This window comes from Chenopodium album, chromosome 24 (assembly GCF_948465745.1).
Source record: "Chenopodium album chromosome 24, dcCheAlbu1.1, whole genome shotgun sequence".
NCBI lineage: Eukaryota > Viridiplantae > Streptophyta > Magnoliopsida > Caryophyllales > Amaranthaceae > Chenopodium > Chenopodium album.
In genome coordinates this window covers 30,968,852-31,110,802 of record NC_137857.1, presented here as the reverse complement: position 1 = coordinate 31,110,802, position 141,951 = coordinate 30,968,852, and the positions used below count along the sequence as shown (strand labels likewise).

The 141,951-nt window shown below is 36.0% G+C and overlaps 4 protein-coding genes and 3 pseudogenes across 5 annotated transcripts; 2 read left to right on the top strand and 5 right to left on the bottom strand.

Moving 5' to 3' along the window:
- The first annotated feature begins 22,748 nt into the window (after positions 1 to 22,748).
- On the top strand, positions 22,749 to 26,370 carry LOC145610121 (uncharacterized). Its single transcript, XM_081665386.1, has 2 exons — positions 22,749 to 23,634; positions 25,548 to 26,370. The coding sequence occupies exons 1-2, from the start codon at positions 23,153 to 23,155 to the stop codon at positions 25,768 to 25,770; spliced, it is 705 nt and encodes a 234-aa protein (XP_081521512.1). The 5' UTR covers positions 22,749 to 23,152; the 3' UTR covers positions 25,771 to 26,370.
- Positions 26,371 to 27,027: 657 nt separating this feature from the next.
- LOC145610120 (uncharacterized) lies at positions 27,028 to 29,380 on the bottom strand. 2 transcript variants are annotated; one of them, XR_014106217.1, is made up of 3 exons: positions 29,221 to 29,362; positions 27,886 to 28,253; positions 27,028 to 27,561 (listed from the first exon to the last, which is right to left on the bottom strand). XR_014106217.1 is itself a non-coding variant. In XM_081665384.1 (3 exons), exons 1-3 carry the CDS (start codon positions 29,273 to 29,275, stop codon positions 27,221 to 27,223), a joined length of 747 nt encoding a protein of 248 aa, XP_081521510.1. In that variant the 5' UTR covers positions 29,276 to 29,380; the 3' UTR covers positions 27,028 to 27,220. The 2 variants fall into 2 exon arrangements, 1 of the variants encoding a protein (XP_081521510.1); XM_081665384.1 differs by having other exon boundaries at positions 27,886 to 28,236; positions 29,221 to 29,380.
- Positions 29,381 to 30,702: 1,322 nt separating this feature from the next.
- LOC145610111 (pentatricopeptide repeat-containing protein DOT4, chloroplastic pseudogene) lies at positions 30,703 to 33,664 on the top strand (annotated as a pseudogene).
- Positions 33,665 to 35,153: 1,489 nt separating this feature from the next.
- LOC145611962 (receptor-like protein 51 pseudogene) lies at positions 35,154 to 37,018 on the bottom strand (annotated as a pseudogene).
- A 21,537-nt stretch (positions 37,019 to 58,555) lies between these two features.
- LOC145610811 (cellulose synthase A catalytic subunit 8 [UDP-forming]-like) lies at positions 58,556 to 80,384 on the bottom strand. The gene is made up of 24 exons (XM_081666100.1): positions 80,145 to 80,384; positions 78,846 to 78,942; positions 76,065 to 76,126; positions 75,909 to 75,965; positions 75,398 to 75,457; positions 74,404 to 74,460; positions 73,701 to 73,743; positions 71,798 to 71,875; positions 69,669 to 69,996; positions 69,339 to 69,489; positions 69,114 to 69,179; positions 63,932 to 64,133; positions 63,718 to 63,797; positions 63,565 to 63,619; positions 63,315 to 63,465; positions 62,811 to 63,080; positions 61,881 to 62,226; positions 61,651 to 61,788; positions 61,140 to 61,265; positions 60,840 to 61,052; positions 60,418 to 60,661; positions 60,123 to 60,322; positions 59,612 to 59,965; positions 58,556 to 59,438 (listed from the first exon to the last, which is right to left on the bottom strand). The coding sequence occupies exons 1-24, from the start codon at positions 80,247 to 80,249 to the stop codon at positions 58,851 to 58,853; spliced, it is 4,071 nt and encodes a 1,356-aa protein (XP_081522226.1). The 5' UTR covers positions 80,250 to 80,384; the 3' UTR covers positions 58,556 to 58,850.
- On the bottom strand, positions 66,544 to 67,740 carry LOC145612420 (peptidyl-prolyl cis-trans isomerase CYP59 pseudogene; annotated as a pseudogene).
- Positions 80,385 to 92,745: 12,361 nt separating the features above from the next.
- LOC145611627 (WEB family protein At3g02930, chloroplastic-like) lies at positions 92,746 to 97,577 on the bottom strand. The gene is made up of 3 exons (XM_081666970.1): positions 97,283 to 97,577; positions 96,628 to 96,826; positions 92,746 to 96,190 (listed from the first exon to the last, which is right to left on the bottom strand). The coding sequence occupies exons 1-3, from the start codon at positions 97,297 to 97,299 to the stop codon at positions 93,032 to 93,034; spliced, it is 3,375 nt and encodes a 1,124-aa protein (XP_081523096.1). The 5' UTR covers positions 97,300 to 97,577; the 3' UTR covers positions 92,746 to 93,031.
- Positions 97,578 to 141,951: the final 44,374 nt, after the last annotated feature.

Sequence of the window (141,951 nt, the reverse complement as noted above, 5' to 3'; positions counted from 1 at the left end):
GATAAATTCATCCGAGCTGAAGAGTGGAACAAAGCAAAAACCCAACCTCAATCTGGGGGAGGAAGACAAAAACAAGCACCCTCGTCTGAAGGCCAAGGCCAGAAGGCAAAGGGAAAGGCGAAAGCCTCGGAACAACCTTCGGCCAACGAGTCGAAGAAAGAAAAATCCGCTCCTTTCGCGGGCAGATATGAATCATACACTCCGCTCTCTCTTCCGCGCGCTAAGATCTACAGTGTGACGAAGGAGGAGCAGAGTTACAGATAGCCGAGACCACTCCCCGAGTGGTATCAGCGAAAAAATAAGAATCAGTGGTGTGAGTTCCATGAATCGCCGGGACACAACACTGAGGAGTGTATCCAGCTGAAGGACCAAATCGAGGACATGGTCCGGAAGGGATACTTGAAAAAATATATCGCGGATCACCGCGAGAAAAAGGAGGCTGAGAAGTCCGAAAAAGACTCTCGGCAAGAAATCGACTTCCCCCGAAAGAACAGCAAAACTGCGGAAGGAAAATTCCCTCCAATCCATGTTATCTCGGGAGGAACATGCTCTCGGAGGGAGCACAAGCGTCACCTCAGGGCTCTGACCCACCAGGTGAATCATGCTGATATTCAGCCACCCCAGTCACCGGCACCGAACATGACGTTCACAGCCGCTGACTGCCGGGGGGTGACGTACCCTCACGAGGACCCGTTGGTGATCATCGCCACGGTGGCCAACCACGACGTCAGCAAAGTTCTGGTTGACGGTGGTAGCGGAGCAAACATTTTGTTCCGAAAGGCCTACGATCAAATCAAGCTGAAGCCCAAGCACCTTACGCCGGTATCCTACCCAGTATCCGGATTCAATGGGGCTTCAACTTATCCTGATGGGAAGGTTCTACTTCCTGTCACCATCGGCTGCGATGAAGCAGCTAGGAATGTCATGACCGAATTTTTGGTCATCGACGCTCCTTCAGTGTACAACGTGATTTTGGGGAGACCCATACTTCACGAGATCCAAGGGGTCGTCTCAACTTATCATCAGCTGATGATTTACGTTTCAGACGCCGGCTTCCCCGAAAGGATCCAGGGCAGCCAAAAGGAAGCCCGAAGGTGCAACTACCTCAAGCCATCCACTAGTCGCCCAGACGAAGACGACGAGGATGAGGAGGAGAAAGAAGAAGAAAGAGAGCCGAGCACAAAAAAGCCGAAAGGTCTAAGTGCTTCGGCCCAAGGTTCTGTGCCCAAAGAAAAAGGGTCAGAAAAAGAAAAGGCTAGCTCTTCATCTGAGCTGAAAGACTCAGAGAGCCAGCCAAAGAAGAAAATGTCTGGGACGCCTGCTGATATAGACAGCAGGCCAGATTGTGAAGAGTCCAGTCCATCAACAATGGACCTGGACCAGCAGACTGAAACGGTCGAGTTGACCGAAGGAGATGCTGAGAAATGTGTAACAATCGGGATGGACCTCGATCCGAGCACCCGTTGTGAACTTATTCAACTCCTTCGGGACAACAGAGGTGTGTTTGCTTTCTCGGCAGCCGATATGCCTGGGATAAGTCCAGACCTCATCTCCCATAAGCTTAACGTCGACCCAACGTGTCGGCCAGTCAAGCAAAAGAAGCGGAATTACTCCGCAAATAAGAACCGAGACATCGCAGCCGAGGTCAAAAAATTGTTGGACGCAGGCTTCATCGAGCCTTGTCAATATCCAAAATGGCTGGCAAATGTGGTGATGGTTCAGAAGGCCAATGGTACCTGGAGAATGTGCGTTGACTTCACGGACCTAAATAAGGCTTCTCCGAAGGATTTCTATCCCTTGCCGAGAATCGATCAGCTAGTCGACTCGACGAGTGGCCACGCCTTGCTTAGTTTCATGGACGCATTCTCGGGGTATCATCAGATCTTCATGCACCCCGACGACCGAGAAAAGACGGCATTCGTCACGAACGCCGGGGTGTACAATTACAAAATGATGCCTTTCGGATTGAAAAATGCGGGGGCGACTTATCAAAGGCTGGTGGATCAGGTTTTCGCCGATCAAAAAGGCCGAAACATGGAAGTTTATGTTGACGATTCAATCGTCAAAAGCAAAAAATCTGAAGACCATGTTAAGGACCTGGCTGAAACCTTCGCCACTCTAAGAAAGCATCAAATGAAGCTGAATCCGAAGAAGTGTGTCTTCGGCGTGAAGTCAGCGAAATTCCTTGGATTCATGGTCAGCAAGAGGGGGATTGACGCCAATCCCTCCAAAGTCAAAGCAGCTCTTGATCTTCCTGAGCCGAAAACAAAGAGGGACGTTCAGCGGCTCACCGGAAGAATGGCAGCCCTCTCGAGGTTCATTTCTAGGGCTTCGGACAAGGGACTACCTTTCTTCAAAGCCTTGAAACTCCCAAAAACAAAAGAGCTCGTTTGGGAAGAAGAGCAAAAAGAGGCCTTCAAGCAGCTTCGGGAGCATCTAGCTCAGCTCCCAACTCTGGCTAGTCCAGTGGAGGGGGAAACTTTGTATCTGTACGTAGCTGTTAGCCCAGCTACCATCAGTGCAGTGCTGCTGAGGGAAGAAAATAAAATTCAGCAACCGATCTACTTCGTCAGTCACACTCTGACGGATGCCGAGACTCGTTACCCTCTGCTCGAGAAAGTTGCCTTTGCAGTAGTGGTAGCTGCTCGGAAGTTGAGGCCCTACTTTGATTGCCATCAGATAGTGGTCTTAACTGATCAGCCGCTGGAAAAAGTTCTCGGCAAAGTTGAAAAATCTGGTAGGTTGGCCAAGTGGGCTTTCGAGCTCACTGAATTCAGCATCAGCTACCAGCCGAGAACAGCCATCAAGGCTCAAGCTCTAGCGGACTTCTTGGCCGAATGCTCGTACCAAGAGACGTTAGACGATGAAAATAAAATCTGGACCGTGTTTACGGATGGATCCACCACCGTAAATGGTTCGGGGGCAGGGGTAGTGATAACCTCTCCCGAAGGCAAATCCTTCGAGTATGCACTCAAATTTTCTTTCAAGACTTCGAATAACGAAGCTGAATATGAGGCAGCAATCGCGGGCCTAGAACTGTGCATCTCTCTGGAAGCCGAGCATGTCTGTCTGAAAACAGATTCTCAGCTAGTTGCATATCAGATCGGTGGCAACTACGAGGCCAAAGAGCCCTCCATGATAAATTATCTTGCCAAGATCAAATCAGTTATTGCAAAGCTGAGAACCTTTGAAGTGCAGCTGATCCCAAGGGGTCAGAATGCTCAGGCCGACGCACTCTCCAAACTTGCCAGTTCAACTCTCACCGAGCTGAACAGATCTGTATATGTGGAAGTGCGCCGAGAAAGAAGTGTCGACGAAGCACCTGAAGTGTGTTGCGCCGACCCAAAGCCCAGCTGGATGGACCCCATCCTAGCTTTCAAGCTTCGAGGAGAAATTCCCGAAGACAGAATTTTGGCCTCCAAGCTGAAGAGAACTAGCTCAAGGTTCATCGTCTTCAGAGGAGAGCTTATGAAAAAGTCCTTCTCAGCCCCATTGCTGAAATGCGTGGGACCGACAGATGCAGATTACATCCTTCGGGAAATTCACCTCGGCATCTGTGGAAACCACATTGGGGGAAGGACCCTAGCCCACAAGGCATTGAGGGCCGGATATTACTGGCCCACCATGATCTCAGACGCTAAGGAGCTGGTCTGAAAATGCGAAAAATGCCAAAAATTCGCACCAGTCATCCATCAGCCGGCTAGAGACCTTCAGCCGATACTAAATCCGCTTCCATTTGCCCAATGGGGGCTAGATATTTTGGGACCCTTTCCAGATGCACCTTACCAAAAACGATGGTTAATAGTCGGCATAGACTATTTCAGCAAATGGATTGAGGCTGAAGCAGCTTCGAACATCACAGAGCAAATTGTCAGGATATTTATCTGGCAGAGCATTATCACTCGCTTCGGTATTCCGAAGGTCTTTGTCTTCGATCATGGGAGGCAATTTGATAATTTACCGCTGAGGCGGTACACAGACCAGTTCGACATCAAATTGGCATATTCAGCAGTTTGTCATCCACAAAGTAATGGCCAAGCCGAAGCTGCAAATAAACAGATCCTCAATGCTTTGAAGAAAAGGGTTGAAGATCAAAAGTCTAAGTGGATAGAGGAGCTTCCAGGAACCCTCTGGTCACTTTGGACAACTGAAAAGGAGGCAACGGGCTATTCACCCTTTGAGCTGGTGTATGGTGCCGAAGCCGTTCTTCCAGTGGAAATCGGCTCTGAAAGTTTAAGGGTGCACCACTTCTCGGCAGAGAACGAGCAACTTATGAAGGAATCCCTTGATTTCCTTGACGAAGTGAGAGACTCAGCCTGAGACAGAATGGCTGCTTACAAGCAGAGAATCAGCAAATTTTACAACTGAAGGGTCCATGCAAGGCCTCTCAAAATTGGAGACCTTGTCCTTCGGAATGCTGCTGCAGTTCAGAAAGGCCGAATCCATGGGAAACTCTCAGCTGCATGGGAGGGACCTTATGAAATTTATGACGAGCTTCAGCCAGGGACATACAGACTTCGTCAGTTAGATGGAACTGAGCTGAAAAATCACTGGAATGCTGATGTACTTAAGAAATATCATGTGTAAACCCTTCGGGGCAGAGCAATCTTGGTAAGTACATTTTGAATTATTAATGAAAGGCTTCAGAGCCACCATTTCTATTATTTTTTGCAACTTTTTATTCTTTCAAGTTTTCTTCGTTCTATCTACTCTTTAAGGGTTTTTATTCAGCCTCGTCTGAAACCTTCGCCTTCGGGTAACTGGGTTTCAGATTGCTGACAAACTCGTCTTTTTAAAGAACTCTGGTCTTTCAGCTGAAGTTAAACTTCAGTAAGACTTGTTCTCCAAAGACATGAGTCCATGGACAAGTATGGGATATTGCCTTAGCTGAGCCTCGTATCCCAGAGAGACATTGTGTGAAACATTGCCTTCAGTTGGCCCTGTGTTTCGGATATCCATTTTTAAAGATAGAAAGAAAACCAAGGATAACGGCAACTATTAGAAAATTTTTATTCAGCCTCGTCTGAAACCTTCGCCTTCGGGTAACTGGGTTTCAGATTGCTGACAAACTTGTCTTTTTAAAGAACTTTGGTCTTTCAGCTGAAGTTAAACTTCAGTAAGACTTGTTCTCCAAAGACATGAATCTGTGGACAAGTCTGGGATATTGCCTTAACTGAGCCTCGTATCCCAGAAAGCCATGATCTGAAACGTTGCCTTCAGTTGGCCTTGTGTTTCAGATATCCATTTTTAAAGATAGACAGAAACCCAATTCAGTAATCCAAAGACCCGAGTCTTCAGATTACTGAGGAGGGCAAGAAGCACTATCAGTGCAAGTTTATCTTCAGCAGAATTCTTCGAGCTGAAGGCTTTGTACTTAGCAAATTTTTGAAGAAAAAGTAAAGCATTCAAAATAAGGCAAAGTAATTGAAGAAAAATGCATCAGATAAAGCTCAAATGCTCAGAAAACGAGCTACAAAGTTCAGACTGTTCAAAGGACATAATGAAATATCGGCAGCCGCCCACAAGCGAAAAAATACAGCTGCCGAAGTACATGCAAAAACAGATAAAGCAGTTTGTACATCAAGGCAAGCTGAAGCAAAAAACAAGGCAAAAAATTTCAGAAGCGGCAAGTCTAAAGTTGAGCGCATGATGAACCGCAAGATTCTGAAGACGACTGCCCGAGTTCCTATGCTTCAGCCCGAGGATCAGACTGATCAGCAGTGCTGGGTCCCATGGTGGCTTCAGCTCCAGCAGCAGATGAAGCAGGCTGTGCACCCTGCTGAGCCTCCCTTTCCCGTTGTTCGGCTTCAAGTTCCCTCCTCTCTTCTTCTTCTTCGGCTTCTTCAGCCGCAAGGATCTCAGCTTCAACAGGAGTGGGGAACTTCATATGGGGATCTTCTGGATCCTGGACCCATTCAGCACACTGGGACCAGTCCAGCTTCGGCTCAGCATGAAGACAGAGTCTTCGGCACACTCTGAACCCATTCTTGAAACCCATATCATACTCCTCTTGAGTATAGATACGGACCTTGAGCAGGGCTTCAGCGTCTGCTAGCTTCTTCTGTACCTCCTCCAAGTCCTTCTTGGATTGGTTCAGCTCTTCAGCGAGCCTGGAGGAGGCATCCTTCTGCTCGTTCAGCTCTTGCTGAACCTTTGAAGCTTCAGTCTTCATTTTGCTGGTTCACTTGCAGATCTGGGCCTCTATCTTCGGTAGGGCCCAGGCTTCCCATTTCAGGGTCAGGCTCAGATAGATACCTGGGAGCGCTGAAGACGTAAGGGTAGTTAGGATCTGTGGGCGCCCTAACCCAGATCCATTGACCCCTCCAGTCCTTGTCTGAGGAGTCATTCAGCCACATTGTTAAATACTGGGGCCGAGACTCAATTCGGTACCACCCAGGACCGTGATCTCCGTGCCCACTTTGAATGTTTGGCACTAGCCGATGAATCTTTTTGAAGCAATGGAGGTTCGACACGTATCTGAAAAACTTGCAGACCCACAAATACGTCATCACCCTTCGGATGCTGACAGGAGTTAGCTGGCACAGGGAGACCCTGTAGTGGATCAGCAAGTCTCGGACAAATATGTCCAGAGGAAACCTCAGCCCATACTGAAGCTGTCTTGTGTACACCCCCACGTACCCCGGGGGTGGACGATGGATTCTATTAGATGCAACGGGCATTCTACACCAATATCCATCGGCTTCCATTATGCCATAGTGCAGCTCTATTTGCTCAGCAAACCGATACACATCGGCATGCTTTACCCACCAAGAGTAGGGGCAGTTCTTTATCATGGCTGAGGCAACCTCAGCGTCCTCCCACTCCTGAAATCCAGGAAGAACATCCCAAAGATAGGCGGGAACTTCTTCGTCCCGCCCAGAAGCGCTTGGCTCCTCCATTCCTTCAGGAGGCGCCGATGAAATTGGGGTCGCCCTGATTCCTTCAGCAAGGTCAGACCCCACTCTTTGTCCGTTCCAGGTCCCAGTCCTGTTCCTGGGATCGGGGAATTGCCTTGCCCTTCTTGGAGCACGGACCCTACCTCTAACTCCTCTCACCATTGTTGAGTTTCGAAGAAAAAGTCGAAAAAAGGGGGAAAGAGTTCGAATTCGAAGAAAATTAAACAAAAATCAAAGGAAATTACCTTATTTTGAAGCGGAATTTGCCGATCTATGAGTTCGGGATGACGAATTTCAGTTTCTAAGCTTAATTCTCGGGGATTCAAGGAAGTTTTGATGCGGATTCAAGGGTTTTGCGCAAGTCGGAGTTCGTGTTTGTGAAGAAGTGAGGACAGAGAGAGCGGTTCTCTTGCTTATATTTCCAGAAATGGGAATTCTGGGAGTCCGCGTCTTTAATTTCTCTTAAATACCTCACTAAGTAACCGTTAAACACATTTCCTCTTGATTAACCGCCCATTATCCGTCCAACTTCCGCAAATTATCCATCCAGCCGCCGTTATTTCATTAATTGCGGTTTAAATTCAAATTTTTGGATTAATTAAATCATTTACTTCCCTCCTTTTTCTGGTTAATTAAACCCGACCCGTCATCCTTCCAAATCGGGTCTGGGGGGCAAGTTGTTTGGGTCCAATTTAGTCCAATTGGGCCTAGTCATTAAATGATCCAATTAAAAGCCCAAGGTCAAGGTTCAACTCTCCAATTATGCTAAAGTCAAGATCAGTCCACAAGGCAAGTCAATTGGGCCAAGGCCCACTTCTCCCATATATGCCAAGGTATAAAAGCCATCAATATCACATTTGTACATAGATTCACATTCACAAAAAAGCCTCAAGCAATTAATTCTCTTGCATAGCTTTCTCTCTACACATTGTACTGACTTTAGCATCGGAGGGGCCTTTCTCGGCAACACCCCCGAGGCTAGTTTACGTGTGTTTGCCGTGCAGGAAATCCTCGGCCCAACATCACTTGGACCGAGCCCAGTCTTCACCATTTCACTGGACCTTCGGCAAGGTCCCATTGTTTTCACCCGAAACAATTTGGCGCCGTCTGTGGGGAAGACTTTCAAAAAATCTTTAAGCCAATTTCAATCGTTCTACCTCAATCTTAGTTCCAATGGCTAAGAATCGCAAGAACAAAAACGACGGTGCTTCTCCTCTGAGAAAGCGCCGAAAGTCATTAGGAGGGGGTCCCTCGGAACGCCCCACTTCTAGCCTGTCTCCTCCTCGGGATAGGAGCCCCTCCGCGGGACCCGACTCTCATGAGGAGCCTAGGGAGAGATCCGAATCTCCTATCATCCAGTCCAATCATCCACCGAGCCCGCCTCGGTCAAATGAGGACAACCGGTCCAGTCAAAGGACCCAATCTCATGCCCGGAGCTAATCCCGGAGCATTCGCACCTACTCTCGCTCTCAGCCGAGGACACCCTTGACAGGGCCCAACTCGGAGGAGGTGGCGAGAGCCTTAGCGGTCCTCATGGAAGCCATGAAGGCCCAGAACATGCCACCTCCACGCGACCGAACCCCTCCGCAAACCAGAAACCAGCGGAGGTGCCTCGGCCAGGAGGGGGGAAACTCTCCTCTTTCAAGGAGCTTGGCGAATGGGAGGAGGATACCTGGAGAACCAAGAGGGAGAGAAACATGAAATCTCACTTCTTCAGGGAGTCTTCCATTCAGCTCACCACGAGCAGAACCCATAAAAGCAGCAGTTCTGCCTCTCGGCCAGAAACTGCTCGCCGAAGCGTTCACGACCGTCTCGGCGATAGGGAACGGAGCGTGCACAGCCGCCTTTCCTACCCTGTAGCCGAGGCCCAGACCTCCCAGCCAGGGACGAAGACCACTTCTACCTCTCTGAGAGGGCGGAGCGCGGTCCCTTCGGCTGGGAATAAAGGCAAGGCCTTAATGCTGCCCTCCAGTTCTCCATTCGAGCAATGGATACTGGAATCTCATGTGCCGACGGTTAAAATCCCGTCGCACATTACTTATGATGGAACTTCGGATCCGAAGGACCATATTGCCTCATATGAGGCTCACATGCATCTCTGCCCCAGGTCCGAGGCGACTTGGTGCAAGTATTTTTCAATCACTCTCAAGGGGGTCGCGCAAGCGTGGATCTCCAAGGGAGTTAAAGAAGGCTCAATTACTGGGTGGGACGACCTGTCCTCTAAGTTCAAGAGCAAGTTTTCCACGGCAAATCACCGAGAGAAGACTACTGCAGAGCTTATGGGCCTGCTGCAAGGTGAGGCCGAAAGCCTCCGAGACTACCTGACTCGCTTCAGCAACGAGTCATCCAGCATTTCTCAGCTGGATCAAGGGCTGGCAGTTTTCGCCCTTCAGCACGGTCTCAGAACTGGGCCGTTCTCTGACTTTATGGTCATGAATTCACCCAGGACCTTGGAGGAAGCATTGAATGCTTCGGATAAATTCATCCGAGCTGAAGAGTGGAACAAAGCAAAAACCCAACCTCAATCTGGGGGAGGAAGACAAAAACAAGCACCCTCGTCTGAAGGCCAAGGCCAGAAGGCAAAGGGAAAGGCGAAAGCCTCGGAACAACCTTCGGCCAACGAGTCGAAGAAAGAAAAATCCGCTCCTTTCGCGGGCAGATATGAATCATACACTCCGCTCTCTCTTCCGCGCGCTAAGATCTACAGTGTGACGAAGGAGGAGCAGAGTTACAGATAGCCGAGACCACTCCCCGAGTGGTATCAGCGAAAAAATAAGAATCAGTGGTGTGAGTTCCATGAATCGCCGGGACACAACACTGAGGAGTGTATCCAGCTGAAGGACCAAATCGAGGACATGGTCCGGAAGGGATACTTGAAAAAATATATCGCGGATCACCGCGAGAAAAAGGAGGCTGAGAAGTCCGAAAAAGACTCTCGGCAAGAAATCGACTTCCCCCGAAAGAACAGCAAAACTGCGGAAGGAAAATTCCCTCCAATCCATGTTATCTCGGGAGGAACATGCTCTCGGAGGGAGCACAAGCGTCACCTCAGGGCTCTGACCCACCAGGTGAATCATGCTGATATTCAGCCACCCCAGTCACCGGCACCGAACATGACGTTCACAGCCGCTGACTGCCGGGGGGTGACGTACCCTCACGAGGACCCGTTGGTGATCATCGCCACGGTGGCCAACCACGACGTCAGCAAAGTTCTGGTTGACGGTGGTAGCGGAGCAAACATTTTGTTCCGAAAGGCCTACGATCAAATCAAGCTGAAGCCCAAGCACCTTACGCCGGTATCCTACCCAGTATCCGGATTCAATGGGGCTTCAACTTATCCTGATGGGAAGGTTCTACTTCCTGTCACCATCGGCTGCGATGAAGCAGCTAGGAATGTCATGACCGAATTTTTGGTCATCGACGCTCCTTCAGTGTACAACGTGATTTTGGGGAGACCCATACTTCACGAGATCCAAGGGGTCGTCTCAACTTATCATCAGCTGATGATTTACGTTTCAGACGCCGGCTTCCCCGAAAGGATCCAGGGCAGCCAAAAGGAAGCCCGAAGGTGCAACTACCTCAAGCCATCCACTAGTCGCCCAGACGAAGACGACGAGGATGAGGAGGAGAAAGAAGAAGAAAGAGAGCCGAGCACAAAAAAGCCGAAAGGTCTAAGTGCTTCGGCCCAAGGTTCTGTGCCCAAAGAAAAAGGGTCAGAAAAAGAAAAGGCTAGCTCTTCATCTGAGCTGAAAGACTCAGAGAGCCAGCCAAAGAAGAAAATGTCTGGGACGCCTGCTGATATAGACAGCAGGCCAGATTGTGAAGAGTCCAGTCCATCAACAATGGACCTGGACCAGCAGACTGAAACGGTCGAGTTGACCGAAGGAGATGCTGAGAAATGTGTAACAATCGGGATGGACCTCGATCCGAGCACCCGTTGTGAACTTATTCAACTCCTTCGGGACAACAGAGGTGTGTTTGCTTTCTCGGCAGCCGATATGCCTGGGATAAGTCCAGACCTCATCTCCCATAAGCTTAACGTCGACCCAACGTGTCGGCCAGTCAAGCAAAAGAAGCGGAATTACTCCGCAAATAAGAACCGAGACATCGCAGCCGAGGTCAAAAAATTGTTGGACGCAGGCTTCATCGAGCCTTGTCAATATCCAAAATGGCTGGCAAATGTGGTGATGGTTCAGAAGGCCAATGGTACCTGGAGAATGTGCGTTGACTTCACGGACCTAAATAAGGCTTCTCCGAAGGATTTCTATCCCTTGCCGAGAATCGATCAGCTAGTCGACTCGACGAGTGGCCACGCCTTGCTTAGTTTCATGGACGCATTCTCGGGGTATCATCAGATCTTCATGCACCCCGACGACCGAGAAAAGACGGCATTCGTCACGAACGCCGGGGTGTACAATTACAAAATGATGCCTTTCGGATTGAAAAATGCGGGGGCGACTTATCAAAGGCTGGTGGATCAGGTTTTCGCCGATCAAAAAGGCCGAAACATGGAAGTTTATGTTGACGATTCAATCGTCAAAAGCAAAAAATCTGAAGACCATGTTAAGGACCTGGCTGAAACCTTCGCCACTCTAAGAAAGCATCAAATGAAGCTGAATCCGAAGAAGTGTGTCTTCGGCGTGAAGTCAGCGAAATTCCTTGGATTCATGGTCAGCAAGAGGGGGATTGACGCCAATCCCTCCAAAGTCAAAGCAGCTCTTGATCTTCCTGAGCCGAAAACAAAGAGGGACGTTCAGCGGCTCACCGGAAGAATGGCAGCCCTCTCGAGGTTCATTTCTAGGGCTTCGGACAAGGGACTACCTTTCTTCAAAGCCTTGAAACTCCCAAAAACAAAAGAGCTCGTTTGGGAAGAAGAGCAAAAAGAGGCCTTCAAGCAGCTTCGGGAGCATCTAGCTCAGCTCCCAACTCTGGCTAGTCCAGTGGAGGGGGAAACTTTGTATCTGTACGTAGCTGTTAGCCCAGCTACCATCAGTGCAGTGCTGCTGAGGGAAGAAAATAAAATTCAGCAACCGATCTACTTCGTCAGTCACACTCTGACGGATGCCGAGACTCGTTACCCTCTGCTCGAGAAAGTTGCCTTTGCAGTAGTGGTAGCTGCTCGGAAGTTGAGGCCCTACTTTGATTGCCATCAGATAGTGGTCTTAACTGATCAGCCGCTGGAAAAAGTTCTCGGCAAAGTTGAAAAATCTGGTAGGTTGGCCAAGTGGGCTTTCGAGCTCACTGAATTCAGCATCAGCTACCAGCCGAGAACAGCCATCAAGGCTCAAGCTCTAGCGGACTTCTTGGCCGAATGCTCGTACCAAGAGACGTTAGACGATGAAAATAAAATCTGGACCGTGTTTACGGATGGATCCACCACCGTAAATGGTTCGGGGGCAGGGGTAGTGATAACCTCTCCCGAAGGCAAATCCTTCGAGTATGCACTCAAATTTTCTTTCAAGACTTCGAATAACGAAGCTGAATATGAGGCAGCAATCGCGGGCCTAGAACTGTGCATCTCTCTGGAAGCCGAGCATGTCTGTCTGAAAACAGATTCTCAGCTAGTTGCATATCAGATCGGTGGCAACTACGAGGCCAAAGAGCCCTCCATGATAAATTATCTTGCCAAGATCAAATCAGTTATTGCAAAGCTGAGAACCTTTGAAGTGCAGCTGATCCCAAGGGGTCAGAATGCTCAGGCCGACGCACTCTCCAAACTTGCCAGTTCAACTCTCACCGAGCTGAACAGATCTGTATATGTGGAAGTGCGCCGAGAAAGAAGTGTCGACGAAGCACCTGAAGTGTGTTGCGCCGACCCAAAGCCCAGCTGGATGGACCCCATCCTAGCTTTCAAGCTTCGAGGAGAAATTCCCGAAGACAGAATTTTGGCCTCCAAGCTGAAGAGAACTAGCTCAAGGTTCATCGTCTTCAGAGGAGAGCTTATGAAAAAGTCCTTCTCAGCCCCATTGCTGAAATGCGTGGGACCGACAGATGCAGATTACATCCTTCGGGAAATTCACCTCGGCATCTGTGGAAACCACATTGGGGGAAGGACCCTAGCCCACAAGGCATTGAGGGCCGGATATTACTGGCCCACCATGATCTCAGACGCTAAGGAGCTGGTCTGAAAATGCGAAAAATGCCAAAAATTCGCACCAGTCATCCATCAGCCGGCTAGAGACCTTCAGCCGATACTAAATCCGCTTCCATTTGCCCAATGGGGGCTAGATATTTTGGGACCCTTTCCAGATGCACCTTACCAAAAACGATGGTTAATAGTCGGCATAGACTATTTCAGCAAATGGATTGAGGCTGAAGCAGCTTCGAACATCACAGAGCAAATTGTCAGGATATTTATCTGGCAGAGCATTATCACTCGCTTCGGTATTCCGAAGGTCTTTGTCTTCGATCATGGGAGGCAATTTGATAATTTACCGCTGAGGCGGTACACAGACCAGTTCGACATCAAATTGGCATATTCAGCAGTTTGTCATCCACAAAGTAATGGCCAAGCCGAAGCTGCAAATAAACAGATCCTCAATGCTTTGAAGAAAAGGGTTGAAGATCAAAAGTCTAAGTGGATAGAGGAGCTTCCAGGAACCCTCTGGTCACTTTGGACAACTGAAAAGGAGGCAACGGGCTATTCACCCTTTGAGCTGGTGTATGGTGCCGAAGCCGTTCTTCCAGTGGAAATCGGCTCTGAAAGTTTAAGGGTGCACCACTTCTCGGCAGAGAACGAGCAACTTATGAAGGAATCCCTTGATTTCCTTGACGAAGTGAGAGACTCAGCCTGAGACAGAATGGCTGCTTACAAGCAGAGAATCAGCAAATTTTACAACTGAAGGGTCCATGCAAGGCCTCTCAAAATTGGAGACCTTGTCCTTCGGAATGCTGCTGCAGTTCAGAAAGGCCGAATCCATGGGAAACTCTCAGCTGCATGGGAGGGACCTTATGAAATTTATGACGAGCTTCAGCCAGGGACATACAGACTTCGTCAGTTAGATGGAACTGAGCTGAAAAATCACTGGAATGCTGATGTACTTAAGAAATATCATGTGTAAACCCTTCGGGGCAGAGCAATCTTGGTAAGTACATTTTGAATTATTAATGAAAGGCTTCAGAGCCACCATTTCTATTATTTTTTGCAACTTTTTATTCTTTCAAGTTTTCTTCGTTCTATCTACTCTTTAAGGGTTTTTATTCAGCCTCGTCTGAAACCTTCGCCTTCGGGTAACTGGGTTTCAGATTGCTGACAAACTCGTCTTTTTAAAGAACTCTGGTCTTTCAGCTGAAGTTAAACTTCAGTAAGACTTGTTCTCCAAAGACATGAGTCCATGGACAAGTATGGGATATTGCCTTAGCTGAGCCTCGTATCCCAGAGAGACATTGTCTGAAACATTGCCTTCAGTTGGCCCTGTGTTTCGGATATCCATTTTTAAAGATAGAAAGAAAACCAAGGATAACGGCAACTATTAGAAAATTTTTATTCAGCCTCGTCTGAAACCTTCGCCTTCGGGTAACTGGGTTTCAGATTGCTGACAAACTTGTCTTTTTAAAGAACTTTGGTCTTTCAGCTGAAGTTAAACTTCAGTAAGACTTGTTCTCCAAAGACATGAATCTGTGGACAAGTCAGGGATATTGCCTTAACTGAGCCTCGTATCCCAGAAAGCCATGATCTGAAACGTTGCCTTCAGTTGGCCTTGTGTTTCAGATATCCATTTTTAAAGATAGACAGAAACCCAATTCAGTAATCCAAAGACCCGAGTCTTCAGATTACTGAGGAGGGCAAGAAGCACTATCAGTGCAAGTTTATCTTCAGCAGAATTCTTCGAGCTGAAGGCTTTGTACTTAGCAAATTTTTGAAGAAAAAGTAAAGCATTCAAAATAAGGCAAAGTAATTGAAGAAAAATGCATCAGATAAAGCTCAAATGCTCAGAAAACGAGCTACAAAGTTCAGACTTTTCAAAGGACATAATGAAATATCGGCAGCCGCCCACAAGCGAAAAAATACAGCTGCCGAAGTACATGCAAAAACAGATAAAGCAGTTTGTACATCAAGGCAAGCTGAAGCAAAAAACAAGGCAAAAAATTTCAGAAGCGGCAAGTCTAAAGTTGAGCGCATGATGAACCGCAAGATTCTGAAGACGACTGCCCGAGCTCCTATGCTTCAGCCCGAGGATCAGACTGATCAGCAGTGCTGGGTCCCATGGTGGCTTCAGCTCCAGCAGCAGATGAAGCAGGCTGTGCACCCTGCTGAGCCTCCCTTTCCCGTTGTTCGGCTTCAAGTTCCCTCCTCTCTTCTTCTTCTTCGGCTTCTTCAGCCGCAAGGATCTCAGCTTCAACAGGAGTGGGGAACTTCATATGGGGATCTTCTGGATCCTGGACCCATTCAGCACACTGGGACCAGTCCAGCTTCGGCTCAGCATGAAGACAGAGTCTTCGGCACACTCTGAACCCATTCTTGAAACCCATATCATACTCCTCTTGAGTATAGATACGGACCTTGAGCAGGGCTTCAGCGTCTGCTAGCTTCTTCTGTACCTCCTCCAAGTCCTTCTTGGATTGGTTCAGCTCTTCAGCGAGCCTGGAGAAGGCATCCTTCTGCTCGTTCAGCTCTTGCTGAACCTTTGAAGCTTCAGTCTTCATTTTGCTGGTTCACTTGCAGATCTGGGCCTCTATCTTCGGTAGGGCCCAGGCTTCCCATTTCAGGATCAGGCTCAGGTAGATACCTGGGAGCGCTGAAGACGTAAGGGTGGTTAGGATCTGTGGGCGCCCTAACCCAGATCCATTGACCCCTCCAGTCCTTGTCTGAGGAGTCATTCAGCCACATTGTTAAATACTGGGGCCGAGACTCAATTCGGTACCACCCAGGACCGTGATCTCCGTGCCCACTTTGAATGTTTGGCACTAGCCGATGAAGCTTTTTGAAGCAATGGAGGTTCGACACGTATCTGAAAAACTTGCAGACCCACAAATACGTCATCACCCTTCGGATGCTGACAAGAGTTAGCTGGCACAGGGAGACCCTGTAGTGGATCAGCAAGTCTCGGACAAATATGTCCAGAGGAAACCTCAGCCCATACTGAAGCTGTCTTGTGTACACCCCCACGTACCCCGGGGGTGGACGATGGATTCTATTAGATGCAACGGGCATTCTACACCAATATCCATCGGCTTCCATTATGCCATAGTGCAGCTCTATTTGCTCAGCAAACCGATACACATCGGCATGCTTTACCCACCAAGAGTAGGGGCAGTTCTTTATCATGGCTGAGGCAACCTCAGCGTCCTCCCACTCCTGAAATCCAGGAAGAACATCCCAAAGATAGGCGGGAACTTCTTCGTCCCGCCCAGAAGCGCTTGGCTCCTCCGTTCCTTCAGGAGGCGCCGATGAAATTGGGGTCGCCCTGATTCCTTCAGCAAGGTCAGACCCCACTCTTTGTCCGTTCCAGGTCCCAGTCCTGTTCCTGGGATCGGGGAATTGCCTTGCCCTTCTTGGAGCACGGACCCTACCTCTAACTCCTCTCACCATTGTTGAGTTTCGAAGAAAAAGTCGAAAAAAGGGGGAAAGAGTTCGAATTCGAAGAAAATTAAACAAAAATCAAAGGAAATTACCTTATTTTGAAGCGGAATTTGCCGATCTATGAGTTCGGGATGACGAATTTCAGTTTCTAAGCTTAATTCTCGGGGATTCAAGGAAGTTTTGATGCGGATTCAAGGGTTTTGCGCAAGTCGGAGTTCGTGTTTGTGAAGAAGTGAGGACAGAGAGAGCGGTTCTCTTGCTTATATTTCCAGAAATGGGAATTCTGGGAGTCCGCGTCTTTAATTTCTCTTAAATACCTCACTAAGTAACCGTTAAACACATTTCCTCTTGATTAACCGCCCATTATCCGTCCAACTTCCGCAAATTATCCATCCAGCCGCCGTTATTTCATTAATTGCGGTTTAAATTCAAATTTTTGGATTAATTAAATCATTTACTTCCCTCCTTTTTCTGGTTAATTAAACCCGACCCGTCATCCTTCCAAATCGGGTCTGGGGGGCAAGTTGTTTGGGTCCAATTTAGTCCAATTGGGCCTAGTCATTAAATGATCCAATTAAAAGCCCAAGGTCAAGGTTCAACTCTCCAATTATGCTAAAGTCAAGATCAGTCCACAAGGCAAGTCAATTGGGCCAAGGCCCACTTCTCCCATATATGCCAAGGTATAAAAGCCATCAATATCACATTTGTACATAGATTCACATTCACAAAAAAGCCTCAAGCAATTAATTCTCTTGCATAGCTTTCTCTCTACACATTGTACTGACTTTAGCATCGGAGGGGCCTTTCTCGGCAACACCCCCGAGGCTAGTTTACGTGTGTTTGCCGTGCAGGAAATCCTCGGCCCAACATCACTTGGACCGAGCCCAGTCTTCACCATTTCACTGGACCTTCGGCAAGGTCCCATTGTTTTCACCCGAAACAATTTGGCGCCGTCTGTGGGGAAGACTTTCAAAAAATCTTTAAGCCAATTTCAATCGTTCTACCTCAATCTTAGTTCCAATGGCTAAGAATCGCAAGAACAAAAACGACGGTGCTTCTCCTCTGAGAAAGCGCCGAAAGTCATTAGGAGGGGGTCCCTCGGAACGCCCCACTTCTAGCCTGTCTCCTCCTCGGGATAGGAGCCCCTCCGCGGGACCCGACTCTCATGAGGAGCCTAGGGAGAGATCCGAATCTCCTATCATCCAGTCCAATCATCCACCGAGCCCGCCTCGGTCAAATGAGGACAACCGATCCAGTCAAAGGACCCAATCTCATGCCCGGAGCCAATCCCGGAGCATTCGCACCTACTCTCGCTCTCAGCCGAGGACACCCTTGACAGGGCCCAACTCGGAGGAGGTGGCGAGAGCCTTAGTGGTCCTCATGGAAGCCATGAAGGCCCAGAACATGCCACCTCCACGCGACCGAACCCCTCCGCAAACCAGAAACCAGCGGAGGTGCCTCGGCCAGGAGGGGGGAAACTCTCCTCTTTCAAGGAGCTTGGCGAATGGGAGGAGGATACCTGGAGAACCGAGAGGGAGAGAAACAGGAAATCTCACTTCTTCAGGGAGTCTTCCATTCAGCTCACCACGAGCAGAACCCATAAAAGCAGCAGTTCTGCCTCTCGGCCAGAAACTGCTCGCCGAAGCGTTCACGACCGTCTCGGCGATAGGGAACGGAGCGTGCACAGCCGCCTTTCCTACCCTGTAGCCGAGGCCCAGACCTCCCAGCCAGGGACGAAGACCACTTCTACCTCTCTGAGAGGGCGGAGCGCGGTCCCTTCGGCTGGGAATAAAGGCAAGGCCTTAATGCTGCCCTCCAGTTCTCCATTCGAGCAATGGATACTGGAATCTCATGTGCCGACGGTTAAAATCCCGTCGCACATTACTTATGATGGAACTTCGGATCCGAAGGACCATATTGCCTCATATGAGGCTCACATGCATCTCTGCCCCAGGTCCGAGGCGACTTGGTGCAAGTATTTTCCAATCACTCTCAAGGGGGTCGCGCAAGCGTGGATCTCCAAGGGAGTTAAAGTAGGCTCAATTACTGGGTGGGACGACCTGTCCTCTAAGTTCAAGAGCAAGTTTTCCACGGCAAATCACCGAGAGAAGACTACTGCAGAGCTTATGGGCCTGCAGCAAGGTGAGGCCGAAGGCCTCCGAGACTACCTGACTCGCTTCAGCAACGAGTCATCCAGCATTTCTCAGCTGGATCAAGGGCTGGCAGTTTTCGCCCTTCAGCACGGTCTCAGAACTGGGCCGTTCTCTGACTTTATGGTCATGAATTCACCCAGGACCTTGGAGGAAGCATTGAATGCTTCGGATAAATTCATCCGAGCTGAAGAGTGGAACAAAGCAAAAACCCAACCTCAATCTGGGGGAGGAAGACAAAAACAAGCACCCTCGTCTGAAGGCCAAGGCCAGAAGGCAAAGGGAAAGGCGAAAGCCTCGGAACAACCTTCGGCCAACGAGTCGAAGAAAGAAAAATCCGCTCCTTTCGCGGGCAGATATGAATCATACACTCCGCTCTCTCTTCCGCGCGCTAAGATCTACAGTGTGACGAAGGAGGAGCAGAGTTACAGATAGCCGAGACCACTCCCCGAGTGGTATCAGCGAAAAAATAAGAATCAGTGGTGTGAGTTCCATGAATCGCCGGGACACAACACTGAGGAGTGTATCCAGCTGAAGGACCAAATCGAGGACATGGTCCGGAAGGGATACTTGAAAAAATATATCGCGGATCACCGCGAGAAAAAGGAGGCTGAGAAGTCCGAAAAAGACTCTCGGCAAGAAATCGACTTCCCCCGAAAGAACAGCAAAACTGCGGAAGGAAAATTCCCTCCAATCCATGTTATCTCGGGAGGAACATGCTCTCGGAGGGAGCACAAGCGTCACCTCAGGGCTCTGACCCACCAGGTGAATCATGCTGATATTCAGCCACCCCAGTCACCGGCACCGAACATGACGTTCACAGCCCGAAACACTCGCTTACTAATTACTATGCTCACAAATAATGTAAGACAGTAAGATTAATATTAATTTTTTCTTAATTTTTATCATCATGACTGTATATTATAATAGTCAAACGTGTGCATTAGCACGTGTGTTATTCAAATTTAAGAGCATACTCCATAATATTTTTATAATTTTGTAGAGACCAAAAGTGAAGAGAGAAACAATAACTATTGTGGTGGGATTTTGCCTTATTAGAAACTATTTAGAGTATGGCATGTTGCTGTACTGTGAGCCAGTGATTAAGCATTGTGGTATAATAATGCAAAATTCTATATGTTGTGAATAAAAATTCAAGGAAGAGTAGAATATTTTTTTTAAGGTGTATAAAGTAGAAAGGGTACTTAAAGAGTACCTTAATAATGCAAACAGAAGAAGTAAATCAAAAAATGACAAATTAAGGTCCCATCAAGAAGATGATAATTTTAAACTGTCAGATGAATAAATGGACTAACAATCATAGATATTCCAAAAACAAAAAAACACGAGTATTAATCATAGAGTAATTTGCTTTCTATTTTGCTCACCACAATTTTAAATTCCTATATTATGGCTGATTTTAGGCCTCATACCTTAGCCACTAATATACCTATCAAATAAATTTGCACCTAAATATTTATGAACTAAAACAAAGTCAACGACATCCAAATTTAAATACAAGTAATAAATAAATAAAATAACAAACACGTAATAGGTTAATATCCACAATGGATAATTACATTCCTTATGGTAGCATTGGATTGCTACATCATTATTTTCAAACTGCATTATTAAAGCTATAACCTTCACAAAATCACAATGGCTAGCTACTACTTTTTGAAAAAAAAAAAAAGCAAAAAATAAATAAATCACAAACTATTTATTCATTCAAAGTGGACAATGCTTGATTTGAAGAGCTATGTAGTTTCACCATAGTCCATAGCTACAAGCCTTGTACCTCCACAATAGTGAGCTACGAGCTTACGAGCACCAACTATTTAAAATTGTTAACAAGTACCAATTTATAACCATTTATAATCGTTCAAACTTCCCGTAAATTAACAAAATAAGTTTACTCTATTTGGAACATACAACTATCTAGTTTATAAAACTTTTTTTTTCTTTGCACGCACACGCTCACACATTATGAAACTATTGTTGGATTAATCTAAGGGCATGTTCACATTTACTGAACTGAGCTGAACTGAACTGATTGGAGCTGAACTGAACTGAATTGATTAGAGCTGAACTGAACTGAACTGAATTGAGCTGAAATGAATATTTTATGTGAGAGGGAATTTAAGAGCTGAACTGAACTGATTGGAGCTGAAGTGAACTGAACTGATTGGAGCTGAACTGAATTGAACTAAACTGAACTGAAATTAAGTAATGTGAACAGACCCTTAATGTATGTGTATTTTTACAATATTTAACTTTTGTCATTTTTGTTAATTAATGATATATAACTTCTAAGTGCCATATATAAAGAGAGCTAAAAGTGAAAATAAAGATTAACAAAAATAAATATTAATTACAAAATCTAATTGTGATCAGCCCATGATGTAGCCACTTCACATTCACATAAGGCAATTAATTGAGTAACTAGTTATTGGCCCGGGCGATGCCCCGGGTTATTATAAATTTATTACTTTAATCGATCTATATATATTTTGGCTTGTTTGTCATTGAGAGATTAAGTGGTGTTTTTTTTTTTTTTTTTTTTTTTTTTTTTTTTTTTTTTTTTTTTTAATATGATAGCTTAAGTAGTTTGTTGCTTGTATGAGTTGGTTTGATTATAAGAATAATTTTTTTTCATTAAAATAATCATAAAAATATGATAAATCAAATCTTTATAAATTTAATGTCAAAATATATACGACTCCATAATGCACAAAAATCTTTTACTCTATGATTACAATTTTATGAGTTAATGCACAAAATAAAAATGGAGTAATGTTTAATTTCTTACAAACTTTATTATTATGTAATTATTAAGGAGTTATAGTCCAATTCAAGGGAAATTGTCATGCCATGCATATGAAGAGTTTATCAATTAAATTTAATATTAATATTAATACATGAAAGTTAATGCATAGAGTTTTTCAATAATTAATGCTATGGTATGATTTGGCGACGACACATCATATGCCAAATGGCAAAATTGTTGACACATGGCAAAACATCATGTCTTGCCATGAGTTTTAATATATATATTGATGATAGTTGTTACAACGCCGATGACCAAATGCGTTTATCCAGGTGGATAAAGTTGTGGATAAATTGGGTTACTCCAATAAGCAAGTGTATTTTTTCATTACGAGCCTGTTCTGATTGGAACTGAACTGAACTGAATAGAGCTGAAATGAATTGTTTATGAGAGAAGGAAATTAGAAACTAGACTGAACTGATCTGATCTGATTGGAGATGAACTAAACTGAAATTAAGCTGAAAAGAACATGCTTTAACATGGACAACACCCAAACTCATAGTTCATGGTGTGAGTTGCAGGCTTGCAGCCGTTTAAGATCATGTTGTGAGTTGCTGTTTTAGATCATGTTGTTGGGTGCACTCAATCTATAATTGGTGCTATAATGAATTTTGGCTTAAAATTAATTTAATTAAAGTGAATTAATTTTTAAAAATAATTAATAATTCTTTTAAAGGGAAAAATGTTACTCCGTAATGCTTAAAACCTCCTAAATTAAAATATCTATTTACAGGTTATTGGGATTCGACATCCATACACCAAGTTGTGGACAGAATCACCGTTGCAACATAAATTTCTCACATGGTGGACCCACCATTTTTATTAAATAGTTCTACTATTTAAAACCTTAAAATATTTGTGGAAGATCATCAACCATAAATTACCATATGAATATTAAATATTAGCAACTCCCTTTTGATTGATGTAACAACTCAACTCACAACTCACAAGATCCATAAAACTCCTATAATTGTATTAGTTTAACTTCAAATTATATTCCATAGTTTTTTAATTACATTAATTATCTTTAAAAAGGTTTTCCTCCCTAATAATTTTTAATGAAATTTTTTGATAAATCTTGTATTCTTGTTTCATACAAATAAGAAAATAGAAGTAAAAAAACCATTAAATTTAAGCCATCTTAATTTACTATCTTAATAATTATATTTAAAATTTAAAATTAAATTTCATTTATATTAATTTTTTAAAAAAACAATATAGCTAAAAAAAAAAAAAAAAAAAAAAAAAACTTGAATCCGTGATTGGATCCATACCTTTTTCTTTTACCATTTTAGAGTATTCTTTTGATTTCTTTCTTATCCTTTCTTTTCATAAAAACTTCCATTAAAGCCCTAATAAAATATAAAAATACAACCAAATTTATTTTTTTTTACATAAATCCTAGGTCAAGGCAGAGAGTCACAAAACAGAGGAGAGAGAAACAGAGAAACTTTACATTACATTTCCAAAACAGAGTTCCTTTCAACACTTTATTCATTTTCTTTCTAAGTTTTATTGTTTTAATAATCCAATAAATCACACACAAATTTTTATTGTTATTTGTTTTAAGTTTGCTACAGTTTATGGAATTTTGGGTTTTTATAATTTAATTAAAATTAAAATGAGCTACTCTGTTTTTTTTTGGTAGAAGTTTTGCTTTTATGTAAATTGGTAATGAAAAAAATGATGGGATTTTTGAAATTTAGCGATTTAAGGTAATTTGTTTTAATTTTTTTGGTTTTGAAAATTATTAATTATGAGTCAAGAAACTGTTGTTGAGCTTCAAGAAATCGAGAAACAAAATTTAGGTTGTTCAATCAATGATGCAAGGGTTACAGAAACAGTTGTTGCAATACAAGAAACTTCACAAGATTTGAGTTGTTCACAGGAACCAGCTGGTGTAATAGTAGTTGTTGTTGACGATGTTGTCAGAAATTCTGAAAACAGATCAAGTAATCCAGGTGCGAGTTGTGCAACAGGAATAGTGAGTGAAACAAAGGTTGCAGAAAATAAAGATGAGAAAAAACCATGGGTTGTTGATGTAAAATGCGGAGATGATGAAGTTTGTGATAGTGAATTGTTGTGTAGAATTTGTCATTTGAGTTCTGAGCAACCATGGAAGTTGCCACTTTTCGCGGCGAAAACTGATCTTATCTTGCTTGGTTGTGGATGTAAAGGTGAACTCAGTGTTGCACATTTTCATTGTGCTGAAGCTTGGTTCAAGCTCAAGGGTAACAGGTGATTGCTTCTTCTCCAAATTTGTCTTTTTTTGGTATTGTTTTCATGTTTTGTACTTGAAATGTTCTTGTTTTTTTCACTTGATTTAGTATATTTGTGTTTTTAGTTTCAAATTTGACATTACAATTGATAGCATTGGTAAATCTATTTACTATGAGTATGCAACATTGGTACTGTTTTGACAATTAACTTGTGATTATTAGTAGTTGACTATTTTGCTTTGTTTTATGTGGAGTATTAGTGACCTGTATTGGGTCTATCATTACTATTTGGGGTTTGCGGCGAAAATATGTTTGGTAAAATTAATTGTTGATTGTTTGTAAAATCACATTCGAGTTTGTTTAGTGTTTGAGTTTGAGCTTCAACTTTTGATGTTTGTAAATGACTAACAAGTTGTCACTTTGATGGACTTTGAGAGTAACATACAAGATTAAGGTATGTAGCTTTATTGATACTACTAATGCAAGTTGAAGTGTTTAGTCAACACAATTGATGCTCCATAGATTAATTTAAACTATATTTCTGGCTTTTCATCTCACATTTGAGTATTTGACTAGGCCTGTTCATATTTACTGGGCCGGGCCGAGCCGAGCCGAGCCGAGCTGAACTGATTGGAGCTGAACTGAACTGAACTGAAGTGAAATTAAGTAAATGTGAACAGGCCCTAATTGCAAATGATCAATATAAGATTTGCCCATCACTTTTTCATTAGATCTAAAATTCTAGATGCACCTTTTACTTTTTGTATCTATATAAACTTATTAGTCAAAAAGTATGGAATTTGAAGATAACATGATTCTTCCTAAGTCATATTCATAATGTACCTGAAATTAGACAATTTCATTTAACATTTTGACCTAACTAGGATCTAAATTATATCGAATGACTCATCACTTGAATAGGATCCAAACCAAATTAGCCGTGAACCAAACTTTGAACCCGGTCTAAACAACTAGTGTGCATCTCTATTTGAAGATATACATACACTTTCACATACCTAAACTTTATGCTATCAAAGAATATAGTGTTGGAAAAGACGTGTTTAAGGTTTATCCTTACGAAACCTTTGAAAGCATGTCAATAGTCTGTTCTAGACGGGGACGTCGTAGATTTATCTAGAATAACTCATTACTTGTTTTTTGCTTATTAAGTAGGCTTTATTTGGACTTTAAAGTCAACATAGTAAAAAAAAAGGTTGATAGTCCATATAAATTAAAGGTTGCATATGAAAGCAGGAAAACTGTGAACATGTAGTAGATGAAATGATTAAATGACATCCCTTTTATCACAAAGTTGTTGCTTTGCTTTCTCATGAATAGATGTGTGTTCTGTGTTTGAAAAGTATTGGAAGTTCCACTTGCATACCTCTTTGTATAAGCAACTTATCACGCTTGTATGAGTATTATGTTGCGTAACAACTTCGGAATTCTTAAAAGTTGATCAACCACACAACAGAAATGTAGTTTTCATGAGAAAAGTTACCTTTCTATCTTTGGTCTTAATACACTGAAAGTAGTAGTTCCAAAGTATCTGCCTACAACAAAAAAGGTTACCTTCTCTGCCCTCCACCCTCGATATGTTGTGTCGTATTACAAGTACAATATTACAGTATTACAGCCTGATGACCTTCAGTTATACTCTAAGGCCAGATACAAGGCATACCAACACTTGGTTTTTGCTTGTGTTGAGGGTTGGGATAATATTACATTTGTTAATGACTTTTATAAGTAATTATACGTTTCAAAGATGAAAATAGTCATATATTTTGAAAATAGAATCGATGTAACATTTTTGTGTACAGTTTGCATTACCAATGTACCCTTTCTGTATATCTTTGCCCTTCTTGAGCTAGAGAGAGCTACTGAACTTGTTGAGACTTAATTTTCTTTTGAGATGCCTTTGTCATTGTATAGGATTTGCGAAATATGTGGGGAGATGGCAAACAATGTACGAGGGGTGGGGAATGAGAGCTTCATGGAGGAGTGGAAAGACAGCAGAATAAATGCTAATGCAGCCGATTCATCAAACAGGGGTGCAGAAGGATGCTGGCAAGGACAACCATTGTGTAACTTCCTCATGGCCTGCTTGGTTATTGCGTTTGTTGTACCATGGTTTTTCCGCATTAATATGTTCTGAGTATGTACATTGTTTCTTCTTCTTAACACAATAATTTCTTCCTTCCTAGCCGACTAATGGCTAAGATTTTGGTGAAGGAACGTGGTGAAGTATTGGGACAACAATTCACACACACATTTTTACTTTTGAGATCTGAGAGTTCAAGCTAAGCATATATTAAGATTAAGATCTTTGTAGTGGGCAATTTGGATTTATAAACAACAGCAGGTTGTGATTTTAACTGTATAGTGGTACATATGGTATTATTCGAACCCGTGATTGGGGTTACTCTAAAGTGTTCATCGTATCATCATGAATATACATGCTTGATTGAGATGTGAATATGGTTGCACCCAATGTCTTAAGAACTTGATCTAGTATACTGCATGACTCTGGGCTCGCGACCTCACATCAGGAGCCATGCAACTTTCCTGCACAAAGTGACTTGTTCCTTACTCTTTCTTAATCGACAGAATTACTACTTTATACCTGTTTACAGTCAAGGGATAAAGCCATTGTATATATGAAATGTGATGAAAGATCAACAAACGCTTGTACACTTGTATTCTTGCATAACTCCCAACAGTTCTTTGTAAGAGTATTAATTCTGTAAAAAGAATTCTTGTCAATTGCATTCACATTGTCTTTTCTTTGTATCCTAAAGTAGTATTAGGATATATTATTATTTCATGTAGAAGATTACAATAAACTCTTACAAACGTGATACTCATAAAAATAAGTTCTAGTAGGGGTCAATAAAGGCTACTCAAGTTCAATTTACAATTAAAACGAGTTTATATAATGTTACTCAAGTTCAAAATCAGCTAATAACAAGATTTACTCTGTTTAGTCTCTAAACACACCGCTTAGTTTTTGGAGTTACAAGATTCAACAAGCTGGTAGGTTCAAAGAAGTAAAAATCAGGTGAATTGACACACCTTAAGACCTTAAGTCTTTGCTTGACCAATCTGTTTTCGCTGCATACACTCGTACTTTGTACATGACATAATATTCATCACTCGATAATTGATTGACCTTAAATGTTATCTACAATAGACTTTCCGGGACAATGGCATGTCTTATGTTGGACTCTGATCCGAAGGCCTGCAGTTTCTAATGGTCTCAGATCCAAATAAGCAAAACATCGATCAACAGTGATTGAGTCGACAATTAATAACAACCCTGCATATGAGCTATATGATAGTTTGGAAGATACTTCTGAGTATGATATATTGATATATGTTTATCAGCCTTTACTGTTACTTCTGAACACCAAGAGACACAATAACCAATTATTATACCAACAAATGAGCATAATTACAAGAATACACTTTCAAATAGAAAGAAATTAGTACAAACGAAAGCCAATATTTCGAGCAACAAAATTTTGTTGCATGACAATGAGGTTGTATAAACAGAACCAGAGAAAGCTAGATAGAAACCAAGATTGATATTTGTTGATCAGCATCAATCATAAAAGACTCTTTAGCAGTTCTACAAGATCACTCTTCTTTAGTTTGGAATAACCTCTGATACCCCGTTCTTTGGCGAGCTCTTTGAGTTCACTGAGCTTCATTCCTTCAACCTTTAAAGACTCTCCGTCAGATTCTGAGCTTGACTCCTCTTTATTAGTCAACTGAATTTTATTGCTTTGAAATGCTGTTGTCAATGGAATTGGAGACTTCTTCACGAAGTTGGAAGGTGGACGAGTAAACTTTGTAGGAGGAGGTTCTGGGACAGATATTGATTTCTCCTCACTAGTTTGTTCCTTGCGATTGGAATCTTCACTATGCTTCATTTCTGAAATCTCAACTGCCAAAAGGAGAGGATTTTGAAACTCACAGGTTAGCATATCTACATAGCTTGACTATTGAAGAAAACAAGTTCTTATTTCAAGTTTTCGCTGTTGGCTTAGCAGATTGATAAGGTCTAACTTTGTAAGAATCTGATCTATCATAAACCGATTCAATCCAATATTTCTAGAGTAGGCTATGATAATCAAAATAACATACGAGAAAAGCATTCTGCAGATATACCGGCAATATTATGTTACTGTGTACCATTACATGCGATTCCATGTGAATACTTGCATACCTATTTAGTAGTGAAAAGAGGCTGAGATGACTACTAATTCACCTTTTGTTTCCCTGGTTGATTGCTGAAGAAATTCCAAAACTGAGGTTTCAACAGAAGAATCATCATCAATTGCTTGGGTACTCTTGCTATAATTCCCACTTCCTGATTCTTCTTCAGAGATTTCTATCTGTATGCGTTGAAACAACGCTATTAATCTTTCCCTTCTGGAGGACTTGCCGTCAGATGTTATATGTACGCTAAACTCGTCCTCTTCAAATGATCTTCCTAAAAAACTTTTCCTCAAGGAATGACTACCTCCCCAATTACTTGTGTAAGCTCTGGTGCTTGAGTTTTTATTGTGAAATGAAAGCGTTTTGAAAGATGCAACAGGCAGTAATCTGCATACAGTCTCTGCCAAATATAACAAGCTGCATCAAAACATGACGACTCAGTTTTCAGTCCCAAATACACGTACATTATTGAACCACAACCACAATCAAAATTTGCAGCCTCTACAGTCTAACACAGAATTGCAAGCACAATCAGTCTAATAATATAAATGATAAAAAACACGGAAGTCGGAACTCATCTATATAATCATCTCTGATGTAATTTGCAATACCTTCTTGTGTTCTTTAACATAGCTTTCAAGTGAATCATGGTTCAATTTCATCATTTCACCCTTAAAAGAAATACTCCATTCTGGTCTGGCGAAGGGGTATCAGTAGCATTTGGTTTTGACAAGAGTGCTAAAATCAGGGTTTTGCATAGTTCAAAACTGGACTAAAACCGGTTTGATCAATCGGGTACCACTTCCAAATACCTTAACCAACTAAACTAGTCGACATTTACAAATTTTAAACATATTAGAACTTATTTTCCAATTAGATCAATGATATGACAATTGAGTTAAATAGCCTTAAAGTTTTAGTACTCAAAATACAAATTATTTTTTGTTGGGCATTATTATGTTCTAGAGGATACAAATTACAATCAAGATTAAAATCCAAAAGAACATCACTTTCTACTACCATGATTCAAATTTAAATGCTACCACTTAAAACCATCTTTTTGAAAATAAATCTTTAGAATTACTCCTTAATCTCCTACTAAATAATTCAAATTTCTTCTCAATTAAGGGGCAACGTGATGACTAATTACTCACTCCATCACAATTTCATGGTCAAGTTACTAGTTCAAATTACACTATCATCGTGATTACTACTTGTATTAATTTCGGATGAAGGGAGTAATATGCACTAAAATAATTGTCTTTAATTGACAAATAACATTCAATTTAGATTCACAACGATGAAATATTACAAATTAAATACGAAAGAAAAAGAAGAGACAAGAATCACAAGATTGAAATAGAGATAGAGAAGAGGTTAATACCTCCCAGCAACAAGGAAGTGGGATTGTTGAGGACAGAAGGAGCAATTGCCTCCATTCTCAGCGGATGAGATTTTCCACTGCCTGTAAGCCTCAATCCTTCAACTTGTTTATATGTGACCAAAATATTTTACAAATTTTTTTTTTATTTAAAATTTATTTCAAATTTTTGTGAAGTTTTATACTTTGTATTTTGTACTACTAGTCGTCTAGTCTACTAGTATACAAGTATATAAAACCGAATATGAACAAGTGAATAACACATTTAGAGGGCGTTTGGCAAGTGGGAATTGAGGGTGGGATTGGGAGTATTAATCCCAACCTACGGTAATTCCCATGTTTGGTTCATGGGAATGGGAAAATAAAGGGGAAGGGGAATGGGAATAAAATGTTTCTATTCCCGTCATTCTATTACCTAGGGGGGAGTAGGTAATAGAGATGGGAATTGGAAACAAGTAATGAATTGACTAAAATGCCATTAATGAAATAGAATGGAATAATTTTTACAAGGGTGTTTTCGTAATTGTAAAATGTAATTTCCCCTCTATTCCCATCTCTTTCCCAAACAAGGCTTTGGACATATTTTATGAATTCCCACCTTCTAACTCCCATTCCCATTCCCATCCTATAATCCCCAAATTCCCATTCCCACTTGCCAAACGCCCCGTTAACATACTACATTGAAGGTGATAATCTATTAGTCATCAACTCAATAAAAGGAATTTAGGCAGTACCTTGGCAGATTGAACATATTATCGAAGACACTCGTTATCTTCTTTCTCAGTTTTGCAATTGGAGTATCTATCACATCTACCGAGAGGCAAATCGCGCAGCGGATTGGATAGCTAATGTTGGCCATTTAGTGTGTAGTAGTATGTATATTAATGTTTGTAATAACTTTAGTTTGTTTTCTATTCTTTCTTCTGATACAATAGGAATAACCCTCGTGAGGAGGGTTTCCTGATGTTTATTTCTTCTTACCTTCTCAAAAAAAAAAAAAAAAAAAAAAAAAAATATAGTCTACGGAGTAGAAGGTACAAAACTGTTAGTTTGATTGGGAGCCCCTTAACCAGGGTCTAACCAACCCAATAAAGTGGAGAAAATACAAGTGTATCTTCATGATAAAAAAAAAAAAACGTTAATTTAGTAACATTTTTGTAAATAAATAAAAAACTTTCATTAAATGTGGCCGTCACTAATGTTGATTTATTTACAGAAATGTCATACCAACTGGGATTTTATGTTGATGTATGTACAGAATCGCTAATAAATAAACGTTGTTTTGTTAATCATGAAGATAATCCAGAACTCCCTTAAAAAAGAGGAAAGTTCCGTACAATAATGCGAGACACTTCACTTGTAGTCTCAATTGGGGAAAGCGTTGTGGCCCTTGCCCTTGTGGCCTTGTGGGCAGAGAACATTAACAACTCCTCTCTCTTACTACTTCCACTTTAATTATTTTTCCCCTAGTATTATTTGCACACTATAAAAGTATAAAGTTGCTCAAATTACAATATTGAGTTCAACACTCAACTAACAAACTTTCAATTTCCTCACCTTTTCCCGCCATCATTATCCGCCATGTCAACCATGGCAAACACCTTGTGGATTTCTCTTCTTCCTCATCAAAATCAAAGACAAAATACCCTCAATCATATTAACAACCATAACTTATTCTCCAAACCCATTTCAATTACCACTCCAAAATCATCAAATTCCATCTTATCAACAACCCCTGTCAAAACCTCTGTTGTGCTGAACAAATCAATGTCAACTGAACTGGCCGATTGCAATCAAAAAATTCGACATTTTTGCGAAGCAGGAAAGCTTTCAGAAGCTGTAGATTTGCTCTGTAGTTCACCAGCATCGGAATTGGAATTGGGTACTTATTGTTTAGTCGTTCAACGTTGTGCTGAGCAAAAATCATTGCGTCAGGGTCGTCGAGTTCATTCAGTCATTTCGTCGAACAGTTGGCAGGCAGACAGTGTTTTGGGTGCAAAATTAGTGTTTATGTATGTAACTTGTGGAGATTTAGTAGAGGGTAGGAAAATCTTTGATGAAATTGCCAATGAGAAAGTTTACTTGTGGAATATTTTGATCAAGGAGTATACGAAAGCCGGCGAGTTTAAGGAAGGTGTATATTTGTATAACAAGATGAAGGGGTTCGTTGTTGAGCCTGATTCATATACATTTTCTAGTGTTTTAAAGTGTTTTTCTGGATTAGGGTTTTTGGAGGAAGGTGAAAAGGCTCATGGGTGTTTGTTAAAATTGCATTTAGGTGGTCATACTGTGGTGGTGAACTCGCTTATTAGTTTTTATTTCAAGTTTGGGAGGGCTGAGAGTGCGCAGAAGCTGTTTGATGAATTGCTTGACCGAGATGTTGTAACATGGAATTCTATGATTAGTGGGTATGCGTCGAATGGATGTCCTTGGAAGGCGATTGAGGTCTTTCAGCAAATGATTTGTGCTGATGCATTGCCTAACTCAACGACGGTGATTTGTGTTCTTGCAGCTTGTGCAGATATTGCTCTTCTTAGGTTTGGTAAAATGCTTCATGGTTATGCAGTGAAAACTGGGTTCCATCAGGATCTGACTTTTAACAATACATTACTTGATATGTATTCAAAGTGTGGCTATTTAGATTGTGCTATTAGAGTGTTTGAAAATATGGGTGATCGAAATATTGTGTCATGGACTTCCATGATGGGTACATATGCACGAGAAGGTCGTTCTGATGCTGCTGTGAAGTTGTTTCATGAAGTGAAAAACAAGGGTATTAGACCTGATACATTTGCTATGACTACTGTGTTAAATGCTTGTGCATCGAGTGGATCGTTGGATGATGGGAAGGAGGCACATGATTATATCAAAAAGCACAATATGCAGTCAGATATATCAGTCGGTAATGCTCTGATGAATATGTACATAAAATGTGGAAGCATGGAGGATGCAGAATTAGTATTCAGTCAGTTGCCTGTAGTTGACACAATATCCTGGAATACTATGATTGGTGGTTACTCGAAGAATGGCTTTTTCAATGAAGCTCTGAGTCTATTTCTTCAAATGCAACGTGAATTGAAACCCGATGGTATAACCATATCTTGCATATTGCGTGCTTTTGCAAGCCTAGCTGACTTGGAAAGGGGTAAACAAATCCATGCTTATGTGCTCAGAAATGGGCATTTTCCTGAGCAATATGTTGCTAATGCACTTGTTGACATGTATGTGAAGTGTGGGCGTCTAGCCTTTGCAAGATTAGCATTTGATATGATTCTTAGCAAGGACTTGATCTCATGGACTATAATGATTGCCGGATATTGTATTCATGGACTTGGTAGTGAAGCTTGTTTCGCCTTTAATGAGATGAGAAGTGAAGGGATTGAACCTGATGAGAATTGCTTCACATCTATACTATATGCCTGTGTTCACTCGGCATTGCTTGATGAAGGAAAGAGATTTTACCTTATAATGGCAAAGGAATGTAAAATTGAGCCCAAGCTGGAGCATTACATTTGCATGGTTAATCTCCTTGCTAATGCTGGTAGGTTGACAGAAGCATATAAATTCATCGAAAGTATGCCACTGAAGCCTGAAGCTGCTGTTTGGGGGGCTTTACTTCAAGGTTGCAGAGTACACAATAATGTCAAACTCGCAGAGAAGGTGGCTGAACATATCTTTGAGCTTGAACCAGATAACGGTGCATACTATGTGGTTGAAAATATTTACGAAGATGCCAAAATATGGGAGAAGGTTGAATGGTTAAAGAACAGAATTAGCCATCTTGGACTAAAAAAGAATAAGGTTTGCAGCTGGATTGTAGTTAAGGAGAAGGTTCAAATCTTTTTGGCAGGAAATCCTGTTGCACACCCAGAGTTCAAAAAGATTGACACGTTCTTAAAAAAACTAAGAACTATGATGAAGAACAAAGATTTCTCCAAAACAGCAAAATATACATTGAGTAATGCAGAGGAAGTGAAGAAGGAAGTATCTCTTTGTGGACACAGTGAAATGTCAGCTGCGGCCTTTGGAGTGTTGAATTTGGAACCAGGGAAGACCATACGTGTCACAAAGAACTCAAAAGTCTGCCGCGAATGCCATGAAACAGCTAAGTTCATGTCAAAGGCCTGTCGTAGAGAAATTCTCTTAAGAGATTCTCTGCGTTTCCACCATTTCAAGGATGCGCGTTGTTCTTGTAAGGGTTAATGACAAGGAGACTATATTAGAAAATTCTCAACTTATAAAAAATGCCTACAGAGCTCTTTGTTCTACGAGCCGCTGATCAATGTAGAATCTAGAGTACAGGAGTCAGCAATGTAGTTAAACCAGGGCTAACCGCTAACGGCACTGTCCTTTGTATGTAATGCCGGATTATTTTCTCTTTATTTTTTCTTAACATCCCCGGATATCTGAACTCTCAGCGTAATACATTAATATTAGTATCAGCCTACATTGATCAGCATTCAGGAGTCTTCAATGATACAACTAAAAACGTGCAACAGCTGCAATTTGTCTGCACATACTTGGAAATAATCTTCCGAGGAATTATTTGGCAGAGAAGCCGTTATATAAAAAGGTGTAATTTGTCTTCTGCAGCAATATTATTGTTTAGAGGCTAATAACTGATAGCCTGGCCTTGCTGTCTGAGATGTAGGATCACATGAATCTCTTCTTGGTAAGTGATTAGTCATGTTGATAACTCTGTTTTTTAGTGGATATAATTCATTTGAGTTGTTTCATTAGTTGACAAGTTTAAGACGGCAAATTGGTTATGGATGCCACAGCCCTGTCACATGCGAGTTTTTTTACGGAGTATATTATTGCTTCTTTAACGACCTTTTGATAATTAGGGTCTGTTCTCATTGACTGAACTCAGCCCAACCGAACTAAACTGAACTGAACTCATCTGAACTGAACTGAAATGAATATTTTATAAGAAAAGAAAATTAGGAACTGAACTGAGCTGAGCTGAACTGAACTCAACTGAGCTGAATTGAACTGAATTTCAACATAAGAGAACAGGCCCTTACTCAATAACATACACATATCAGTAGAAATTTATATCATACACTTGAAAGCACCGAATGAACATGATTATATACCATCTTTGCATTCAAAGCTGTCAAAACGAATTTGACAGGAGAACGACTCGACTAAACCCAAGGAGAACATACCACAGTTGACGAAACCTAATCGACACACCGATTTAACAGCTCTATTTGCAACTTGGCCTTGCAAGTCCTCAGGAGAGAATAAAGGATTGTAGGCAGGCAAAGCAAAGAGCAGAATAGAAAGGGGCAGAACCCAGGAGGGAATAACATATAAACAATAATTAACAAGTTATAAGGTGAAAAAAGAATCAAATTAGGGATTTTTTAAAGAACTTTTTAGCTTTTAGTGCATGAACCTCCTGCAAAAAGATCCTGTTATTAGATCTGCAATTTTTTGGTCTTTAAGAATATTGCTTCCTCCAATCAATTGTAACGTACATAATAGTTAACCTTATAGTAGAAAATTAATATATCTAGTACGGAGTACTAAAGATTATGTATTAAAATGAAAAATAGTAGCAATGCTAAACATTAAACCCCACAAACATTAATACGAATCAGAGTAACACCGATCAACACATAATTTTATCATAAATCCCGTTTTGAAATAGCAAAACCCAAAATTTGAAGACATACTTATCAATTAAGAAAGAAAGAACCTTGCCAGAGTGCAAAGAAATATAAAAATGATTGAAGCAAAAAGAAACTTCTGAGCTTAACTATACTTTTTACATTACTTGTAATCTACATTAACCAATAAAATTAAATGTAATAATTACGGTCCCTGTGATTTTGGATCAATCCAGCTAGGCAACAACCATATATTTTTTTCTTTATCCTATAACAAGCATTAATAATTATGCAGCCATTATCTCAACATCCAGTATATAATCAAGATTGACTGCCAATTTTTTGCTGGCATATCAATATTGCATTTCATAATAATAATATTTAAAAATACAACAAAATTACAAAAATAATCACACCAATATTGAAAAAAATAATGGAAAAATACCCTTTGGCTTCTCCTACTCCAATTTTGCCAATTTCCTCTTTTGCTAATTGGCAATGTATAGAGCTAAAAAAAAAAATGACCCCTTTTTTCTTTGTTCAATTGACAATTTTTCAATAATCCAACCTAATCTAATAATAATAACAAACCTAAAAAAAAAAAATTAATCCCTATAATAATCATGCACACCTCCTTGATAATAGAATTAGAAATATAATCAAGAAAACAATAGAAGAAAGAGCAATAGCAACACCAAGAACAACCTTATTAGGACCATGATGTCCACCACCTTTCTCACTTGTAGAATCCTCCGAAGTGCTATCATCATCATCATCACCTTCATCGTCGCTTGAAGGCGATTGCGCCGGGGGCGACAATGGGAACCCATTTTTGTCACAAGGAGCAATGCCAAGTTTCAGTTTCGATGACAATGTGGTACGATTGTAACACAAATTGGTATTGTCCCCAATCTTGAAAACCACTAATTTCTTGATAAATGACTCATTGAAGGGTAAAACCCCTTGAAAATTATTCTTCTCTAGATTCAAATGCTTCAAACCCTTCATTTTACCCAGAAAACTCGGGATACTCCCGTTGAACTGGTTAGACCCCAGATCAAGTGAAATTAAGGATGGGATTGATTTCAAGGATTCCGGAATCGGCCCAGATAATGAATTTGACGAAACTGAGAGGTTTCGCAGCTCAATGAGGTCACCCATAGTAGAGGGTAACTCCCCAGTAAGCTGATTCGAGGATAAATTGAGATGAACCAAGTTCTCTAGTTCAGTCAATGAACTGGGGATCTTACCCTTTAACAGATTTCCGGATAAATCGATGTGTGAAACATTCGCATTCCATGATTTGCCCGGTAAACCTCCAGTAAGATTGGTATGAGACATTACAACCTTGTTAACCTTCTTAAGATGAGCAATTATAATTACTGGACCACTCGCCTTGATTGGAACATCAATGACAGTAAGATCTGTGACATTCTCCATCTTACTAAGCCAGACTCCTGAGAGTTTCTTCAGACTGTTCAAACATGTGAATGATCTTAAACTCGAGACGAGCTCGGAAGGAAAGGGGACAGATGCAACAGGGCAGTTGATGAACTGGAGATCTTGCAAGGTAGAGAGTGATTTGAGGGCGGTAACTGAGAGTGATACATCATCGGAGCAGTTGATTAAGTGGAGGGAGAGTAAATGGCGGAAAGGTTTAGCCGTGTCGCAACGGATGACATTGTGTAGGGAAGGAGGATTAGAGCAAGGGTCTTTGGAAGTGGGGATGTTGAGGGATTGAAGGGCTCTGAGTTGTTTTGGGTCAAGTGTTGAGGGTGCGGTGGTTGATGGGGCGGAGGTGGGTGGTTTTGAGGGTGGAATGGCCGGAGTTAGGGTGGTTATTGGGTGGAAGTTGTGGAGGAAAAGGGTGAAGAATAGGAGGAGAAATGGAGTTTTCTCCATTGAAGAAATGAAGAAAATAAAATGAAGGGAAGAAATTGGTTTTGTTTTTGGGAATTTTGGGTTTGGATTGAATAAAAGTGGGGTTTTTTTGGAGGGGGGAATTTATGTGATGTGGTGAGGATTGGGATTTTGAGAGTGGAATACCAAAAATGCCCTTTGGGGGAGTTTGGAGGTGTTTTTAGAAGTACAAGTTTTGGTTTAGAATTTTGGGTTAAGTAGACTATTCAAGTGTTTTCATTAATGGTTGTTGTTTGTCTTCAGGTTGGTTCTAAGTAGGTGGTTATATAAAGAAAAGATTGACCGTTGTGAACTTAATGTGAAACTAACATGGAAGATGGATCTTTGGAAGTTTGGTACTCAATCTTCTCTTAAAATAATTGACACTCATTTTATGGTTAATTGATTTTTGTAAAATAAATTAGTGTGAAAAACACTTTAGCTATTTTAAGATCATTACTCTTAAAAAAAGAAGAAGCTATTTTTAAGATCATTACTCTTTCAAAAAAAATAAAAAATAAAATAATCACATGTTGGCATCTAGGCCATGTTATATTCACCTTTGAAAAAAAATTTAGATCAAGTAATAAAGATTAATAAGTTCAACTAAACTATAATCAGTTGACCTTGAATGAAATTATTAAAATGAATTTATCATAGTGGTAAATTTAAATTTAGACTATCCCTTTTAACCCTTAAGAATTTATCATTCCTAAACTTATCTTATTTAAACTTACTGTATTAGCCTACATTAAAGCTTATTAGTCCTAAACAATAAGGTAGTCATAATAGGACAATTGACTTCTATTTGTATGTTTTTGGAAATTTATTTTACTATTTAAAACTAAACTTGAGACGAGAGACTAACAAACATAACTTAATTAGTTAAAATCACCTACACTACATCCACAAATGATTTTGATGTATCCCATCATGAAAGGGGAATAAGTGAACTTAATGGACACGTGATATCATTTTCATATGTCAAGTTCATATGTAACTTCGACGCAGTTGTAAATGCTAAGATTGTAACATACTAACATGATTGTTATAATCTATACGCCTTAACACACATCTACGTATTTCGTACACGTGATATCATTATTAATGAAGGCTAATAGTAGGTTGTTATACACTTAATTACACTTTCTCAAATTTAGATTAGAATATCTAATCAAGCAAACAAGTCTCCCTAGCCTATTTTAAAACCCTAGATTCTTTCTTTATATATTTATGACTGTTGGTATATCAAATAAACTTGTGTTGAAGAAAGTCATTCAACACCTAGTGGAATAAATACAAGATTACTCAATTTATTAGTTTGTTTAGGTGTGCTTTAGTCTTATCATTTGCTAATAACATACCAAATATAAAACAGTAATTGTGTGGTTTAAATTTTAATGCAAGGGCAAAGGAAATTTTTGGTAAAGACAGAGTGAAAAAAAAAAGGGAATATACAAAGAGTCCACTATTCAAGTATTCATAGTCAATGCTTTATGTACTTAGGGTGTTTGGACAACAACCCTATGGCTTTGGGCTTTGAGTCTCTATCCGCTAGCTGTAGATTTGTTAATTACATTACCCAATTTGTGTTATGTCCTAATTCCCTAAGACAATTACCACCAACTTACCCGACCCTTTTTTAAGAAAATGTTGAACTTCTTCCTCTTTCTTTTTATTTATTTATTTTTATTTTTTATTTTTTAATAGTTCAAATAATGTTCGACTTGTAGGGTTGTTTGTTTTGACACTAATAGATACAGCCAAATTTTCTTACAAAATTAGTGGATTTGCCCAAAAAAATATATAAATAAATAATAGAGATGCTGAAATTTTCTGGTACACACATACATTGTTTGTCAAGTAATACCTATATTTTTCCTTAAAAAAAAAAAAAAAAAGTAATACGCGTGCAAAATGTTGAAGAACGTAAGTGTATGTAAGATGAATTAAAAAGTGGATGTAAAAAGACATACGAGTGCAAGAAAAAATGGTGAATAAAATAAAACAATGTGTAGAAAGATGTATAGTAATTATTGTAAGGATAAAATGATAAATGTAGGGCTTGTTTGGCATCATTTTTTATTTTCAGTTTTCTATTTTTTTGAAAACCAAAAACAGGAAACAAGAAAAAGGTGTTTCCACTTTTCTGTTGTCAGTTTTCAATATTATCATGATTTTAATAAGTCTATATAATTTTTGATTCATTATGTGACATATATAAAACACTTTTAAAAAATAAAAAACCAAAAAACAGAAAACCACAGCGATGCCAAACGAACCCGTAATTATTGGGTTGGTACTACTATAGGTATTTATACGGTCAAAACAAGGGTATGTTTTCCTTAATGACTTTTCAGAACCACCCCATCGGAAGGAAATCATTGATTTTTTTGGCGCCTTCAGATTTCCCCTAAGTGGCGTATTCTTGTGGGAATTGGGCCACAATGGTATACCATTGACGGCTAACCTTGAGGCCCGGGGTATGGATTTAGATACTACTAGCTTAGGTCCCGTGTCAAGCACGGTAAGAACAAAGCCAATGGTTGCCCAAATCAATGGTGGTCATCAACTTTTTTTTATTAATATCTCTCTCTTCCATCTCATCCATGCCCAATCACCATGCCCATTTATGCCCATATATAATTGGTTGCCCTATGATCTTAATATTCATCACTAATTAAGAAAATAAAAAAAATAAAAATAAAAAACCGACAGCCCACTCATACTATGACAAGTGGCACATACATATTGTTTGCCCACCCTTTGCCAATGGTCATGGCCATGACCTGGTCATTAGGTTTCTCTCTCCTAAAGTATCATCTTTTGAGTTTTTTAATATTTTTTTTTCTTTCTCTCTCTTGATGCCCACTTTAAATGGGCAACCATTGGCTTTGCTCTAAGTGTAATTTTTTTTTTGTAAAAAATAATTATATCTAATAAATAAAAGTGATGCTTTAAAGTAATTTTTTAAATATCAATAATATGAATCGATTTTATTATGGAGTATTACTTTTTTTAGCAAAAATCTAATATTACTCCCTTTATCAGATAATTAAAAAGGAGTTGGAATAATATTGTAGGTAAATGTATATGGAAAATTTATGAACACCAAATAAAAAGTACTCCGTAACATTTTTGTCATAAATATAATAAAAGATTTGGAATGATATTATTATAATTGTATCAAATGTTCACAAATAAAATTTGGTTAAAAAGAAAAGGGGGTTTTGGAGGGAAAAACAGCACCAGGATGTGACACGTGTCATCTTCCGGTGTCTGTTTTAGTATTAAGTTATTATTATTATGATTACTGATATTGATGATTATTGATTTGATAATTAAAAAAAGAAAAAAAAAGAGGGAGTATTACCTACACAAGTAATAGAAAATTAGATTAAATCACAAAGTTAAAGATCTATACGTTGGAAGCAAAAATTGGCAAGTCAAAATCACAATTGAAGTATCACTTGCATAATCAGAAAATAATATTGCTAATATTATGCAATTATGTTTTAATATGATACTTAAGCTTGCGTCATACTTGTAAGTCATAAGACTCATAACAAAAGAGATTTTTGTAAAAATAATATTTTTATGTAAAGTGGAAAATGTGCATAGTGTATTTTAGCTAACAAAATCATTAGTTAAAATATAAGGAATTTTTTACAAGTAAGATATTACATGAAAATATTAAGCTTCCTTTACAAATTAAAATGGTATCATTAAAGTTAACTTATTTAGTGCCTAAAAAGTTAGGATTATATTATAGATATTTTATCCAAAAAAAAAAAAAAATCTAAAGACACACCAGAAGATGACACGTGTTATTACTGGTGTGTCTTTTAGTATATATATAGTTATTGTTGCCCTTGATATTTTGATGATGACACAAGTCAAACAAGTGGACTAATGAATTTTGAGAGTCTTGTAGTTTGTTTATAAGTTATAGGAATCACTCAAGGCTAAGGAACACAAAGAACTAAAAGTTCAAGAGATCGGCTGAAGAGTTCCTATGGAGGAACTAGAGCTTCGGAGCAGAAGCTAAGGAAAGAAGACTCGGAGCAGAGACTTCTTGGAGAAGCATAAAGTCTGAAGTATTTTTCTATTTTAGATTTTATGTAAGTGAAAAATAATTAGAATTAATGCTAAGTGGAATGCGTTTGAAAAAGATAAAATTGACTTGCTAAAAATTAGGAGAGTTTGTTTGAGAAAATCTTTTATGATTTTATCTTTAAAACTGGAAATTTATCTTCGGAAAAATATCTTTGCAAAACTAATTTCCTAATCTTGCGCAACTGACTGTTGATTCAGTCTTCTCCACTCACGAATATGCTGCTTCCTTAAGGCTCAACGTGCCCTGGTTTTTAGGACACGATTGAGAGTTTTGGAGGTGGTGTAGAGTAGTGGAGTTGATATGCAACAGTGGTGGTGTGAGTGGTGGAAAGTGTGGCGTTTTCTCCAAGCAATGTTCTCCTATAAATATCGAAGTTATTTTTTGAATAACTTCACCTTGCTAAAATACTTTTATCTATTTTCTTGTTCATAAAAGAGTCAAGAGTCGCATTCCACTTAAGTGTATTTCTTAATTACTTTCACTAGAGTTTGTCATTGAGTTGTAATTTGGGAATTGGGAGTTTGAGTGAACTCTTAGAGAAGTTAGAAGAGAAAGAGAGAAAAGAGAATAGAGAAGAGAAGAGTAGCAAGTAGTGGGACTTGCTGCTGGGAACTTCAAGTTCATAGAGGAACTTGAAGATTGATTCTTTAGCTTGTAATAGGTTGTTTGCCCTGTTATAGTGGAGAATCTTTCCTAAAATCCCAAGTGGTCATGGTTTTTCCTCTTGTTAGGGCCAAGAGGTTTTCCACGTAAAATCTCTCTGTGTTCACTTTAAGTTCCTGTAGCTTAATTATTTTCAATTCCGCAAAAAGTTAGCTCAATTCTCTTAAACTACAATTCACCCCCCCTCTTGTAGTATTCTTCTTAAGTAACAGTTATTGATTGATTGATGATGATGGTTGATGTGTCAACTTTGTGATAGTGGTGATTAGGAAGATGTTATGCATCTATTTCTGTTTTGTTCTTTGATTAAGTATGCATGGAAAACACCTAGTACAACTTTTGCCTACAACTACTCTGCATTTATTTTGATTCAGGAATAAGTGCAAAAGCTTATTCTGCTTTTTTATAGTCAGGAAGGTGTCCGTAGTTTGGGTATTCAACACTTTGTTGCCACTCTGTGGAGTTAATGGGTAATTAGGAACCATAGGTCTTTCATGAAACAATTGGGTCTCCGCAGGCTTACAAGTTAAATCTGGAGGAGGCATGGAAGAGTCTTCAGGACTACCTTAAGTCTGATCTCCGCTCTTTAGGAGTCCTTAAGGTTTATGATTATAACTGCCTTTCTCCACCAGGGTTCTTACAGGCTAGGCTTGTCCATGAGAAAACTGCTGGTGGGGGATTCTTTGGGCCACTTAGACTACACCGTTGCCATTGATGGATCTTGGCATAAGGAGACGGGCCAGTATGGCATTGGATGGACGGCTACCTTCACAAACACAAACGAGATGAAGGTCGGAGGGAGTTTTGGGATTACTAACTCAACACTTATGGCAGAACTAGTAGGGGTGTCAATTCGGATGATTGGATCGGGTCTGATATGGTCGGGTAAAATTTAAAAGTTAAGTCATACTAAATTGTTATATCCACGCGAGTCCAAATCTAAATCGGATTTCTTTTCGGATCGGTTTCGGATCGGGTCGGGTCGAGTGTGCTTTTAACACCTCCGCAATAGTGATAGCTTGTGTATTGACTTTAAAGTGGGCTCTTAGCCATAGCCTTATGAATGCTTTGGTTTACACATATTCGGAGGTCCTAGTTGCTCTTCTTCGGCGGCCAACCAATACCAATGTGACCCTGCATTGGACATTACAAGAGATTCGTCAACTTGGATCTCATTTTAAGCTCTATAATGTCCTCAAGGTAAACTAGGACAAGGTTCAGCAAGCACACCTGATTGCTAATGATTGTCGTACTAATCTAGTTACTTTTTCTGTATTAGTTTAATCTTGTTTTTGTATGTTTTCTGCCTTTGTCAAAAAATAAATAAAATGATAAATGTTAATTTTGTGACTTGAAATTTAGTGGAATGGTGAACGTTCAAATTCAAATGCGCAAATCTCTCAATCTTGAGGTGATTTAATTTTAGTTGGAGGTGATTGCTTATCTCAAGATATTTCCAACAATAGGTCTGCTTAATTTCAATAAGAAACGAAAAAATTATGGTCATTTTAGAACTGTCGAAGTTGAGAATTTATTTGACCAGTGCTTAGACCACTAATTTTAGAGAACTTCAGACTAATAAACTAATACGTAGCCAAAACTGAAATACTAACAAAAATGTTCCATGACTTCCATCAAACAAATAAAGATAGAGGTTAAACAATTTGGTTACTTTTCGTATTGTAAACAAAACAATTATTTGTCAATAAAACAAAACAATTCACTTGGAAAATCAATTTTTTTTTTTTTATTATTTTTTTTTAAAGTTTAACAAGACAAATCTTTGTCAAAAAAATCAAATTGTTTTTGTAAAAAAAAATAATATTAGTCACACTTTTTAACTAGTGTTGGACTTCAAGAGGCAATAAAAATAAAAATCAAGAAGTTTGTACTTCGTAGTTCATTAGCCCAATTTTTTTTTTTTTTTTTTTTTTTTTTTTTTTTTTTTTTTTTTTTTTTTTGACAAGAAGAGAAAGGATTTCATTAATGAAAGATAGCCAAACGGCACTTACAAACAATTCCGAGGAAATCTAAAATTCTAATACAAATACAATTCACCTTGGAACTAGTTACGTCGCAGATTTGATCAACGATCGCCTTTATAAAAATCTTCATCTGAAGCAATACAATCTGTGAGTTAGCACTAATTTGGCTTGAGATCCACATATGAATAGTTGTTTGGGTGAAAAAACTCATATGGCCTTCTAGACACTTTTGGAGATTGTGAAACCCTAAATCTTCAAACTTTGACAGACGAACAAACAAATAGATTAAACCTAGGGCATGCTTGGATTGGGGGTAATACATTAAGGGGGTGATAAAAGTTAAACTAAGCAAAATGAATGTGAAAATAGGGAAGAAGGAGATAGTGATGGTGTGATTGTAAGAAAATTATGTAGTGATGGTATGGTGTGAGGTGAAGAAAGAGGAATCAATATCCTCATTTTGGGGGTAATAGTTACACTAGGGGGAGGGTGGGTAACTATTACCCTCATTATGAGAGTAATAATTCCTCCATCTCTCTCTTTTCCTCATGGAACAACTAGTTTATTTCATTTGTAAGCACCATGTCTCCTATAACAACACCTCTAATTACTTTTGTTTTTTCAAGTTTGACTTTTATTACCCCCTTAATGTTTTACCCCCAATCCAAGCATGCCCTAATAGTAGATCAAACTCGATCATAAAGATGTGATCTTTTATTGAAAGCAATTAAAAAGTTTTTTTAGGGCTTACCACCGGTAAAAATACCGATGGAAGCCCCATACAAAAATTTACAATTGAGATCAGAAGAAAAGAGATAGAGAAAGAGAGAGAAGGAGAAGATTGAAGGAAAACCTTCAAAAAAAAGAAGAAAAATCTAGCAATGGAGGCTAGAAAAACCCTCCCAAGGGAGAAACCCTAAAGGGAACAAAAAAACCCTCCCAAGGAGAAAACCTAGAGGGAACTTTTTGATATGAATGATTATTACTGTAGTACCCCGTATTTTCATACGTATTTTCCTAATTAATTAATTAAGGATTATTTTATAAAAAGGGTATTTTAGTAAATTTATTATTTAGAGCCAAAATAATATTTGAATTTTGGCGCCAAAAGCATTTTGAAAACTAATCATTATTTTGGATAAGATTTATTATCCATTTATCTTATTTTAAAAACCGGATTATTTACATATTTCGGATATTTTAATTTAAGAAAAATAATATTTTATAAATTAATTATTATGGCCGAAAATTCCCATTTATTTAGCTAGGAAATTTGGATTTTCTATGTATAGAAAATATGATTTTCTTAGTTAATTATTGGTGAATAGTTGGTATTTTAATTAATTATTTATTTATTTAATTATTTTATATCATTTACACAATTATTTTTATTCCTTAAACCGAGCAAAATCTTCCTAAATACTAGTAAGGGAATCTCCTATTTTCCTTAATTCTAATTCTCCATCTTTTTAGTATCCAATCATCATATTCTCTTGCCTTTTGTTCCTCTTGATTATTCCCCAAGTAATTCTAATTTCCTTATTATTTTTAATGACATACATACCTTCCATATTCAAGTATACACAATCACCTTAATATCCAAACTTTCCTTAATTTTTAATCTTTTAAACCCTAATTACCATAATTCTTCCTACATTTTCCTACCATAATTCATGCTCATACTAGCCTATAAATACCCCTTCATACCTCTCACATTCTTCACACCAATTCTCTTTTTTTCTTCTCCTTAATTTTACACAAATCATCCCGTCTTTGAAGCCAATTTTCGGGCATTTCTGGTCAGTTTTTGGGGTATTGACGTTTCACAGAAGATTGTTCCTCTCAAAAAAACCTTGAGGTTAGGCTCAAGAATCACCCAATTCGGAGTTATATCAAAGGAGTTATAGCCTCTGCAAGTTCTGCCTATTCTTTCCAACGCAAATCCAATACTTCTCTCTTTCTTGTTTTCTTATCTTTTCTTCTTATCTTCTCTTATTCAATTATTATTATTATTATTATTATTATTATTATGGGGGATTTATAAAAAATTATTATGAGTATTTTTAATTATATAAAATCATATTTTAATGATGTTTATGAGAAATTAATTAAAAGGTTCATGTACATATAGTTGGGGGTTTTTAATTATTTATTAACCTTATATTGATTAAGGTTATATTTATTTGTAGGGTGTGTTCTATCAAGATTCTTGAGGTGTGTTTGCTAAGCAAGGATCAAGGTACGTTAGGTGGCTAGATACCTTTGAAAGTGATTGGTTTGAATAACATGTTTTATATGATTTGATTGGTGATTGAATTAAATTGATTTGAATTGTAATTTTGAAATAAATCATGTTTGGAGGTATTGATAAAAGTATTTTGAATGATTGATTTTTAAATCATGTTTTGAATGGTTTGATCGAATTACTTATCATGTTTAAAGGAATTGATTTGAAAAGTTTATTGAATTAAATAAAAGGTTTTTTTCAAGGAAGAGTTATTGATTTTGAAAAGTATTAATATGAGATTTTATTCTCAAGTATTTATTTAAAAGGTTTTGATTTTGAAAGTATGTGGAGGGAGTTTGAATTATATTGGAATTATTGGATATTAAAAGGATTTATTATTGAACCATTGTAATATTATTATTATTAATGTTTTATAAGCAAGTTGGTAATCCCACTATGCGGATTTGGTTTATTGATAAGACTATGGACTTTGTATGACCTAGTCTTTCCTCAAGAATAGCCTAGTAATATAAGGAGACTAGCTTGGGGGGTGTGCACACTTGGGTGAGGAATTGAATTTAAAGAAATTGGTTCAAAAAGGAATTGGATTTTTAAAGGAATTGGTTTATCAATTATTTTACATGTTGAATCATTGGAATTGGTTTTGAATCATGAGTTTTGGAATTATTGGATTATTTATTGGAAATTGGTTTTAAAACATGTTTGCGAATAAATTGAGTTTACATTATCCTGCACTTATCGTACTTAGCATATTTTGCTAATCCGTATTTCCTATTTGTTTTGGTTCGCCCTGTTTACCGTAATGGTAAGCAGTGTTGACTATTTTCAGGTGGAGTCATGAATGAGCATATGGGAGTCCCGGGATTTGCTTCACCTAGTTTAGGAATGTTGGTCTTGTGTTTATTTTAAGTACTCATAACAATGTTACTATTTTCATAAGTATTAATAAAAGAAAGTTGAGTTTCCGCTGCAAGTTTTTGTTATTGAGTTAAGTATTTTGAGTAGCCTTGCGTAATCACGCGGCGGTAACACGCCCAAGTCTATCTCTATGGTATAATTATACATATTATACTAGTATTTCCGTAGATGGAGATTTGGGGGTGTTACAATTACTGTTCATTAGCCCAAATTAATTATGCAAAGTCTACGGAATTTGGAAACTCCCTATCACAATTTCGCAAACGTGTAGGATTGATGTATAAATATCATTTCTCTTAATCAATAACATAATATTAAAACAGACACCGAAAAGGCAAAAATGACACATGTCACTTCCTGGTGTCATTTTTTCCCTCCAAAAACTATTTTTTGAAAACAAATAAATTACAACTTTCTATTTCCTTTTACTACCTCCGCTTCGGATTACTTGCAACAGTTTCCTTTAATGGGTGCTTCACATTACTCGCAACAAGTTTTTTTCTTTCCTTTTTTAGTAAGTTTTTGGCTATAAAATGACAATTTTACCCTTACTTTTTTTTAAAACATCTTAATTAACTTATAAATCAATTCTTATTACATTAATCCCTAAGGTTAATTAATTTTACCTTACCACCACATCCATTCTAATTCATTCACCTCCTCCATCTATATTCACATCTTCCTCCATAAGTTTTCTCTCTCTTCCTTCATAATCCACCACCTTCAATAGCAACCACCACCATCACCACCGCCACTACCACCGACCACCACCACCACCACCACCACACCATCTTTAATGGAAACCACCACCAACATCGCCGCCACATTTTCTCTCTCTTTCTTTGCTTTTTTTCCTCATTATCTAAATTTGAAGGTTCTTTTGTCAAATTTAACCATCAAAACTATAGATCTAGAGTTTTGAAGAGTTTTGATGGTTAAATTTCACCAATTCAAGCTTCAATTGATGATGGAGAAGGGTTTATGGGTTTGTCAAAGGTTTGATCGTGGTTGCTAGGTCGTCGGTGAGTCGGCGTCGTGTGTTTCGATTTGTGGGTTTGATTTCAGATTTGGGTTCAATTGCTAGTTTTGCGTTTTCTGGGCATCGTGGGTTGGATTGGGGTTTGCTGCGGGGTACAGTGATTTGGGGTTTTGATTGGAGGGTTCGTGGGTGGTGTTGGAAGCGTCGGTGTTGGGTGGTAGTGCTGGGTGGTTGTGTTGGGTGGTGGTGTTGGGTTCGATTCTGGGTGGTCGACAGGTCGGTGGGTGGTGTTGGGTGCGTCGGTGGTGCTAGTTCAGTGGTGGTGGGTGGTTTTGGTGATGCTGGGTGGTTATGGTGGTGGGTGGTTTCGGTGATGTTAGGTGGTGGTGGTGGTTGGTTTCGGTCGTGCTTGGTGGTGTGGGTGGTGGTGGGTATTTATTTTAATTAAAGTTGAATTTATTTTTCCTTTTTTTTTGTTGGATTAAGAGTTAAACATATACCCTTATTTTTCCATAATCATACTTTCAATCTTTTGCCTCGGCCTCCGCAAACATGTCCTTTGTTGCGAGTAACATGAAGCGGAGGTAGTATATTTTATTTATGGACAACTTATTTAAGTCTATTAAATTATACTCCGTATGTATTTAATTTATACATTATAATTGAAATTAAAGATTCTTATTACTAATATTAATATTATTTGAGGTTTTTTTTCTGATATATTACAACCACATTGATTTAATTTATACTCCCTCCTCCCAAAAAGAACGACCCATTTGGGTTGATTACGCGGGTATTAAGGAAGTTAAGTAAAAAGAAGTAAAAGTATATTGAAAAGATGAATTTACATGGGGTTTGTAAAAAAAATAGAGAGAGTAATAAAATAACATGGAAAATCAAATTTTTATACAGGGAAGCTAATTTTGCACAAATATTGTAGCAAGTTGGTGGGTGTTTTAATGCAAATGGGTCATTCTTTTTGGGACAAAGTTTTGGCCAAATGGGTCATTCTTTTTGGGACGGAGGGAGTAGTACGAAAAAAAAAATGTTACAGTATATAGCATCATATCGACTTTAACTCATTTATATTATAATAAAGGTGAAAATATAAATGACATATGTCATCTCCTTTTTAAATAATTTCGCGCCAAAATAATTTTTTGTTTTTAAATAATTTTGGAATTACGGATTTTTATTTTATTTTACAATTTGATTATTATTATAGATAAATACAATGTTAAACTAATGATAAAAAGTGAAAGTTATCGTGCATGGCACGGGACCTAGTTTCAACTAGTTTTGTGCCCTGTGCGATGCCCAAGTTGTTTATTGAATATTAAGATAAAATTTTAACTTAGATATCAAATTTTTAAATATATCATTGATACAAAATTAGTTAGGAATGAAGGAATTGTGTCTTCGATAAGTGCAATTACTAGATATATCAAGGATCACTATTATGGAGATAATAAGTTCATTCTATTGGGGCGTCATCCTCTGTTGCTAGACTATGAGAGATGATCTTTGGGCTAGTCAAATAGCCCAAAGCCCTTTAGAATGGATCCTATATTGGTCACACACAAGGGTATTGGGTTAAGCAAGTTAGAGGCCCATTAATGGGCCTCATGAGCAATCAATTAGTCATAAGCATGAGTGGGCTAAGTATAGTTTGAGTGGGATTAGGAAGTGGGCTTGGATTTGGACTTGGGCTATTATTTAGAGATATGATCTATAAATAATAACCTTGCCTAGGGTTAAATAACAAGTCACAATTGACAATACAGTGAATTGTGAATCAAGCAACCACCATCCAAAGGCCCTCATCCTCCCTCTCTCACACGCACGCCTCTCTCCTCCCCCTCTCACCCACGGCCGGCCACCCCTAGTGGCCACGTGGTGTTGCGCGGTGGTTCTTGGCTAGTTGATCGTTCGTTCATCTCCGTAGAAGGTCGATAGAAGTGTTCTTTCGCGACTAACTAGCATTAGTGGAGGTCTTAACTTGTGCCCGTGGACCAAGTAGAGGAATCACGCTTGAGGTTCTTTATCTCCCTTTGTTCTTGCTCGATCGCACGTGGAATCACGCTTCAAAGGTACGATTATTTGTGCTTTATGTGTTATGCATTAGATCCTTGGATTAGGTACTGTATGAATATGATTCATGTTATTTCCGCTGCGTAGTACCTATAAAACCCTACAGTGGTATCAGTTAGCCTATTGCATTTACGCATATTGCCAATAATTCTTTGATAATCCACAATTTTAATTCAGTTAGGAGGGAGAATAATTTAATTATGGGTCAATTATTATATTAAATGTGATTTAACTCTTGGAATTGATTAAATGTGATTTAATAATGCTCAATATAGCCATGAAGAGATCCGAATTTTGCCCTAGTTTATTCGAATTTTTTCGAACCCTAACCCTAATTTTTCGAAAATTTCGAAACCCTAACCCTAAATTATGAATTTTGTGTTTTGGTTTTGATTTAATTCGTTTACTATATAATTAATGATTTTAATCTATTTGCTTTCATGATAAATTATGAATTTTTCATGATCAAATTATTTAATTTAAGAGTTAAATTAAATTGGGGATTAATTTCATCAAGAACCCTAATTTCAAAATTGAATATGATTTAATTTTGGGATTAATAGGACCACATAAAGTTTAATTGATTTTTACAAAATTTGTTTTGTTTTAATTAATTAAAATAACAAAAAAAAAAGGGAAATTACAGCAGCAGCACCGCGGCTGGGTGGCGCTGCCACGGTGGTGGCGCTGCCACGGTGGTGCCGCTGCTGGTGGTCCGGAGGGAGGGGCGGGGAGGGGCAGCAGCAAGGATCAGAACAGCAGCAACAGTAGTGCCGCACCGCAGGTACACGGTGCTGCTGCTGCTGCCATGCGCCGCTGCACAGCAGCGTACACCTTGTGGTGTACGGCCACCGTGGCTGGCTTCGGCTGGCCACACCACGGTGGCTGGCGATTTTTCAAAAAAAAAAATCAGTTTTTGAAAATTTATTTCAAGATAATTATGAATTATTTTGGGATAAAATCAGTTTTATTTTGGATAAGTTAAAATATTTTGAAAATATGATCTTTTATTTTAAAAGATAAAATTGGTTTTATTTGGATAAAATCTTTTATTTTAGGATAAAATCAAATATTCAAAAGTTGTTATATTTGATATTATCCATATTTAAGTTGTTAAATTAGTAATTATCCATAATTAAAGTGGTTAATTTTGGATAAGATCTGTTAGGATATTCTGAGCATATTCCAAAAGGATAATAATTGATTTAAATAATGTGATTATCCCATAATTATTTTTGGATATAATTGATTTAAAATATTGTGATTGGCTAGTAATTAGGATAGAATTTCCTAACTTTGTTAGGATAATCTTTGAGGATAAATATGATTTATCTTTTAAGATTAAAATAAGATTTGATTCTATCTCATGACTAATTTAGAATATATGATTTTTTATTGATGATCATGAATAATATATGATATTATCTAATTACATTAATTAAAATATGAGATATTTAGATGCCATGTTTCCTTAATTATGATCATCAGATGTTATAGTTTAGGAAAGCATGATGAGTGATTTATTATGTGGCAATTTTATAATATATGATGTTGTTTATTGCTATATAATGACTAGTATGGCCCAGTAGATTGCTAAATACGATCTGCGCATCGTGATGTATTTTTGTAATCTTAGTACGGTCTACGTACCGATAAAGTATTTTGTAATTTTATTTTATTTTATTTAAGTAGTAGATAGAATAGAGTAGAATTACAGGTTGCAGTTAATCCAAAAACCAATGAAGTGAAGGCCCAATGGAGCAAGATGGATGAAATCCATGAAGGTTCAAGTGGGAGCATTTACTTTATTAGTTTTCTTAGGATTAGGGGCCATGCTATGTCTTATTTATGCATTCAGTATTTTATGCATGTTAGATTTTATTGATGTTTTGTGATGATGCGCTAGAGTTCACTATTTAATCACAACATAATAAATCTAGATCCCAGTAATATTGATGCAGCTTTTCCAATTAGAAACCCGATGAAAACCTTGATCGTTTGTGATGGGTCAGCACTCAGCAGAGCATCATAATATATCTTGGGGAAGTGGGGGTAGAACCGCATATCTACACTTTTAATTGGTTATATTCAACAAGGTTACCTAAACCGTTTAGAACCTTGAAGCTAAGAGTAATAATTAAACATGTGATGGTTAATTATTCAACCAAGAATTACAAGAGTTGTAATCAGTAAAGAGTTTACTCACCTTGAAAATGTAATGGTTGATGCGGGGCTTCACTCTGGTTAATTATTGCACAAATAAAGGATCTTGGAATCACTTAATTCAAGTAGGGATCACTTAAATTGAATAGAGTGTTTTAAAGTTACCAAATTTAATTCGCTTATGGTACTTTAATTTTTAATAAACATAATTGAATTTTGCGTTTACTTGTAAGTAATATATCGTTCTAATTTTATTATATATAATTTCCTCGATTGAAAATAAAGTTGAGAAACGTTCTCAAAAAGTTTAAAAGATAATCCATAAACCTATAGTCCAATTTTGCTAAGATTGTTCTAAAAGGCAAGTTTTAGAAATTCATGTCACATGTCTAAGGTTGGTTTTATTCAAAATGTTTGAGTAAAATACCAACACATCTTCATTTTGAAAAAATGTTTCAAGGGATATAATGAGATGGGAGGTACAAATCCTCCAAAAGACAAGTATAGAAATCCAATAAAATCTCTTATCTTCAATATGATTGAATATGAGAAAGTGATTGGAAATATCTATGATCAAAAGTTGATCAAATGACAATATTCTTCATCTATTCTATATAGAGTTTAATGCTTGATTAAACTCAAATATAAATAATGATAGAATAGACTTAGCAAAATCATGAAAAATGCTTAAAGTAGTTGAGCAAGGTATCATTTTGAACCTAAGAGAAATGTTCTAAGTGGCTCAAATGGAAGGGTTTAGGAATATATGAGGATTGCATTAAGAAGTTATAGGCCAAGAAATGAAAACAAGTTGCTACTTCTCAAACCTAAAACTACTTACATGCTAAAAGTTATTATGAACAACAAATGTTTCTAATTAAATGGATCTATTCCAATTGATTAGATACTACCTCATATAGTTGGAAGGTAAAGAATGGAAATGTTCCAATTTAAGAATTATATCATAGAAATTGATTTAGCATATTGCTACTTCTTGGACATATGATGTCTTGTTTAGATCACTCATTGCACAATTTGGTCGATCTAAAGGAAGAAGTCATAGCTAAAGGAGGAATAAATCTACAACTTTAGAAGCAAATGTTGCTACTTCACAAGTAGAATCTACAAGTTTGGAAGCAAAAGTTGCAACTTTACAAGTAGAAACTAGTATTTCACCACTAATAATTGGCTAGAATTAAATAAATGTTATTCATTCTTGCCATTATCAAAACACCATTCAATGATTAGTAATGACTAAACATCGAAGATTCAAAACGTGGAATAAATGTTATTCTATGCTTCTTTGAGTCATAATGTGTTTTGAATTGCTAAATAGGTTTAAAATTCTATATGATAGACATAATTAAACAATTTCTATATATATAAATTGTCTCTAATATGTCAATTAATTCGAATGAAAATGAAAATTGCATGCGGAAGATCCAAAGGGATGGACTTTCAATATCATTGGATTATGAATCCATTGATATATGTAATTATCATTCTAATTTGAAATTATGATTAAGTCACCATTTAGATAAATGATGATGCGAACTCGAGGTCGAATACATATCGATGTAAGAAAACCAAAGGTTCAAAGGCTAGAGGCGGACAATGAAACTTCATTTGTGATATGATCACTACTTGTGCTTAGTTGAAACATAAGGGTGAAAATTTTGAAATGTTCAAAATGTTCAGTATGAAGTTCAGTATCAACTTGACAAGATAATGATTACACTACAATATGATTGTAATTGTGGAAATTTTAAGTCGAGACATGATTGGCAACACATTCAAAGTATTGCGATATGATCGTAATAATGAGAATTTAAGCCAAGACCTTGATAAACATCCAAGAGTTGTGAAAACGTTTTACAACAAACTCCAAAAGCAAACCTTGTGAAGTGTTTATGGAGGACGCTATCAATCTATATGAGATATATTTTGATAATGGATGTAAACTACCTATCTTCCAACCATTGTTCAAGGGATATACTTTTAAGATAAGCTCAAAACTAAACAAAAACTACATACGTCAAATCAAAAGTAGCAAAGACTTCATATGTGATATGGATGAGAAAAGTTCTTATAAAGTCTTTCTACAAAATAAGGAATAAAAGTTGTATTAAAACGTTTAATGCACGTTCTATTCCTATATAGAGCACGGGGTACTACTACACAACCATACTTAGCACAAAATGTTTGTTGCTCAAGTAGGTGCCCTTATGGAAATTGTTCCAAAAGGTCAAGTGGGAGTAGTAGTGTAAATCTCGAAAGAGTTCGAGAAAAGCAACAAACAAACATGGTTCAAAACCATGGTTGGTTCACCCTATGCTAAATATGCCTCCCTAAAAGGCAAGTGAGAGTATAAGAATCTTGAAAAGTTCGAGAGTCTTGAAAGAGTTCAAGAAAAGTGACTTCGAAAATCTTGAAGAAATTCGAGAAGTTATCGAATAAAAGCAACAATATGAGCATGATTCACCTCATGTTACAAATGACAACGCGTGGTCTCATTATGTGTAATGGGATTAATAACCATGTGTCGAAGGTAGTACATTCCAAGTGCACATCCTCTATTGTCGTTTCTCATTGAAAACTAAACAAAGTTGTTGTATGAGTTTCAATTGTTGCATAAAAACCCACAATGATGACTAGCATATGTAAAACTTAGCCAAAGAAATATGATTTCATATTGACTAAGAGTTCTAAAATATTTATTTTGGAACATTATGATTATGCAAGTAATAAAGATGATTTGACAAGTTATGACTCCAAGTGGTTTTAAAACCATGAAATCTGAAATAGATTCTAAGTCTGTAAGCAAGCGTATGACACTTGAATAATTTGCCTAAGTTGGGTGAAACCCATATAAGCAGAGCAGACAAGAAAGAAAAACGTTTTCTAACTAAAGCAAAGACTTGTTAAAGGATTCAACTAATTCATAGTATGACTATGATTACGATGAAACCTTTACATGTTGCAAAGATCTATTAAAGATATTTAGTGATTTCTACCTTATAAGATTTGGTAGATGGATTTCAAAACACTTTCTTGAAATTGTTCATGAAATAAGATTTGTATATGATACAATCAAAAGTTTGGAGATCCAATAATCCTAGGGATGCCTAAAAGATCCATAATGGATTGAAGTTAGCATCAGGGAGTTAATGTTCTTAATTTTGTGAGTTAATCAAATCGTTTGATGTTCTCGTAAAATGAAGAAAAGGTCTTATGTGTACAAGACGTTTAGTGGGAGCTATGAAGTCTTCTTGGTCTAGTACCAAAAGCAGTTATTGAAGGATCAAGTGATGGCTATTGCATTTTGTATGAAAACCTTGAAGAAGAAGATGAGTACATTTGGGATTCAAGATCTATATAGACAGGTCTCGAAGCATGTTTGAGTTTGGTTAAGAAACTTATAATGATAAGATTCTTATAAGGTTCAACATTATATTGAAAGGAGTTTCAATCCCATGTGACATGGCACGTTGCTTAATGATTCAATACCTTGAGAAAGGTTGATGAAATTAAGACTTTGAGTGATGATCCTTATGCTATTCGCAAAGGATTCATCATGCATGCCATGGACTATACTCGTCTATTTGATTCACGTGTTTTAAATAACAAGTGATGATAGATTTCAATCGAAATCCAATGTAACGTTGGAATACAAATTAGAAATTCCTAAATTCCTTGCAAAAGGGCGAAGGAAAATTCTTAGTGTATGGAGATGAAAATGATTATAAGATTTAGAAATTGCAAAATTCATGTTTATGAGAATGTCTCATGAACTCTACTTACTAAACCCCTTCCATGACCAAGGTATAAGAGTCATACTAAGGTTTTTGGATTGAAGCAAGTTATGTAATTTTAGTTGTGTATGTTTTGAGAAAGCATATTACAAAAGTAAATACATTAGCTTGCAGAATTATGTTTATCAATTGAAACAAAAATTCAATCTTATTTAATCGTGGTTTCAAGATTAAATAAAATGTCCAAAATAATTATGGATTGATGGGCTCATCAGGTTATCTATTAGATAGAGACCTGGTGTATGAAACCCCACAGGTGAACAAAATCCACATATTATTTAAGTTCCTAGTTCAAAATCATTAAAGTGGACATAAATGATTTCAATGAATGGACTAGCATGTAAGATTGATTGGATAGCTCGGTTTCATGGGCTATAGGAGCATAGTGATAAGGCTCGGTCAATCACATGGATATGCATGAATGATGCAGGATCGAACTATAGACCTACTTTGAAGTTCAAGTATAGAACTTCCGGATATATTAGTGGATTCCTTTGACATGAGTGGAACATTGGTTTCATTCAATGGATGATATAACTGTGGTGCATTCAAACGTCTTCCCGTAACTGGAGATTATAAAGGGTGTTTCCTGGTTATTTCAGAAGTTGAGTGGGAGCTTTGGTTGCCACAAGATTGGATAGAGTCTTCCTATTAAATTAGGAATGTGTCATGTTTTGGCCTCTTGAAGAGGGAGAATTCAGAAAATGCATGGCCGTGCTCAAATGTGTTATATAGTAACCATTTGTTTTGTAATTCTAACTCGGATTTCAAGAAATGATTTGTAGATTAATATAGATTACATAAGATGCAATCATATTATCAAATCGACACAAAATGACTTAAGGAATTTGAATATTGCGCACTTGTCTCAGACAAGTGGGAGATTGAAGGAATTGTGTCTTCGATAAGTGCAATTACTAGATATATCAAGGATCACTATTATGGAGATAATAAGTTCATTCTATTGGGGCGTCATCCTCTGTTGCTAGACTATGAGAGATGATCTTTGGGCTAGTCAAATAGCCCAAAGCCCTTTAGAATGGATCCTATATTGGTCACACACAAGGGTATTGGGTTAAGCAAGTTAGAGGCCCATTAATGGGCCTCATGAGCAATCAATTAGTCATAAGCATGAGTGGGCTAAGTATAGTTTGAGTGGGATTAGGAAGTGGGCTTGGATTTGGACTTGGGCTATTATTTAGAGATATGATCTATAAATAATAACCTTGCCTAGGGTTAAATAACAAGTCACAATTGACAATACAGTGAATTGTGAATCAAGCAACCACCATCCAAAGGCCCTCATCCTCCCTCTCTCACACGCACGCCTCTCTCCTCCCCCTCTCACCCACGGCCGGCCACCCCTAGTGGCCACGTGGTGTTGCGCGGTGGTTCTTGGCTAGTTGATCGTTCGTTCATCTCCGTAGAAGGTCGATAGAAGTGTTCTTTCGCGACTAACTAGCATTAGTGGAGGTCTTAACTTGTGCCCGTGGACCAAGTAGAGGAATCACGCTTGAGGTTCTTTATCTCCCTTTGTTCTTGCTCGATCGCACGTGGAATCACGCTTCAAAGGTACGATTATTTGTGCTTTATGTGTTATGCATTAGATCCTTGGATTAGGTACTGTATGAATATGATTCGTGTTATTTCCGCTGCGTAGTACCTATAAAACCCTACAAGGAATTGATGTGCTTTTGTGATGATTTGCTATCTAGTAGGCATGTAAGACTAATAATAATGTTAGTGAAAATGTTCGATTTAATTTAATATATTAAAAAAATAATAAATTAGTAAAAAATAAATAAATGTTCAAAGCCAGTTGGGTTGACCTGAACCCAAAACTTTAGGCAAGGGTTGAACACTTCTTAACTCGTAACCTGAAGTGACCCAATCCGAGATGACTCAAGACCCGATCCTAATTGATAGGTCTACATAATATTAAAATTCTATTGAATTGTGAAGTATATTTTACACTTTAAACTACTTCCTTCGCTCAAAAAAATAAACCACTGAAGGCATTTGGATTAGGCAAAAGATTTTATCTAATTAAAACAATCAGAGTGCCGAAAATAGGAATAATTAAAGAGAGGGAGAAAAAAGATACTTCGGAAAAAGCGAAACCGGCACAACCCATTGTAACCATCGCCGCCACGTTTGCCGCCTTTGCCACCTCTACCACCGCCACCACTGCCTCTGCCACCGCCATTGCCGCCTCTACCCATTTTTTTTTATGAGAAAAGGCTTTGCTGTTCGTTGCCGATAAAAGTGTGATTTGTTTTGTGAGGGCTGCCCAACTTCCAACCTTGATAATTTTATACGTAGTAAAACTTATCAAGGGGGTATATTTGAATTGCATAGTAAAAAAAAAAAAAATATATAAAAAAAAAATGGTCTACACTTTGTTATGACGTTTATTTTCGTTATGGAAACCCTAACAACTCAAAACTTATAATTTTTTTACAAAATTATACAAGTATACGGATTATATTAATTTTAACTAACGTTTTCATGTATTAAGCAATAATGTTAGTAATTAATCCATCATTTTTTATTTCAATGGTCAAAAGCTCAATGGCCAATTTGAATGTATTAGTATCAGATCATAATTAGCATGACTATTTAGCTTGAGACTAATCCATAATAATGTTGGAATGTAGGAGGATCCCACACTTTAAAAGTTCACTGTTATATTATTCATGATGGTGTTTCTTTTACTATTAATCTTATTATACTCAAAATTGAAGTTCTAACCAGGGTTACATGAGGAAAGTTAATAGTGTATGATTATTTTATGGTAATGACCACTCAAATTGTTGAAATGGTTTGCATTATTAGGTCCCTTCAACAAACTGGTATACATGTAAACGAGATTTGATCCAAGAATTTAACCAATAACACGATAGTCGTTCACGTTTGTACGTAAAAGTATGAAATGCATCACACCCTTTTGCTCTACAATGCCAAATAGTAGCTAATGAGTAACTTCCTAAAAAAGGAAAGATACCCACCTAATGCCATAAGTGGAATTTGCTTAAAATTTACTCCAACAGCTTATGATCAATTCATACATATATCAAAAAATAAACCAAAATTATTCTACAAAGATAATAAAAATTATGCTATGGTTTTGCTTGTTTTTTTCAACAATCAATGGAAATGCAGCTCTGAGCAATACTTTTACTATCCGCCTTGCTAACGAACGGGTCGATTTTGACCCAAACAAGGGAGAAAACTGAGGCCAACAGCACAGACCACAACACCACAATAGTAGGTGTCCTGTTTTGCTTTCCCATGAGACCCTTAAGGAAGGGGTACAGATGCAGGATCACCCAGAAGGAAAAGAAGACCTTTCCGAAGAGTGGTCCCCACGAATCATAGCCGTTGTTCAAGGCATCAGAAAACCCTGCCACCACCCCGACGATGTTGAGGATGATGAGGGTGGTGGGAGGGATAAGTAGGGTAGTCCACTTGAAAACATACAGTTCTCCAAATTCTGTGTCATCAGCTGATTTCGACGTGACAGTGAAGTTGGTGTCTAGTCCTGCAAGCATCTTCAGCAGTCCTTGGAAGACAGCAAACAGATGAGCTGAGACTCCTCCGATGACCCAGAACTGCTCGTTCCTCCATAAGTCCTCGATGCCTACTCCACTCCATCTTAGTTCTAACACACTGACGAGTATGATGGACGTGAAGAGGCCTAAGAAGAGCAAACTTGCCAGGTTTGATAGCTGTAAATCAAAAGAACAATGTCAAGTTTACATAATATGTAATTCATCAATGTTTTAACTTTCTTAGCCTTTTATTATGAGAGTCAATTAAACTAGTTGCTGAAATTCTGAAATTAGTACTGCATTATCTGAGGATTGAAATATTTGGTACTGATGGTGTAAGGGAAACTTACAGTGGGTATGATGAACTTTCCGGTGAGGAGGCAGATAGCGGGCAAAGTACAGTAGGCAACAAGAGGAAGGGAAGTAAAAGGGTAAACAATGGTATTAATGTATGCCAATCTCTGAAGCAACTTAAGGCGGCCAGCTCCAAATCCATACCAAAGTGGACAATGTCTACTAAAGAAAATTTCCACTGATCCAAGAGCCCAACGAAGGACCTGGTGCAGTCTATCAGACAAGTTGATAGGTGCAGACCCTTTAAAGCAAGGCCTTAAGGGCATACAGTATATTGATCTCCAACCACGGCATTGCATCTTGAACCCTGTCAAGATATCTTCTGTAATAGATCCATATATCCATCCAATCTGTCAAAATAAAAAATAAAAGGCGGTCAATAATATTTCCTGTATGATTTGCCATTCGTAGGGGCTGAAGATGTCGAAATGTAATAGGGCTAGTATATCCAAGAGATTCAAAAGACTTGCTAAAAAGTTTTGATAATCTTGCAACGAGTTCATTTACCTCTTTTCCCCAGGCTGTCTTTTCTTCATACCCACAGCTAATGACATGAATGGCTTCCTTGATCAATGTTGGCGAGTTAGCAGAATCTGGAACACCTCCATTCTCCATCAATGTAGACTCGATGAACACGGTGGATAATCCAAATGTCTTCTCAAAGCTTGTTTGAGAGATCAACATTGATCTATCATACTCATCATAATCTGTATTTGATTTAGAATAATTAGTGTTAATCCTCTTAGTTATTTATGCCTGACATTCTTCATGTATAAATAAATACAGGTATAAGTAAGCTTACTGTTGAGCTCCTTGAGATTAAATATGGCAGATTCTAGATCTTCACGTTTTGAATCACGGTTAAGCTCTGAGATATCTTTTTCCTGTTTCTTCTTTGAAGGGCAGCAACAACAGGAAGACGAGGATGTTTTGGATAAACTAGGTAATGATGGTGGTCCATAGCCGTATAGTGCTTGCCTATTGAACACACAACCAGTTCCGACATAAACTGGCCCTTGAATTCCATCAAGTCCTTTCATGTTAACCTGAATGCGTTCAAGAAATCAAGGACAGGAAAACGAGAAGTCAAGAGAGTAACACAAGTCTTTTCTAATGAAGTCTTCCTAGCACAATGAATTTTAGGTAAGGACATTACTTCCATAATATGCATAAAGTACATTTAAAAATTTGTATAATAGAGATATTAAAAATAGTGTAGCTTACATCAAAGAAGACAACATTTCGGTTGGCATATCTATCACTCTTGTCAATACCATCAAATCTTTGAGGGAACTGAACATAACAAACATCCTGACCGACTACAGGGTCCATCAGGAAGCACATTGCCTCGCGAACTGCCTTGCTGTTGTTGACATAATGATCACAATCAAGATTTAGAATGTAGGGAGCATTTGTGAGGACTGCAGATACTCTGATCTGTGATAGAAAAACAGATTATGTGAAATGTCAGAAATAGTATCTGGTGGAATTTAAGGTAATTCTTGTTTGATTGAGGATAGTTACCAAAGCATTCTCAGCACCGGCTTTCTTGTGGTGTTGAAATCCTGGCCTCTTTTCTCTTGAAACATAAACGAGCCTTGGAAGTTCGTTACCTTCTATGTCAGGAGAACCAGTATTTCCAAGGAAAACCTACAAAATCCCAAATTGGTAAATGAATATGTTAGATAGAATCAGACTAGAATTTGCAGGTAAAAGAATATTGCTTCAGACTGCCACAGAATTATAATCACACATAAATCATCTAAGCCCCTTGCTGTCATGTGTTACAGGAAAATTTTCGAGGTCATGTACTTCGCGGCTTTGGTAAGCCAACAACTACAAGATTCTTATTTCATACAGCTGATCTAAATGGCCAGGTCCGCCCTATTATCCCAGGTTCAAGTAGGTTTTTTAGCCCCAACATCAGACATGACATGGGTCAGAAATTATAGTCTCAAATTTACAATTTGGCTGAAACATATGATCAACTCTAGTTACATCTTAAAGACTAAAACAAAGATGTAATAATACACACCTGGATCATTCCTGGATGATCACGAGTATTGTTTCCTGGCCAAGGTGTTCCATCTGCCATAGTCCAGCCTTCATCTGGGGTTTTTTGTGCCTTGGCAACTAAAGCATTCATCTTCACTTTGTATTCTTCATAATCTCTCTGTTATGTAAAAAATAATATCGTAAGATCACTGCCTTTACAAATCATTGTAAAAGCAAACATTACATGAAATAGTCACACGAGATGCATACTTTCATTGCTCTGCGTTCCTTCACAAAAGAAGGCTGCACTTTGTCCCTAAGGTAGTCAATCTTCTGTGAGAAGTAAAATTCAGGAGCTCGTGGTTCAATCTCATATTTCTTACAAAAAGGAACCCACTTCCTCGCGAATTCAGATGTCTCAGCAAGTGATTCAAATGTAAGCATTGCAGCACCATCATCAGATACATAGCAGGAGACTTTATCAACAGGATAGTCCACAGCAAGGATGGAGAGTACAGTATTTGCTGTGATTAAAGGCGGTTCTTTCAATGGATCCACTGTACTCACAAAGAAGTCCACAGCTGCAAGCTGTGAAGGTTCCCCTTCTCTTTCGTACCTGAACAAATTAAAAATTATCAGCATAAAGAGGAGGTAAAGACTTCTACATGTTATACTCAGATAACATTGATTTTCCTTCACATCTTATTATCTTAATCGTCTTTCCATATATTAGCAACTAGATTAATGTGAAAATTATACAAAGTATGAACTCATACAAGGATTCTTTGCATATTCCTCTGCTCCATAAAAATCGTTTTCCTTAACTTTTAACCAAACATGTTAATAATTAATATGATAAAAAGCACATTGATATTATAGCAAATGTATCATTAATATAAATTCATAAGATTATCATTATATAATCACTTTAATACAAAAGTAATGATTGAATGATTAGTTTCAAGGATGCAAAAAAGTAAACTGGATCCCTCACATCATGAGTCAAAAAAGCAGACAAACATTGTTAGATGGAAGTAATACAAATCAGTAGAATGTCAATGCATTCATATGAAAAGTCCATATCATAGAGACATAGACAAACAGTACGTAGCGTTATGGCTTCGAATGATGCATCAAATAGCCTAAAGACTATGTATTATACAACAATATCATCACGATACTGTTAACATAAAAGGTTACCTCAAGGACAGCTGATCGATGAATGTCTCCCTATTGATGGGCTGCCATTTAGGAAACTGATCCAAAATCCAGGAAAAAGCAAACCAGATCTCACAGATGACTGAAGTAAGCCACAGACCAAAGGCGCTATCCACAGGATTTGTTAACCTGTAGTGGAAAAATAGTGCAAGAATGATCAACCTCACAATGATCATGATCCTGTATGAGGTGATCTTGGTTCTTGGGATTGGAATAATTCTTGAAAGTGGTTGTGCAGCAGCCTCTGAAAACCTGTAAAAGCAGCAACATCTAAGAACTACGGATTCCTTTTTCTCAATCCAACACGCTTACAATATCATATTCTTGATTTATAAATGTTCTTAGTTCCAAAGGCATTTCATGAAGAAGTTTTATAAGGTATAATCCCACAAAATTAGGTTGGTCCAAATGTCCAATAATTGTGTTTCTTATTTGATGCACTTGCAAAATGTTATTCTCAATTCTTATCTGAGACCTAAAACTTACTGCTGTTCCTCCATCTGTTGTTCTGGTGGAACTTGTTCAACTTCTTTTGAAGCTTTAGACTCTTTAACATTCTTTTTCTTCTTGTCTTTCCTTTCTCTCCAACTCTCCACTCGATGCTTCCATATCGAGCTTCCAGATTCACTATTCAATTCTGATAAAGTAGACATAACACATAATTGATTTATTAGTTATGCAACCATTAACACAAAAAAGTTGGAAATAAACTTCATGAATGGTTAGAAATGCTCACCACTATCAACTGTGGAGATGGTGCTCATGTTTCGAGCATGTAGGCCAAGATCCTGCTACCAATTCAACCAGGATAAATCAATCAGTATATAACAGAACATAATTTAATTAACTTTATCTTAAAATTTACAACTATGACAAACCATTTTAATACCTGCTCATTAGTAAGATGGGTTGTTTTGTTCTTGTGACTACCAGATGCCTCAACACCGGCCTCATCATATGTCACATTATCTAATGATTCATTCGACATAAGTTAGAATCTAGCAATACTAAAGAATTGAACTTTACACATATTTGCTTAAAATTATTATGATGCAACACGAAAAAATGATTAGGACTAATGAGAAAGAGATCATGTGACACACCTTCATAGGGAGCAGCACAACGAAAGCAAGCCTTTTTACCTTCCTTAATCTCATACTCAACACAAGCCTTACAAACAGGGTAATTGCATTCAAGGCAAGCCACAAACACATTTCCATTCGAGTCAAGTCCTACTGGCTCGCCGCAAGTGTTACACTGTGGAAGGCCAGATTGCATCATCTTTGGCTGCTTTTCTTCCTTTCTCTACCAATAAACCTGAGTTTTGGTCTGTCTTTATATTAGACGGAGATACTCATCACTTATTATTCAGAAGCAAAGGCGGTGTAGATCGAGCAGATATTGTATGGGAGAGTTTGGTAGAAGAGTTAGTTTGGTGCCAATTTCTTAAGTGAATAAAAGAGGAAAGAGAGATGAGAAGCAACGTCTTAGTAAGTTTGAAAAATTGCGGGAGTTTTAAGGAAGATGTTTCTGTTGTCAAGTATACATCTTTTAACTAATCAACTACTTTTTGAAAAGGCACAACTCATCTATATCTTATTATTAATTCATACTATTTCATACCTTAGTAATGTAGATTAATTGATTTCAAGAGATTACTTGATTTTAAGTGAATATTTTTTTGTCAATATTTTTTTTCATTGGAAATTTTTAGTCCAAAGATGAAAATTAAATGATTTATAACCATTCCGCACTAAATATTAATAACATCGATCACCGTGTAATTTTTCCATATAGTTTAAAAATTATAATGATATGAATTATTCAAGTATAAGGACTACATATAATATAACCGTTAATATTTTTTTTGGCTTCGTGCATTATAATACTAAGCTAGAAACACTTTAAACACATCTTAGTTATTTAATTATAGTCAAATTTATGTCAAAATTGATGAGCATTAAGAAGGTCACTATAGTGTGGAATTAAAAATATCTAGATGAGTATTACATGAATGAAATCAATAGGGGCATTGATAGTCCCTTCTGATTTTATTTTAACTTCGATTGAGACATGAGAACTTAATTATATAGCTAGAGAAGCCAACTTAAATACGAAATACGGGGCATAATTTATGCATCTTAACTTCTTAAGGTACATGTCTCATTTTTTTGGATGTCTTAATTTATTTACTCTACTACTTTTGATACTTTTTCAAAGTTATACTGTGTCATTCAATTTGAACCATACAAAAATCATACCCTATACGAATAGAAGTATAGAACCATTTTCTATCAAATTTTTAATAATTTCATAATTTCCTATACAAGTATTTTCCAGAAATCATAAAAATTCATTACAAGTGCAAAATTTTATACAGTCTAATTAAATTGTTTTATACTCTATACAATATTATGTTTTAAAAAATCAGGTGAAGCTATTTAAAAGCTGATATGTTAGGTAAAAAGCACAATCTGTCAAACTCAAACTTGTGCAAACATATGCCTTCACAATTGGAAATAAAAGGCATAAGTTCAGTAAACCATCATATATCAAAGTTGGTGTCACATCTAATGATATTCAACTGCTAACCTAAGCTTTTACATCACACTCAATTCCAATATCACTGCAACTCATCATTTTCAAAGTAATATATCAAGGTCTTATAAAAGGGAAATCATATACTAACACTTATCAGAGCCTATACTCAAGCTTTACATACATGATATTAGCTGCTGAGATGCTTGAATTGAAATGGTTGTTTCGCGACCTCCAAATTCCACGGCTGCATATCAGAATTCAGCTATACAGCTATTATTATTGTGATCCTCGGTGTCAAGGAAGGAAAACTCTTGAAAACAATGTTACTAGAATGGTTTACAACTGAAAATCTATTCTAGGCTTCACTGCCACTGATATCATCTGCTACACTCTGGATTCCTGAATCAGTAGGGGTAGCGCGCAGTCAGTTAACCACTTAACTTTATGAAGGACATACAAACTAAACTGAATTTCTTTCTGTTTTTTCTTATTTCTAGCGGAGCAATGAGTTGAAGCCGTTTACCTCTATCCTGCGCAGTCAGTAGCACAGCAAGATACAAGCAGAGAGGAGACACTACTAGTGACATGTATGTTGGGTCAGGATATTAACCGGGTGCAAACAACCTTGTCAGCTGTGGAGGAGCATCAAAGTTCAGACTCAGTTGGAGCGATAAAGCCGATGTCTGGGAAACTACGGCAAAATAAACATAACAAAACATCTTGATTGAGAGGAACAGATTTCAGTCAGAAATAATTGCTGCAGTAAGCAGGCTAACCTGGTAGACGTATAGACAGCTGACTGGCCTAATGAGAGAAATCGATTTCAGACAGTAAAACAACGAAGGATTTACATTTCCTTAATCTGCATAATGTCTTACAGTTGCAGATGCTTAGGAAAACAGACAAAATGCCAATGTATAACATCTCAGTTGAAAGCAAATCAGAACACAACATATCAGGACAACTCCTGCATGTTCAAATCAATAGGATTTTCACCAGCATCATTACATCACTGATCACTCATTCACTCTATATAATAGGCCTAAAACAATTCATTTGTTCCATATGCATTCAATTGTTGATCGAATAATACAAAGATATCAATTTTACAAATTAGACACCACATTTGAAAATTACAACTGCATATAAGAATGAAATCAAACATCCTGTTCAAATAAAAAATTCTGACAAATAATGCAGCAGTAGTTGAGAGTTTATACATTTGATTTTCTTGCAAGATCTATGCTTCAATTCTGCTTTGACCCTTTGTTCTTCCGTGAGAACTCACTCTTCGCCCACCCATTGTAGCCTTGTGCACAAAGGCTCTATGATTCCTCTTTGGTCGAAGGGATCTTGATCGGGTCATCTGATCATTCAAAGAATCATCGGCTCGCGGCCTCTTGAGCCTAAATTTATGCCATTCTTTATAAGCACTTTGACTAATTTAAAATCAACGCGTATCCTCCTATCATCAATCAATGTGCCATCCATGGCAGAGTAAGCTTGTTCACATGCTACTTTACTCTCAAATTCAATGAAACCAAATCCCACACTATCTCCATTCTTGTCACGAACAATACTAACCGAATTAATACCCCCAAAGCGTGAAAAAATCGTGTGCATCTGTAATCGGATTAAGTCTACAAACAAACAACTGATTTTCAGGAGGCTTTGTATCTGCATCAGGAATATCACCTATACATTCAAGAACAACAGCTCTGGAGCGTGCTTCCTTTGCTCGAATAACTCGATCGAGTTCATGTGGAGCAAAACTTTCATTCATAGTTACCCAATCATCTTCAAGCCTAATAACATCATCACAAACCTCTTCTTTCTGTCTGCCTTTAGAAGTCACCAAACACGGCGAGTCTTCAAAAGGGTCAAAGAGTACATAAACGGACTTAATTCTTATGTTTTGAAGTGGTCTACCCTTCTCATCAACATAAGCTTGATTTATTTTATCTAAAACATCGAGACCTTCTACAACATTGCCAAAGACAGTATGTTTGTCATCGAGGTAGCGAATATCATCCCTTAAAGTGATGTAGAACTGTGATGCATTGAGATTCTTGCCAGTGCTAGCCATTGCGACAGTACCCTTGTTCGAGTGTTTGAGATGAGGGTGTATCTCATCTTCGAAAAAGCGAGCCTGATCACCGTAGAGAAACTTGTAGATAGAATCGCCACCGGTTCCAGTTCCGGTTGGATCGCCCGTTTGAGCTATAAAATGCTTTTGCATATTGTGAAACAAACAACCATTGTAGTAATTCATCCTGGCAAGTTTTAAGAAACTCTTGCAGGTTAAAGGGCAGTCATCGGTGAAAAGATCGATCACAACATCACCTAGGCTCGTCACTAACAAGACAGACATGGTGGTTTTTTGTTTTTTTAATTTTTGAGTAATGAATTATAAACCTCTTCCCTCTTCAATATTTATAGAATTATAGGCTAAAAAAGATAACGCATACTACCAAATAAAACTTATACTTGGTATAACTTAGGATATTCTAAAAAAAAAAACATAAAATATACTGGAATTGGTGAAATGTTTCAAAAAAACACCAATTTTAAAATTTTTGTTGCAAATTACCACCAATTCAATGTAAAAATTTTAAAATTGGTGATCTTTTACAACATTTTTTCTAAAAAGATGGTTATATGCAAAAAACAAGATTTAAAAGGTGGTTTTTTTGCAAAATTTCCTACAAATAATTCCAACACTTTCTAATTTGGTAAGGGTCTATCACTAAATATTATTTTTCACTCCCACTATTTGCATAAATAATTTATTATTTCTTTCTTCTACCAACCCAACTTACATTACTTTTTTTTTAAAAAAAATTATTATTATTTCTCTCTCATACTAACTATATTTTATAATACTAATATAAAATCCTCCAAAAAAAAAAAAAAAAAAAATACTACTCCGTAATATAAAAAAATTTCCCACTTGAAATTATTCTTAAAGCCTACAAGCCTACTCTATATTTTCCATTAACTATGTGCACCCATACCTTTGCGATTGTTATAAAATGGAGGTAGTATTACATAAAAATTATTTAACATTAAGGGGTAATACACTTCCTCCGTTTCTTTTTAGTTGATACGTTTCTTTAGTTACGTTTGCTAATGCACAAATTCAACCATTAATATCTTTAATTTCCGATAAACAAAATTTATAAAAAGTTGATATTTAGAAAATATATATCGTGACAATTCTAATAAGATCTCACATCACTATATTTTTCATTACATATATTATAAATCATAAACACGATCAAAGACAAGTGTGTGAATAGTGCTAAAATCAAAACATGAACACTAGTTTTTTCTCTCCCTCCCCCTTGGCTTACACAAGTATAATAGAGATCTTTGTATCGAGTAGGTTTTTTCAACAATTCTATGCGACGTCCATTTGTCAGGTTCAAATTTCTTGCACCGCCACTAAAATGGCTTCACAATAGAGAAGAAGAAAATCTGAAATGATTCTTTTACAATCTCAAAAATCCACAAATGCAATAGCACTTACCAAAAATGTCCATTCTTCCTTTCAGGGTAATGAACAACAATTCTAATATTTGCTCCAACAATAGCTATGAGCTTGGTGATTTATTTAAATCCTCAAACTCAAGCGGGGAAAACTTTTTAAAACAATGTTGCTCGAATGGTGCACCTGAATTCTGTTCTAGGCTCCGCTGTCAATGATATTATCTGCTAAACTTAAGCAAGGGTATAAACCTTTACCACTTTGGATGTATCACAAACAACAAGGTTGTCTGAATCAGTTGGGGTAGTGCACAGCCAGTTAACCTGCCAAGAACAGCAAACTTCAAAAAACTGACAAAGGAAAGGTCATACAGACCAATATAATTTTTTCCCGTTATCTCTTGGCCTTGCTGAGCTATTCTCCTTTATATGATAAGTGTTAATTCGACCAGAAAAATAACCACAAAAAGGAAGATGCATTACTTTTTTTGGCAAATCTATGCTAATTACAGAAGTTGAGTCCGCACTTGTTTGAGCCTCATCAAGATACCGAGACCAATCCCAGACCTTAACTGATTTATCATTTCCTCCAGATATTATGAACTTCCCTCTCTCTCCAAATGTTGAAAATGTCCTGAAATGTCAAGTTCAATTAAAGTCACCAACCTAAAAGATTATATTACCATGTATTAGCTCAAAGAGGCTCCATCATTTGGATCTTCCTGAACCCTAACATTAGTGGGATTATACTAGGGAGCGATTGTTGCATCCTAAAAGCATGGTACATTTGCAAGATAAAGGAAAAGTACTTACACGCAAGAAGCAGCTGCAGAATGGCCTCCAAGTGTATAATCCAAATGCAACCTTTTCATCTCGTTTTGTTTGTTTGTTGCAACATCTGAGACTGCAGCAGCATTACTTGACCTACCTTGGGGACATTTGTCGTTTTTGGAATACCCTTTTGACTTAACAGCAGCAAGTTCTGCTTCTATATCGATCAAGCTGACAATCCCATCTCCTCTTGCAACAGCACATGCCTTTCCTAACTTATCCAACATGTCCATTTCAGGAACAGCTATAGCATGGATGAAAGCTGGGTTGTAAAACTGTCCGGTGTTTTTAGTGCTTTCCTCCAGATTCCCTGATACAAACGGCAGTAGCATCATCTTATGTGCTCAAGCAGGCATAAGGACAGATAGAAGTCATTCCACCTTCCAACCATAAGAGCTGGCCTAACTAAACACAAATTCTACAACAGAATATAAGGATTTTAAAGGCTGATTTGCTACAGAAATGCATGCATATTAGGGATAGACTGCTAGCTGAGAGCTCGTCAGTTTGACCATCTAAAGGATTCATTTTTAAAGTAGTGATCACGAGGACATTTGTAAGGTACAAAAGCAAAGCTAGCAGGCATGACATCGGCATCAACCTGCATAACAAAGGTAACTAACTAGTGGGATGATTAAAAGCCCTATTAAATGACTAAAATGTCCTGTAATAATATTACTTGGCTCAAATAATGCATAAATCAATATGATCACCTTTTAAATGTCCTGCAATACTACCTGCATTCTCAGAAAGCCATAACATCACTTTTGTTACATAAACATCACACAGGTCAGCCCCTAATTATCAGACCACCAATATGATAATCAGCATTGCCACCATGCCCCATATACTCGGCTCATCGTGTAGTTCACTTAGAAAGTCACCACTCACCAGCCCACACAAGTTCAGAGGAAGAGACCTTCAGTCCATATAATATGCAATAGGAATGAAATTGGGACCAGATCTAATAAAGTTAATGTTGTAGTCTTTTCTTTTTCCCGATATACAAACATAGAGAGAGTAAATTAGTCAGTGGGTGTAAGAACAGAGGGTACATTTCACACCAGGATCTCCCAAAACTTTACACTATGATATTCCCATTTAACACTACGGCAGCCACATTTGCCCTCTTCTCTTCCATTATAGTCAGGTTGGAGATTTCATTGCTGACTTAGATAGTGGGAGCTGAGACAAGCTCCTGTTCCGGTTCTGTAGAGCCTAATAATGGGAGGAAATATGCAAAAATGGGTACATGGAGCTTCTATGATAAAAGGAACTATTACATGATAGATAAAGTGGGAAGAGAGAGGGAAAGGGGAGAAACAGATGGAAAATTTAAGTTAATTAACAAAAGGTCTCAGTATCAAATTTTAAAACGCAATTGGACAAATTAAAAAACAGTACTATATATTCGTTAACTGCTTGCAAACAATTTCATTCAGAGCCTATTCATTCATATAAGTAAATAAACAAAGTTGAATAAAAACCATGAGCGGTTAATAAATGACTAAAAATGGAACAATCCATGTTTGACTCGATATTGTTCATGTATAACTCATATAAAGTTCATTTGTAAGCATGTTTATGTCCGGAGAAATAGTCTTGACAGTTTACAAAATAATGTAACAGTATTATCATATAGTCTCTGTTTCAAACAGATGCTCCTTTTATTTTTTAAAGTTTCCAATGCATATATTTGAGTATCAAAATTACGAAAAGTAAATATTTTGAGATGCCAGATTGGGATGAATCTAAGCAAAATCCCACATTGGCATGTTTTTCTTATATATCAGTGAATACTCATCAAGCTTTTGGCTCTTTCACCGAGATATACTAAAGAAGAACATAATTTAGAAATGGAGGGGGTACCTTTATCGCTAATTTGAATTCTAGCTTCATTTGAGCTCAAAGAGCAAATGAGCAAGCCAAAAGCTTAACGAGCCATGCTTGAACAAAAAATCTAAAAGCCTACTCAAGCTCGAACAATTTCTTTATCCATACTTGGAACAAACAGAGAATCAACAATCATAAATTTGAAATGCAGTTTGCAGCCATTAACCAAGTTAAATTTCAAAATAAGTAATATAAAACCATGCTAAGAGAAATAGTACCAAAATCCACCACAAGGAATGGTCGTCCTTTGGAAAAATCCCACATGATCATCTTAGAATCAAGACCTCCAGTAATAACTGCAAAGCAGCAAGTAAGAAAATTACCAAAATGTTAAGTAGGAAGATGTCCGAAATAAACAAGAAGCAATAAAAAAAAATTGCTATTGTCTTTCAATGATCAAGAGAACAGAATAGTTATCCAAACATCTGACACTAGAAGATGATATTGTCATACAAAAAAAGGCTGATTGGCAACTTGCATCACAAGGAACATCAATCAATCAATCAAAGCCGTAATCCCATAAGTGGGGTCAGCTACATGAACCAAAAGTGATTATGCTGTATAGTTTATCCACAAAATTCTTCCTCCATCCCTTACAATCAAATATTTTTCATTCTCATACAAATCCATATGCTTGATATCCTTCCTAACTCCTTCCAATCAAGTCATTTTTCGGTCTCCCTCTACCTCGTTTAACCTCTCCATGATCCCACTCTTTGTACCGGTGAACCCTGGGGTCTCCATCTTACATGCCCGAACCAATTCCCTTAGTTTGTCAGCAATCCCTGCAACACCCACTTTCTTGTGAATAACTTCATTTTTTTTTCTATCTCTCAAAGTATTCCCGCACATCCTCTTCACATGTGCACTTCCGTAACCTCCATCTTTTAAAGGGCTCCTACTCACCAAGGTACTATGAAATTATTCACGCAAAATGATAATTAAGAATCTAGACTCACTAATACGCATGTAGATTAACATTCCAGCTTGAAGGATTGCACCATAGAAATAAAAATAGAAGACATGGTGAATAAGGAATAAACAACGTCATAAGCATGGAAACCAATTTCTTCAATCTGTTTGTTAGCTCAGTAGCTCACCTGACTTTCAGGTCCAGAATTATGCTGACAAAATAAACTTCATAAAACCACCATACCCTTGCTCCACAAAATATCAGAAAATGAAGAGAAAGTGATAAAGACAAAAGGTAAGAAGCAGAAATGACAACTCCCCAGCCAAAGGTTTCTCTCAAAATTAAGATTTTCAAGAGTCCCAAGTTGATTAAGGAAAAAATAGCGAGTATACCCAGGAGATAACTTCGAAGGCTGGAGCAAAAGCCATGGGTTCCTGCAAGTGCATCTCACCCATTCCTCTAAAGTCCTTACATCCAATGATTCAGCACTAACAGAACCATGTCCATGAGAAAAATCAACCATTTTCTTACCAAGAAAATGTTCATGGACAGTTGGACACAAATCCACAGACCTAGATCACACTCATCCCTAAGCCTTGAAACATAATCCCATCCAACAAATTTCTGAGACCAGAATCACCCTCCTAAGGCCTACAATGGCTACAAACAAAAACTGAGACCTTGACCACCCTCCTCCTTAGGCTTACAAACCTGATCACATCCCACAAGACACAAAAATCCTAAGACCTCCGTATCATGTATTTTATTTGACTTTTGACTTGAATAACCAGTGTTCTGTGTCACCAAATGACTTGGTGCATTGCTGATACTTATCTTCTGCCACTCCATTTCAGAAAGCAACTTTTTTAAAAAAAAAAAAAAAAAATATCATAGATTAGTTTCCTGAGCACCCAATAATCAGGACAAATATACCTGTTAACATTGTCATAGAAAGATCTGATAGTTGATATTATATAGGCCTAACTGCCTAAGGACTAGCAACATTCTCATTATTTTACTTTACCTAACTAGAGGGAGAATCTAGGACCATGAATTAACATAATAATAGCAGCCTTGGTATGTGTATACATTTTCATTTCTCAATAACTATAGCAAAAATCATAGCTTTATATCTGATAATGAAACCGGGTGTTCCTTAGCTACTTCACCAATTACAAATTTACGATTGTGACAAAATCAGCATGTACCTTCCCAAGGCTTCCAAGGAACAAACTGTACACTGCTACATATCTAGACATGAAGGGTCAAGGTCACAGAAATTCATAGCACTAGACATAGTACCACTAATATTTGCAATGCAAGTGAAGAGAGGCATCAAAATTATACAGGAATATAAACTCAAGTTATATACAAGGAGTATCAATTTGTCAAAGATACTACATATTTTTTTAATTGCACCATTTGTCAATCATCACTTGCTAATGCACAACTTTGGTCACGAATCTCAAGATATCTTTAATTATCCTTTAATAAAGTTACTCCCACCATTTCTTTTTGATGTTCCAATTTAGAAACTTGCAACTATTCGTAATTTGAAGAAATCTTCTAAATTATTATCAGCATATGAGAAAAATCATAATCATGTGGGATCTTGTTTGATATGCCTCGATAGGTGCTTTAAGAATATCAATTTTTAACGATGCGTAATTAGGGATATTAATGGTCCACATTAAAACAAGCACATCAAAACAAAACGGAGGAAGTACAAAAATTGATATTTTGAAAGTATATATGAAAATGAATCTAATAAGACCCCACATAAATATAGTTTTTGTTATGTGTAAAGTACAAAAGATGGTCAAGTAACATTTAGCTGAACGCTCATAAACATCTAATAAAAAGCATACAACTAAGGAACCCAGAGTTTTCAAGATAAAAGTGGAAGGATACACTATCATGACCAGATCTCAATGTTTTGAAAGGGCATTGCCGTTGGATATCAATTATCTGCCAAAGTTAGTATAGTCAGAATCTGAATAACATAGGCAGAGACAAATAAATACAAGAATTGTGGCTTCTTAATGTACAAGGGGGCTTAAAGCTACATAAATACTTGAAATTATACCACCATTGAGCAAATATTAGCACATTTATTAATATTTAAATTGTTAGATGGGCATGGTAATCAAGTATATCAACTTCAAGAATTATGCGGCATAAAAAGTTATTAATAATGCCAACTAACATAACTTCCTGTCCTATTATCATGCAAAATTCTTTTTCTAGCCATTTCCTAGTGTTACTCATGACTTTCATGAAAGTTATCATAAACTTCCAGCACTGCAGCAATTGGTTTGAAATCTTCACTGTCCACGGCCTCAATTAAGCAAACATACTCCTAAGATTACACATACTTTTAGCACTCCAATTGCCAAATGAATATTTGGATAGGAATTGACCAATCCATCAACAATCATGACAATGTTACTTGGACTCTTCATTTTACCCGTGTCAAATTCTCAGCACTCAGAGAGGGTAGGACATTTCGACCCTTCATTTCGAAAACACAATTTCTTCACAAAATAGACGAGTTGGACACTTGTATACATACTTGTGTCAGACATTGGTATAAAAGTATGAATGTATGATCACCAATGAGCAACGCAAAGCGGTCAGCAAATGAACCCATGTGATAACATAAGGTAGTGTAGATATCATTACACCATAAAATCCATACAAAATGATAAAATGACTTAAATGGATTCTTTTGGCTCTCATCCAGTATAATCTAAGGCAATCACAAGTGTATAAGATGAACAAAGAGATGGGTTATATAAAATAAAGAAAGAGAAACCAATTAAGGGTCGAATAATACACAAACAAACATTCTTCAGCCAATGCCAGAACTGCAATCTTCATCAAATATAATGTGAATAATAAGTACCTTCACATCACCGCTATCATCTGCAGCAGCAAGAAAAGATGACTTCGAGTTACATGATATCTGTACATAAACAGAACTGAGGTGTTATGTTTCCAAGAATAGATCATGTACAATGCAACAATTTACGACAGCAAGAAATAATTCACGACTAGTTGTCATCATTGCTTTTACTTAAAGGAAGTCATACTCACCAAAGTCAAGCCTAAATTCAAAGAAATGACTAAAAAAACAGGCATTCATTATAAAACTCACAAACAAAATCCCCTAAGTAACATTGTTGTCAATCATACATGATACATCATCAAAAGCTTGTTTTCAAGCCAATAAAACAGTTATGCACCAAAACCAATGAACCAAATAATTACTACCTCCATTAACTTTTAGTTGCAACAAAGGGGTATTACTTGTGAGACATAAAATATTCCTTTGTTGCAACTAAAAATTAATGGAAGTAGTAATTATAATGCAAGCCCTCCTATGTAATAAAGTTTTTCACAAGACACTAGAATACCTGGTTAATTTCCTCTTTGTTATATTTGTAGCTCTCCATGGGCTTCTCAAAAGTAGTCTAAAAGATCAAGGCCAACCATGTTATATGGAGTACAAAGACAAAAGAATACAAATAGGTTCCAGCCAAAAACACTGAAACACACCGTATGATTTATACCATTTGAACATCAAAGCAACTGATGCCTGTCCCAGAAGAAATATATATCATATTTTCATTCCCTACATCATTGAAAGAAAACATAAGGGATCATTAGCAATTATTTGCTTCTTCTCAAGTAAACAAAACTTATTTGCTTCTTCTCAAGTAAACAACACTGAAGATTGATGAGAGAATGTCACTTAAACCCATTCTCATTTAAGCCTCTAGTAAATAAGCTTTGCCCTTGGATAATTAAGTGATTGCTTAATACCTTCTCTATTTTAATAGCCACAATTATATCAATTCTATATCTGAGGGGCTCAACCTAATTAAAAGTTGTATATCATTCGTCTAAGTAACGATTGGAGAAAATTAAGCATAAAAAACATTTTCCTTTAGTAGCATTATTAATTTGAAATGAAAATTAAATTCCCTTTATAGTCTCTTTCACTTTTTATTCGAAGTTAAGAGCTTTTTATAGGATAAACTTGTCCACCGATGATTAGCTTTGAACTAAAGGCTTTTAAATTAGGCCACATCACTTCATAGTTCCCTTCTTCTTTAAGCCAAAATTTTATTGTATTCATAAGAGGAGGGAAAAAATACGTTCTATTTCTAGGTGCCAGCATGCCAAGAATAGATTGTTTAATTTCACCTTTTATGTTTTTTTTGCATTAACCAAAGAATCCAAGTGATACGAATTACTTACAGATGGTCAAAGGTGATTATGTGGTAAAACTACTAAAAAATGGACGAATAATATTTCTTTACACCAAAATTGTGCATTTTTTTAGGGACTTAGATCTCATATGTAACAAAAGGCCCTTGAAATGTTTAAGATGTCCCCAATATTTTCAAGGAGAACAAGGACCCCTAAATTATTAAGCTGAGCTACAAAAGATAAACGACACCAAACAAGTTGAGTGCTCACAAGTAGGCCGAGCACGGCCAAACAATATAGGGACAAGGCAACACCACTTGAGAGAGAGCGGATCAAGAAAGGTGGCCTAAGGATTTTCGGGCAACTAAGAAAAAGTTATCAAAGATTAACATGCCCTAAAGGGAAACCACCTCAAGAAAAGGCTGACTAACGCAATCCTACCTAGTTGTTGCCGACCAAAGAGTGTTGTAAGAAATTTCCACATGCCTGTTAGTTTTTCTGTCTTTAGATACTCTCTCTCTCTCTCTCTCTCATTCTCTAAGTCTTTCCACACTTTCCTCTCCTCTCACTAAGAATACTTCAAATTGTTGGTTAATGAATGAAATAGGAAAAAAGAAATTGTTGAAAAGTTTAAAAAGATACGAGCTTAATTGCAAAGCAATTTGGTCTAGGAGAAAATCTTTATTTCAGTAAAATCCATCAATTGACAAGATTATCCTATCAAAAGTCCTACAATTCTATTAAGATTGTTAAAAAGACAATTAAATTGAAATTAATTTAGATTTCAAGTAATAAAAATCCTTTTAAATAGCAAATATACCATGGACATTGTTTAAATTCCCTCTATTTGTGACTCATGTGGCATAGCTCATGACTAAATTTAAGTGACAAGTCACCCTATTCATATGATATGCGGAGCCATTTCAATACTGATAGTAAAGAGGCAATATTGTCTCTCACCACACTTCTCCTAATAACAAGCGCCACCGTCTAATTTATGTCAACTCACATATTTCTAAGAGATGAATAAATAATTAAAGAGAACTCACCAATAATACGTATCTCAAATGGGAAAAGCCCCATAATATAAGAATGGGCTTAATTAAATCTATTAATTGGAGATGCTATAAAGCAATATGTTATGATTGGATAAACCTCGTCATCCAAAGCAAAGCAACAACTGGCACTCTATTATTACACAGGTTATGATGATTGACAAGGGATTATCAAGGGAAAAAGGGAAGCAATAAAATATTAGCATATTAGCCTTATACGGAAAAACTCTCTAGTGGCCTTGTCTAAAAGATATTTAAAGGTCTAAACCTTTTTACGTCTAATCCAATCTTTATCTCGCAAATGAGACCCTTCCAAAAAGCCACCACTATTCATAATATATGCACTGGCACAACAATGATGCTAACTATGTTAAAGCACATCAAAAACACACAACCAAAGAAAAGCCTTATTTCTTTTAACCGCGATATCAAGTGGCTAGCTAGCATTAAGGTGCACATGAGACAATAAATCTATACCTCAAATGCCCTTTTAAGCCTATCTTTGGGGCGATAATCCTAATAATCGTGGGACATAAACAATCAATGAAAATGTCTACGTGTTTCCCTCTTTGTGGAGATGTAAGCAAGTGCAATACTAGAGATTTTCATTAATACCGAAGTGGCGAAGTCTATGTAACATAGCATCTCCATCATCAAACTTAAGTTTAGGACAATTGATAGAGATGAACCACGGTATAATAGAATTATTAGTTTATAACTAATGTTTATATTAAAAATAAATTTAAAAAATTAAACACTTATGAACATACATTTTACATTGAAAAAAATAATGTTTTGGTCTGGTATTAATAAAAACAAAAAATTAAAAAAATTAAAAAAAAAAAAAAAAAAAAAAAAAAAAAAACCTTAATTCGGTAAAATGTCTACAATTAGTATGAGCTAGCAAGTTAAGAGGAAGAGAGAGTTTGTGAAACAATAGACCTATACATGTCACAATAATTATTGATTTCCTTTGTTGAGTACATGAGAGTATGTAGTTGTAGGTCAAGACCGTTAAAGGAAGCTTATGTAAAACAGTTCTATTATAAGAGACTAAATATAGATAAGGTAAGTATAACACACCTTCTTTGAAGCACAAAGACGAAATAGCATCATTGCCTAGCTTCATAACTTGTTGAACATCTTTGCATCTCAAGTCAAACAAACACATGCAACCATCCTGATGACATAAAAACATGACAACATGCAATCGAGACATTAAAATAGAGCATAAAGCACCACCATAACACATAAATCATAGTTCATGTAGATTTTCAAGCAATCAAGCCATAGATATTTCCTCTTTTAAAATAAAATGTAAATGAAGGACAATAATGAAACAACAATACCAAAGCTAGCATTGATCTATAAAAAGATTCGTGAATGCATCATGAAGAAACAAGTAACGAGGACACGTATAAAAAAAAAAACAAGCAGTCAGCTTTAGTCAAATGGATCATTACAAGGCCACCATAAGGTCCACAACAAAAAGACATGAACGCTAACACAAATAGCACAATGATACAAACACACACAAGTCGGCAAAAACTGAGTAATGCACAATTAGTTATGTTTAATATTGGAAAGCCATTGATAAGATTTACTTAATTCGTAGCGGATGGAAAGAAAGTGGTCAAAAATCACATTGTGCAAGGCGATACTCCAACAATTTCCAGAGAGAATTCCAAAGCTTATAGGTGCTGTTACAGACTTAATAGTTAATACCTTGCCAAACCTACAAAGAACCTTAATTTCACAACTGCCAACCTAGTTGCAAGGATATTTCTGAGACTGAATTTCACAAAGATTTTGTCCAAATTTCACAAAGATTTTGTCGAAAAATTCTAGTTGGTAATCTTATTTCCAAAAGGCAAGAACTTGCTAAGGTACTCCACAGTGCTCCAAAGCCCACAAAATTCACCCAGGTTGGTTATACTATTATTCAATTTCTCCTGTAAAATAACAATCTATTGTTCAAATGGGTGTCAGCATCATTATTCGTGTTTTCTTGTTTACAATCTTTCTTATAAAAATACAATTTTCCAAATCCAAACATTCAATCCACAATCCTACATAAGAAGTATCAATCACGTCCTTCATTCCAATATAACAACCCTATTCCAAAAATCTAAATTCATAATCAATAAACAATGATCATACTCCTAACTTCCCAAAATCAAGAAAGATGTAAACGTTACAACAATTAAAATAAATTCAAGAAAAAATGAAGAAAAGGGGCAATGAAAAATCAAATTTTGGAACATGGGGAAATTACTGTATCCATAACAATGTTGATTAAAGTAATTAATGAAAATAAAACATCAAAAGAAGTAAAGGGTAAGTATGATAAAGCAATAAGAGGAAGAAAAAAGGGGAAAGAACCTCGGCAGCAGTGAAAACGACAGAAGGGCGTTGACGAGAGGAGATGCAGCAAGTAGCGGTGGCAGTGTGACCTTTCAGTCGTCTTGGAGTCTGTGAAGCCTCCATCACTTTGGTTGTTGCGACTGTCTCACCTAGCTAGTCGCCTGGGGAGCAAGAGGGTCGAGGACTACAGGGTGATTATCAAATTTTGGATGAGTTTATTAACTTATTCTACTGAGTACTGACTACTGCAAAATTAGGGAATTGGACATTTTGTATTCCCTCGGTCCCTTAATACCAAGTACTGGTATAATTCTAGTTCGTGAAATTTTACGGGAATTAAGAGCATCCCCACTAGTGAGCAAAAAAAATTCTCTTCATTCTCTCTCTACCAACTTTCTCTCTCTTTCCAACTAAATTTGCTCATGAACATTTTTAGTGAGCAAAATCTATCCCACTAGTGAGCAAAACAAAAAATGTTCATCAATCTCTCTCCTACTTTTTCACATACCCCACCAATATCTCTCTCTCTTACACATCACCCTATTAATATTTATTATGTTTTGGTTAAATGAATAATTATGGGTACTAATTACAATTATACTTTTATTTAATTTAATACAATTATTAAATATTCATTCATAATATTGAAATTTAATCGCTAATTAATTATAAATTTAATACAACATAAAATTTAATTAGCGTACGAATACATTTAATACTACAAACCAATAACGAACCTAGATTTTAAACGTACGATTGATACGCTATTAAATTGTCATAAAACAAATTTATTTTTTTTACTCATTAATAGAACCATATTTTTGCCAAATGTGTTCAACTAAATCCGCTTTTAATTGAACATGAGTGTCTCTATCACGTAGTGACATTCTTCTGTGGACGTACGTGTCGAAATCAATGTTTGGCGGTCGGCCAACATTGAATTCAAAAGGCTCGTTGTTGTTAACTGTAGCACTTGTAGTGGGTCTTGTAATTTGCGGGCGATCTTGTTCATAGTACCTTCTTAAAACTTCGGCCCGAGCATAGTTGTGTCGTTCATCTTCGACAATCATGTTGTGCATAATGATACAAGCTTTCATTATGTCACACAATATGTCTTCGTTAAACGCAAGGGAGGGTTGTCGTAGAATGGCAAACCTAGCCTGTAAAACCCCAAAAGCCCGTTCAACGTCCTTCCGAGCTACAGCTTGTTTATCAGCAAATAATTTATCCTTTTGAAGTTGTGGAAGTGTTATACCTTGAATAAAAGTAGCCCATTTTGGGTAAATGCCATCTGCTAAGTAATAGCCCAAGTTGTACTCATGGTCGTTCACGGTGAAATGAATTGGAGGTGCCCGACCATGAAGAACATCATCAAAGACCGGAGATCGGTAAAGGACATTAAGATCATTACAAGATCCCGGAATCCCAAAGAATGCATGCCAAATCCATAAATCTTGATCTGCAACGGCCTCCAGAATGAGGGTTGCATTTTTATTACGGCATGCGTATTGCGCTTTCCAAGCCATAGGACAATTCTTCCACTCCCAATGCATGCAGTCAATGCTACCTATCATACCGGGAAAACCTCGCATTTCATTTTGATGCAAGATTCTCCTTAAATTTTCGTCGGTGGGACTTCTGAGATATTCAGCTTCAAAATGTGTAATAACCCCTTGACAAAAATGTTGCAAAGCCAATCTGGAGGTAGTTTCGCCAATGCGCAGATACTCATCCACCGCATCTGGACAGGTACCGTACGCCAACATTCTAATCGCAGCGGTGCATTTCTGCAACGGTGATAACCCAAGCCTTCCAGCTGCATTCCTACGCTGCTGGAAGAATTGATCCCCCTCGACCACCTTGTTCATAATCCTACAAAACAAAGGTCGTTGCATTCGAAATCTACGCCGGAATTGTTTGTCGCTGTAAACTGGATTACTTGCAAAGTAATCATTAAATAATTGAACATGCCCCTTTTCCCTATCTCTTCTATCTGTATCCCCTCTACGCTCTGGAACACATTCAACATCGGATACGGGTTGGGGTTGTGTTTGGTTGTTATACAACAAAGTTGGTAGATGGGTTGTGACAAATTCGTCAACTAAATGATCAAATTCAACGTATTGATCAGAATCAGACGAGCTGGAGGTTGAGCTAATGGAAAACATTGTGTTTGCTGGTTCCTTGGGTGTTAGGATATTTTTGAGTAGTTAGATTATATTTGCGTAAGATGGTATCACTATCATTTATAAGCATGAAAACTCAATGACAAGTCCAAAATATGAATGACAATTCCATGACTGATGAAACATGATTGACAATTCAATGAGTGATGAAACATGATTGACAATTCAATGACACTTAAGATAGTAAGACAGAAAAGAATCTTGACTATTCAAAATACAATTATACAACTGACATGAAATACATATGACTACTCAATGTCTAATAAGACAAGGGACATCAATACAACTCATAAAAATTAAACTAATTAAAGATTAACTAAGTAAAGAAAGCTAACCTCAAAATAGTACTAATTAAAATTGAACAAAATAAAGATATACTAATTAAAGATAAAATAATGAAACAAATCTAACCAAATAATACAACTAATTAAAAATGAACTAATTAAGGAAATACAGTCAATTTCTACCGTAGACTAATTGAAGTAACTCGTCCTTGTGGGCCTCTTCAGCTGGAGTGAGTGATGTTGTCCTTGCTAAAAGTGATTGAAGCATATCAAAATTCGTCTTCTTCTCTGCTAAGTCAACTTGTTTTTGCTTCCTCTTTTCCTTTTCTCTATCAAGTTCCAACCGTTGTTGTCGTAAATTCGCCTCCCTTTCTCTAACCTCAGTACACGCCTTTATCTGCTCACTAATGCTCAATATTGCACTTTCGGAAGCAACTGCTTTGCCCTTACGCTTAGCCTTCGTTTTTTTGACACCGTCTGGTCGTGGTAATCCTCCGGACATAAATCCATCAGTACGGATTTCATTCTCACTCTCCGCCCTAGATCTTTTCCCACTTCCACTGCTATCTTCCTCATCATCGGCACCGCAACCCTTTCTTTCCTCCTTTGACAGACCCCATCTTAGTTTAGTCCTCCACTTCGGATCTTTATTAACCATTTCCACTCCATGTGGAAATGCAAAATTATGTTGTGGATTAGAGGAGATATAAAACAACTTGGAAGCGTGTTTAATTCGATCGGCTTCGTTGTAACCACTTCCGCTTTCAGGGAGTTTGCCCGCCTCCTCATAGCAATTAGTCCACTGTAGCAAATCAGCTGCCATTCTTCTCCAATGTGTCTCCAAACTCTTCATAGGTCTTGGCGGGAGAATATGCGGTTTCTCAGCTTGTAGTTTACAGTAAGCTGCATGAACTTTTCGCCATAGTACGGATGCCTTTTGGCTCGTACCACGAAGCGCATCATCACTTAGTTCTAGGTAGAACCCAATTAGAGCTTCATCCTCAGCAACCGACCAAATGCGACTCGCTTTGGCAAGTGGTTGATTGGCCGGAATCCTTGAAAATGGTGGAGGGTACTGTGGTGTCTCCGGAACAGTTTCTTCTTGGCTGACATCGTACTCAGAGTTGCTCCCTTCGGTAACGGAAGGAGTTTGTTGCTCAAAAAAAGTGTTTTCATTGTTGGGAATTTGTGGAGGTATTGGTTGATGAACGGAATTTTGAGAAGAAGGGTTACCTAATCTTTCTAGGAGTAATTGAAAATTTGGACTACTTATGAAATCATCACCTAAATCAGAAAAATGTTGAGCAAGTTGATTGTAATTAGGGTTGTTTGGATCCATTATGTTGTGTAATAAATTAAAAACAACAATATATACTTAAGAGGCACACCTAAATTAAAATAAAATAACGTTAATAACGTTTTAAATAATTTCTGAGTGCTACAAAAAGTAATTAAATAAATTTTTTTTTTTTTTTGTTGAGAAAAAAGTAGTTATACTAAAAAATAAAGAGTAATATTAGAAAATGAAAATATAATCTAACTAAACTTGGGAGTAAAAATAATAAATAGTTTTTTGGATTTTTTAAACTTAAAAAAAAATTGCTACTTAAAATATCATTAATAACGTTTTGAAAAATTATTAAAGTACTAAAAACAGTAATTAAAAATAATAAACCAAAAAAAAAAATTAACCTTTCTCAACTTTATATTAGAAAATATAACATAAATCTCACTAGAAATGGGATTAAGTGTAATATTGAGTGTTTTTGTGATTTTTGAAATTATACCAAAATATGTCAAAATGGATCTCTATTTGTAGAGAAAAAAAAATATAACCGTTGATGAATTTTTTTTTTTTTAATAAATTTAAAACGGCCAAATTACCGTTTAAATTTAATTACCGTTGCTAAACGGTAACATTTTTTGATTGGAGGAACAAGCTGACAGGGACGCGTGTCAGCTTCCTATTCGCTGGACTGACGTGCCCCTGTCAGCATCTATATTTTTTTTTTTTGCTTGGCTGCCAACAAAACGACGCGTTTTGGGGGATAGTTCTTCAGACCAAACCCCAAATCTCGTCGTTTTGAGGGTGTGAAAAGCAAAAAAAAAATGTCGGTTAGTGCTATTGCTGGGCCCGACGATTTCACTGTTCATTTTCATTTTTGCTCATAGGATGAGCAAATTTGATTATGCTCATGAGCATATTTTGCTTTGCTCATTGGTGGGGAAGCAAATAAAGCAATTTTGCTCATCAATTTTGCTCATGAGCAAAATTCTCCTCACTGATGGGAATGCTCTAAGAAATGAAAAAATAAAGGACTACGGAGTAGTAGTACATGAAAAAGGTAGAAAAGTATCGGACATGTGAGACTGTGAGTAGGTATCTAGCACAGTGGTAATAAAATAGCTCACAAATTGGCTTATTTCCAAACCAACATAATTTTTGGGTGTTTTCAAAAACAAATATCTATATCCTATATATAAAGTAAAAGGGGATTTAGGGTGATAAATTTCACTTTTCCAACATACCCCTCTAAAAAAAACTACCATCCGAAAAGGAAAAAAAAAAAAAAAAAAAAACTCTTCCATCTGAAAAATATGAAATAAATAAATAAATAAAACACAGATAATCGGGTCTGATATACTCACACACACGAATTCGCTTAGGAAATTTATAAAAATTAATACTCATGAATTGAAATAACAATAATTCCACTTTTTAAAAGAAAACAAAAATCAAGTTAAGTTTAACATCATTACAGTGGTAATAATTAGAGCTGTCAAAAGCTGATCCAACTCAAAATACCGACCCGGCTGAACCGAAAAAATGGTGACCTGAACCCAACCTGAAACCAACCCTAGACCCGAGTATTTAAGACCCGAACCCGAACATGAACCAACCTGGAGACGACCCGACCCGAACGTAACCCGTAAACTATTGACCTGAACCGAACCCGACCTGAACGGAAATTGACCCAAACCAGTTTTAACCCGTCAAAACTAGGGATGGCAACATGTTGGACTCGGAGCGAATTATGCTAAATCCGATTCCGACCCTACAGGTTGTCGGAGGCTAAATCCGACTCCGACTCCAGGTTTAATATCCGACCTTCGACTCCGATCCGACTCTGAGTTTTTTTTCGTTATTCAATATACTTTGAGAAATTGGGCTATTTGGGCCTTTACAACCCACACCCAATGCCACCATGACCCACACCAAAATCCACGATCTATCGGACATTTGTCAAAGTCGGATTATTTTATCGGATTTTTGTAAGATCCGACTCCGACCCTCCTCCGGCTCGGAATCGGATTATTTTAGTGGAGTCGAACTCGGATTACTTTTTTCTCGGACTCTGAGTGGATTTTTTACCTCGGATCAGGGCGTAGTAGGGTCGGATCCAAGCTGGATTGTCATCCCTAGTCAAAACCCGAATTTAACCCGACCTGAATTCAACCCGACCTTTTCCTAACCTGACTTGAAATTTAACCCGACCTGTGACTAACCCGACTCAAAATTCAACCCGACCCAAAATCAACCCGACTTGTTATTGACCCGACCCAAATTCAACCCGACTTGTTATTGACCCGACTCAAATTTTACTGAAAATAATATGAGCTTATAATGTATATATATCTTATCTAAACTTACTTGAACTTATTAGCTCGAATTTAAACTTCTCTGAAATTATTTCTCTTACAATAAATGAAGAAATTGATAATGATTAAACGTGAACGTCATTACATGAACTGTTAACAAACCGACCCAAAAAATATAACTGAACCCGATATGACCCGACCTGATATCAACCTTAAACCCAGATTAACCCAATATTTTGATACCCGAATCTGAACATAACCCGACCTGGAAATGACCTGACCTGATTATTATAACCCGCAAATTATTCTGAGAATGACAAGACTTGGAAAGGACCGACTTGATTATAACCCAAAAATTATTGACTTGAACCGAACCCGAGAATGACCCGATTTGAAAATGACCCGACCTGATTATAACACGCAAATTATTGACTTGCTGACTTATTGAACCCCGAGAATGACTCGACTTGGAAATGACTCGACCTGATTATAACCTGCAAATTATTGACTTGAACGAACCCGAGTTGAATCCGAGAATGATCCGATTGGGAAATGACCTGACCTGAATATAACCCGCAAATTATTGACTTACCGACTTGAACCCAAGAATGACCCGACTTGGAAATGACCCGGCCTGATTATAATCCGCAAATTATTGATTTGAATCGAACCCGACTTGAATCTGAGAATAACCCGACTTGGAAATGACCCGACCTGATTATGACTCGCAAATTATTGACTTGAACCGAACTCGACTCAAACTCGAGAATAACCCGACCTAATTCTAACCCGTAAATTTTTGAATTGAACCGAACCCGACTCGAACCCAAGAATGACCCTAGGGCTCTCGACTTACATCTGTTATTTAGTCATTTACTTCAACCTCAGCTTGTGCTATTTTACATAAGTTTTAACTCATGTTATTTTACAAATAATACCCGTATTATTTACACAACAACATTTGTGTTATTTTCTTAGGCCTTGTGTTAGTTTGCTTAAAATTGATAATTTTTGTATTCAAAACGAACTTATGTGTATTTCACTCTTTTGAGAGAATTAAATATTATATGAAAATTATTATTAAGAGTATGAAGTATTCAAATTAATACAAGAGCTTTATACAGTGAAATGATCGACGTGACCACTAAATACTCAAACAACACAACCTAACACCACCACCCAATCAATCCCCCAAACATCTCCAAAATCCACTCAATTCTGTTAAAATCACCCAAACAATTGCGAAATTAATCACCCCTCACCAAAAACCCACAACCCTAACTCATTATAAACCACTCAACCCATTCCATAACCATCCTCCTACCCTTAAAAATCATTTTGATGAAAAATCATAGTTGTTTCATTGAGATGAATCAAATAATATCTCTCATGATTTTAATTTAGAAAAATTGATGCTATCAGCCCTAATTATGGATGTTCTTTTTAAAACGATCCTAACTATTGATTAACTCATGGTGGACCTTATCTCGGAGGTCTTTTTAAAACAGTTCCTAACTTATTATGACCGGATAATTGTCACGTGTATATAACATCTTTATTAGTTTTAAAATTTCAGCACGACATTTAGCAAGTGTGCTTAGCTGTGGGTCGGTTCTAGCAAGGCACAAGCACTTGGGTTTAACATGTGACACAACTTTTTTAATTAAAAGTTAAGATGAAGGACCCTATCGAATCGGCACCTTTCACGGGTTTAGCCAGCCTAGCTCCACATGTCATTGCTTGACATTAGAAGAGGAGGTAAGAGGATCCCCTACTCTCAAGTATTTTTGTAGTTAGTGGAGCTCAAACTTGTGACCTTAAGTCACGAGGTGAGTTCTCCAGGCCATAACCTAATGCGATCCAAAGGCATCTTTAATTTAAATGGTATACCAAGTATAGTATAGTATGGCCATATTCTCTTCAATTGTACTTATATTCAAATAATATTTAGTGAAGATAACTTTAACTACTACTTTAATTTTATTAAATTACCTACAAAATGGATCGGAGGTACATCCGTACATGATTAGCCACTATATTTTCTACAATGCTGTAATTGGAGAACTAAATTAAGCAATATGAAGAAACCATAGGAAGAGAAATAATATCTCCAATAATTTGTTAAAATGCAATGGCTCAAAACTTGAGCAATAAAAATATTTGGCAACAACAAAATCAAACATCACTCTAATATTTTTTATTTATTCATAAAAAAAATTGTTCACATTAACATAATTAACAACAAAAGACCCAACAAATAAACACCATAAACACAAGAAATAAACCGCGAACAAATAAACCTAAACAAAGGTACTCCCGGGTGCATATAAAACTTTCTTATAACGTTCCACCCGGTTAGGTGGTAGGCTCAGCTGGAGCAGCCGGGGCGGCGTCATCGGGCTTGTCTGAATCCTTGTTAAAGAAGGTCTTGATGACCAACTGAATGGCTAAACCCCCAAGTGCAAGCACACCAACAACAATAGCAGCTTGTTTGACTGGAACATCCTTCTTTTCTCCTGAGGCAGGGGTAGTCATGTTTGATTGATTGAGAGAAAATAGAGAAATTGAAGTTGTGATATTGTTTGGAATTTGATTGCCCAAGAATCAAGTGTACGTACCAAATTGTTATATCTATAACAAAAATTTGTTTTATCTTGGATTTTTGGGTTGTGGACTACAAAGTTTCTCTTATCTTGATAATTTACTTTGTGTGCCTCACAAATATAAAGCAAAATCACGTTGTAAACTTTGTCTTGTGAACCGACCTCGTTGACACTTGGTCCACATCAATTGCATCTCAAATCGGGTTTGGGTCGGATATTACTCCCTTTGATATATGCTTCTCCCATTTTTATTTAGTTGACACGTTCAATTTAGACACATATATTAAGCAGAGGAGAAAAAATGATAAAGCAAGAAGTGGTGTACACTAGTAAAGCAAAGAAATTTTGTGTAGAACTGCCCTAAAGATAGGGTCATTTGTGAACAACTACTCATTTTTTTTTTAATTTGTTTAGAACTACCCACAAATTTGAAAACGTTTAGATAACACTACCCATTAATATCTTCTGTCCAATTAAGACGTATCGGATCCCACTTTTTTCACTTTTCCCACCCAATTAACTCTCCCAATTTGTATAAAGGTTTTAATTTACCTTAATTAACCTAATTAGGGTTTTAATTAGAATTCATTTTAGGGTTCATGAGTTTAGTATAATTTGGGGATTTTGATTTATAAGGTTTGGGGGTTTAATTGAATTGGGGTTTTTGCTTATTTTAGCATTAATTGGCCATTGTAATTAAAAAAGTGGAAAATTGGGCCAAAATAACATTTTAATTGGATGAAAAACGTTAGTGGGTAGTGCTACCCAAACTTTTCCAAACTTACGGGTAGTTCTAAACAAATAAAAAAAACATGGGTAGTTATTCACAAATGACCCTATCTTTAGGGTAGTTCTACACAAAAATTCCTAAAAGCAATGTATAAAACTTACCCAAAATGAAAATGTGTCAGCTAAAACTAACTTCCTAAAAAGAAATATGTGTCAACTAAAAAAACAGAGATACTCCGTAGTATATTTATTTGGGTTTGAAAGAGTCACTAAGGCGAATGATGAGATCGACCCAAAATCTTTGGAACCGAGGAGAAAGCTCTAACCACTCGAGCTATCCATCACTCTCTCCCTTTGTTATTTATAAGTAATCTTGTTTGATTCATGCAGTGCACACATGACAAAGTAAAAATTTAACTAATTAATAAGGAATCAAGGAGTAATGTATTTAATTATGAATAAATATAATTTCTGAAAATTGATAATCAAAAAGTACACATTAAGACAATTGTTACAAATATATGTACAAAATACAAACATTGATTAAAGTGATGTATGTTAATAGTGCAAAAGTCAAAATGAGACCCAAAAAAAAAAGGAGGGAGTGTATTTATTGATGAATAAGTGTCTCCAATCTCAAATTTGAGAAGTATATTAAAAAGATAAATGAGCAAACTAAATTGGCAAAGATGAGTACTAATTAAATTGAATGATAAAATATGTGCTTGTTTGTTCGACATTAAAAGTCACATAAAGTAGACTAGTAAAAAGTTAACTGATTGAAGATTGTGATATTGTTTGATAGACAAAAATATGAGAAGTTACAGTTTTAAACAAGTTTCACTATCCATCTATAAAATTATAGGAAGTTTCTTTAGGTAAACTAACCATGGGAGTAATTCAACCAAAAAAACATTTCCCACATCTTCAAATATACATGGGAAAAGCTTCTTCCCTCGTTCAAATGACCACTAAAACTCACAATATTCTGTTCAAAAAAAAAAAAAAAAAAAAAACTTGCTTATCTTAGACCAACTAAAATCAAATAAGGATTGAATTGTACCCACCAACTCACCAAGATTTGAATTAGATTATTGTTGTTACTCTACATTTCATTGAAGATTAACTTGATTATTCCCTAAAAAAATTAACTTGAATATGTTGTAAACTAAATTGAATTTAAATTATATGACTCATCACATAGATATACATCAAATTGAATACTTTTGAACCTAAACACCTTTCAAGTGACTAAGACTTGTTTGTCACTTTTGATTGAGTATTGTTATGCATGTTTGCATAATTGCATATTTTTTGTTGGATTTAAGGTAGCTAATTCTTTGCAAGTGTTAATCTTGATATGACCATTAGGGGGTTCAAGTGTTTCTTCAAATTTCTACATTGCTTTGAACAATTCCTTTCATTTCAACCATTTTTGGCACCATGTTTGATGTTTGAACAATTCCTTTCATAACGGCTTGGACCTACTCTATGGATATAGGGCCGTTTTGATCATTAGACTTGGGCTTGTGTCACACCCGTTAGGACTATCATAATAAGATATAAGTAGTAATCATCATTAGTTTATGGAGTGTTCTTTGATTAATCTATGTCGAACTTTCTGATTTCTCGTCTAATCCTCTTCTAGTCTTCGGCCTTTTTAATTTGCCGTCGTCTAACAATGGAAGTGGAGTAATAATTTGCAAATCAAAGAACACATTGTTCAAAACCAATGAACATATATGTTGTTAATTTCACATGATACATAATGACTTAATGAGCACTGTACACCCAAATGCACCTAATAATTTTGATCATATATTCACGGACAATCACATTATTTGAGTTTCTGACAAGTATTAGTGACTCTTTGGTCTCTTTCTAACGTAACCATATTCTATTCATAAGAGATTATGTGATAGATAAATAAACTTTTTTTTTTTTGAGAAATAAACTTAAATCATTTCAAAAACTTGGAAAGTATTTTTCAAAAAATAAAAAATAATAAAAAAAAAAAAAACTTAGAAAGTAAATTAGTTTCCCTTTCAATGTACTATCCCCCTATTTTATTCTTTTTTAAAAGATAACTAGTGTGTGGTCCGGGCGATGCACCGGGATTTGCTTTGAATATCAATACATATATAATATATTATTTGGGCTATAAAATCATAAACTATATAATTACAAAAAATAAGTGGACAATAATAACTAATGAAATTAAATAAATGCTCTCAAATTTATGTCTTGTAAAGTACAAATTAAAGTATTTAGTGTATTATTATTGAATATGAAGCACAATGAAAAGATAGCAAAGTTGGTAATAACATTACTTTATTTGTTATTGGCCTTGTGTTCAAACCTTGTGATAAACATTTTTATTGCAATTGAAACATGTTCGTTCATATTACAATGGATGATGTGGTATATTACGGTGATGTGGCATACTTCTAATACATGTGAAGGGTGCCACGTGGCACATATCTTGTATTAGGAATGCTTTTTAATATATAATAAAGTATAGATTTCGTCACCTTTTTAATAGAATAACTAGTTCCCATAGGCATTTTACCTGGTCTTTTGAGCAAAGAAATAAAACAATATTGACCGGTTGGCACTTCAAGTCAATAGCACTTGTATGAGAAACATCATGGCAACAACAAACCTTTGCACCCAATTCCTATATTTCACTTGTATAGTTGATCAAGTTGGATGAATTGTCAAATTACTTAAACCAACTAGGAACACAATCCCCCTAAACTCCTTATCACTCATGTTAATTCCATTTAACACTACAACAGAATAAAATCGATATTACAAATAGGGCTAGGCCTTCTGAAGAAGTACACAACAGAACCCATCATTAGTCGGCACACGGCCACACATCTTGGTTTAACTGTTGCGGTACACATTTCTGGGAAAACCTTCACTGAACCAACATCCTGATCCATCTTTGTCTGATTATAGTGTCCGGTAAGTAAGCCACAGTACTGCTACAATCAGACTGTCAAAAACATATGCTATATACAAAAACATAATCTGTCAAACTTATATTGCATTATCGCCAGAATCAATCAAAACAATTACTCGTACAATTAAGGTACTAGTTTACTATCACATGTAATCAAATGTACACAATATCATTACAATACAACAGCACAAACAACCACCTCCTCCTCGTAGCAAATGATCATATATATATAAAGAATAAGCCTACAAGTGAAATGACAAAAACTCATTCATCACTTTTACGTTTTACCAGCAATAAACATATTGATGTAGAACAAATTTATAATCCCTTTCTGTCAAATACAAAGCCAAAGGGTAAAACCAAGGAAGAAAAAAAAAAAAGAAGAAGAAATCACATACTACATGCTTAAGAAAAAAAGAAATAAAGAATCTAGACATAATACAAGCTTCTTCAGTCCTTCATACTTCCTCATTTGGGAGCGAAAAGAACAAACATATTCTTACCTGCTTGCTATCTTGCAGTTCCTAAAACGGGCCTACTTTTGGGGGCTAATCCCCTTCTTAAGTAGATTTCCGAACTTCCGGTATAAAGGTTTTTTCTTCTTCTTGGAGTCAGAGTTTGCACCATTATCTGACGGAAGCTCGTTCATCTGATCAATGGTCTCAGCAGGTTCAGTCTTGGAATCAACTTCGTCGTCCAATGAACCTTGTTCTGTTTCCATCTCAGTTGAGACATCTCTGTCAACCTTGTAGCTTTCCCACATCTTTGCTTCAAATTCTGGGGTTTCATTTCTTGGCATCTCTTTATTCTCTGTTACTACAGTGGGTTTGCCATTATCTTTATTCTCAGGCTCAACTGAAACATCAACAGTTTGGGCTCCCTTGCTCACACCATTGCTCAGTTCAACAGGAAAATGCTTCTCACTTGCGTCTGTTTGCTGAGGTAGAAGCTCTACTGATGGCATATTCTCACCACAATGTCCATTTTCTTCGGAAAACTCTACCACTTTAGGGAGCATATCGTACTCTTTGTCACTGTCTGAGAGCTCACCATTTTCTCGGGTTCTTTGGTAGGCCTTGGCTTCTTCAAGCAATTTGGTCAATTCGTCTATCTTCCAGGCATTTGCATCTTCTGCAGCTCGAAGCTGTTCAACCTCTCTAATCATGTTTTGCATTTCATTTTCTTTAGCACGCAGGCTGTCCTTCAACTTCAAACTCTCAGCCTCAGCTTCATCACGGGCTTCGTTCAAGGAAACTGTCTCTGACATCGCTTCCCTGAGCGAACTCCTTAACTGAGATCCTTCCTCCTGTGCTGCACCAGCTTTTTCTTCTGCTTCCCTAAGCAAATGCACCAGCCTCATTATTTCTTTCTCCATTGAGGACTTTTCTTCTTCAGATCTTTTTACATTATTTACAAGCTGCAGCTCCTTTTGTTCCCACTCAGCCTTAGTGTCCTGGTAACTCAGCCCCGACTGTTCAACAATTGATTTCTCTTCTTCAAGCCTCTTTATGCAGTTATTCAGCTCCAGCTCTTTCACCTCCCACTCGGTCTTTTGGTTTTGGTACTCTAATCTTGATTGCTCCATCATTTCTGTAAGATGGTTAATCTCCTGCTTGGATTCATCAAGCATGCTTTCATACCTCTCATTCGATGCCTTCAAAACCTCCTTCAGATCTTCCATTTCGATATCAAAATCTATCTTCGATTGTTCCACTGTGTTTGTAAGGTGATCAATCTCTCGTTTTGAATCTTCAATAATGGCCTCATACTTCTCACTTGTTGCTTTAAGAACCAGCTGCAGATGCTCAATTTGTGTTTCAAAGTTTTCATGCTCCGCTTGACTAGATAACAAACTCTCTTTGGCTTCCCTTGCTTCAGCAGAAACTTCATGCAAAGCTGAAGCTAAGCTTTCCATTGCTTTCTTGCTCTTCTCCTCTTCTTCTTTCAATGTTTCCATTTCATTAATCAGTTTATTTTTCTCTTCTAAAAGGTCCTGAACACTAGAAGCTGCAAGCCTCTCATTCTCCAGAGCCTGGGCTTTCTCTTCCATCACAGTTTCAAGCTCAGACCTAAGAGATTCAATCTTCTTAGCTGCCTCCCTAGATTCTTCATTTGCTTTCTCGAGATGGCACTCCGATTCCTCCAAATCTACTTTCTTGTTTTCAAGCGAGATTTCCAACAGTGAAACCTTCTCCTTAAGAGCTGCAATTTCACATTCTGCGTCATGTAGCAAGTCACTATTTCCTTCAAGCTGCTTCAAAATTGACTCAACTGATTCTGATGCTGATTTCTCCAATTTATTTGATTCTGTCACCTTCAATTCCAGTTCCTCAGCTCTGCTTTTCCATTCATCTAGTAAATTCAAGGCATATGATTCAGCCATCCTTGCAGCTTCCAACTCTACATTTAGCTGCTCATAAGCCTCTTCCTTCTGAACCAACTTCTCCTGGAAGCCCTTTGCCAATTGAAGCTCTTGCTGTAGAGACTGCATATCCGATTCCAAGTCCCTCACAATTTTTTCATTTGATTTCTCTCTCTCAACCAAATCCTCTTCAAGATCCTTGGCCTTTTCAAGCTGTTGTTTCAGGAAATCTATCTCTGACTTGAGCTCCATAACAGTCACGTCGAAGGATACCTTCTTCTCAGCCAATTCTTCCTCGAAATACTTGGCATTTTCAAGCTCTTTCTTTAAGGAATCAATTTCCAATTGAAGCTGAGTAACAACCGTCTTGTGGGACTCTTCTTTTTCAATCAACTCTACCTTGAAGGCCTTTGCTACCTCGAATTCTTGTTGTAGAGAATTTAGCTCTGATTTAAGCTCATCCAAAACGTTTTCATAAGACTTCTCCTTCTCTATAAAATCCAGCTCACTACACTTTGCCTTCTTGAGCTCTTCTTCCAAAGAAACCAGTTCTGATTTCAATTCTGCCACTGTTAGTTCATAGGACTTTTCCTTATCAACCAAGCCCTGCTCACATGCCTTTGACTTGTCAAGCTCTTCCCGAAGAATTTTCAGCTCCGAATTTAAATCTTCCACAATCTTCTCATAAGATTTATCTTTCTCATGGAGTTCTTGTTCAAAGTTCTTAGCCCTTTCAAGTTCTTTCCTCAAAGAATCCAATTCTGATCTCAATTCTGCAACTAACCCATTCTCAGAATCTCCACTGTCATCTTTTGACTCAAGCAAACCCTTCAGCTTTGCAAGCTCAGCTGAGAGGTGTTCGGCCTTTTCAGCATGAATCTCTGCAATCTTGGTGGCATCATCAGCATGGGTAAGAGCCTGATTCTTAGTATCAGTAACCATCGCCAACTCCTGCTTAATCCTTTGAAGCTCTTCAGTAGCAGTGAGAAGAGCAGTCATATCTAAAGCATGTTGACTCCTCACTGCTTCTAACTCTTTTTTCCACTCCTCTTCTTTCTTCTGTGCAGTATCAATTCCTGCTTGCTCCAATTCAACAGCTCGGAATTTTTCAATCTCTGAACTCTCCTCGGCTTGCTTTTGAGCCACCAAAGACTCCTCAAGCTTCTTATTAGCCTCATCTGCTTGTTTCTTTGCCTCTTTCAACTCATTGAGCGCATGATTCTTCTCTTTTTCAGCCAAATGCAACTTATCTTTTGCCTTTTTCAGATCATCTTGTGCAGCTGATAACTGGGCCTGCAACTCTGATGGCTTAAAAATACGCGGCAGTGGCTTCTGAATGAACAAAAACAGAAAATTGCATCAGAAATATTACAAAATATACTAATTCCCATCAAAGAATACTACAGTCCAACCAATCCCATTCAATTCCCACAAAAGACTATTACATTCCTGGCAATCCTATTCAATTCCCATTAAAGAATATCACATTCCAACCAATCACATTCGATTTTGCGTAGCTGAAACTACTATTCTCACAGTATATACCAACCTAAAAATCATAACATAAACTTGCAAATACACCTATATATACAAAAGAAAAAGGCATTTGCACCTAAAAGCTTACAATTCCACCAATCAATTTCGATATCCAATCACAAAAGTACCACTTACTACTAGTTTCAATATACAGATGGGTTCTACAGAATATACCAAAACAACACCAAAAACCATAATTTAAAATGAGATATCAGGGAATCAGTTAAACATACTTCTGGTGTCGAAACTCGAGTGGTGGATCGAGTAATGGACGGTTTAGAAGTAACAGACCGCGGTGAAGACCGATCAATCGAAAGCCGCGAATTCGGAACAGGAGAAGGTGAATCAGCATCTGATTTTAGTGATCCTGCTTTACCTAATTTGGAAACTCTAGGTGTAGTTGTTGCAGACTTGCTGCTTGGAGTATCAGATCTGCCCATAGTTCAAAATGTGATCATTACACATTGCAATTGCAGATCAACTTACCAAAAACAGTAAGCATAAATATAACATTACTAGTTCTCATGTTACAGAAAACTTAGAAAAGGTCCAAAATTTGGTTAGATCCAACACAAAAATTCCCATTTTTTTACAGTAAAATCAGAATTGGTATGTCACAATCTCATCAAATTTCATTGGAAAAAAACCCCAACTAATCACAATATTATATAGTAGTAACTGTAATTACCCATTTAAATTATCTCATTTTTTTTTATTAATTTATGAAATTGGGTTTTTTTTTTCATGGTAATTATATATAATTAGCAGAAATTAAGAGTAACCCATTTCACCCAAATATTCAAAAAAAAAAAAATCAAGATCAAATAGCAACAAAAAAACCAAATCAGATCTAAATAACAGGAAAAAATAGAAAAGAAGTTTACTCACTTGGACTTTGAAGACATTGCTGCTCTGCAAGTCAAATTAAAAGCAGGTTTTTTGAGGTTCCCAAAAAATTAATCTTGCAACAAAGAAAAATAGTAATGGGTGCTAAATTTCTGACATTATAATCCCAGAATTGAAAATGAATGTGATTAATAACTTAAACATAAGAAAGAAAAGAAAAGAAAAAGAGTTGAGATGTGTTGATAAAAAAGAAGAACTCTCTTTAATTTTTTGGTTTGGAGTTTCCTTTTCAGTTTCCTGTGTGTCTGTCTGTGTACCGTTCTAATCTCTCCTAATGACTGCTTCGGTGCCCACTACGGGCACTACTGCTATACGGTTGTATCTATCTATGAATTGGACAAATCTAACCTTAGACCGTTCTTTTCTCTTCTTTTCCCAAGGTTTGTAAAGTTACGATTATACAAATATCGAGTTGATAATTAGGTCGTTTGGATTAAGATTGGCTCGAGTCGTATTTGAATTAAATGTACACGGTACACCTTAAGTGATTTTATTACTGAACTGCAAAACAAGTTTGACTCAAGTGATTTTTTTAATGTTAATACAAACTTAAATGATCCTGTTTTTTACTCTCTCTCCATCTCCAAAACTTCCACCATTTTGGCCTAATTTTAGTTACAAAAATACCCACCAATTTACAACAATATTTATGCAAAATTAGCTTCTCCATATAAAATTTTGTTTTTTTCATGTATTTTTAATACTTTCTCTCTACTTTTTTACAAACATCATGTAAATTTATTTTTTCAATGTGTTTTTTTACTTCGTTTTCTTTTTATTTAAGTTTCTTAATAACCGCGAAATCAACCTAAAAGGGTCGAAGTTTTGGAGACGAAAGAAGTACATAGAATATGTTCATAGTGATTAATTTTGATATTTTGATTTAGAGGTTATAAGTTTAAACTTTGATTCCTTAAATATTTGCTTCCAAGATCTGCGACTAGTTTGGATGATAATAATCATAATATGATTAACAAGTTATGTTTGATTTCAAAGATTGCTTGGGTCTCATCGTATCCAATTCCCTTGTCTATTTTCTTATTAATTCTATAATAAACAAATACCTTAGGGTTTGTTTGCATCGTTGTGGTTTTCTGTTTTTTGGTTTTTTTTTTTTCAAACTCATATGATACATATGTCATATAATAAATCAAAAATTAGTCAAACTTGTTGAAATTATGATTAATTTAAAAATTGACAACAGAAAAGTGAAAATACCTTTTTCATGTATCCTGTTTTTTGTTTTTGTTTTTTTTTTTTAAAAAAAAAGCAGAAGACTGAAAACAAAAAATGATGTCAAACAACCCCTTATTAATTCAATAATTCTGTAGTAACTGTAAGTTTGTAGCACTTGTACATTAATTGATTAAATCATGTTATAAATATTATTTAAGACTAGTATTTCTTACAAATTTTTTTTGGTAATAATTATGATTTTTTGCTTGCAATTATTATTAGTCACATCAATTTTTTAGTTGGGTCAGATTAAAACAGAGCATAATTTTGGGTATATAATTCCTACGTAGGTCAAATTTTGTGATGTCTACTTTTTACCTTATATAATTGGTTGATTTGGACCCGTTGTACTTTTTGTAAAAATGGACAGGATAGTGGGTGGATATATTGTGGCCTTTGTGGGTCATTTTCATATAAAAATATTAATTTAAAGCGAGTGTAGTAGTAGTGAGAATTAAGGAGTACAGTAATAGTCTACTACTCGTAGTGCATTTACTTGTACTTAAAAGGAGTTAGAGATGATGTTTCTCTTGCCTCTTCAAATGTAACGTACAAAGATTAGAGATTTCTTTAATACACCCTCAAGAGTCAAGATTTAAGTGAAAAACACCCTAATTTTGTTATACTAATTTCATGGTAGACCAAGTCAAGAATCGTGGGCCACACTTCATAGGCAGAGCTAGGGTTGTCAGTTCGGATGATCCAAACGGATCTGATAAGGTTGAGTCAGATAGAGTCAATTTTAAAATTGAGTTACTAAACTATTATGTCCACATGATTCCAAATCTGAATCAGATATTTTTCGGGCCGGTTTCGGATCTAATCAGGTTGGGTGTGGTTATGACACCTTTTAGGAGGAGCTTCAAGGGTAAATAATCACGCTGACTCATGGTCTAGGACTCTAGAGTATGTAACCAAATATTCTAAGCTACAAGCCTACGAGTCACGGAAAGATTTTCGTTGATGGATACTCATAGGGTTTGGTCACTCGTAATTTCTGTAAATTAATTAATTGATATAATAGTAAGGATATTTAAGATATTCTCTTACAAAATATCTCCTAAACATAGTAATATATTTTACATCAAATAATCTACATTAACAAGTATACACTACAAATGTCACTCCTCTCTTCTACTAAGGGCTTATTCCGATTTACTGAAAACAACTAAACTGAACTGATTGGAGTAAATTGAACTGAGCTAAAATGAATTGTTTATGAGAGAAGAAAATTAGGAATTGAGCTGAATTGATTGGAGCTGAACTGAACTAATTAAACTGATTGGAGCTGAACTGAACTAAACTGAACTGACAATATCTTATCTTCGCTACTTAATAGATGTTTGTTTATTTTTCTTAAATACACCGAACTAAACTGAGCTGACAATATCTTATCTTCACAATTTCATATATAGGTGCTTGGTAATCAATTACTAGTATACCCCCAAATTATTATTACTCTTTATTTTATTTCTTCTCAACCTTCTAACCTATATAACCACTTGGCAAGTGGTATTGAGAGGTAATGAACATGAAAGAAGTACAAAATTGGTGATGAGATTATAATATCACGTTACTTGCCAAATCACACCTAAATTCATTTTCATTACTATTACTAATAAACGACTAACAAACGAACGGACCGATTGTATTATTGTATAGGCTTAGGAAGAACGGTTACCATTGTCCATTAATTAGTTTGTGGGAAAGCTAACTATTAGTGATGGAGATCCATTGCCTAAAAGTTGTTGCAAACTAGACTTGTTGAGGTTGGAATTTCATAATAACCACAACTCGTGATTTGATGGACAAACTATCTTCGTTTTATTCATTGGATTGCTTGATTGCATATACTTCGTATAATATTATATAAATTGTCAAATAATCTAATCTCAAAGCAATTGTGTCAAATTAAATGTTCAAAAAAAAAAAAAAAAAAAAAAGTGAGAATTCACTCTTGGATTAAAAAGTCAAGAATGTCACATTCATTTTATAGTGCTATATAATTATATCCTTGTCATTTTCTTGCACACCCTAACCCCCTATTTAACTTTAGCTTAGTGTCGGTAGTGAGGAGATTAGTTTGTAATAACATAGAACTATTTAATGGGATAAATTCATAAATTAAATTGTCATTAACAAAATTTAGTGACTTCGATAACGACTAAAAAAGAAATGCCTTGCTCGCTCTTTTATAAATTCTATTATGTAGTAGGTACAACTTAAGTTTAGTCCCTCTATCTCAATTCTCAAATTATTAGTCACACTGATTTGACTACAGTAAGATTTTATGCTCTTGCTCGTAGATGTTAGTGGGGTATCCATTCTTGTAAAAGTTTTGTGTAGAACGGACTCACGTGAGTCCGGTCATACAAACAGAAATAAAAATTGAGGGAAAAAAATCTTAATGGTCAGAAATTAGATTATAATGGTCAGAAATTAGATTATAATGGTCAAATATTGAGGAAAAAAATCTTAATGGTCAGAAATTAGATAAAAATAGTCAGATACTAGACTATAATGGTCAGAAATTAGAATATAATGGTCAAATATTTTTATTATAAATATCAGATATTATATAATAATCGTCAGAAAATAGGTTAAATATATCAGATATTAAAAAATGGAGTCTCTGCCTCACCTTGCCGCCATTGATGAATTATGCTCAGCCATTTTTAGCTTATTCTGCTTCGCACCATAACAAATTAACACCAGACACCCCCACTAGAGCAACCAAAAACCTGATTTCTATGAAAGGTCCTCTACATTGTCCTGCTATCGCTTAAATGGGTCAGCAACTCAGCACCCACTCGCTCACCCCAAACAACACACTTTTTCCCCCAAAATCCTCACATTCCATACTTCAAATGCATAAAATCCAGACCTACTATTGGAATCAGAAATGAAGTGAATACAAACTAGTTGATTCAATAACAACACACTGCTAATTTTACATCTTCAATCACTTTATTACTAAATCACAGTTTTTAGTGTAGAAACTGTATGCGTCTAATTCATATAATAAAAGGGTCGCCGACATCGAGGAACGGGTGGGGGAGGGTCGCCGGCACCGGAGGATGGGAGGGGAAGGTGGTCACCGGCCGCCGACAAGTGGATAGGTCATAGGTAGTGGCAGTGGGTGGGGATGAGTGTATGCCTTATAGTACCGGACTCACGTGAAACGGTCTCACGCAAAACCTTCTCTTTATTCTTACAACAGAAAATTATACCTATAGTAGAAACACAAAGTTTCAAATGTAGTTGACCATAAGTCCACAACGTGTGATCGGAGTTACTTGGTCAGAGTTCTTTGGTTAGTCAGGGGTTACTCGGTCATGAGTTACTTGATCAGGAGTTACTCAGTTAAGGTCTTAGAGGTTACCCGGTCATTATTTAAGAGTGTGTCAGTTGCAACATAGTGTTGCTAGCCACAGAGAAAATGCACTACAATAGAAATTAGAACATTGCTTATTTTATTTTTCTATTCAAAAAGAATAGGGATTTCATTATATAATATAGTCAAATGGTACTTACACCCTAAGAAATCAATAATTCCAGTTAAGTACATAATACCTTAAAACTACATACATCGCAGCTTCAATCAACAATTGCCTTTATAAAAAAAAAATCATCTGAAGCAATGCAATGTGTGAGTTACCATTGATTCGGCTTGAAATCCATTGACGCGTAGTTGTTTGAGTGAAATACTTATGTGGTCCTCTGGATTCTTATGGAAATTAAATAACCCTAAATCTTTAGTTCTCGCCATACAAGCAAAAAAAAAAAAAAAAAAAAAAAACTCAAGTTATAATTCAAATTTATTTATTGAATAGCAATTAAGAGGTTTTTGGGGCTTACCATCAGTATTTAAGAACAGTCTAGACTCTAGTGTAAGCCCCTACAATGATTGACATCAACTGAGACCAAGTGGAAAATAGATGGTAGAGATGGAGAGAAAAGGGAGAGGAGAGAAGACCTTTAAAAAAAAAAAAAAAAAAAAAAAAAAAGAGACTAATAAAGGTTAGGAAAACTCTCTTAAGGGAGAAACCCTAGAGGGAACCAAGAAGTCTAGTGTAAGCCCCTACATTGCTTTATGAGAGATGTGAGTGTAAACCTTATTTTAATGTTTTTTTTTTTTTTTTTTTAAAAAAAAAAAAAAAAAAAAAAAACACTATAAGCAAGTCCTAAAGTAATTAACAGAAAAATACTGAACAGTTTTCTGATTTAGAAGTGTCCCAAGTGGGATAAATTTTAATTTGGGATGGATCGAAGAAAGTATTAATAATTAATCAATTAAACAAGTATTTGTTTAAACAAAGCAAAACTTATTTATCTAAGGTTAACTTATATAGGAAAGTACTATAGTTGCGAAATAACCTTGAACATCCCTTATGACATTTATAGCAAGCTAAACTGATTTGCATTTATAGATTTTTTGAACTTATTAGGGCCTATCTCTTCAGCTTATTTTCAGTTCAGTTCAGTTCAGTTCAGTTCAATTTAGTTCTTATCTCAATTTTTTTCTCTAGCTCATAAAATATTCAGTTCAGTTCAATTCAGCTCAGTTCAGTCAATTAGAACAAACCCTTAGTTATATAAGGATTTTTTTACTTTTACCACAAAAAAAAATCAACCACCAAAAAAATTTCTAAAAATTGTTTTTTACCACCTACCGTCAAGAAAACCGTTAAATCTAACGGTTTTTGAAAAAAAATTTCTTTGATTTTCATGTGCAAAACATGTACTTCATAGGTTTAGGGGGGCACCTATGGATCAAATTTGAGGTCAGAATTGACAGAAAATGATCGAAAATGCCTTGTTCTGCAAGTTTCACGCAAATCGAAGTATTTTTAAACACGCAAAAGGAAGCATTTCCGATTATTTTTTGTCGATTCTGACCTCAAATTGGACCCAAAGGAACAAAATACCCCCAAAATCCTCAAAGACCATTTGTTTGGCACGAAAATCAAATCCGTTAGGCTTTTGACGGCAGGTGGTAAAAAATAATTTTTATTTTTATTATTATTTTTTGTGGTAAAAAAATACTTTTAAAATTTTAATAGTAAAAAACAATTTTTTGATTTTTTTGGTGCTAAAAGTCAAAAAGTCCTATTAATAATCCTTTAAATTTCATGAATGCTTTGTAGAAAGTAGCCATTATTTCATATGAGATCTCTCTTTGAATTGAATTCAATTTAATATTTTAGTATGTTAATCACTTAATAAAGACTTGCATGGACCTGGTCCACAATAATATTTAATATTATTGTGGACCCGAGATTTAAACACACGCAACTGACATTGTATTAAATATAGTGACCCTTATTTTAAAAATAGTAACCTTTATTAAAAATTGTATAACGTTAATATTATTGTGAATTTGAATACGACGCTAATATGTTATGACCCTAATTTTAACATAGTAGCCTTTATTATTCATATTAACCACTATATATATATATTTCATTAAAAAAAAATTAACCTCTTATAGCCTATAATTATATATTACCAAAATGACTTTAATTTCAACAAAGTGACCTTATTTTTATTATAGTGACCTTTTTTTTTATTTTTATTATTAATATAACAACCATAGTTTCTCTAATATTAGTGGTCCACAATAAATTAGTGTAAACCAGGTTCATTTTAGAATTAATGTTTATAACTATTGTCTACTCCCTCCATTTATAAGGCAAATGTTTAAATAAGTTATGAGAATTTATGATCAATTTGTTTTACAAGATATTTACTCTTTAGGAGTACGTGGTGGTTCATATAAGTTACGTTTTGATTTAATAGGGAACATATTTCATCAAAAATCATTTTTAAATTAAAAGAAATAATTTTCACTTTTAAAGGAAAAGATAAATGAAAATAAAAGCGATGTAAAAAAAATATAGAGATTAGTAAATAGGGAAATGAAGGGTCTGTTCTCATTGACTGAACTCAGCTGAACTGAACTAAGCTAAGCTAAGCTGAACTGAACTGAAATGAATATTTTATAAGAGAAGGAAAGTAGGAGCTGAACTGAACTGAATTGAACTGAATTTCAACGTATGAAAGCAGGCCCGAAGAGTAAAGAAGAAAATATAGAATTATAGCGAGCATACCTTTATTACAAAAGGAAATAAAGGGTTTTCCTCATCTAAGAAGAAACTTTCCACCTATGATATGTAAGAAGATTGTTTTCAAACCTCTAACAAAACAAACAAAAGAAAATTGAGAAATGAAAGAGAGCTATTTTCATGGAAAATGTTTCCACCAAAGTCCAAAACATATGATGCCATGATCAAAATGTAAATAAAATAAATATTAAAAAAAAAAAAAAAAAAAAAAAAAAAAAAAAAAAAAAAAAAACCTATTGACAACAAGAAAAACCCCATCGGCCATGAATGATAAGATTCTTGGTACATACATTTATTGCATGCAAATATGCATCAATGCATATTTAATTAATTTAAACATTTATTACTATTAAAACCAATTATCAATACCGGCTAATCAGTTCTAAAGTGCATCCTATTACGGAGTACTCGTATCATTTATTATTGTTTTTATAATTGACTGAGACTGAACCTAATATGAAGGTCAATTTTAACCATTATAAACCGAAAATTAAAGCATCTAATATAACATACTTCATAAACTTGTTTATCTAGCTCATTTTGATTACGTAGTATTTACGTTTTCCAATGCATTATTTTGATCATAATTTTTATTAGTTGTATATTAAATAAAGTACTCCTTTTGTGTTACGATGATGTTCCTATTTACATAATTAAATTGATACAAGCTTTTGTTAATCTTAGACCGCAAATATCTATAATCTCACACACACCGACACACGAAAAGAAAAAACCTTCCATCTGGAAAAAGAATTGAGCCTGATATATCCAAACACACGAATTTTCGTGTGCAGGTTGTGCTCGGGCTCGTCTAAGTTAAATTTAGGTCTAAAAGATAATTCAATCAATTGTGATGCTTTAAATTTATGTCATAAGCAGGATTAAAAAAAAAAAAATTCTGTAATAAATAAAATAATTAAAAAATAAAAATAGAATTAAAAATTTGGATAGACATACAGTGAAGCCCCTGCTCAACCTGATGATTTTCGGTTGATTCCTTCATCCATTAAATTTTACTCCTGTTATTATTCCACTTCATATTCATCCCGACCAAACTCAGTACTGCAAATAATTGTTATGTTGGACATGAAGTTTATACTGTAAAGTGTAAACCATATGCTAAAAGAAATTGACTCAAAAGATCATATTCAAGGATGCACATGCAGTCATGCATAGGTTGTAGAAATTAGAATATATTGCCTCTTGCCCAAAATAAATTATTGAATTTTATTTTTATTGATTTAATGATTTGTCCAACTAGGAAAATGGTATGCATAATTGCATAAGCCAACAAGATATTAAACAACTGTCATACACATGGGATTGTCCAAAATCTACTAGGAAGCAAGATGTTTCATTAACCAAAATGTGGATGTTGTGGATCCTTGATATACAACTAGAAATTAAAAATATCTATTATTGCTCATTGTAGGTGGTAATCTAGTCTTTCGGGTCTGGTTAATTCGGGACAGAATGTTTTCAAGTAAAGACTCATTCAGGCAGATTTAGGGTCATATTAGACTGTTTCCGATTCTATTGTCAATATGGTTATTCTAATAAAATAATCATTAAGTATTAGAAACATTGATTATCAGGTCGGATCAGATCAATTTGGTATGGGTCAAGAAGAAATAGTGATTTCGAGTAGAACGAATCTGTGTTCCATTTTGGGTATTTCGGGTATGATTTTGTTTTGCTAGGTTTACGACTCATCATAATATCACCAAAATAGGATTTTATTGATAAAAAATGCAATTACATACAAGCATTTCAAATTAGTATACGTGACTAATTCATCTAGCTAAGACGACAAACGGGTTACTAATAAAGTTATGAAACGTGATACGTAAGATGGGAGAGAGTAGTCTGATGGAGCATATATGTCTTTTACTGGTAAAGCCGTCCAAATCCTAAAATTATAATGGTAGATGAGTAAGATGACACAAAAAGCCCAGTTAAAATTTGCTGTACTCAGATTGTGCATGTGATGTATGAACAAATTAAAGAAGCACCACAACTTTGGGAGGGAATATACCTAACTGTCTCCCATACTACATTTAAGAATTACTTGCTTTGCTCGTGTTCATCTTACAAACTTACATGTTACCTCGGATAGTTTACTTAAGGAGACATTTCTTCTTGTCATTCGTGTGTGTGTTTGTGGTTTTTTTATTTTTTTTTATTTTTTTTTTTATTTTTAGTTAAACATAATCAATTAATTGAATTTTGAATAGCGAAAATGATTAATTGATGGGAGTTGGATTTTCGTTTATTTATTCACAGTTTCACACCAATATTTTTGGATGTCGAGAGAGTACTAGGTAAAAGATAATGACGTAAAAATGATTTAACTATAGATTTTAAGAGTCTGTTCACATTAACTGAACTGAACTAATTGGAGCTGAATTGAGCTGAAATGCATCTTTCGAGAGAAGGAAATTAGGAGTTGAACTGAACTGAAATTAAGCTGAAGTGAACAGGCCCTAAGTGCCATATATATAGATAACACTTGATAATGAAGTCTAATCATGAATTAAAGTATGTTTAAGATGAAGTTTGTTTTGTCGTTATTATAACTTTTTTAACTAAAAAAAATTTAAATTTATTCTTGATAAAATAAAAGGGAAAAAAAAAGAAGAAGAAATTGACACGATATTTTGCTAAAGGGAAAATAGAATATCACTACTAATTCGAAATTAAAATTTGTTGAGTTGAGTATATTATACAAAGTGCATCAACACACAATTCTATACATCTAAAATTCTCCCAAATGAGCAAATAAACAAATAAATATCTTAGATTTTCTTATAAGGTAAAGAGAATATACTCTTTCAAATCAAGACCTCTCACACGTCAACCCAACCTTGGTAACGATAGATATTTTAGATTTCCTTTTCTTGCTTGCAATTAAAGTAAACAAAAGTGAAAATGTAATTGTCACGCCTTAACTCTACTTTTCAAGACAATGATTGTCCCACTTATATGTGTTTTTGAAACTTATTATTGAAACTCCTTATACTCTTATACTACGTAGTATGCAATAATGCAAATAGTCATTTAGTCACATTCTCAAAGCAAGACTGCAAAAATGTTTGGGCTGGTCTTATTTGACTGGACCAACCAAAAGTCCAGGATTCTGGACTTAAAGAGGCCCAGTCTTGTACATCAGACCAATAACGGAACATTTACAAGCAATCAAAGTGCATATTTGTATACAGTCTATAAACAATAAAACAAGTAAACAACCCAATACGATATTGACATGGTTTGATAATATCTAACTAGACTAAAATAATCATAAAGTTGACTACTTGACTTGAGTCCTCCTAAAATTTAAATACTATGTACATTAATTTTGAACTAACATGAACTCCACGATGATTCATAAATCATAATGTTCGTGTATTTTTTTATACATACGTAGCATCATTTACCTCACAAAAATACATACGTAGTATTAGTATATTTGTACTTTTTTTTAAAAAAAAAACCAAGAAATAAATTTATGATTATAAAATCTCAATGATTAGAATTATTATGTACCAAGTATACAAATAAAAACATAAAAATAAATATTTTTCGATATAATTTGTTGTAAATTTCTAAATGAACTAGTTTAATGATTAGTACATTTGTGCTTATAGTTAAATTTTAAGGTTGAAGATTTAAACTCTTGAAGTGCTAGGTAACTATGGGTTTAGGGAGATGGTTTGATTAGAAAGAGCATTTGTAGAAGGGAACGATAGTGGGGTTTGTAGCATGATCGATCATATGAGGTGTTGGAGGCTTGATAAAGCATGAAAGCAAACTACACGATCTTGTAAGTGAGCCGTGTACCCTGACGCTAGGGGGAAGTTGCAACTTGCAAGCAAGACTACGACACAACCATGTGGTGTAATATATATAGTCGTGTAGCGGTACATTTCTTTTAAAACACGCGACCAGTTGACTAGGATTAGGGGACTGTTATACCCTAATGTAAGTAGCCTATCAATTGCACAATTTGTAATTGAACCTGTGAAAAGTTCCAATTCAGTAGAACCCATCTCCTTACCATTTAAAAAAAAATGCATAATTTAAGAGCCTCTAATCCTAACACGAAGAGCAACTAAGGCTTCAAATATTAAGAATATAATTGTGGATCATATGTTCATTATAATCTACTTGAAGTCTATAGATATTTTATTTTTAATGATGATAGCTTAAGTCCAACAACTAATAATGAGAATATTACCAACTAGATCGAAAGACATTACATTAACATTATTTCTAGTAGATGAAGCATTATCAATGTTGACTATTTCTCAAGATTTTTAAGGGATGCTCCCATATGAATGGAATATAATTATGTCATTATATGGTATAATTCCATATACTCCGGTATGTATTATTGGCTTGATTAATGGAATTTGTGAAGTCAACATCATTTCCAAATAATTTCAATTAACTGTTCCAAAAAATTATCATGTCTTCATTAACATTTCCCACAAATTATACCCACTAGGCCACTACATTATAAACGATTTTAGGCCATATAATTATTTTATAAATATAAATAAATTCAAAAATACTTGTACATTATAAATAAAAATAAATTTAATTTTTATGGTGAACAGAAATATAAAATTAATGACTTTAGCATTCTAGTCAGATAGTTTGACTTTCATAGTCAGGTAATTGATGTATCCCTACCATTAAAGGAAGATGAATTGAACTAAATTTTAAAACTCAAATTTCAAAATTTGCTCAAGAAATACAATGAATGTGATGAACTTAAACTTTGGTTGAGTATACTACTCTTACATCCAAAGAAATAAAAATTAGAGTATTAGACTATGAAAGGTAACAAATTGAATGAATTAAACAATAGTGACATGGAAAATAAATTTATGGTACCGGTAACACCCCGGCCCAAATTAACTGTCGCGTCAATAATCCAATTTAGACATATAATGTGACAGGGCTGACAGCTAATTCTGAACAGAGCATTAAGCTGCGGAAAAAAAATAATAGATGAATGATTTCAAGAACAAGCAACGATCATCGATGAATTAGTATTATGCAAAGCCGAGTAGGCAACAGCAAGAGCCCAAGTTTTCAAGTGCTTCTTCATAGCATCACCATCATTAATACCTTCAATATTACATGTAATACTTTGTCTTTGCAACAAGCTTTTCTTAAATCTTCGCTTCATCTTAGACAATCTCTCCACCTCTCGTCCCTCCTCCTTCGCTCTAAGGGATCGATGGTTATCGATATCGAGGATACCGGCATTGTCGGCTTTGCTAGGAGTAATCTTTCTCACGGAAGAGGAAGTTTTTGGCGTGGTTGATGAGGGTGTTTCTATATTTGGAATGGTATTGTTTGAATTTTGGTTATTGGTGATGGGTTTTTGTAAGAAAGATGAAGATTTTTTAGGATTTTGGGATTGTAGGATGTTGGAGAAGAACCAAAGTGAGTCTAGGTTTTGGATGGTATTCTTTGGTTCAATGGTATCCATTATTGGAGGAGCTGAGAGAGCCTAACGGGAAAATATGACAAAAACTCCTAATTTTGAGGACTAGAAAAGTGCACATATATTGATCTATATATACTTGTGTAGTTGTGTAATTATTTGATTTTTATTTATTTATTTGGAATGGAAAATGACCAAATTGCCCCTTTTTGTTGTTGTTTAGAAAGTCACAAGGGTAGGTGATGAGAATCGGCCGCAAAATTCCTAGGTCGGAAAGGAGTCTCTAATTAACCGAGCTCTCTCACTCTCCATCATAATTATTTTGTAAAGACATACGGAGTACTTATCAAGTTGTTTTTGAAATCATTTAAGCATAATTATCAGTTGTAATTGAGATCGATAAATATCAAATCGTAATTAATGCATGGAGAATTTAATAGGATGACATTATTTGTGAACTTAGTAGGAATACAAATTCTTTTCATGGCCTGGGAACATTACTAATGTTGTAAATTGACTAACATATTAATTTTTGTAAAAATAGCCTAACTAGAATAATACTCTCTCCGTCCCAAAAATAACGACCCATTTGGGTTGATTACGCGGGTATTAAGGAAGTTAAGTAAAAAGAAGTAAAAGTATATTGGAAAGATAAATTTACATAGGTTTGTAAAAAAATAGAGAGAGAAAGTAATACGAGTAAAACAACATGGAAAATCAAATTTTTATATAGGGAATCTAATTTTGCACAAATATTGTAGCAAATTTGTGGGTGTTTTATTGCAAATGGGTCATTGTTTTAGGGACAAAGTTTTGGCCAAATGGGTCGCTCTTTTTGGGACGGAGGGAGTAGAAAAGGTACATTTTTCTCCTTCGAAATTCGAAAGAAAAGGTTTTCCGCTCTCTTTTGAGGGAGGATTTGTTTTTTTGTTTGATGGATTGTTGTAGACTTGTTTCATGGGAAAAGATTTGTGCGTGATCGAAAAAGAGGTTAATTTTCTTATTACAACCAGATAAATCAGGTGAAACTTTTCTTCACAACTACAACAAATCGATAGACCCCCTCGTCGAAGAAGGCTGTAAATCACAACGATATGATGTGAAAGAGGGTATAAAGAATGTACGATTTGCAACAAACGATCGTAGCTTTGCTGAAATTATGTTTTATTTGATATAATTGTCATGTATTTGTTTGATATATATCTCTTAGTTCTTAGTTATATTGAGAACCAAGGCTAAAATAAGAACTAAGAACTAATCTAGACCCTTAAATCATGTTAATCGGACGACTCACATGCTTCCTGTGTCACTAATGGCATTTTTGTAATATTTTAACTTTATAGTAGTTTCTAGTTTCATTTCTCAAAAGTAAATGAAAATTTAGTAAAAGTAAATGAAATCAGTCTTAAAGTAAATGAAATTGGCTTAAAAGTTAAAAAAATTGGAAAAAAAAGGTTGAAAACAGCGAAATTACGAGAATACCATTAATGAGAGCGGGTGCAATATGAGCCATTAGATGGAGTGCGATCAATAGTTGACATTATTTCCTTGTTTCTATTATTCACCTTGGTTCTCACATAATCTCAATTATATATATATATATATATATATATATGTGTGTGTGTGTGTGTGTGTGTGTGTGTGTGTGTGTGTGTGTGTGTGTGTGTGTGTGTGTGTGTGTGTGTGTGTGTGTGTGTTTCTATATCGGTAACTGCAATCATGATTATGCTATTCTATACTTCGTATTAATTATGTTTATTTTTGTAAAAGGAAATAATGTTTATTAATTGAAGGAAAATGTTAGGAAAATGTTATACATAGCACTTATATAACCATTAAATATACTCCAGAAAATTGTTTAAATTTCGAAAATCATAATAAAAAAAAACACACTAATTGCATTTATTTACGCGTGTTTTTGTCATGAATTCATAATTTTATACATTTTTCAAGAGTGTATTTAGGGCTTGTTCTCATACGATTATTTTCAGTTTAGTTCAGTTTAGTTTAGCTCTAATACGTTCAGTTCTTATCTTAATTTCCTTCTCTCATAAAATATTCAGTTCAGTTTCGTTCAATTCAGTTTAGCTCTAATAAGTTTAGTTCAGTTCAGTTCAGCTCAATTCAATCAATAAGAACATGTCCTAAATGTTTATATAAGGGCTATGTATAACAATACCCGCCCTTTTTTGAAACATCAATAATTGTACTAGTACAAAATTTGCATAATAAATGATGTTGTGGTTGGTTTTTTTTTATTTTAATTGTTTGAAACATCAATAAATGTTGATTTAATTTATTGATATATTTGTTGCATGTTGATTGGCTATTGACCATTGGCAATGGACCCACTTTGTTGTATTTTGGATTTCCATTCCCCATTTCAAATGTGGTATGCATACGCTCGCAAGCATGTTGATCTTGCTTTATATAGTGCGTAGGCGCTTATGAATATTCATAAATTTATTATAATTGATCCAATGGTTCAACAAATAAACATGAGTTGTATACCTTAATGTTTGAAAACCGACCATTTATAGGTTAGTGATCTAGGCAACGGTCAAATAAGTCGTAACATTTAGTCTTTGTGACTTTGTAGCATCTACTTTAGTGATAAACTGATAACAATTAACAAATCGACCAACTATGATAAAATATAGATTAACTATAGCAACGTAATTGATTCTCCATGAGAACAAATGAATAATTAAGAACAATGAGAATAAATAGGAAAATAGGAAGAAAAAATTCAAATTAAGTTATAATTGGAGGTCATGAATAATATTTATAATGTTTAAACATTTTTGTGGTCATTTTTTAAGCTTAATCAATTAAGATACTTTGATTTTGTAATGAATAGTCACGATTATCTATCTTAACTATACGTAGGAAACTATATTTTGATTACACACTCGCCCAATAATCGGGAGAATAAATTGTTTTTTGTGCAACTTTACTATATGTACTCGCGCCTGATTAGGCCTTACAACTATCAAAAAAACATGTTTGGGTTTGAGCTTTATAAATTATACTGTAACCATCAAGATACTCAACCGATCAGGGTATGAGCGATCAAACTATCCGTTTTCTAAATATGTTGCGCTTTCATTCGAGGTCAAAGTTCTTGACTTCCATAAAAAAATTGATCAAGCTCCAAATATTTATATTATACACTTGTTTCAAGTTATAGTTCTTCTATTTCACCAATGTGGGACTTCCTTCTCAACATTAGATCAATTTAAATAAATAAACTAACTTCTACTCTACTAACTAGGGGTGTCCATTCGGTTTTCGGTTTGGATTTACCTCAAATCCAATCCGATCCGAAATAAATTTCGGTTTTTAGTTTTCAAATCCAATCCGATCTGAATTACTTACCAAATCCGATCCGATCCAGTCCGAATTATAATTCGGTTATTTGGATCCAATCCGAAAATCCGAATTTAAATACATTGAAATTTTTTTTGGGTATACTGCGATTATAAAAATAAATTTGCAATAATAAAATTCAATCCTTGAAAGTGTAGTAGTACATGATTTATACAAGTATTGAAAACATAGGTTTACATTATTAATATTATTATAGTCACAAATATAGTTTAGCATGATTACTATCAACAATGTTGTTTTGTAAAATAACGCTTTCATAATTCGGTTTTTTGGATCCGAACAAGGTCAATCCGATCCGAAAATCCGAATTTTCTAAAAAATTCAATCTGATCCGTTCCGATTTAAAGTTTGGATCCGATCCGAGTTGATAATTCGGTTTGGATTGGATTGGATTTCGGTTTTTATCCGAATAATGGACACCCCTACTACTAACATGAGACTTATTTTCCATCATTAATTAACTAAAAGGAAATTATCAATGTTACACCCAAGGTTCGACCGTTTATTAATGGTACACCTCCTTAACTATGGTTTATCAGCGGTGCATCCAAGATTTCATACACTCATCTATAGTAACCCTAACGTTAAACAAACATAAATTTTAAGTTAGTTTAATTAAAATGTAATGATTAAATTGCCCCCTACCCCACATACATTAACTCTCTCCCTCCAGACTAATTAAAATGTACATGTCTTTTGCATTCTATTATACAGTTGCATTCATACTTAGATTAATCAAAACTGATTTGAACTTGTTCTTGCAGGGTGTAGACATAACTTTGAAGCAAGTTTGGCTTGCAGCTAGAAGAAGGTATTGCTGCAGACACCTTAGCAGAAATTTCAAAAAGCTATTCCTAGGTTTAATGATGTAAATCCTACTCTGGAGGGCTTACAATGCAACCAACAAATTCAGTTTTAGAAAAGCAATGGAGGAGCTTCAAAAGGAGGGAGGTGAAGAGATCATGAAGTGGTTTGCAGACAATGGTGATAATCTAGATGGAGCAAACACAAGTTTGATCCAAATGTCTGTAATGACTCAAACACATCAAACATTGTGGAGAGTTTTAACTCAACCCTTGGGGTTGTTAGGTGCAGACCTGTCTTAAATTTGCTGGAGCCTGGAGGGTATAAAATCAAAACTTGAATTCATTTTTATTCAGTTGCATATACTATAAAATCAAAACTTAAATTCATTTTTTTTTGCTAAAATTAATGTTTGATTAACATTTGTTTAACGTTAGGGTTATTGTAGATGAGTGCGTGAAACTTTGGGTGTACCATTGATAATAACATTAAAACCTTTAGCAAACTACTCTATTTATTGGAAACGGGTTAACCGATCGGATCGAGTCAAGCGGGTTACCCGACTTATTATTGGAGTGATGAGAGAATGAGAAATGGAATATACTTGTATATGTATGAGTTATGTTTCGCTATATATTTAGCAACATCCAGCGCACTTGCATTAGTTGATTATTTAAGAGCACATCCATCTACATATGGGCAAATGGGAGAAGGAATATACTTTTACTAGTTCAATTTATGGTTTACTTGAGCATATATAAAGCCTCGAATCCATGTCATAAAGTCACAACCACACTTAAAACTAAGTAGTGGACCTTGTTTTTTTCTGCCACCCAAATCCTTATCTTTTAGTTTTGTAATGAGTATGAGAACAGTACTAGTCGTCTACTAAATAGAGGTTCTCAAATTAAGAATCCAAAGAAATTAAATGGACTTTTGAAAGCGACTTCCCACGATTATAATAGCTTAGGTGGCATCTTGTTGGCATGGAATTCTCTAGAGAATTAACACTTTAATTTGAATAAAGAAAAATAGATTATTATTCAAGCTTATCTATAACTATAATGTGTTAAAAGTTTGAATAAATAAGGGTAAAATTAAAAACACAATGCTCAATTTATTGATATCTCATGTGCTTACTGGCAAATTTTGTGTATGTATATACAAACATGAATTTAAAATGTGTATGTGTTTTCATGCAATGAGATTAGTTACACCAAATTTTATATACAACTTAAATAACACATGTTCAGTTGTGCATGCTTGGCGATGAGCACACAGTGTAGATTAGCATATGTTTCTAACATGTATGGAGTGCATTCTAGTTTATACATCTATAAATGTTACCATATATGATATGTAGAGACTAATGTGTTTTGTAAAGAAGAGCTTGTGTACCGTGTCTTAGTAAAATAGATGTGTACATAATAATATATCATGGTCACGTCGTTACAAATCCAAATCACGTATACATTGTACAACTCTCGCAGCGGCACATGTATGTGAAGTGTATAGAAGCAAGTTTATAAGACACACCACATTTGCCGACTTCCAGTTAATGAGGCTTAACATTTGCAGCAAGGAACAAAGTCAATGAAAGGAGATGAAGGATGTATTAGGTACTAATATAGTTATAAATATACTATAAAAAAAGGCTAATTACAAGCTGCTGAGTTAAGAAATTTATTTTAATTTTCAGTTCAACTACTGCATGGTTCACAAACTTGTCGTCTAACAATTGTTTTATAAAATCTTTGATTAGTTATGGTCAACCAATTAGAATATTTGACAATTTCTTCTGCATATGACTCCTATCAAAAGTTCAAAACTATTGACCAATAATCATTTAGCAGACCTTGAATTTTAAAGAAAGAACTTTCTAAATTAGGAAGATTAAAATTCAGTTGAACCTCTTAAGAAGATGAAAACAAAAATTACATTCCTCTATTATTAAATCTTACTTTTTGATCATCGAAATAATTTAATTTTTATTCAATACGTGTAGAGAATAAAAGATCAACCTAATACATTCTTACATAACTCGAGGATGATTGGTAACAATTTGAATCAAAATCGACCCGAACACAAGTGACATTTATTGGCAAAGAAGTAACAATGTACTGTATTTACAATTGCAACTTTGCAAGAATTATTACCCAAGCAAAATGATCAAAAAAGAGTTACTCGTACTATTTATAGAAGCATACAAAATTACAGGGGAAAAAGATTATATTACAAAAACACCCAAATTTTTTGTATAAAAGGAAAAAAAAAAAAAAAAAAAAAAAAAAACACTCAACATTATCATTTATTTAACAGTGGAAGCAACAGTGTGAGCCCAAAATCTGAGATAATCCTTCATTTGAACTTGATTTTCAGGAGCAGGAACTTTCCAATTAAACACATAATTTTCTCTTCTATTCTTTTCCAATTCTTCCCATGCTTCTGATAAGTAAGGCCTTGAAATTGAACTACTGTCATGCCTATTGTTATTATTATCGATATCGTTATTGGTGTCTGTACGGCTGCATATATCATTACCCTTTTCGCGAGTCTGCTCGCTGCAGTTTTTTAACCTATGTAACCCAGGAATAATAGTAGCCAAACTTGAATCCTTATCTTCTTCAGAGAAAACAAAACCCAGATCAATAAACCCTTTTAGCTCTTCAAATTCAAGGTCTGATAAACTTTTGCTTAAATTCTTCTTTTTCTTTATTCTTCCCAAATTACCCTTCAATGGAGTACACCCAGTTTTTGGGGTTGTAACGGTAACTTCTGGGATTTCAAAATCTGCTGAGATTCTCCCAGAAAATATAGTTTGAAGTTTTGGGGAAAAAAGTACAGAATTTGGAGATGCAGAAGAAGAATCACTTAGTTTTTTTTGAGGAGAAGAATTTGAGCTGATTTTTTTTTCAGCTGATTTGGTATGAATTGTTGGGAGGGTTGGAATTTCTGGATTTGATGGGGGTATTTCTGGGATTTTTTGAATTTTAGTGGGTTTTTTCTTGGTGAGTAAATCATGGTCAAACCAATAAGTATCATATAGATTGAGGAGAGTTTCAGGCTCCATTAATGGTGGGTTTGAAGCTTCTTTTGTGAGGAGAGAGAAAATGGTGAAGATTGGGTGTGTCTGTGTGTATTTTTTTTTTGTGGGGGATGGTCGAATGCAGAAGGATGGAGAAAGGGTATTTATTTGGTTTTTTTTTGTTGACGAAAATACCCTTTGTGATGTAAATTCTCATTGAAAGGTCAAATTGTCAACAAGGTAGTATTAAGAGTAGGTCCTTGCCTCCTTGGTCTTTTTAAGTTGGTTACACGCCTTTTCCTCGAAAAAAAAAAAAAAAAAAAAAAAGTTGGTTACACGCTTTGCACTATGTGATTAGATTAATGGCCATGTGAAAAAAGTTTGGGGTATGTTTTCTTTACTTAAAAAAACTTATTTTAAACCAACAAAGTTTGAACAAAATAAGTATAAATAAGTTCAGATAAACGTTCAATCAGAAGATGTAAATATTGATTATTTTATGAATAAGTTAAACGTATGTTAAATAGAGGACATTTTGTGAAAAACTATCTTATAAAACATTTTTTTTGCGAGAAACTACCTAATAAAAAAAATGTTGTAAGAAACTACCTTATAAATGGGTAAATGTTGTAAGAGACTACCCATGGTCCAAAAGTCATCGTTGACTTTTATTTTTCGGCTTTGATCACGTGACGTGCCAATCAAGAAAAAAAGGAGGGAAAGGGTGAATTAAAAGTCATGTGATCGGTACGTGATGTGGTCAACGCCGGAAAATGAAAGTCAACGGTGACTTTTCGACCAATGGTAGTCTCTTACAACATTTACTCTTTTATAAGGTAGTTTCTTACAACATTTTTTTTGTTAGGTAGTTTCTCGCAAAAAAAGTGCTTTATAAGGTAGTTTTTCACAAAATGTCCTTAAATAAATCATATATGAAACAATAGTTATTAGTCACTTTTGCTATGCTTATTTTGGCTTAAGGTGTGTTCTGTTCATTCTATTTTTATTTTCTACGTATTTGAATTAAACTAAATTTATCTGGATTTATTAGAATGCATTATTGTAAATTTAGCTTAGTGACTCTTGTTAATCTTTATCAAGAATTATATTGATCGATCATTTGAAGAAATCCCCACAAGTTTTTTGAAGGAATACCAACAAGTCTTAAGTACAAGTAAAGTTCGGATTAGCTAATCCTCGAGATTTGGTCAAGTTTGGATTCTTGAGTACGAGTCAAGTTTGAATCAAGCTAGTCTTAATTTCGGGTTAAATTTGGACAAGTAATTGGGTCACATGGCTTTAACATAAGTATGATATTACTTATGTACATTAGATTGAGCTTTTCTCAATAGATAAATTATGAGTTTAATAATTACTCCGTACTTAGGTTTGATTAATAACTAGTCGGATCAAATAGAATTTGCGTTATTTTGAGCCATGTTAAATTAGGTTTAATTTGTTTATCACGATGGATTTGATTATCAAATAAAATCAAGTTGAAATACCAAACATTCAGTAGAATTTAGGTTTGGATTTACATAGGATAGATTAAAAACTATGCGGGTTGAATCAGATCTCAAGTTTTATCAGGTTAGGTCATCAGATTGGATCTCGGTTTTATGTAGATATGGTCGGGTCGATTGCATTTGTGCTTAGGTTCGTTTGAGGGATTTCGAGTTGTTATCGGTTGGATGCGAGTTTTGTTCGGTTCTTACCTATCAAATCAAATTTATGTCTTGGGTTTCCTCAGTTGGTCAGTTGCGGGCGTGGGTCTTTATTCTTTAAGTCTTAATTAGGTTCAATCAAATGTCTGGTTAACATTAGATAGGTTCGCTCATGTCGTTTTGATATTTAATTTCTTAGATGTAATTGAACCAGATTTTGATTGTTAATCAGATTTGGTCACTTTTTGACGGCTCTACTTCTTACCGTCATAATAATCTTTAAATACTCAATCATGCTCCAAAAGATTAATATAATCCATGTTAAATTTGTCCCTAGCAGGCTAGCAAAATTGTTCAATTCCTATATATGGAGTACATAATACTTCCCCGTTCTTTTTTACTTGACATGCTTATGCTTGTCAATGCATAACTTAAGCCATTACTTCCTTCGGTTAGCTTCTTTTGGGTTATTTACCAAATAAAGAAGTGTTGAAATTATTATAAAATGGACATAAAAGAATAGTGTTGTGATTATTACAAAACTGAGGGAGTTATATTATCATTTAAGGCCTGTTCTCATTGACTGAACTCAGCTGAACTGAACTGAACTGAGCTGAACTGAACTGAAATGAATATTTTATAAGAGAAGGAAATTAGGAGCTGAACTGAACAGAACAGAACTGAGCTGAGCAGAGCTGAATTGAATTGAACTGAACTGAACTGTGCTGAGCTGAACTGAACTGAACTGAATTTCAACGTAAGAGAACATGCCCTTATTCTCAATGAGTAAAATCTATAGTACTTATTGAGGCAATTTTAATAATATCCCACACATGATTATAATGGAGTATATATAATCACGAAAGACTGTTAAGAGATACAAAATAATGTGAATAATTCAAAGTATAAGGGCCTGTTCTCTTCAGATTATTTTCAGTTCAGATCAGTTTAGTTCAGCTCCAATAAGTTCACTTAAGTTTAGTTCTTAATTTCCTTCTCTCATAAAATATTAAGTTCATTTCAGCTCCATTAAGTTCAATTCAGTTCAGTTCAGCTCAGCTCATTTCAGTTAATCAGATTAGACCCTAAATTAGGTTAATTAAATAAAAAAGAATGAAGTATGACTTCACAGATAATGCACACTTTTCTCCCATTTGTACAGATAGATAAAATTACCAACAATATACCAACAAAAAAATCACTAATGCAACTTTAAAGAATAGAGATCGAGTACAATTTTTTGGACAGAATGCTCAGATAGGTTAGGGAAAACAAGGTCATTTCACTAGTCCTACTAAACGTTATTACTGTGAGTAAGTGACAAAAAGCTCAACTTTATATAGTCACTTAGTCCGGGAATATTTAAAGTTCAGCTTTTAACATGAAACACGAGCAGAAATGGTGTCGTATGTCAATTGTCTTATTTATTCTTTCTCTTATTTTCCTTTTATGTCAACTCCAATTGGTCATATTTTCTCACTTAATTATGATTTTTTATTTTATTTTATCTTATATTTTTATTCTAAAAGTAAGCCAACCTGGCAACGTGACTCCAACAAGAAGAAGCATTATTGTTACCTTGACTTTTTAAAGGAATAAAAACAAGAAGCATATATGCACATTGATCTTGTGAGCTCAACGGATCTAAAAGGACTAAAGGAGTTGTGTGGCCTTGTTGGCTGGGTTGGGGCGTTGGGCAGTTTGTGTGTGTGTGTGTGATTTGGTTAGCATGCATTTTGTATATAATTTTTTTTTTTTAAAGTAAGATACATGGAGGAGTTTAGGTACGTCTTCTCACAAGACCGTGACCTAAACTATCAAGGAGTAAAAAATAAGAAAATTTACTATCTTTTTTCTATATCTTGATGAGTCGGAGTATAGTAGCCGAGAGAGGCAACATAGTCTGCTGCCCGATTTCCTTCCCGATAGATGTGTCTTGCCTGAAAACTCGAAAAAGAATCCAAAATAGTCTTGACATCCGCCATAAGAAGCTGAAGTTTCCAAGGACAGCTAAAATGACCCTGCAAAATATTAATAACAGTAAGATTATCGCCTTCAATAAAAATATCTGAAATATTAAAATTTCTAGCAAGAAGGAGGCCATTGCGAAGGGCAATAGCTTCTGCAAGGTAGGCCGGACAAGAGCCTAAATTATAAGTACGACTGGCCACATGATTACCCAGGTGGTCTCGAATGACCACACCTGCAGTAGCAGAATTCTGATTGGCAAAACCATCAAAATTAAGTTTACAAAAACCGAACGGGGGTGGGGACCATGAGACAATGGATGGGGGGTTAGGAGGAGATGGCGGTGGAGGAGTCGTAGTAGGAAAGTGGATGGCGTCAAGAAGAGATCGTGACTCCCATTCCTTAAACATAGAGAAAGCTCGAATAAAAATACTATGAATATTAGCAGAAGAGTTCTTAAAAATAATTGCGTTACGATGTTTCCAGATGCTCCAAAACAAAATAGCTATCTTTGGAAGGAGTCTAGGAAAATTGACTTTGAGAAAGGGAAATAAATCATGGATGTGATTAATTTGAGGGAAGTAACCAAGCCATTGAAGGACGGAAGTAGAAGACCAAAGTTCCATAGAAAATGGGCAAGAGAGGAAAAGATGATCCTGGGATTCAGCTTGATTAGAACAAAGAGCACAAAAAGTGGGGACAGCAATATTACGTGAAGATAAAGTATGACGAGTAGGCAAACTGTTATGCAGGATTTGCCAAAGGAAAATCTGAATTTTAGGAGGAATGTCTAATTTCCAAATCCAACTAAATTCACATTTAGAGGTAGGATGAACATGAGAATGAGCAAGCCAAGTAGCAGATTTAACAGTGAATTGGCCATCTTTAGAGAGACCCCAACATGGTTCATCAGGAACAGGAGAGGAGGGGAGGGGGATTCCTCGAATAATTTGAACTACATTATCGGGAAGAATAGTAAGAAGTAGAGGGATATCCCAAGAATTGTTATCAGTGATGAACATATCAACTGTGACATCAATACCCGCAATTTGATCAGGATCCAAATTGAGAAGGGCAATAAGATTGGTGTGAGCACACCAAATATCAACCCAAAAAAGGATAGAAGACCCATTACCTACTTTCCAGCGAAGTCCTCTGATTAAGAGAGGGCGGATATGAAGAATTTTCTTCCAAATCCAGGAGTCTCTAGGCTGAGTATGATAGGTAAGGAAATGGGATTTACGTAAATACTTAGCAGTGATAGACTGGACCCATATGTTAGTCGGGTCAGACATAATCTTCCAACCAAGTTTAGCCAAGAAATTAATACACATCGTAGAGGAAATTCATCGCACAATTGGTTAAATTAAATACAACTAATATAAGGTTTGTTAATTTAATGTTACGGAGTTTTTTTTTTTTTTTTTTTTTTTTTTTTTTTTTTTTTTTTTTTTTTTTTTTTTTTTAAAGAGAGCCACAAAGGTGGGGGTGAGAATCGATCCCATGATGATCGCCTGGAACCGGGAGTAGGGATGACAATATTAGATGGATATCCGCTAACCTGATCAACCTACGTTAAATAAATGGACGAAAACCCGAAATAAATGGATGAAAAGCGGGTGACGGATGAAGTGGAGGATGGATCGATCGGATCGGATGTGGATTATGATTTTTTTACCCGCTAAGCATCCACCACCCATTTAACATATATACAGATTTTTAATCTAAGAATTTTAATTAAAAAATTTTAAAATATACAATAAAAATACTTTATTTATTGCAAATTATTTTTTCCAAAGAATATATACGTAGTTAGTGCTTCCTTTTTATTTAAAAAATAATTAGAATTATGGTAGAAGTAACCATAAATAAAATTTTATGTGAATTTTTTTTTTTCATAAAATGTTCATCTATTAGTCATCCGATCCACCCGTTTCATTCGAGGATGATGGATGGACGGATACAAATAATGGGTAAAGCGGATGATAAATGGGTGTGGATAAAGCGATAGTATTGATGGATGGCTGCGGATGAAGCTCCACCTGATCCGAATCCAATCAATTGCCATCTCTAACCGGGAGAGAAATCTAACTACTTAAGCTATCCCTCACTCTCATTTTTAACAATGCATTGTTATTGTTATTGATTTGTTTGTGATCAATGGATAGTGATGACCCACCATCTTTAAAATCTTTGTTTAGACTACCAATATAATTAGCTTAAAATAACATTTTAAATGAGGAAAATGAATTATTATTGTATTTTTTTTTGAGAAAAGTTATTACTATTATTATTTATATTTCAATAATTTGGCATCTTTGCCAATGCATATAATTTTTTTTTCAATTATAAGTTATTAAAATTATTTATATTTTAAAAAAACCTTTTGAATAGTAATATTTGATTTTATATATTAGCTTAGTTGAAAAGTAAGTCTAAGCGAGGTGCATGTGAATTAATTTTGTTTGTCAAATTCAAGATTGTGTACAATGTTTATGTTTTTATATTATAATGACAAAGATTAGGGTTATAAACAAAATTCAAACCCGAATTATAAGGTAATCACTTCTCAATATGGAGTTCTTTATCAATTAAGCCTATAGTTTATTTTTTTATCGATTATGCCAAGGTGACAATAACGTATACGGGCGTGAAATAATGAATGCACTATCGCATTGTGATTTCACTTCTTTACAAGTAGTATGTACATCTCTTGACCTAATTCGTTTAAATCAAGTACTTATTATTTCAAATAAAGCAAAAGCAAAGAAAAGGAAAGTTGACCCAATGAGCAAGACTTACATGTTTAGAATGCGTTGCATGGACAGATAAAAGTGGTATGTACCACTTAACATTGCATGAGCATACAGAGAATAATGTTGTTTATGTTGTGGTCATCCACATTACCATTTGTTTATTCATGTCCCTATATCTTGGTTTATATGTACACATACTTTGTTAAAGATGTCCCTCATATATTACATGATGTTGATGTCTTAAACTTACTTGCCACAATTTATTAGTGGTCCAATTTTAAGGTGTTATGTCTCCATCAAGTTGAGGGGTGCACCATCTAACTAACCATGCAATTAAATAGTAGCATAAATATGATATGAATGGCTATATTTTGATGATGTTTCTTTCTTTGAGTTTCTTTGAAGTTACTCTAGTTCTTTATAATGTTTTATTGTGTTCCCACTTTTCAATTTCTTTGTAGGAGTTTAGGGTGGTTCATCATTTTCACAAGATCATCTATCACATTTTCACAAGATCATCTATCAATCACTTCTTTCTATTGGTTATTAGCTAGTTGTTCCATTGATAGATGTTCACGCAGTGAAATAAATTATTCACATATCCACTAATAATCTACCGGTTTTCCCCATAAATAATTTTTTTTGGCTTACAAACATCATGTCTATTATTAGCCTACCTATATAAACCAATATTTTAATCTAACGTATGCAATGAATGATGAGCCCCTTTAAGTAGGCAAATAGGTTGTGATGCTTATTTTTTAGATGTCGCATCAGCTAGAACTTGTTAATTGGTCCTCTCATAACTTCATAATTACGACTTTATGAGATATAATCCTAGTTGATAATAACTAATTAAAACTTGGTGTGTATGTGTTAATTTATTAGTAATTTCTAATTAAGTAATTTGACTAGTAGTACTTGGGTCAAAAAAAAAAAAAAAAAAAACTTGACTATTTTGTACACCTATATATAATTTTTTGCATATGAAAAACATGTTTTGTATTGTGTTCAAGTACTATAATTGTTAATTGTTGTAGCCAATAAAACAAGCTACATGTGAATAAAATAAAAATGATTGAAAAGTCAGCTTTGTATGACCTACATATTAAATTCATTCATGAATAATATAGCCTATCCAACTTATGCAATAACAATAACAGTAACAAATAGTACGAAGTAAGTAATTATTAACAATAACAATTCTTGAAAGTTTGAGTCATTCAATATTCACATGGTTAGTTATAATAAAATAACTTATGTTTTATTTTTTTTTAATTTTTTTATTTTGACAAATTATAAAATAACTTAAATCATATCTTATGATATAAAAAGGAAATAACGAGATTAGCAAATGAAGTCTAATTATATTCGACTAATTGTAAATTTAATATTCAAATATTTATTACTTCATATATTGTGTATATACTAGGTTAGTCCCGTGCGATGCACGGTTTTATCAAAGTATATAACGATGAATATATCATCTTTAGCTATATCGAGGAAAGTCAATTTTTTCTGTTTATTTAGGGGAAAAAAATGCCTAATTTCCTATGATTAATACTCCCTCCGTTTTTTTTATATGCATCACTTCTATATTTGGTAAACTTATACTATATTTTATTATTTTTCTTTAAACCCCACTCAAATTATTTTATCATTTCTCTCTCTTCTATATCCCCACTTAAATAATAAAGTATCTATTCTCTCTCACATACTTTCTCTTTCATGGTCCCCATCATACTTTTGTTATAATAATTTATTCATCTACTCACAATATTATATTTATCCTCCTATTATTTTATCATTTCTCTCTCTTCTATATCCCCACTTAAATAATAAAGTATCTATTCTCTCTCAAATACTTTCTCTTTCATGGTCCCCATCATACTTTTGTTATAATAATTTATTCATCTACTCACAATATTATATTTATCCTCCTAAAACTATGTGCATTCTCAAGTGATGCATATAAAAAAAAGGGAGTAAATTTGTACAATTATACAATAGTCTGTAGAAGCATCTACTTTGTATTTGATTTTTTTTTTTATTTTTTTTTGTAAATAGTTGTAGTCATTATTTATAATCCAATTTTCAAAGAAATTTAAGGAAGTAGCTTAGCTTTAAAAAAAAATGATGATGTCATCATTGCATTTAGGCGGGAAAAATTTCATAAAAAAGTGACACGTATACAGCTTTAGAGAAGGATGACGTCAGCGGTTTCTATTTTAGTTATTATAGTTATAGATAGATAGATATTAATAGTAAAAAATGTGCAATGTACAGAGATCATACAACTATAAGTGAGTTACTCTTAAAAAAAAAAAAAAAAGAGGAGGAAATACTATAAATGGCTTCATGACTTCATCAGAACCTCACAATATTGACTGATTACCAAATTACAGGAAAAAATGGATTTACCTATGATTATATCTTATGGTTGGCCAAACATATTAAATTCAGATTGTATTTGTGGAAATGACTATCACTCAAATAATGTTTTGTTGTATGGAATATTTGTTAAGCTACTTCAACTAACTTCAATAATAAAGAGTTTGTATATGTATGGTGCTAATTAAGCTAGAACTTCTACATTCGTATACATAATTTCATAAAATGTACAAATATAAAGATCTATATGAGGTGCTGAAAAAGAACATAGGCCCTGTTACATTTACTCGTATTATTTTGACTTGTGTAGTTGTGTTACATATCAAAAACTAAGTAAAGATAGTATGTATGTCACGTATATTGGTACTCCCTCCGTGTTTTTTTAAGTGATACATTTTTCATTTCCGGCCGTGTTTTTTTAAGTGATACATTTCCTTTTTTGGCAAAACAATACATTAAAATATTATATCTCTTTCCTCTCATGGTCCCCACCCAAACCCAATACTACTTTTTTTTTATTATATCTTTCTTCTCACATTCATTATTTTTCAATAAACTATTAACCCCACTATCTTTCTTTAACAATTTTTTAATACTCCACTACCCCACTTACCTCTTATTTTATTTAAGTCAATTAAATTGCCTAAAACTATGTGCCGATCAATATGTATCACTTAAAAAAACACGGAGGGAGTATATATATGTGTCAGTTGTCCCACTGTTAAATTTTATTTATGTATATTATAATATGTTCAAATTTTATTTATATATGTTATAATTTTATACATAGGCCATTCAATTTGTAATAATGTATGCTATAATTCATATAAATATTATATCTCTAAAATTATTTAAACTTAATTATGTTGGTTGAAAAATTTATTTTGTCAGAAATTGTTTTATTTATGTGTGACTTTATCTAAATATATTTATTTTTATTATAAACTTATTTGCATTTATTTTGTCTAAAAAATAAGTTAAAATACGATGAATTAAATATTCCACGACTCCCTTGTCCAAAAAAAATTATTCCCCGACTCCAATCACATCTTCTTCTCCAATAAAGTACCAATGTACATCTTTCAAAAAAAAAAAAAAAAAAAAAAAAAAAAGAAAAGTAACAATGTACAATTAAATTACATCTTATTACATAAAACTCTATGCAATGATAAGCGTTCAAACTAACGTGAGATAGATAAATGTACATGTAGAAAAATTTAACACAAATTCTTATCAAACATACCTTGTCAAACAGACTGCAGTCAATAAAAAGTGCAGTAGAATAGAAGTTAACATATGATTGCATTGCATGAACGCGTTGCCGGGCAAATCTCCTTTGGCAGTGAGCTCACTAGATCGACTAGCGTCTCGATCTGCAATGTACGAGCCATCGACTAATGGATGCCTGCCAAAGGTGATCTTGCCCAGTAATGCATACATACACTAGACTTGTGACTTTGATACTTACAGTTGAAGCTTAGACTATATTTATATGTGATGCACCAGAAACAGGTCATTTTGAAGTTAACCGCATATTCTTAGCACAACAAAATTTTAGCCTTAGGAACAATTGCACCTTTAAGGTTCTACGACTCTTCTTGAAGTCGAAAATGAATTACAGAGTAAGCTCGCGAGGTATATTTGTTTCCGGAGAAAGATATTCTAAGCAAATTGTGGTCCTCTGCATTCATTCAGATTTACTGCAGGCTATTTGAGGTACAAAGGTACAAAGGTGCTTTAGATATGTTATGTTATTCATCTGTAATATCCAGGAGAATAAACTTAATACCAACTTTTACTTGAGTAGTGCTCATATATTTGAATTAATGCAAGAGTAATTTCTAATGATATCTACAGAAAATATATCATACATATTTTCCGATATCTTATATTTCTATCAAGTTTTGATTTAAAACAATGTCAAATGGTATAACGGAGTACTCTATAACCACATCTATTTTCTGCGCCGCAGTTTCAGAATATGGGAAACTAATTCAGTAAAGAAGGAAATTAGTGAAACTATAAAGAGGTTGGATTAATCAAAAGAACATGATAACCTTTAGGAAAAGTGTAAAGTGCAGAGTCGGCCTTTGCTTTATCTTTTCTAAAGATTGTGGTAGAAGATCTAAGCCATGAAATTTGAAACCGGATCTACACGAGAACTTTGCAGCATATGCTAAGAGTTAAGTTAGAATATCCATTGAATTGTTTCACTAAGTAGGCCTTTGTTATAATGTGGATATTGCCTTGATTGGACTGATTATTTTACAATCTGACATTTGATGAAGCCATAATTTCCCTGAAGGTTAAGTTATCGAATTCAGTATTCTTGTTAGCTTATGAATATATATAATATCTTTGGCCTATAAACTCGATAAATAGCTTACACACTGTTTTGCACCAGCACACCCACTGATGCAGACATGTAGCTGTGGTTTGTGACATTAGTGCAGAGAATTATAATCCACGGCAAGTGTTTCAAATAACTCATGATATGAATGGAGCCGCGCATTTCTGATAACATTTCAATACATCATATTCTCGGCATATCCTTGAGGTTTCTGGTAGTCCTACAAGTCATCTCATAGCAGAAATTTCTTGCAATCAGGCTCTACTAGGACATTATTTTGAATTGAATGAAATAGCAAAAGGGAGGGAGTTTAATTCATTTCTTTTCACTTTTGTCCTGCTTTAAGGCTTTCAAGATACGATGTACTAAAGAATTTATATTAGGCCTGTTCTCTTCAGCTTAATTTCAGTTTAGTTCAGTTCTGTTCAGTTTAGCTCCTAATTTCCTTCTCTCATAAAATATTCATTTCAGCTCTATTCAGTTCAGTTTAGTTCAGTTATATTCAGTTTAGTTCAGCTCCAATCAATTCAGTTCAATTCAGTTTAGTAAATCAGATTAGGCCCTTATTGTTACTTTTTAACTTTGACAATCTCATTCAGATACATAAAGAGGGAAGCTCCAATAGCATGTTATATATTCTAATCTAACATATAAAAGGTACTAACAACAATCTTTTATCACATACATAATAATGGCAGTTCGATCAGATCTTAAGCTGTCAAAACGCTTGGAATCTGTAAGCTATCAAAATGAGTTATGTACTTAAATCTCATCGCTGTGCTAGTTTGCAAAGACATTAATGTATAGTATTCCAGTAAATCTCTTAAGAAAAAAAAATATTAGCAAATCTAATGCTAGGAAGTCAATCATTCAAAATGTGTAATAGAAATGTGTTGTTCCTGAATATTAGAAATCTGACTTTTTTGGGAAGAATAATTTTACTTTTAAGGCATGCACTAACAATGGCATTGTTTATTTCTGATAAAAAACAATTTAATCCCTAATAAGAAGAAAATAATTAGAATAATTCATCTTATCATGAACCTCCTATACTAATAGGCATCTGGTCTTCCAATGGACTAATCAAACAGTGCAATATTGTTAGAGTATACTGACTTCATAAGTAAGTACACTCGATTTTGAACTGTAACTTATGCAAAACTAGTTAGTCAGTCCTCATGAGATCATGTATGGATTGTAGTCTTGTAGAGAAATGACGTAGTTGATCAGATCATTGATGTTCACATTGCTCCAATGCCATTTGAAATCAGGCTTAGAAAATAATAACATATACTTCGTATATGATTAATCTGGTGGTCGAAGGCTTAAAATAGAACAATTTTATATTATTAGAAACAATATGCTGACCAATTAATGGAATTGTCATAGGAAACAAGAAGTCTGAGAATATGAAGTCTTGGAATATGTTGAATGTGATAGTCTTATTGTCTGTCAGGAAACCCGAAAGCTTGATGGCTGCATCTTGTCTTTTCAGTTTAGGCCGCGAGGTGCAGGAATGTGCAAAAATATGAGAAAATGAATGGAGAGAAATGTTCCAAGCATCATAGTTAGTTCACTTGGTTGGCCAACTGCATTTTTCAGGAAAAATTTGGCAATAACCAGTGCACAAACTTTAGTATCATCTTTTTCAAAAGACTAAAAGAGATAGCAATGTGTGAGGGATTTATAATTTTTAAGCCCTATGGTGGAGAGAATGAGGATTTCATACGGATTAGTCTCCGATGATCCTACATTAGTACTGTAATACACAATGATAATAAGGACTTAGCAGCACAATGCTTGACATCAGCCTTCCTGTGTGTAGCTGAAAAACACACCACATCTACAAAATTAAACTTGTGCCTGGAAAACAAGAAGTTTCTGCTATTTACACTTGACATCATTCTTATTTGGGACGGTTTAATGTTACTTTAATTACTTGGGACATACGCAAATTCACACATGAAGCCATCACATCATAGCAAAATTTACAGCCTAAAAGGGGTGTAAATGTGTAATCAACCTTCCATATAAACGTGACTGAGCAGCATGAGTAAGAGTATGACAGGAATAAAGTAATAGAAATAGCAAGAGACATTTTACAAGAATCTAGAATGTAATAGGCCTTATTAAACAAGATTAATATGAAACCATGCAATAGGAACAACTTCCCTCCATTATTCGATCTTACCTTACCCATGAGGAGAATCATATATAGCATGGTTATCAAGTTATAATGTTACACAAGACTGCCTTCTAAGTAAAAGAGCATCATATGCTCTCGGTACCATGCATTGCTGAATTGCCGGGCAAATCTCCTTTGGCAGTAAACAAACTCCTCCGTTTATGTTGAATAAACTGCATACAGAGGAAATTGTTGCCTGCCAATGGAGTAATTGCCCTGTAATACAGCCATGCAGCTGTTGTTATGTTGTAGATACTGACATCTTTACTTTAGTATTTATAGGTTATATAGCAGATGTTTGGGGTTAGCATTTCCCATGAAGAGATATATAGAACATTCTAAGCATATTTTCACCAAAAAAAACATTCTAAGCATATCCAAAATAGTCCACCAAAAAAAAATTACATTTTTTCCTTTCAGCTAGAGTTTCTTATCAAGATATGGTCTTATTAGCACAATTTGCAAGCCATAGTATCTATATGACTATACGTATGGGTATGTGACAACGTTCTATTAATTAAGTATTGTTTGAGTCTAGATTTTGATGCTGCATGTTTTCTTAAAACAGAAGTGTTTGATGGATATATAAATTTGAGACAAACTACACAAAAATAGCTATATGATTGGATTTAATAAATATGCGGTTAGTCATACAATAACAGTAACATACTAGCATTATATTTTAGCTTTAACAAAAAGACCAAAATTTCAAGGTCTTTTTACAATTAACGATGAAACCTACTACTGTTAACTTGTTATGACTAACAAGATATCATACGGCGACTTATGAGAACATTCAAAAGTACTTTCATTAGCCTCCATTAGTCTACAAGATGCAGATATAAAAAGGTATTTGTGAAACTTTTGTAGCTTTTGTGATAGTTTTTCCTCCCATTAATGCAATCAAGAATAAGCTTAAAAAAACAACCTGCTTCACATCTTGTACTCAGTTTCATATTCAGATCATCCTCTTAAATTATTAGTCACGAATACTGCATATGCATTTCTAGACTAAGTTCAGGGTGATCAGAAAATTATTGTGACATAAATCCATATATACATGACTAAACAATGCGCACGCATCACACAGGTTGCTATGCAATAGCACCATGCAACACATTAATGCAGCTTGGTTGTGACTGATAGATATTATAGTTGTGATAAACAGTGACATTAACATGGATAAAAACCAAATTAAACCAAGACTCTGCATAACTGATGACTGGAGGCTATGAAGCCGCGTATTATAAAAAAATTCAGCATATTTATGGCATATCCTTGGGAGTTCTTATGGTCCATAGCATTCTCCTGATAATATAGATTTCTTGCAATCAGGCAGCTTCGGAAAATATTTGGAAGCAAATAAAGAGATAAAATTTTATTCCAAACTACATTCCTTTTTGTGTCCTTGTGCTTTTGCCCTGCCCTTTTGAGGCTAGCAAGAAGTGGAGTTCTTTTATCTTTACGATTCACTTACGAAGTTTTAAAATTTTCATCTATATACATAAAAAGGAAGATCCAACAGCATAAATGTTCTATATTCCAAACTAAACATCTTTTCCAAATTCAAACTACAAAGTGGTTGCTTAGACTTTAGAGTTTAGACCATAAGTACTAGCAATCAAATCGCGTTAAATCTCATTGGTGTAATCTTTTTCCATTTTAAGCATATTACATGTATTATGCCAATACCTTTTGATACAGAATACCAAATTCTAGGAATCAAATTTTAGTCCAAATGTCTAATGTTGCAAAAGTTCATAAAAAGCTAGAATAAAAAGGGTTTTGTACTTTGGAAATACTAGTCATGGCATTATATTTACATATGACTTGTCACTGAAGCCTTCACCTAGTGCAATTGCAAGAAGATGAGCAGTATAGTATTGTTCCGAAAAGCCGCATATGACAGGGTACACCAACCTGTACTATCCTAGCATATGCCTTCTGTTCCTTTTGGCATATCCAATTTGAGGAAGGAACATAGCTCATGTTATGAGGAAGGAACATAGCTCATGTTATCCCTGAATATTGCATGGAATAAACAGAGATATAAGAAGAATATCAGCATTGCCAATAGAAAGATAACAGAAGATGATACAGGCATCTGATCTTCTAGCAGAAAAATATACCAGTCCAATTTTAGTTCATGGTCTCATTTAATTTGCTTGATTTGACAAGTGTCACCATGGACTGCGGCTTCTCCAAATTGATGGTCCATGACCTTGTTGCACTTGTTCCGATACCATGTCAAAGGATCAATTAAACCAAAACCCTAAGTTGATGGTTGGCGTCCCAAGATTGGTTTTATATTCTATCAAAGTGAATATTTTTATATTGTGCAATATAATATGATTTTTTGATCTGATAAATCTAATTTCAATACCTGCTTTACTTATCTAACAAACTACTAGTAATTATTATGCAATACTCTGATGATGCTAACTAGACTAATGTTTTATGAAGACAAAGCTATCAGTTAAGATTCTTAATCACAAATATTCACAATAGAAACTTTATAAAACATTCAAGATTCTAGTATTTTTGTGAAATTGAACTGCATTATCTCATTTTCATCAGTCTTCCAGGCGTTCCAACAGCTGTGACATTGCCATGACAAGTGCTCCATAGACATGTAGCTGATAACTGAGCCGCGCATTCTTCATGCATATAGAGAATATTCTCAGCATATCCTCAGGAATCCATGCGGTCCATTACATATATCTGATAACAAATATGTCAGAGAATGATACGTCGACTCAGTGTAGATGATGATCAAGGCAGTATCCAATAACAAAAATGTCAGAGAACTATACATCGACCCAGTGAAGATAAGAGGAAGTATCATTGACACATCTAATAAACAAAATGGAGAGAATTTTGTTCTGGTGATGTTGCATTTACTGAACCTGGCCTTTGTATGAAAGGTTGAGCTATAAAATCTGGTATAGGATTAACTTAAAGCACCAATATTTTAGTCAATTTTTGTACTTAATAATGTCATTTACAGGATTAACCAACATTAAATTTTATGCATGCTTAGATAATTAGCTTCAGTTTCAGTTCCACATTCGAAATTACATAAAATCTTATTGCTGTAAACTTTTATAATGATATGCATATTTGGATGGCCATACATTTTTTTGTAGGGAATATCAGGACCAATGATTAATCTAGCTGTATTCTGTTTGGTACAAACTAATTTATAAAGAGGAAGCTGATTAGTGCAAGTGTGCAACTGATTTGCACTATTTTGGAACAAATCTAACTAGGTTGCGTTCTTTTCACCTCAAAATTTCTTATATGAACTTCTAATAACCCTAATCTTTTCAAGAACTTATATCTTATTCGTATTAAATTTGGTAGCCCTCATCTAAAGTTTTCCAAATATAAACGGTCTTATCTTATTTGATCTTAATTTTCAAACTTTTCAGAAGATGATAAGAAAGAATGCTAATCAGAGTATAATAAGAAAAGTCTCTTTAGAAAACTAGACTTTTAATGCATTTCAACAATCTAGTCAATACTTGCGCTAGCAGCTCACCGTCATCTTCATCAGTTTTCTTGCAGCTGAAAAACAATCACAACAACCAGAGGAAAATTTTTCTCTCAAATACAAGAAATCTTTACTGCTTACCTATTACGAGTACTTATTCTTGACAATCATAAAAATTTATGGCTATTTCACATGACAGATGTGAAATCAAACTTGACATATAGCATGCTATCAACTAACTATTATTTTTGGTCATAAAGGATGAATAACTTAGTTAAAATCCAATTAAAATGGCATAGAGCTGTTGCAGATGCAGTGTTCATGACAGTACCATGTTCGTCACCATGCAAAATAATACAGTATTAAAGACCGAGGGAGGGGTCAAAAGACAGTAGCTTGTATCCCAGTAAACATTGTAAATTCTAGCCTCCCTAGCTAAAAAAATCTGCAACTCCATTTGCTGAGCACCTTTCAAAAGTCAGCTCACTCCATTATATCTGTTAAGCAACTCCCTGCATCGATTTATAGTGAAGGACTGACTGAAGGTTAGTCTGATATTGAGAGTGTTCTGCTACATTGTCTCTTTGATTGCTAGCTTCTAATCTGTTGCGATGACACAGTTGGACTATGCTCTATCTTCAATCCATTGCAGGGCCTTGTGTATTGCAGTTAACTAAGCTTGTAGGGTGGAGGTGTTGTATCCTTTCAATGTCAGAGCTTTGATCCTACAACCATTTTCATTCCTTCTAACCTCTGCACAACCTGTTTCTTTGTTGCCATTTTCATCAATCTTACACTATATACATTCTATTTTTTCTGACGGACACTATACATTCTATACAATACATGCACAATGCAAAACTAAATTGGTAACATCATCAAGTTCAGAGGTGTAAACAACTAAACATAATAACAACTATAGTAGTTACTAGTTAGTTATTCTTCACTAAGATTAAGCAACTCAAGTAAGAATGCTAATGTTACAGGTATCAGAAAATGTTACCAGCAATGAGGTAGCGACTTACAAACCATGCATATTTATGACTTCCTTTCGCTTATCTTCTATAGTACCAGCTGCAAACCAAAAAGAAAACTTGAAACTTACCCTTGCAGAGAATCATTCATCATTGCATGAATAAACAGGATATCCCCTCTAGAAACCAGTGTACATTAGGAAGAGAGTACCGTTATACCAGGACTAATTCCATGCATATCTGAATTGCCGGGCAAATCTCCTTTGGCAGTAAACTTAACTCCTCCATTTTTGCTTAAGAAATGCATACAGAGGAAATTGTTGCCTGTCAATGGAGTAATTGCCCTGTAATACAGCCATGCAGTTGTTGTTGCAATGATGCAAATTACTTACATGTTGCACAAGTATTTATAGCTAATGTTTGGGTTCAGCATTTCCTATGAAAAAACGGAATATTCTAAGCATATCCACTATACTACAGCTAGTATTGTTTACAGATTTATTCGAAAATATAAAACTTGCATTATCTCGTGTATAATGTTTTTAACAACATGTAGTCTTACTTGCATGATTTGCATGTTATACTTCCTAGAGATGCATATTTGTGCTTAGATTTTTGCATTTTGCGAGATTAAACTAAAAAAATATTTTCTTGTATATAACATTAGACTCAAAGCCTTGGCCTATTAGACTTTGGAACTAGTAGTTGATATGATAGTAAAAACATAAACCTCTGATTGCTTTAGGAAATGAAATACGCCGTTAAGTCAATTAACTACAAGAGAAACATACTAGTTTTTCAAATTAAGGATCAGAATATCAAGTTCTTTCTACAATTTACAGCCAAAATCCAAAAACTATATGAAAACACTGATGAACTTAAACTTCTACTAATAAGAAGATATAATCTTCTGAAGGAGATTATATGATTATCAATCAATCAATCAATCAATCAAAGCCTTAATCCCAAAAGTGGGGTCGGCTAACATGAACCAAATTTGATTATTCCGTGTAGTCATCAACATAAATCTTTCTCCTCCATCCCTTACGATCCAAAACTTCATCCTCACGTAAATCCATGCACTTCATATCCTTCCTCACTCCTTCCAACCAAGTCATCTTTGGTCTCCCTCTTCCTCGTTTAATCCCTCCATGGTCCCACTCTTCCACTCTTCGCACCGGTGCACCCTCGGGTCTCCGTCTTACATGTCCAAACCAACGCAGACGATTTTCCCTTAATTTATCTACAATGCCCGCCACACCTACTTTCTTGCGAATAACCTCATTTCTGATTCTATCTCTTAAAGTGTTTCCACACATCCACCTTAACATGCGCATTTCCGTAACCTCCATCTTTTTAATATGCTCTTTCTTAGAAGCCCAACATTCTGTACCATAGAGCAACACTGGTCTTATGGCAGTCCTGTAGAATTTTCCCTTCAACTTTAAGGGAATGCTGCGGTCGCATAACACTCCCGTGGCCGCTCTCCATTTAAGCCACCCTGACTTAATCCTGTGGGTCACGTCTTGATCAATGTCACCATTCTTCTGGATGATCGACCCTAGGTACTTAAAACATTCACTCATGGTCAAATCCTTTCCATCCAAACTCACCACTTCATTGCTTGTCCCCCTCTGAGTGCCAAAACGACATACCAAATATTCAGTCTTACTCCGACTTAGCTTAAACCCTCTAGATTCCAACCTTTGCCTCCATTGCTCCAACTTGACATTAACCCCATCCTTAGTCTCATCCACCAAAACGATATCATCTGCGAACAACATACACCATGGAACCTCATCTTGAATTGGTCTAGTTACTTCATCTAGAACCGTTGCAAAAAGAAAAGGGCTTAATGCAGACCCTTGATGCAATCCGATTGTAATAGGGAAATCTTTTGTCAACCCTCCGCATGTCCTCACATTTGTTGACACATCCCGATACATATCCTTAACTAGGTCTACATACCTTCGTGGGATACCTTTCTTCAACATTGCCCACCAAAGTATCTCTCTTGGCACCTTGTCATATGCCTTCTCTAAATCAATAAAGACCATATGAAGATCTTTCTTCTTTACCCTATAAAACTCCATCATTTGTCTTATCAAATGGATTGCCTCCATAGTAGATCTCCCAGGCATAAAACCAAATTGGTTATCTGAAATGCTTGTGCATGCCCTCAACCTTTGTTCAATCACCCTTTCCCACAACTTCATAGTATGGCTCATAAGCTTAATTCCTCGATAGTTAGAACAATCTTGAGCGTCTCCTTTGTTTTTATAAACCGGGACCAAGGTGCTCTTCCTCCAATCTTGTGGGATCCTTGTAGCCGTCCATATCTTGTTGAAAAGGTTTGTTAACCAATCAATACCAATCTTACCCAAACACCTCCACACCTCTATCGGTACCCCATCAGGGCCAACCGCCTTCTTAGGTTTCATCTTCCTCAGTGCAATCTCCACCTCTACTCTCCTAATCCTTCGCACATACTCCATGTTGATTTCTTCATCACTCATAGAGGTATCTCCTATCACAACTCCATTACTTCCATTAAATAATTCATCGAAGTACCCCTTCCACCTGTCCTTGATGCCCTCCTCTTGCACTAGGACCATTTGGTTCTTATCTTTGACACACTTCACCATGCCAATATCCTTCCTTGCCTCTTGTCTTCTCTTTGCCATCTTATAAATGATCCTTTCTCCCTCCTTGGAATCAAGCTTTTCATAAACCTCCTGATATGCCTTTTCTTTTGCTTGGCGAACAGCTGCCTTTGCCTTACTCTTAGCCTCCTTATACGCTGCAAAGGTTTCATCACTCCTACATTTTCCTAAGGCTTGATAGCATTCCCTTTTTTGCTTAATTACTGCTTTCACCTCTTCATTCCACCACGAAGTATCTCTCTGTACCGAAGTTCTTCCCCTTACTTCCCCTAAGACCTCTTTGGCCACTCTTAGGAAACAGTTCTTCATTCGTAACCAAGTCATGTCCGGATCCACCTCTCCATCCCAATCCGCTTCTTCAATTACCTTTTCTGTAAAAACCTTAGCTTTTGCATCCCTTAGGGTCCACCATCTTATCCTTGGTTCTTCTTGTCTAACTTTTTTCTTCGCCTTCTCTTTCAGACGAATAGTCATTACCAATAGCCGGTGTTGGGTGACCACACTCTCCCCTGGGATAACCTTACAGTTTATGCAACTTTGTCTATCTATGCTCCTTGTGAGCAGGAAGTCTATTTGAGTTGCATTTGCTCCATTCCGAAAAGTTATCAAGTGTGAATCCCTCTTCTTAAACCAAGTATTAGCCAAAATTAAATCATATGATTGGGCAAAATCCATAATAGCTTCACCACCGGCGTCCCTCTGCCCATACCCAAAGCCTCCATGGACACTCTCATAGCCATCTCGGCTCGCCCCAACGTGCCCATTTAGATCCCCTCCAATATATAACTTCTCTGAGTGGTGGACACCCTGCACCACCTCGTCTAGGTCCTCCCAAAATTGTCGTTTCTCTTCTGCATCTAAACCCACTTGGGGAGCATAAGCACTGATAACATTCACAATCTCCTTGCCACATAGCAACTTCAGCCTTATCAACCTATCGTTCTTCCGATAGACCTCGATCACCTCTTTTGCCAACCTCTCATCGAGAACCACACCAACTCCGTTCCTAGCTCCACCATTCCTTGTTCTGTGGCTCGTTTCTTGCCCAACATACCATACCTTATACCCCAAAACCAAGCCTCGAGCTCCTTCTCCTGTCCATCTTGTCTCTTGGAGGCACATGATGTTCACGCGTCGTCTTTTCATTACTTCTACCAATTCTGCTGATTTTCCCGTAAGAGACCCCACATTCCAAGAACCAATCCGCAAACTAAATTCTTTTCTCCCACGCTCCCTCCTGATCCCAACTCCAAGCCCTTGATTATTTGACACCACAATTGGGCAATATGGCGCGTCGCTTCTGGGCGACGACCTAGCAACCCTTACATACTTATCACTGCACCCGGGTCTGGGAAGTGCAGCGCGTCGCTCAGTAGGGAACGCCCCAATGGCACGCCCTTGCTCATTTGACACCACACTCGGGCAATGTGGCGCGTCGCTTCTGGGCGACGACCTAGCAACCCTTGCATACTTATCACTACACCCGGGTCTAGGAAGTGCAGCGCGTCGCTGAGTAGGGAACGCCCCCACGAAAATATCTGTTTGGCTCATGTCATGGGATGTGACGAAGTTTTATACTGGCTGTCACTGGCCTACCGTAACCCTCCTCCTTTATCCAGGCTTGGGACTGGCAGCGGGAAACCCACTGGCGGAGTTTCTTGATTAGTAATACTTAAATCATAATGTGAACATATTATGAGTAATTTCTTGAAATGTTGAAATTGTGCTGATAATTATGATCATAACTATCTGACATTGTACTTAATTTTTACAAAGCTTTTGTGTATCTGCCCCTTCAGGAGGGACAAACACCACTTGACTATCTTTCGAAACAAACATAGTATTGGCTTCAGAATTTGGTTCAAGTGTTCAACAACGGCTCATGCTATGTTGCACAGACAAGGAAGTTCAAACAGCATATTCTCAAGATATCAGAGGTCATATGACCTACATACATTAGTTCTTACCAGTATATATTCAATTACTTTATACCTTTTTGGATACAAATTGCTTACAACATTTGATTCTATGAGACCATGATATACTAGACGCAGGGTTATGCCTGTTACTAGGATATTTGCATTAAAATCGTAGAGGCAACAAAGTGTATGATGAAATATGAAACTTAAGGAAGCGGAAATATGTCTTGGATATACTTAAAACCTTTAAGGGGAGGCATTTTATCTCAGTCAAGATTTATGTGTTGCTAAATATTCTTGCTATGATGCCTTCATTCGTGTAACAGATGCAACTTATGCAAGTACAACATACAAGTTATTGATGGTTGCTATGAGGTCACAAAAAGTTAGTCAAGTAAATATAGATCCCAGAAGCTTTAACAACACTTATGAGATGAGTTTCAGACCAAACTTTATTCGACTTATTAGTCTTTTCCTAAAACTTTTTTCTTTGTATTTTCTCTTTTGGTGCATAGGAGGTGCAAAGGCATGCAAGTCACTTGTGCAATAATTATTACATCTTAACTTGCTTAATTATCTTAAGTCCTCTTGAAAATGAGATCTCAGGCATGTTAACTAGTCATATGAACAACACTATGAAAATTAAGTAAATATATATTGATTGTGATGCAGAATATCTACACAATCTAAGGCAGTTTCAACATTGTTTTCTTAATTGATGCACACTATGTGTATAATCTTGACAAGAGATATGCAGATACGCGCCAAAGATTCATTCCTCAGTATTAACTGTTAAGTGAGGAAAAAGGAGAAGACCTAGGGACCATATTCCATAAATATGATAGGGAAGACCCACTTGTGCTGTCCTAGCATATGCTCTATTTTTCTATGGAATATCCTTGTTTATGGCAAGGGTAGCTCAGGTATAAATACGGCATTGAGCAAGTCCCAAGCTAATTAAGCAGGAGTTTTTGATGACAAATTGTGGTTGGTGGTGGTGAATGACAGTGCAATTCTCCTTTGGCATACAGTCCATGCTCATACATACCTCTGTTATGCCAAAGGAGAATTGCCCTGTAATTCACTACCACAGTTATTTCGAGTAGTCACTTCTCATTAAACATTACTACTGATAGCTAAGTAGTTTTCTTCTTCTTAATGCTCTTTCTTGCTTTTTCCCTGTCAATTGTATGAAAGGAAATGTGCTTTTTCTTTGAGCACATTACATCACTTACATTTTGTGATGGTCTTATTCTTATGCAGCATTGCACATAGGCATAGTTACCGTATGCAACCAGCTCAGAGTTTGTGCAGGAGTAACGCTGTTTCCTTCGTGCTCTAAAAGAGGCAAGCAGGAGAAGTTCATTAGACATAACGCGACATTTATGGCCTTGTTGTACAGGCCTCCAGAGCAGAATTATACAGAACATTGCATTCAAAACACTTTATGTTAAGGCAATGAGCTTAGGTCCCTTAATCTGATATATGCTTAAGACTTCAGAAGCTAAACCAAATGTCCAAAGTACTCGAAATTTTCCAGGTGCACAAGATACTGTTGATCTTGTTTGGTGAATGTCAGGGAAATTAGCTTAGTCCCACTGTTAATTGGTCCATCTGTTTACAGTATATAAATAAAATGTAAACTGTTGCTCTTGTTTAAGCCTAGCAAAAGTTCGGCAGTAGGTCTATTTGCTTGAATGATCTGAATCTTAAGGTTTAGGACTTTATGTAGTTAGTCATTATTAACAGAAAATGATATTGGAGTACAAAAGATAAAACAACTCCGAAAAGTAATGATATGATCAAGTGTATTGAGTAAACACAATCATGCTCCTATAATAAATCTCTATCTCATTTTCACATCACTCTTTCTGAAATCTACACAGATGTTTCCACCTTACACTATCCATAATACATAATATTCCGTATATAATAATTTCTCTAAGAAAACAGTAAGGTCTTATGTCTAGCATGAAGATTAACGGTCTGCGTTAGGAAATCAGAAACAAACAAAAGGTTTTAAAGATCCCAAGATGAACATATTAGCTTACAAGAAAGGACAGGTGTAAGTGAATAACTATCGTTTTAGAAGCACATACAACATTCTTTGTGCTTCACACAAATGTTAAGTAAATCTTCATGCATCAGTCCAATGTTGGAGAAAAGCAGTAAAAAGCGGGAGAGGAAGAACCTAGAGAAAGGGGGACCATAATGAGTAAAGGCAGAAACTAAAGGTAAGGTATAAAGAATACA

What these genes read in the sequence shown, in the direction of transcription:
- LOC145610121 (XM_081665386.1), top strand. Translation starts at nt 23,153, where the DNA reads ATGAGTCAAGAAACTGTTGTTGAGCTTCAAGAAATCGAGAAACAAAAT. An exon ending in TTCAAGCTCAAGGGTAACAG is followed by an intron (nt 23,635 to 25,547) that starts GTGATTGCTTCT and finishes GTCATTGTATAG; the next exon opens with GATTTGCGAAATATGTGGGG.
- LOC145610120 (XM_081665384.1), bottom strand. Translation starts at nt 29,275, where the DNA reads ATGGAGGCAATTGCTCCTTCTGTCCTCAACAATCCCACTTCCTTGTTG. An exon ending in CACTTCCTTGTTGCTGGGAG is followed by an intron (nt 28,237 to 29,220) that starts GTATTAACCTCT and finishes TATATTTGGCAG; the next exon opens with AGACTGTATGCAGATTACTG. An exon ending in ATCAACCAGGGAAACAAAAG is followed by an intron (nt 27,562 to 27,885) that starts GTGAATTAGTAG and finishes TCCTTTTGGCAG; the next exon opens with TTGAGATTTCAGAAATGAAG.
- LOC145610811 (XM_081666100.1), bottom strand. Translation starts at nt 80,249, where the DNA reads ATGGAGGCTTCACAGACTCCAAGACGACTGAAAGGTCACACTGCCACC. An exon ending in TCTGCAGCTGCTTCTTGCGT is followed by an intron (nt 69,490 to 69,668) that starts GTAAGTACTTTT and finishes TTGACATTTCAG; the next exon opens with GACATTTTCAACATTTGGAG. An exon ending in CCGGTGCTGAGAATGCTTTG is followed by an intron (nt 61,053 to 61,139) that starts GTAACTATCCTC and finishes TTTCTATCACAG; the next exon opens with ATCAGAGTATCTGCAGTCCT.
- LOC145611627 (XM_081666970.1), bottom strand. An exon ending in CTCGAGTTTCGACACCAGAA is followed by an intron (nt 96,191 to 96,627) that starts GTATGTTTAACT and finishes TTGTTCATTCAG; the next exon opens with AAGCCACTGCCGCGTATTTT.